The sequence below is a fragment of the Anas acuta genome, chromosome Z (genome assembly GCF_963932015.1).
Source record: "Anas acuta chromosome Z, bAnaAcu1.1, whole genome shotgun sequence".
Taxonomy (NCBI): Eukaryota; Metazoa; Chordata; class Aves; order Anseriformes; family Anatidae; genus Anas; species Anas acuta.
Genome location: NC_089017.1, coordinates 16,712,225 through 16,856,403, shown reverse-complemented (window position 1 = coordinate 16,856,403; position 144,179 = coordinate 16,712,225). Strand labels below are relative to the sequence as shown.

The following is a 144,179-nucleotide window of genomic DNA, read 5'->3' as shown; positions in this document are numbered from 1 at the left end:
TCTGATTCCAGTGTCGGATTTAGTGTTGTGAAATTTAAAATTCTAACTGTCAAAAAAGTTTTTCCTCATTACTAATGCCGTATTTCCCCTTGACAGTGGAGTTATGAGACCCCTAACGCACCCATCAAAAGCTGAGAGTAAAACTGCAGTGAAATCACATATCAACGTTTGTCTGTTTTTCTAAAATGTTAATTAAATTTTCATAGTTGATAGATGTGTGCACAATTCATATTAAGATGCAGAATTTTTTAATGCATTACTTCATATAAATAATTGTTCATATAACATACAAGGAAACTGGCATATCATTTTTCTTTAGTTTTCTGGAATGCTTGCATTTTCTGAGGGGATCCTAAAAAAAACTCATGCAACCAGTAACTTGACTGGCATGCAGCTGTAATCCCCTGTCTGGATTTCAGCTAATATGACCAAGGGCCCAGATCACATTATCATAGCTGAGGATCCCTGGTTTAGCATTATTGAAAGAACAATTGTTGAGCTGTGACAGACTATAATAAAGCTAAATCTAGGCAAGACAAGAAATGTAAAACAAAGACAGAAGTTAAGTTAGTACTAAGTAATTCAAGGACCGAATAGAAAAATACCAACATGAAAAGTATGAAGAGTAAAGGAGGAAAGATAAATAACAACAAAGATAAACAAATAACCAACACCACCACCAACAAAACAAAAAACAAAACAAAACAAAACAAAACAAAAAACAAGCAAACAAACAAAAACAATATGGCATTTAGGCAGGGCAGAGGATCAGTCTACTTTAGTTTTTTTTAGGTTTAATAAAGACTGTGCAGAGAGCAAAAATCCACTGGGATCTTTGATTTGATGTCTATTTAAAAGACATTTGATTTCTTACATCTCAGCTGGACCTAGTACTATCCATAGATATAAAACATAGATGTATATATGTATATACAATTATTTATCTATTTATTTTTATTTTTTCTGGATACTTAAACAAGGTCTCTAATAGAGATTACAACTGTGTTTTCTTTCCCCCTATTGGCTGACTATTCTCAGCTACATACCCTGTTTTTATTGGTCATCTATTATGAAATGCCCTGGGAACAGTCATCATTTTGCATGACGAGCTTCTGGCTGAAGCTGACAGTTTTAGAAGACTTGATCAATATATTGTCTCCACATTCAGTGATAGCAGGAACCCAACACATCAGCAACACTCAAAACCCTGAAAGACTTGCTAGAGTCTTCCCTATACTAGGAGCAGTGGTATCAGTTTCCAAATACATTTTTTTTCCTTTGGATCCGTGGTTTTGGAGGTCCAAGTGTTTTGTTCAAGTGTTCCCTCCACTCGGGTGGGAACTGGGCCTTTCCATCCCCACCATGGGATGTTGTGACACCATCCCTGAAGACACAAAGATGACATCTGGAATTGGATACGGCTGATTGATTTCTCCATGATTCACCCTACTGTGAACACTGCACAGTTAATCTCTTGAACCTCCTGAGGGCAACTCTGATGCCATCAAAATGTTTTAAATGTCATTTTCACTGCTATTGGTGAAATCCAATGAACATCAGGCCCCATTTTTGCTCAGTGAAACATTGCAACAGCTGCACTCTGCTGACACAACAAAGACAACAAAGCCCAGGGTAAATCACACTATATTCACAACAAACAAAATCAGCTTGCTTCATTTCAGCTGGTGGTGATTACAGAAACCTACCAAAGGTTGCAGTGGAATCAGTTAATGATCCTTCATTCATAAAATCATAAAATTCATAAAATCCTTCATTCATTTTTGTTACACGGAAATTACTCCAGCTTCAGTAGGCAAGGCCCAGATCCTGTATCCAAGATCAAACCATGTGAACACAAGCTTTTCTACCTTTATAATCTATGAGAATGGAGGGGCGGGGGGGGGGGGGGGGGGGGGGGGGGGGGGGGTAATGTCAGTTAAGAGATTAGACTTTTTATTGCAACAGAAAGTAACAAAAATCCAAGCATCTTCAGCTAATATTGCTGGAAATGTTCTTCATCAGGAATAACACTCAAGCTCCAGTTCTCACTCCCTTGTTGAGATTGCATGCTAAAGTCTCTGCTGCAAGGTAAACAGAGAATATAATCTAAATGTATCTGATGTTTCATCGCCATTGTTAATTTTACGTAGAGGACAAGGATCAATTTGGTTCTTCATATGCCTATTCCTACTGCTGCTGGGCTTGCAACAACAATCCTTTCCTGAAATCCTCCTATATGACATTAATAATCAGGAGGAGGAGATCACAGAATCACAGAATTGAAGGGGTTAGAAGGGACCTCAAGAGATCATCGGGTCCAACCCCCCTGCCAAAGCAGGTTCCTCAGAGCAGGCTGCCCAGGTAGGCATCCAGATGGGCCTTGAATATCTCCAGAGAAGGAGACTCCATAACCTCCCTGGGCAGCCTGTCCCAGTGCTCCATCACCCTCACGGTGAAGTTCTTTCGCATGTTGGTGTGGAACTTCCTGGGCTCAATTTTGTGGCCATTACCCCTTGTCCTGTCCCCACAAACCACTGAAAAGAGGTTGGCCAAATCCCTCTGTCCAAACTTAAAGTATTTATACACATTGGTGAGATCCCCTCTGTTTTCTTTTCTGCAGGCTGAACAGACCCAGGTCTCTCAGCCTTCCTTCACAGGGAGAATGCTCCAGGCCCCGTATCATCTTTGTGGCCCTCTGCTGGACTCTTTCCAGGAGATCCCTGTCCTTTTTGTACCGGGGAGCCCAGAACTGGACACAGTACTCCAGGTGAGGCCTGACCAGGGCAGAGTAGAGGGGGAGGATCACCTCCCTTGACCTGCTGGCCACGCTCCTTTTAATGCATGCCAGGATCCCATTAGCCCTCTTGGCCACCAGGTCACACTGCCGGCTCATGGTCAACCTGTCGTCCACCAGGACCCCCAGGTCCTTCTCCTCAGAGCTCCTCTCCAGCAGGTCACCCCCCAGCCTGGACTGATACTTTGGGTTGTTCCTTCCCAGGTGCAGGACTCTACGCTTGCTCCTATTAAACCTCATTTGGTTTCTTCCTGCCCATCTCTCCAGCCAGTCCAGGTCTCACTGAATGGCAGCACAGCCTTCTGGCATGAGATGACCAAGAGGGTTTCAACTTTATAAACTTCCAATTGAAAAAAAAAAAAAAAAAAAAAAAAGATAACAAAAAAAAAAAAAAAAAAAAAAAACAGTAAAGAAATAACCAGAAGGTATCAGACACTGTGTATAATTCCACATTCTACTGTGCAGAATTTCCATAAATTAATTACATTCTAAAAGAGTGTTGGAGCCTTTCACATCATTTGTAAGCAAACTAAGTGATTTCTACAGCATTCTGTAACTTCGTGGATCAACAGAGAATCATAATAAATGTTCTGCATTAATTAGTTTTGAAATACAGGTCAGTATGTTTCATAGAAACTTGTATCACATATTATTTGAATAACATCTGTTTTGGGAAGCCTAGTAATGTGTATATGTATCACTAATTTGTTCTTTTGCCATTTTTGTAAAAGAAGGGAAGGGAAGGGAAGGGAAGGGAAGGGAAGGGAAGGGAAGGGAAGGGAAGGGAAGGGAAGGGAAGGGAAGGGAAGGGAAGGGAAGGGAAGGGAAGGGAAGGGAAGGGAAGGGAAGGGAAGGGAAGGGAAGGGAAGGGAAGGGAAGGGAAGGGAAGGGAAGGGAAGGGAAGGGAAGGGAAGGGAAGGGAAGGGAAGGGAAGGGAAGGGAAGGGAAGGGAAGGGAAGGGAAGGGAAGGGAAGGGAAGGGAAGGGAAGGGAAGGGAAGGGTATAATAGCTTTTTGTTTTGGTAAATCAGAACAGGGATTGTTTATGAATTATTTTGGTGCTTAGATACTCAAGGGCTTTCTTTCAAAATTCACCATGAATTTGTTGTCAAAAAGAGAGACCAGGCAATCCATTTTTACCATCACTGAGGTTGTCATAATGGTTTGGTTCTGGTTTTACTGGCAAAAGGAGACACTGGTGCTCTGATTTCACTGATCAGCCATGACAAGTGCATCTGCCCTATTTCCAAGAGAGTATTTTTATTTGAAAATGTTTGACCATTTAATTATCTGATTTTCATCAGGGTTTATAAACTAAATACAGATATACACTTAAAATAATGTCAGTTGCCCTCCTCAGGACTGCCACTAGAACACTTTTCCTGATCACCAACACATAGCAAATAGTGACAATTATTTGAGACTGAACAAAATTAATGAGACAACATTAGCATCTGTTAGAAAATTCCCATATCCATTTCCTCCTTAATGAGGAAATCCATGCATGTAAAATGCTTTCCATTAATGTTACAACATTCACCTGTGCTCCAGGACTTCAGGTGTCAGCCAGTGAGGGCAAAGTTTCACAGGGCACCCTTTGGTGACTTAGGGAACAGGCTGAGCATTGGGAGCTTATCTCTATACATGCTACTGTAGCAAGAGCAGAAGTAGCCCAAGACTGTTTACAACAGCCTCTAAGGATCTCTCCTTCATGATTTTCTCTCACGTTAGCACCCCTACTAAGAATTAAAGGCATAGCTCCATAAGCAATGAGACCCACTGACAAGTGTGCCCAGTCTTTCTCCCAGCCATCCCATTTCAAGTGTGCAGTCCCAGAGGAATACAAAGCAGAAATAAGAAGAAACAGAAGCAAAACTTCCTTCCTAGCATGATACATTTACTCCAACATTTGAGAAATAAATCAATAAGAAAAAAGAAAAAAAAAAAAAAAGAAAAAAAAATAGAGAATAATTCTCATATACTATATAGGACAAGGTTTTGTAAACAAAACAGTATATACAGAGAAGTGATGCTCTAAGAAGACATTTCACTCATCTATCACCCATTCACTTATTTCATTAAATAGATTTTTACTTTTTATTAATTAATGATTATAATTTCTGCATTAAAATGTAGAACACAAGTCAAATACTAGACTTAATTTCCAGAGGCTCTCAAAAGCCTGTTCTCAAAACTTCATTCTAATCTTTTAATCCTTGATCACATTTATGCTGAACACAGAAATGAGTTAGTTGTTTTCTCTGATGTACATTAGCTGAGACCTGGCTGGATCAAATCACAGGGTCTCAGTTCAGTGGAAATTGCTGCATGAGAGAAACCCAAGGCAGATACTGCTGTTGAGATAAAGGATCTGGAAAATTCGCTGATATGAAATGATTCCTTCTCATTCTTCTCAACATTTCAGAGTAACAGCAAGAAACTCGTAAAAGATTAATCGTAGAAAAAAGCACAAAATTTCCGGACTTGGCCTGAATTACTTCAAGGCATCCCTTCAAAATGGTGAATTAGAAAATGCAGAAGTTAAGAGTCCTGTCGTATTCCACTGCTAGATAATATTTCAATGTAAATTGTCACCCAGATATAGGGTGTGCTTTTAGCATGAGTAGCTTTTCCCAGTCATCTGCATTACTAGAATAAGAATATGATAAATATTATAATATATGATAATGGTAAAATATAATGTGAAATATTCAACTTTAAAACAAAACTTAAACTGAAAGCAGTCATGATGGGTTACAGGATTGTTTTGTTTTAGGGTAGGCTTAAGAACCATTAGCATCCATTGGCTTTTTAGGAGAATAAGGAGGCCAGCATAGTCATAACCCACAATTTACTAATAGGTCTTACACTTTGAATCCCTTTAAAAACTAATAAATCTAGAACAGACATTATAAGATAGGCTGACTCATCAAAAAGAAATTTGAAAACTACAGTTTCCCAAACTCAGCAGATTCAGCTGTCCTCTGTCTACAACTTTCTCTGTGCAAAAACAGGCTTTGCAATGTGCCCTTGAAAGTTATTCTTTTAATACCCTGAAAATAAATGAGCCATACTGACATGACAGCGAAGCAGAAACTGTGCAGCCTTCTCCTGTGCTGTATTGTATTTATAAATAAAGTTTCATCATGAGCACTGCATACTTATTCATTTTTATCTGGTATGAAATGAGCAGTAAGTTATCATGTTCCACAAAGACAGTTTAGAGGACAGCAGAACCTCCCATCTTACTTGCTGCAAGACTGTCTGTGCTTTGTAACGCAGGCTCCTTACTGTTCACCCTGTGTGCTCTTTGAAGGCATTAGCCATTATCCAAAGATTTCTTTTCATAAATCAGGACTGGTGCTGACAGCTGAGGGATTTAACATGACTATTTCAGGATTATAATAGCTTATACAGGAAAATAACAATCTTACCATCTAGGTAAGTATAGCAACACCCACAGTGTTTTACTGGTAACATTCCGTGAGCACTTCTAGAAATTTAAAACTCAGTTGTGAGAATCTAGGCTGAAATTCAACATGAAGTCCAGAGGCAATACTGTGTACAATGTATAATTTACCTGGCTTTGTCTTATAAAATTAAACAGCTTATATTATACAGGTGCATTTACAGTTAGTAGGTATAGAGGAATCCCTGCCCTACAGAACTGTTTATAATAAACCAGTAGAATATACCCAAACTTGGTGAAGAGTAAAGTATGTCAGGTATGCATGAATCATTTGTTTATATTTGGGCATTTTTGAAAAATTTTTAAAACAAAGCCATGCTTGCTGAACCTTCATCTTTTTTGCCTCAGTCTTCACTAGAAAAAGTTCTAGTAACATAGCCCGGTCTCCAGAAGGCACAGGCAGGGACTGGAAGAATGATGAACCACCTACTGTAGGAGAAGATCAGGTTCAAAACCAGCTAAGGAACATAAACCTTCAGAAGTTCATGGGACATAATAATATGCATCCACGGGTCCTGAGAGAACTGGCAGATGAAGTTGTTAAGCCACTGTCCGTCATATTTGAGAATCTGTGTCGGTCTGGTGCAGTTCCCACTGATGGGAAGAGAGGAAACATAAACCACATTTTCAAAAAGGGGGGGATAAAAAGAAAAACATGGGGAACTACAGGCCAGTCAGTCTCACCCTGGTGCCTGACAAGATCATGGAGCATATCCTCTTTGAAACATTGCTAAGGCAAATAAGGTGGTGAATAAGAAAAACAAGGAGGTGATAGGTGACAGCCAACATGACTTCACTAAAGGCACATCATGCCTTAGAAATCTGGTGACCTTTTACAATGAAGTTACAGCATTGGTGGGTAGGGGAAGAGCAACTGACACCATCTATCTGGACTTGTGCAGATTTGACACTGTCCCCCATTTTATCCTTGTAAATTGGAGATACATAGATTTGACAGATGGACCACTTTGTGGGTAAGGAATTGGTTGGATGGTTGCACTCAAAGAGTTGCGGACAACAGCTCAATGTCCAGGTGGAGACCAGTGGTGTTCCTCAGGGGTCAGTATAGTGACTAGCACTATTTAACATCTTTGTCAGCAACATGGGCAGTGGGATCAAGTGCACCCTCAGCAAGTTTGTCAATGACACCAAGCTGTGTGGTGTGGTCAACACACTGGAGGGCAGGGATGCCATCCAGAGGGACCTGGGCATGCCTGAGAGGTGGGCCTGTGTGAACCTTATTAGGTTCAACAAGACCAAGTGCAAGGTCCTGCAGCTGGGCCAGGGCAATCCTAAACACAAACACAGGCTGGGCAGAGAATGGATAGAGAGCAGTCTTGAGGAGAAGGACCTGGGAGTCTTGGCTGATGAGAAGCTCAACATGAGCCAGCAATGTGTGCTTGTAAAAAGCCAACCATATGCTGGGTTGCCTCAAAAGAAACGTGGCCAGCATGTCAAGGAAGGTGATTCTACCCCTCTGCTCTGCTCTCATGAGACCCCATACAGCATTCAAATCTAGGGTCCCAGCATAAGAAGACACGGATATATTACAGTGAGTCCAGAGGAGGGACATGAAGATGATCAGAAAGCTGAAGTACCTATGCTATGAAGATAGGCTGAGACAGTTGGGGTTGTTCAGCATGGAGTAGAGAAGGCTCTGGGGAGACCTTATTGAGGCCTTCCAGTACCTAAAGGGGGCCTACAGAAAAACTGGGGAGGGACTCTTTGTCAGGGGGTGGAGTGAAAGGACAAGGGGGGAATGGCTTTAAACTAAAAAAGGGTAGATTTAAACTAGATACTTGGAATAAATTCCTTACTGTGAGGGCAGTTAGGCACTGAAACAGTTTACCTAAAGAAACTGTGGATGCCCCGTCCTTGGAAGTGTTCAAGGCTGGGCTGGATGGGGCTTTGGGCAACCTGGTCTAATGGGAGGTGTCCCTGCCCATTGTGAGGGGGTGGAATTAGATGATATTTAGGGTCCCTTCCAACCCAAACCATTGTGATTCTATGATACAGTGATCTGGCAAAGACGCACACAAAATTCAATCTTGTCACTAATTAAATGCTTTTGAGAGTGCAAACCATCCCCTTTGCTGACCACGTCAGCTGCGTGCTGTTCTCAGAAGCTCTTTGGCTAACAGTATCTGCTCTGTATCTCTGAGACAGCCTGCTTGGCTGCCTCAACAGACAGCTTGCACCCTCATTGTATCCAAACATTTTTTCAGGCACCCAAATGCAAAATGGAGTTAAAGAAATTTCATCCCTCACATCAGTGAAAATGGACTAATTGGGAAAATATTTTTTTTTTAAGTGCCTTTTTCTTTTTATTTTTTCCCCCAAGAATCAATACCTGAATTGAGGCAGTACCCCACAGCAATTGTTAGCTCTACACAGTTTCCATCAGGCCTGTAGGCAAGCTACAGTTAGCAGAACCCCATCCCGCCACACCAATTCATGTCTCAGATATAACAATACATGTTACTTACGCAGTTATTGCATAAAATGACACGCATGTTTTCAGAATGTGTTTCACAAAGGCCAAGAACACATCAACCTTATGAAAGAGCAGTACTTCCATGGGTTGTTATCTCATTATGCTCTGCAGAGAGTGTGTCTGGTTTACCATTCAATTTCCAATTAAAAAAATTAGATTAAATCAAATATAAATAAAATTGGAAAGCTGGAAGATGAACTACAAGGCAGATTTCTTAAAGTCCCCTCACTTATCTTGGCTTGTACCTGTTCCCTCACAGCAGTCAAATAAGATTAAATCTCCTTTTCAATTGAATCTTATAGGGATATAATTATGCATAATTTGCAACACATTACAGGAAACTGAGTAATAATTTAATGCTATCATGAATTTTTATTCTTCAACTACTTTCAAGAGGAATGGTTTTACAGATCTTGGAAGTCAAAGTTGCTGGCTCAGCTAGCACAACTGGATGTTATTTTTTTTTTCATGGGGCGACAATGGCAGCCCAATCTACCTCAGCTCAATACAAATGAGTAGCAGCTATGTTGTCTTGCAGGCTGGCTGCCTTGGCCAAGAACAATCTGCAAGATCACAGAGGAGCCAAGTTTTGTTGATCGAGCAGTGTCAGAGGGCAGAGAGCTCAAAAAACCTCATACACCTCAGGACATAACTCTCATCAGACCCTCAGCAAGTCATCAGCTGCATGACACTGCTGGACTACAAGGGCCTGAAAGCCAGAAAACAAGAAAAACATTAAGTAACTTCTTTGCATGCAAATGAGGACACACTTAGCATGATGAACATGGTATTCATAAGAGTGGATTGCTAAACGTTGAGTTAACAGTAGTTGCAGATATTCAGCACAATTGAAAAATTTCTTTAAAAATGTTGGACAAAGATGGTTACGGTATCAAGTCCGTGTTTTTCATTACTGTAAGTACTTATTTCTGTTGGTTTTTTTTATGGAATTTACTTGATTGGTTCCATAGTTCTCCATTATAAAAATAAATAAATAAATAAATAAATAAGTGAAAAGCTAACATCTGTGCTCCTGGGCCTCCATGCCTTTATCAAGACAAAATAAGGCTTAGTGATACAAATTTAACCATCATTGGGCTATACAGCCTTGACATTAAAAGGTGAACAGGAACTCTCAAGGGAGGAAAAATCACACTACTACTTTGCACAAAAAACGGATGAATTTGAGGAGGTTCAGGTCTTTGAGGATTCAAAGATTTCCAGGATGAAGAAATACTGAAGTGTTGTGTGGTTTTCTTATTTTTTTATTTTATTTTAAGTTGTTGGGTGGGTTTTTTTTAGGTTTTATTTTTGATACTTTCCTGTAGTGTACTTCAGTGTTGGCAAATTACTTACCTAAAATACATCCTGGTAGGAAAAGCACATGTACAAATTCCAACTTTAAAGAATTTCTGTTCTTTTTATGCCCCTTTATTAAGATAATCCTATTTAATCCAGTCAACTACCATATATGTATGACCTTCATTAAGTGTACTAGCCCATGAAGAGACTTCAAGAGATTTGTATTCAGTGCATAGATCATAAGACAATGAAATGTCAACGATCATTTTTCAAGATAGATAAAGTGTTTTATAATACAGCCAAACAATGCTCCATATAGATAATCTTCTCATTATCTTTGTATGAAGGACATTGACATTCTCATTTTTCTCAGTGAGATGTATCCTCACATCAAATAATTCTAAAAATTCTCCTATGTATAGTCACCTTTTGATAAAGAACTTGCCTGGAGGCTTCTTTCCATGTGTGCTTTTGGCTTGTGTTTATTTTGGCATAATCATTTCTATGTATTGTTATGGTGGTTTTGTTCAGGTGGGCAGCTGAGATCCAACACAACTGCCCTCTGCCCTCTCACTCCCCCTCTTCAAAGGGAAAGGGGAGAAAAAAAGGAAATAAGGACGGGGAGATTGCTCAACAGTAATCACGATGGGTGAAACAGAGTCATAGAATATCCCAACTTGGAAGGGCCCCACAAGGATCATCGACTCCAACTCCTGGCACCACACAGGTCTACGCAAAATTCACACCATGTGACTAAGTGCACAGTCCAAATGTTTCTTAAACTCTGACAGGCTTGGTGCCATGACTGGGGACTATTGTTCCAGTGCACAACAACCCACTCTCTTGGTGAAGAACCTCCTTTTCCTAATATCCAGCCTGAACCTCTTGTCACAGCTTTTTTGTTTTGTTTATTTTATTTTGTTTTTATTTGTTTGTTTTTAAACAAAATCTGCATTTTATTTCCAATAAAATTTAGATCCTAGATGGATACAGCATCACTTGGATACTGTGTCTGGTGGCCTTGGCAGGAAGATTGGAATGGAACTTGGCATTAACCATAAGGCTATTCCCATGGGCACGGGTTAGCTTCCCCCAGATCACTGGTGTCCTGTTGGGCTTGTCACCAGGGGTTACAGTGTTGTTTTTCACTTTGTATACATAGGCACACCTCTTACCTAAGTGGAACTCTATCACTTGGCAAGCATAGACACCTTCAAATTTCAGAAGGTCATTGTGCTTCCACTGGTTTCAGAGGCCATGTTTGTAGCCAGAAAAAAATGGCCGTGGACCACAACCTCCCGCTTCTGGTGTCCTCCCACAGCCCTGATACCGGCAGGCCCTTATGGCAGTGCACCAAGATGAAAAGGGTGTGAGGATATTAGTAAAATGTATTGCCTATTACTAGCAAGTTAGAGAAGTGAGAAACAAAAGAAAGAAACCAAAAACACTTTCTCCCCATCCATCCTCTTCCATCTCCTATCCCCGAGCACCACAGGAGAATGGAGGCTGCGGTCAGTCTGTAGCACTTCTCCACTGCCACTCCTTCGTGGTCACTCTGTTCCTGCTTCACGTGGGGTCCCTCCCATGGATGCCATCCTTCCCCAAATGAGCCTGCGGGGGCTGCCCACAGGCAGCAGCTCTTCAAGCACTGCTCCCACACGGCTCCGTCCCACGGGGTCCATCCCCCAGGAGCAAACTGCTCCAGCACGGGTCCCCCACGGGTGGGCGGCAGCTCCCCCCAGACCCCCTGCTCCTGCGTGGGCTCCTCTCCACGGGCTGCAGCTCCGGCCCGGGGCCTGCTCCTGCGGGGGCTCTCCATGGGCCGCAGCCTCCTCCAGGCCACATCCACCTGCTCCACCGGGGGCTCCTCCACCCATGGGGGGCTGCAGCGTGGAGATCTGCTCCATGTGGGACCCATGGGCTGCAGGGGGACAGCCTGCTCCACCAGGGGCCTCTCCAGAAGCCCACTCCACAAGAGAATTTTGGCACTTACAGCACCTCCCGCCCTCCTCCTTCACTGACCTTGGTGTCTGCAAAGCTGTTTCTCACTCCTTTCTCTCCCAGCTGCTGTTGCCGAGCAGGTTTTTGTTGTTGTACTTGTTTTCCCTTTCTTAAATCCGTTCTCACAGCATAGCTTTCTGGCTCAAGCTCTAGCCAGCAGCAGGACCCTTATCTAACTTGGGTCAGCTTCTGGATTCTTCTCACAGAAGCCACCCCTACGGCCTCCTGCTACCAAAACCTTGCCACATAAACACATTACAATTATATTTAAACACATTAATATATTTGAAGTCAATGAGTCATCTCAAACATCATCGGCACTTGAGATCAAGCCCTCAGTTTGGAATAAGGATAAATCTGCCCTCACTTAAAAGCTTTGTTCATGAAACTGGAACCAGAATCAACTCTGAAAATGCTCAGAATAATTACACACCATGACTGCATAACAGCAATATGTTTTAGCGACATGTTTTCTGAAGAGCATGTACTGCAAATAAAAGGTATATACCAATAAACTAGTTTTATTATTCTTTCTTTCCTTCTGAACTGGAAGTTGGTTGTCATGGAGCCCTTCTCTCTGTAAGAAAACATTTAGCTGTTAAAATGATCTCGGCAAGGAATTTTTTGGTTATACCTATCTTATGTATCTTTGGTTATACATATCTTATTGTACTGACTTGCACCTGGGTCCACTGACTGCAATAAGGCACTCAATCTGAGAAGCTTCCCCAGAATGATTCCTGCTCCTGTTAATAGGTTTGGGGGGAACTTTTACACAATAATGGAATCCCCCAGGTGGTGCTCCTTTGTGTGTGTGTGTGTGCACTTGAATCTTTCTTTCTTCACGGTATTTGTTAGATATGAGTATTAAATAGTTTCATCTGTGAAAGAACTGCTAGATCCTTTACCCTAGCCTATAAAAAATTCAAGTTTTGTTTTATTGTTGTAATAACTTCAAGCATTCTTCAAGTATCTGTACCTTCTAGCCAGGCAGAATCTGAATTTTAGAGCAAGCAGATGATAACCTAAAACTTTTATTATCAAGAACATTTATTTTTCCTCTGCAAATCAAAAAGGATCAGAATGCGATGTCACCTCAATTTCTAGTTTATTTGCAGATTATCCTTAGTATGGACGAGGACAGAACATGAAGCAAAGAAGAGTAAGTAAATAAATAAAAGTCCAGAATAATTGCATCTTATTCTATCAGTTTTATGTATTATCTTGAAAAACAAAGAGAGTTCAACACAGAGTTGGTACCTTTCCATAGACTTATCTGTTTCCTGCTCACAGCTTTTATAGTGTAGCAGTAAAAAGGTAAATGTATTGATGTTTATTGATTAACTGGATATGGAGGACCCTTTCTAAACAAAAATGATTATGCAATAATGAAGAAACATATTCGTTTAAAAAGAGCTTTGATTTTAGCTGGAAATATTATTCTCATTAACAGTAGCCACTATAATTTCCAGACGTAGAGTTACTGTCATACTCCAGAATTATCTTTAATATTTTATACAGTATCATATAGTGTGTACTGACATTTAGCAGCCATCCTCATTACAAACAATGTTCTTGATCATTTTAATCACCTAAAATCAACTGGGCAATAACAGAACTATTCAATAAATTACTGGAGGTACGAAGTGGTATCTCAGTACCTTTAGACCCAAAATTGCTCTACAACTTAGAGATGCCTAGTTTATAAATAAGATACAAAAAATAAGTATTCACTCACTAAGGCAAATTACTTGAGGTTTTCTTAATCTCTGAAATATTATTACACTGCCAACTTTGCACTAACTAATCATGAAAGCTGAAATTTGGGCCTTAATAAAAATGTATTTTAAAATATTTTCCAGTATTGTAACACAAGGGCATAAAGCTCACGTCAAAGGGTTGTACAGAAAATAGTATAAAAAATTTCCAGGATAATCAAAAACAAGCATTATTTTATTGTTAATATTATTTTATTATTATATTTATATAAAAATATATAAATATAATATATATTATATATATTATATATAATATAATATTTATATTATTTTATATTATATGTTATATTATTTTTCATATCACTACTATGAAAAAGGTCCATTACTTTAGTATGTGAATGGAGGTGGGACATCAGTGAGACCAATATGGAATCTTGTATCCCATCATGGAAAATGAAGTAATTACTCCCCAATAATGCCATTTGGAAAGAAAAATATCGCTGGCCTCAGTTTAAGTGGGTAACTATTTGGAAGCAAGCTGCATCCCTTTTGAGGGATGCTTCTGAACATCCCCAGAGGGGGAATTTGCCATCCTCAGTCACACCATATTTGTCAGATGTTTCCCTTAGCTGAATTATTTTCACTATGGGCCAACAATGTCAAAAGACAATGTCCTACAACTCACTGTCACTGTCAGATTTAAGTATTAGTGCCTACATGCCTCATCCAAGGTAGTTCACATACTTAGCCTGTACTTCTACATAACCAGGAAACATATATTGCCAAAAATTACTCACAGAAATTTTGGCTCCTTTTTAGAGATTTGAAGAATTGATGATTCCTAGGATGTCCACCCCATTTTCTTAAAAACTTAAAAAAAAAAAAAAAAAAAGTAGTCTTATTTGGATATAATTTCGAAGAGCAAAATTTAAATGTGATAGCCTTTTAAATTATTTGTTTGTTTCCCATATTATTACTGGCCATGTCTACACAGAGCGGATTCAATCAGGTTTCTTTATCTGTCCATCAAAAAAAAAAATCAAATATTATATATTTAAAAAATCATCTCTGTTCTACACGAAAGAAAAGTTTTCAGTTTGTTGTTGTTGTTGTTGTTGTTTTTTCTTTTGTGATGTATCTGTATTGCACATAGCATGATGGAGCCCAGAACTGCAGTTGTGATGTGTTTAATGCAAAGAATCATAAATACTGATGGAGTACTGACTTGCCCTCACCATAATTCATATTTAGCATTCTAAACCATCTCTGCATGACATGTTGATTTGTTTCACTTGCACAGGAGTAAAGATTTCTTCATACCAGCATGGGGGGATATGAACAAGAAAAAAGTCTTACTGAATTTATCTTGCCTATATCTGTATCTAACTTAAACCATGAACATGCTCTGAGCAGTGGTATGCACATTAGAAATGTATGCCAATACATTTTATTCAAGAAGTTTGAAGAACATGCAGCTGAAAAAAAAAAAATAATAGATAAGCTATAGGAAACAAACATGATTCCAAAGCAGTGAAAGCTGCCAGAAAGGGCAGCTATCTAACTGCATATTTTTATTCATTATCCATTTTTCATATGTAAAAGGATGATCAGAAAGACTCAGACACATTGGAAATGCTGAGCAGCACAGTGCACACCAGTGTGGCAGTACTACTCACTGTATGTTGTCCCAAAGGTTGCTGTGGACCTTTAGTGGGCTACACTTCACACAGAAAATAGTAACACCTATACTGCAGGCGACGTGCTCAAACTACATTTTTAAATTTTATTTGGTACACTTTGGAATGAACAATGTTCATCTCTCAACAACACCTATTTGAGTTAAATAAATGGGAGAAGAGCAGTTTGGGTTATACGCTCTGCAGTATTTGAGTGAGTTAGTGAAAGAACTGAAACCTTGCATACTTGTAATATTATATCATGGTATCCGTAAAGTCTATGAATTGATTCTTGTGCAAAGACTTGATATCAAGGAAAAGAATGAAATGCTCTTTTACTATCAATCTGCTCTGAAGCAATCATTAAAACATTCACCATGCTGACACAGCTTATACAAAGAAACCAGCAATTCTATTTTTAAAAAATACATGAGTATCTAATCCTTAAGATCCCTGTGAAAATGAAAATGAATAACATTTATCTGGTTTATCTAACAATTTCTTCTTAAAGGAATATATCTTCTGCTCCATAAAAAAAAAAAAAAAAAAAAAAAAAAAAAAAAAGTATTCTAATCTGAAGGATTAAAATAACCCTGACTCTATCCAATTATTTCTGGTTTTACGGTTTTACATAGTTCATTGCCTCTGGATGGAATGGCATTCCACTGATATCTGGTTATCTTAGATAAAGACAAATGTTTCACTGATTTTAAGGCACATAAATATTAGAGCCTTCAAGAACACTCTTATGCTTGTATCTAAGAAATTAGATTAATATCCAGAGCATATCTTTTCTGCCTGTTGTGTTAAAGGTTAAAGTAGTAAATGTGTGTGATGCCCAATTAGTTGTTATAAGTCTGGTCACATTCAGGGTACTGAACTATTATGATTACGGATTCACAAATAACATGATACACTCTCAGTCTAGTTCCATGAACTACCATGGCCACACTTAAAGAGTCTGGTTGCGTTCAGTGAGAACTATCACACCTAGATTAATGAGTAGGGCAACTTTTTAAAGCAACAGGTGCACAGGTTATTTGGATTGCTGGTGATAAATTCACTGTCTGCAAGTCATATACTAATACCAAAAGTATGAGTAACTCAGCCTGGCTATAAAAGCATTGGAAGATATAAAACAACTCTGTAGAGATTTCTAAGATTCCCAGGGAGGCACTTGGTATAACCAAGTGTTTTAATCTTACCCAAAGGTGTCCCAATGGGGGGGGAAGAGAGGTTCAGCCCATTGACCAATCCCAGAAGTCAGAAGGTATCCTTTGTGATGCTATCTTCCCTAATAACCCCTCTCTCTTAAGCCAGTTTATATTATTTTCTATCCTTCAGTTGGAGCTTGAGTAACCCTAGTCATGCATATCTTGATTATAAATGGTGCAGTTATAGTGAGCAAAGTTCACCAAAAAGTCAGCATTTTATCAAAAACATGGCAGGCTGTTGGCTCAGGGTAGCAAATGTGCAGCTTATCAGTCTCAGTGTGCACAATAACAATCGAGTTTCCATCTTATTACAGAGCCTAGCTGTCTCCACTCTGCTCCACACTCTGTTCCTCTTAGAGTCAGCACACCAAGTTCTCCCAGTGTGATTAGCGTCTAAGGTTGGAGGCCTAGGGAACTTCTGTGTAGTGCAGCTACACTCCACCCTGGAACCTTGTTCAATGTTGCACCTTTTCTTTAAAATGTGAATATCAGTTTAATTTCCAAGTCACCTTAAGCAATTATTCCACACTGCTAATATCAATACATCACATTATCTTCCATGAAGCCATCCAGCTAGTTTTCAGGCAGGTTTAGATATTACAATTTGGTTTGGCTTTCCACTGACACCTACAGGCAAACTAAGCTAAATTTACTCAGCCCAAGATAGAAGATACTGTGAAGTCCACCAGCAAGAAAGTTTAGAGCATCATTGTTACAGTGTTACTGATATATCCATTCTGCAAGACTGAAATATGATGTGAATACTATACAGACACTGTATAATGTTCTTCTGGACATGGGCAAATATCTTTATCAATACATCAGAAGGAAAACTCCCCCTTACTACAAAAAGATTCGGTGACACTACTAGAGGCCAAGAGTCAGATATTGTGATGTAAATTGCTGTGTTGTGTGTCCACGCTTGCAGACCACAAGCAGTAGCACAAACCATAGATTTCTATGAGCATCTTTAGAAAAGAACTACTAAGCTACATAGATACTTCATAATATTGCATTAACTTATGCTTACACTGAGAGACTTACTTCCTCTAGTCATCTTATAATGTTCCTCTGAAAGTAGATGCAAGCAATAAAGTTGATATTTGACAAATGTTGTGGTCACAGGACATCAGACTAAGCTATACTACTTATTAGCAGATAGATTCCCCTTTAAAACGTGTTATTTAGGAATTTAAATAAGGCACACTTATTGTCAGTTTTAAGTACTCACTGGCTTAATATTGATTAAGCTTCTGGAGAGCTTAACATCTTTAAAACATTTACTACTTCTTTATCAATGATGATCCATTCTTTGAGGCATCTAGCTGAAAACTGTCAGCTTATTTCTGCAAATAAGGTTTCATAAACGAAGAGGAATTGTTTCTGAACAGAGACAGTATTCCGAAGGAAGGAAGGATGGGAGGGATGGAGGGAAGAAAAAATAATGTCCTCCTTTTTTTTCCTAGGTAACAAAGTATTCATTTGGTTCTACTAATTGTTTGTTATTATAAAAAAATATATAAAAAAAACAAAAAAGTAGAGTAAGACAGAAAATGTTACTGCTAAAAATCATGAAAAAAGATCCCAAACTCTGAAAAGTAAATGGCATCATGGTGAAGTATTGTGTGTATCACAGTCTGATAGTCTGATGACAAAGAGCACAACAGCTCAGAAAATTTTATTTCCTTCTGATAGAAATGACCAGAGCGCGAATGAAAGTAATATCATGAGTGACTGGAAAGAACTGGAAAAATGGGAACTCAGATGGGACATATTTATGTGTGAACAACTATTCTCTGATTTAGAGGATTTATAATCTGGAGATTAAACCATGATGAAAGCATTTCAGCTTTAACTGAATGTCATAACATTGACATAATTCATTAATCTTGAATGCTTAAGTTACTTAGTGTGCCATTCTGCAGGAAACTTTTTTTTTTTTTTTTTAATAAATTGAATTGTATAGCTCAGTTCTGTAGGAAAGTTTTCCCACTTTTTCAATTCTTTCTTTAAATTCAGAGAGGTCAGATATATAGAGATATATCTCTGTGGAAAAGGCATTTACATTTCTGGCAAAACACAAAACCAGAAGCAATAAATCTTTCTCTTTGTGCACAATCTCAACTGCCATCAGACTCTGATTACTATGTGAAAGATCTGTGTAGATCTGTATTCTTTCTGAAGAGCATCTACTGAGACCAGACTTTCAGAGGTGTGTATAACTTGTACAGCTGGGTAATTTTTATTTCATTTTGAGTATAAATTCAACCAACTTCATCTTTCTTCCTGGACATACAGTATAGCCATATAGTAAAACCAATTTGCCCCATTGCTATGATGGGAATGAAGAGCTTGATACTGGCAATGAGTGGGCAAGTGGAAATAAATCATTTAGTGACCAGTATATGAATGCAAATTTCTATGATGCATTCCTCCCATGAGAACGTGAAAAACATTTTTGAACAAGAGGTCTATGAGGCAACAGTAAATGGAAATCAGGTGTCAAATCTGCATTCCTCTCTGTGATGGTAACCTTTGAGTCCACAAGATTTAGCACTAAAGAAAAAAGGATAACATGGTACTTCAAGCACTCTATCTTTAATCTTAGGAATAAGCAACCGGAATCCTCCCAAGGTTCTCAGCCCCCACACTGGAGGCTAGAAGCCGTACATCAAAGACCCAGTAGCTATTAATCCCCCTTTAACCTTACCATTTCAACAAACTTATAAATTCTTTATAATTCTTTGTAAGTTTTATGTGATTCTTACATAAGGAACATATAATTCTTTATAAATTTTATACAAGTTTTCGTAACTGAGAAAGTTGGGAGTAGGAAAGTAAGTTTTATGGTGCAGAAAAGGAGGGAGCAGCAGGTGAGAACACCCAGGGCTAGTGGTGCCAGTAATGCAAAGTCAGAAAAAGTGCTTTTGAGAAAATGCCACTTCTTGTCTCATACATAAAATGACACATCTGGATTTTTCCAATGATACAGCAACTTTCCAGCTGAAAACCTGCCTGCTTTTTGCTGTTCTGGTTTTAAAAGTTGCATATTTAAAATCTTACAAAGTCTTAAATATCTCTGCTAAAATTTAGAAAACAAACCTTTGGCGTCATGGTGTCAGAAGACTTATTCCTGTTCACAGCTCAGATCTCATTTTTCTTTTCTTTTCTTTTCTTTTCTTTTCTTTTCTTTTCTTTTCTTTTCTTTTCTTTTCTTTTCTTTTCTTTTCTTTTCTTTTCTTTAAAAATAAAATTGATTTTATGAAATCTGCAGTAAGAATTTTAATAAGAACTCTGTTACTTAATTTTCTTTTCCATCTTCTTTCCCTTTGTTAAATGTCTCATCTTTTTTTTTTTTTTTTTTTTTTTTTCAGTGAGAGAGTTCAGATTCAAGGTTTCTCATGCTAAAGGCTGCCTTGGTTCTTCCTTGACCAGCTACACCTGTGTAACCATTCTTCTTTCTGCCTGCCACTCACCCTTCTGTTGCTGAAAAAGCAAGGTGCAAAGTGTGCACAGAACTTTTATATCTACTATCGTCATTTCAATAAAATCCAGACAGTAATATAAAGTTATGAAGTAGGCAAAAAGAAAAGTTGAAAGCATTTCTTAAAAGTAAATAGAGGATTTTCATAAAAACACCAGCAACTTCTGACATCTTATGTTTTCTGCTCATCTTAAACTCAAATGAACCTTTATTACATATTTTGAAAATACAAGCCTGTAGGAATATGTCTGTTTATTGTGCTGTTCTGCAGCAATAAGAGTCTTAAGGTTAAAAATATTACTAGATGAAAGAACACAATAAGGATAACTATTTGGTGTAAAATTACTGACATAACACACTTCTGGTTAGAAAGAATGTTTTAAGGAAGTGATCTCAGAAATACATTCAGCTTTTCATACAAAAATATATTTTTTTCAGAACTAAAAAAAAACATGTCTCCTGAACATTACAAAAGCAGGTCCAGCATTTAAAATGACAGCAGTGGAACAAAGACAAATGCCAAAATGTAGTAGTTTATATGTAAAGAACAAATACGCACAACAAATTTGTAAGCAGCCAAGCTAAAAAGCTGTAGAGCATTTTAAAGTGTAAAGCTTTGCTGCTCCTCAGCAAAGGTTCAGAAATATATGAAATATATGCAGGAATATATACCTGTGCTATGAGCTAAGGTCTTAGTTTAAAAATTAATCCTGATGTGCTAATGCCTTAAAACACCTGGCTTAAAAACTGCACAAATGTATTTTTTTCAGATAAGTTAATATTCCTTAAGCTCCCTTCCTCCTCTCCACGTTCATCTAGTTATGAAAAGTCAGGAAATTTCAGCTTTTAAGAATTTTATATCATCAGTTGTTTGGAATTCTGAAAGGTTAATTGCAAACTACTTATCCTTTATATTATTTTCCATTCAGATTCTTAACTTTCTACTAGTGTGTACACAGGGGCAGAAGAATAGTTTTCTCCTTTGACTCACATTGAAGAAGTGGCCAATCCCCTCAAAATTGCTGTTTTCTGAATGATTTACATAGTTAATTCTCCTTCAACGTAGGTACCTTAATTGCAGCTCCCACTTTGAATTTTTGGTTAGTCATTCTACAGATTTTTAATGATAGGTTCAGTCAACATATGTCTGAAAGTTAGGATTTTTAATGGGTTTCATAATGTCTTACATCTAACGTGCCAGTATGCACTCTTTAAAGACTATTAAAAAAATAATACTAGAAATATACATCTATAACAAAAAAAAATTGTTTAGGAATAAATATTTCCTTTCTAACTCTTTGGAGTGTCAGTCAGCTCTTCAATGACTGCCTGATAGGGACAGACCTCTACACTTGGCATTTTAATCTGATTGAAGGATACACATGAAACTATAAGGAAGATTTACTACTTTTTTATTATCAAATTAATTTTCTCTGTAACTAGTATAATGGCTTTATTGCATCCAAGAAGCATACTGAAAAGAAACAAACAAACAAAAAAAAAAAAAACAAACAGCACTGCTAGAGTTAAGACACCTGTTTTCACAACTTTCGAGAAGTTAGAAAACTGTCTAGGAAAAATACTATTTTCCAGGTGCCAGGGTGCCAGAGAGACTGACAGACTGACGTGCTTAACCTGAGAACCTGACAAAACAAAACAAAAACAAACAAAACTCTTCAACAGTTAAAGATATGGGTTTGATTTCAACCTCAGTGATTCTATGATTCTATGATTATATGACATTAATGTTTTGGAATAAGCTGTGTTCAGGTTGTGCAAACTGGCTTTATTTTAATACAAGACTATGAAATCCACCAGTTTCCACATAGGCAAAGTGACTGACACCCCTGTGATTTAATTTTTATTTCAAGGTCTCAATGACATTTATTTTTAGAAGCTGCTTTCATTTCAAGTACCTCTGCTGCCATATAAAACTGAAGCACAGAACACACCGTTCACAACCACCTCACACAGAGTTTTACATGCATACATAAATTTATCTAATTTCTCTTTCATTTTGCTCAGGGCTCTGGAGGTGGAGATACAAAATATGGATCATTTACTTACCTTGTTTTGCCAGCTTATCTGCCTCCTTGCTTATTATCCTGAGCTGTGATGATAACTGGTGGCATGATTACTAGGAGTGCTTAAATTTCTGAGAAAAACAGCTTTTTGCTGAAGGCTTTCAAATGTGTGAAGATGGGGGAAATGTTGCATACATATCATTCAGGTACAATTTATATGCATACATAAAAACAAAAAGAAATTGTAAGTGATCTGTGCTGATTCACTGTTCAGGTTCCTCCAATGCAACCCATTTCTTAGGCCAACAGGACTTATGACATGCTTAATTCTGTGTGTACTAGCTCCTTCCTGGAGATAGAACCAGAAGAAGGCTGTTTTGTCATTAAATTCCAATTTAGGCATTTCTTGCCAGTGTAAGACAGCATTCAGATTCGAAATGCTGTACCTACAGGTTCATAATGATGCTTGTACCTAAGTTGTATGTAGTAATTTGGCCTTGATGTTTTGCTTTTCCACATAGCTTGACATGGCCATTGATTACATTGATAGCCGGTCAACAGACAAATAAGCAAGCACACAAACAGTGAATGTTTGGCAGAGCTGTCTCACTTGACCAAATCTGATTTCTTATAACAGAAAAACATTAGCTGAAGATAAGCACAGAAAGACAGATGGTCTTACGAGCTCTGCCAAAACAATGGGTCTTACTATTAATAAATCAATGGCAGAAGCAATGAAAACTAATTTACCTACCAATAATTTAATTTCTTTGAAAAGTGAAGTCTCAACAACTGATAATAAATCTACCTAAACCAGAGGCTGAGTGCTGGAAGACAAGTGCTGCATTTCAAAAATTTGGTACATAATGAAGGTCCAGTATGATCAGCAAGAACTTCAAATGAAATATGAAGCACTGACATTTCTAACCAGTTTCCACACTGCACAGTTTTAAAGCAGAAAAACTAGGAGTCTGTTCAGTTTGTATTACAGGAACATGCAATGAAGACACCTGTGCAGAATAACTCAAGACAAGTGAATGTGCAAAAGTTTTCCATAATTATTATAAGCACAATCACAACTGCAAGAAACATCTTGATAACCATGGGCAGCTTATCCAATGCCAAGGACTTCAGCTGCCATGCCTCATTAACACTGCTATGCTGGTTGCCAGACATGGCTGTGGCAGCAGCTGTACAAAGCAATTCTCCATCTCATGGAAACAAGCAAAAAAGCTGAGCAGAACCTATGTTTGTTGTATGTAAGGAGATGTCAAGCTCTGGCATCTCCTAGCCCAGGACTTCTTAGCACCGCTTCTATTATCTACAATCAGTAAGTGGTCAATTACAAAGGAAGATAATAAGAGGTAGGTGCCTAGGCATAACAGAGATTTAGAACTTGATGGGGGTGCATATGGGACAAGCTAAGAACGCTTAACCAGTGGATACATGTTCAGTTAAAGAAATCATGGTTAGGCTCACCTGATATACTCCATAGCACACAAATAAATACCCAGAATGGCATATGGCATTATGTAATTCATTATATATGAATTTAATAGGAAAAAAAAAAAAAAAAAGAGGACAAATCACAGAAACAGAATCACAGAACTGTAGGGGTTGGAAGGGACCTCAAAAGATCATCGGGTCCAATCCCTCTGCTGAAGCAGGTTCCTTAGAGCAGGCTGCCCAGGTAGGCGTCCAGATGGGCCTTGAATATCTCCAGAGAAGGAGACTCCATAACCTCCCTGGGCAGCCTGTCCCAGTGCTCTGTCACCCTCACCATGAAGAAGTTCTTTCGTATGTCAGTGTGGAACTTCCTGTGCTCTAACTTGCAGCCATTGCCCCTTGTCGTATCCCCACAAACCACTGAGAAGAAGTTGGCTACATCCTTCTGTCCCCCACCTCTCAGGTATTTATATGCACTGAGGAGATCCCCTCTCAGTCTTCTCTTCTCCAGGCTGAACAGACCCAGGTCTCTCAGCCTTTCTTCATAGGGAAGATGCTCCAGGCCCCGTATCATCTTTGTGGCCCTCTGCCACGCTCCTTTTAATGCATGCCAGGATCCCATATGAGATACATATGTTTTATTTCACAAGGCTTCTTCCATGAAGCATTATGAGTCCTATCTGTTAGGTATCAGCACTCAACAGAAATAAGGGATGGTAATGGTGGGAAACAGGTAGGTTAGAGCATGCATAAAAAAGAAAATGTGAAACAATTATTACCATATTATTAGAAATCTACTATTGAGAGCTGAGCCCTCATGAAGACTTTTATTGAGATCTGAGCCCTCATGAAGACTTTTATTCTACAAATAATTTGTCCAAAACACAGTACAATATAGCACTCAGAATTAAATGCAATAGAATTCCCAAAGAGGTCTGTATAAGCAATCAGGATTATAAGAGAAACAGTAAATCTGCAGTCCTCTTAGTGGCAGTAAAAGAAATTTGGAGGATAAAGCCTGGCACTTGGAAAATGAGAAGACTATCGGGCCAAAAGAAGAGTGGCACAGTTTATGATCTTTACTATTTGGAAGTATTATCTTTTAGATTTTGATCTTCATTGGTGTAAGCTACTTGTGCTATACAAATCCCGACACTGCTTTCTCTAAAACTTATTTCTATATGTAAGTTTGAAAAGGCTATATATAAATAGGAAGAAAGGGAGCTGGTATGTCTGGCATCATCTGAAGAATAGAAAACAGCTGGCTTTCCTTAAGAGGAGTCACAGAAGGTGCAATTTGCAACAGATGATAAAATAAGCAGCTCAAAATCTAAGAAGTTAACAGCATTAAGAATTCTCCAATTCCTGTATCTGCAAAGCTTGTTCTATGTATCTATGTAAAGAATGGTGTTGGAAATGGGTTTAATGCCTTGCAGCTGAATAACTCCTGGCTGTATCATATTAGATATCTATTTTTTTCTCCCTTTCTCAGCTAAGTTTGCTCAATTTACAGTCATCACAGCCTTTAAAAAGAAAATTTCAAAGAAAAACACAGGAGATGCAAATTCATTCATCTTCTGGTAATACTGAGGATTTAAGTGCACAGTGCAGAATATATTGTTCATTTGAGATAGACATGAGGGTAAAGTGTAAAAAGCTTACAGAGTAGCTAATTAAGAACTTGCTTTTGCACACTCCATTAACCCTGGCCTGAATGAAAAGCACTTTAAATTATTACATGTATAGTTTGTAGCCCTAAAGGGCTGACATGGGACTTGGAGAACAGCAGCAGCTAGGGTGGAGGTAGTATCACATTCTCCAGCTACGGACTCTGCCTCCTTCCTTCTCGCACTGCCTTCTCCCTCAAGGCAGCTGGTTGACCCCAGATACACAAGCTCCTGACCAACATTTCCTCCCTTTTTCTATTTCTCTTTCCCAACAGAGCAAAATCTGAACTCGGTCCTGTCTCAGAGCAGGAAAGATGTACTGATATATCAATCCTTGGAGATTCATAGAATCATGGAATCGCTAAGAGTGGAGGAGACCTCCAAGATCATCTGGTCTAACCATCCCCCTACCACCAGTATCACCCACTAAACCATGTCCCTAAGCACCACATCCAACCTTGCCTTAAACACCCCCAGGGACGGTGACTCCACCACCTCCCTGGGCAACCCGTCCCAGTGCCTGACTGCTCTTTCTGAGAAGAAATGTCTCCTCATTTCCAACCTGAGCCTCCCCTGGTGCAACTTGAGGCCATTCCCTCGTGTCCTATCACTAGTTACCTGTGAGAAAAGGCCAACCCCCAGCTCCTCACACCTTCCTTTCAGGTACCTGTACAGAGCAATAAGGTCTCCCCTGAGCCTCATCTCCAGACTAACCAACCCCAGCAACCTCAGCCGCTCTCCATAGGACTTGTGCTCCAGGCCCTTCAGCAGCTTTGTAGCCCTTCTTTGGAGAAGACTCTCTCACTGTAACTGAAAAATAAAGAAGCATTGCTAATAAAATCCTAGAATTATGACAGTAATACTAAGAATCAATAGTTTTGGTAAATGGTAAAGAACATTTAAGTGCCATTTTCTGAAGTAATGCTGAGAATTGTCAGGAACAAATTACCTCCTTTGATATACAGTATAAACTAACTCCCAGGTAAATTACCCATTTTCTTATATTACAAAAGTTTCCCAGAATAGCAACATTGATTGCACAACCAGAAATATATATATAAAACTTCCTAAACTGTTTATCAACCTGTAATAATTCCCTGCAGATGCAAAATTGATGTGAGACCTTTGTATCTGCACGGAGAACACATCTGCCCCTTCTCCATGAGCAGCTCCAGAGCAGCCAACAGGAACACAGAAGCTCTGCAGTGAGCATAGGCAGTCTCTTGGGTAACGTTTACTTGACACACCCTCCCATCATGTTTTTCCTGTTGCAGCAGAACAAGTGCACGGTGCCCAGGACCTGCTCTGCTGTGCTTGGTGAAGATGGCAGCTGCAGCAGTAGTGGTACTACCACTGCTCTAAGGATGCACTTGGAAGGGGGCAAGTGTGCTGGGTCTGGCTGGGATGCAGCTACCTTTCCCTGCAGCAGCCCATGCAGTGCTGTGCTCTGCACTTGCAGCTAGAACAGCAGTGGTATCACACCAACTTTTTGTCTCTTGCTGAGCAATACTGGCACAGCATCAGCATTCCCTCTAACCCCCAAAGCCAGCAGGCTGTGGGTGGGCCACAGGTGAGGAAGGAATATCACCAGGGCAGCTGACCCAAACCAATCAAAGGGATATTCCACACCATATGGTGTCACACTCAGCAATAAAATGTGGAAAAGGGTAAGGAGAGGGGAGGGGAGGGTTCTGATTGTGAAAACATCTTTCCTCCTGAACAATGTCTATGCGCATTTAGGCTTCAGGGGCTTGGCCAAACATCACTTTTTGGTGGGAAGTAGAGAGTAATTTCTTTCCTCTCTCTGTGCTTCTACATGTCTTTTTCTTTTTTTTTTCCTCTCTTTTTTTTTTTTTCTCTTTCTCCCCTCTTCCTTTTCCCTTTAGTTAAATTATTTAATCTTTTCCTTAACAATAAATGTACTTTAATAATTATATTCCCTTTAATTAAACTAGCCTTATCTCAACCCATGAGCTTCCTTCCTTCCTTTCTTCTTTCCTTCCTTTCCTCCTTCCCCTCCTCTCCTGAGAAGGGGGAGTGAGAGAGCAGCTGTGGTGGAGTTCAGCTGCCTAGTGCACTAAAACCACCACAGCAAGCCAGGCTTTTGCTCCCTCATCTGGATGAAGCTGCACTTCTCTGTTGCTGTGCTCTTCAGAGAACGTGCTGCAGATGAGCAATACAACAGCGGTGCTTTCTCAGCGACTTCATACTTGACTAACAGTTACATAAAAGGTACCCCACAGTGAAGGTTGGATCACTGCGTGTCAACATATGAATGGAAAGCAGAATACGCAGCTAAAGTAGGAGTGACCGTTGACTTAAAAAGTAAACAAAACTGAAAACTGATCACACACATTTGATTTATTTATTTATTTTTTTACTTCAGTGTTCTGTTTCTGAAGCTTGCTGTAAATATTTCCCTAGATCTACTGATTAAGGAAAAAAAATCAATTGAATGTCAGGATTCTAAACTGTTCAGCAGAGATATTTTAGGACACTGTGGAACGAAAACAAACCAAAGAATCTAACACCTCTACCTCACTTTGCCAGGAAAAATGTAAAATGTTAGCCACACATTCTGTAAAATGTAATATGCATGATAAAAGCAACATTGGCTAAAAGTACAAAAACAAACAAACAAAAAAAGAACTAAGATCTGTGTGTGCTTGCATGTGACAATGTAAACGTATATATTGTCAGTAAAAGATTATCAATGTATAAATTGATTCCAGTTAGCATTTGCATAAAGTTAGATATTAACATGATCAAATTATGCTCAACAAAATGTAAAATTAACTTAGAATGGTTCCAACAACTGAAAATTGGTAATTACAAAGTAAACAGCAAATTCATCGGTGTTTCTGAAAACTGGGTATGCAAAGTTAAGATTTGATCCTTATAGCTGGATAGCAAGCAATTGTCACTGCTGACACACCTTCCAATTACATTGATTTTCCAAGCACAGTCCAGAACCACCACTAATGTGGACCCTATCTTCAGTGCCTGTAGTGAGCAATTTAAGCTACTGTTATTCATCCTAAACCAGGACAAGGGTAAAGAACATGTTAGTCTGTGAGCAATGAAGGGTCAAGAAATGCTGGACCTCTGAAGCAAACATCTGATCTGGAGGCTGCTAGCAGAACAGCAGCCAGAAACTCAGAATAAGAGAGATTAGAGGTATAACACCCTATTCATTCATCCCCTGAAACCTCAATATCCTTTCCAGCACTTTGCACAAATCTGTTTTTATTGTTGAGACTTCTTCCTTCACCTTTAGGGTCAGAAATGCACTGAAGGGAAACAGCTTGGAATGGTAAAACCTATTCTTATCTTTATCTGAAGAGAACCATCAACTCTTACTGTCATAATCTCAGTTTATCACAAAAAAAAAAAAAAAAGGAAATGACAAATGATCATCCCATAACCTTTTCATCATTTAGAATGATTGCTGCAGTTTACACTTCTGAGCTGAAGTAAAAGAAAAAACAGTGTTCTTCTGAGTGAACTTGAATTTTTCTGTGCTCTTGCCTTCTGTCAGGAGAAAACGGGAACAGAAAAAGGTCACAAATCTCCCTTAATACTCACTAGTCCAATGCTGAAGGGTAAGAGGCCAGATCTAGCTAGATCAAGGCCAGCTAACAAGGCCAAGTGGTGGACCACAACAAAAAAAAATGATCAGCTTACTAGAGCTGAGCAAGTTTGTGTAAAGCTAAGGGCAAAAACTGCCTCCAGATGTAGTTTCAGCATCAGAAGAAATTCCCTTACCTGCATGCTGTTACCCCGGGGCCAAAGTCACGCTCCTCCAAAGCTGTGAGTTGACTGCCACTAGGGTTCTCCTGGGCGTCATATTAGTGAACCTTCACTGCTGGCTTGACTGCGATGCAGCATGTGGATGGAGGGGATGATAGTTATGCCCACCAGCTTCAGGACTGCACCTTAAGCCATGAAGATTCAGGTTAAGAAGGACCATTGAAAGCACGGGGGCAACAAGATGCCAGCTGGGGTCTGTCCCCTCACCTTGCCATCCCTTCCCTTGTACCAGCACCACTGCAGGAGCAAAGCCTTTTGAAGAAAATAAGATCACTGAGTAACAAAAAGAGATTTCAGCTAAACCAGGCTGACAATATGGAGGCACAGTGAATACAACAAGGTCATCCTGGTTCTTTTTGTACAGTCTCTGCCTCCCAGACAACAGCATTTCCACCCTCACACTTCCTACCTCCATCCCCCCATGCACAGCCCCCTCTTCAATGTAAAGAAACCAAAGTATTCACAAGGAGGCACACCATCTGCAGTACTAATTTGTGCAACATCTAGATTTAGTTTGGCAGTCTTGCACATACCAATTCATTGCCAGCTGCAGAGCAGAATAGGTTTTACAGAATGTAACTGAACCAAGCCCAAATAAATACAGTGAAGCATTAGAGGATTCAACTCTGGTCCATATGACTTCTGTTTCTAAAATTCCTTGCATATGTTCTTACATCATGTAAACCCAGACAGTGGAGAACATTTTGAATATTGTAACAACTTTTTTATGCTTTTGAGTTACGCAATATTATTTTTAAAATCAATAAAGTTATATACATATATATGCATCAACGTTTCTTGCCTGTTTGAAAAGGCATCCTTTTTGGCTTTACCTCAAAGTTTTGGTTCAAAATCCTGAGTCCTGCTAACCTAGATAAGTGTCTGTGAAAATAAATCAAATAATAAAATAAAATAAAGAAACAAACCACCCCCATTCTCATCCCCAAACAAAAAACAGATGATCACTCAGTTTTCGTATTGCAAAACAAAGCACAAGGTTTTAGTTAGAGAGATTTATAAGATTTAGGAAATGGAACCAGACAAAAATCCCAAAGTTTGGATGTCTATCTAAAACTCAACAGAACTAGCTAGCTTGCAAAATGGGACCTGAAATCTGACTGGAATTTGCTCTAACAATACTTTTTCTTTCCAGCTTGACTCAGTCACAAAGTGTATTTCTGCCTTTTCCTATCCCACATTAGCTGAACCAAAGAAGCACACTTGTACTTCCCTTCACCTATTTTAACTCACTCTCCAGAAACCATACACTGGCATAAGAACATGTTTGTGCACTAGTGCTTATTTTATCATTGCCTCTTACTGTTTTATCAGGCCATTCCCATTTTTGCTGAGTGTGAACAGTAAGTCCAACAGCAACAGAAAAGCTGATTCTGGTTCCATTAAACCTTATATTGCCTTGTGAAAATTCACAATGCCTGAAGTCCTGTAATTAAAATGAATATATTCTAGACTTTTCAAATAACTTCACTGGCTAACTAAATTAACCTCAAAGCATGATATAACCTATGCCATTCACTAGACACTGCAAATGAAGAAAAGGACTTTCACGAGGATTGATAACTAATTATTTTAAAATTTATTATTTTTAGAGGATTGGCTTTTGACAAAAATTGTCCTTTCAACAGATTTTATAGCAATAGGAGAATAGAACTTCTCAAGCTTAAAAAAACACTTCTGTTTATCCATGTTTAAGAATTATATTAAAATAACTGGCCAAAGAGCTGATGACAACTTCCATCTCTTGATGTTCACACACTCACCCTCAAACCCCAGTCTTTAAAACAAAACACTGTGTGATCTTTATATTTGAATGAGCACTTATTAGGCTTTTTCATCTTTACATAATCTTCTCTAATACTACCATATTCTCACTAAAAGCCTATAAAGAAAACCAGTCACTATGTCTGAAGGTCAACATTTGTTCACTGAAGATGAAAATCCTGCTATGTATGTGATTGCAAGCCATCAGCCCTGCCACCAGTGGTAGACTTAACAGACATTCAGCATTTGTCTAGGCTTTATCAACCAGACTGTACAAAACAGATCTTCCCTGAATATTACAGAGTCACAAAATGCACACCATAACCCATGGGACGCTAGTTTCTATTTTAATGTTATTGTTTTTAAGCACAATTCTCAAAAACACGTGCAGATGGAGAAAACCTTAGTTCACACTGCCTGATGCTTTTTTTTCTTTTCGACAGAAAATATTTCCCCAGAGGAACAACTGTGTTACTCCTACCTGTCATAGCTCATATTTACCGCAAAGACATCTCCAGCATTATCAGAAGCCTTGTTCACATCCTACTTTTTGCCTCATTAATGCTCAGAAGACTGACATTCACCTGACATTTACAAACATGCCAGTAAGTGAATTGCTGACACCCATGACTCTGAATAACCCAGAGACATGTTTTCACTTTAAAATTCAGTGCCTTGCAATTTGTTTGAAATTGAGTGATCATAGTTTGGGTTGTTGTTTTTAGTCCAGAGTTATCAATTCCTGAAGTTATTGCATTGCTTAAAAAAACAAAACAAACAAACAAACAAACAAAAAAAAAAAAACAACAAAAAAAAACTTGCAGAAACTTTTAGAAATGTTTTATACATTCTGTATAGTTATAGCAACTAATTATCATAAAATCATAGAATACCCAAAGTTGGAAGGGACCCACAAGGATCACTGAATCCAACTCCTGGCTCCACACAGCACCACTCCAAAATCAAACCAGATGTCTGAGAGTGTTGTCCAAATGCTTCTGGAACTCTGTCAGGCTCAGTGGTGTGCCCACTGCCCTGGGGAGCCTGTCCCAGTGCCCGACCACCCTCTGGGTGCAGACCCTTTCCCTAACCCCCAGCCTGACCCTCCCCTGTCCCAGCTCCATGCTGTTCCCTCGGGTCCTGTCGCTGTCCCCAGAGAGCAGAGCTCAGCGCCTGCCCCTCCGCTCCCCTCGTGAGGGAGCTGCAGGCCGCCATGAGGCCTCCCCTCAGCCTGCTCTGCTCGGCGCTGAGCAAACCAAGGGGCCTCAGCTGCTCCTCGGACATCTCGACCTCTATGGCCTTCACCATCCCCACAGCTCTCTTTTGGGCACTCTGATAATATGCTTAAACTTCTGGCGTCAAAAAAAATAATAATAATTAAAAAAAGTCAAAAAATCCTTTTTACAGGATTCATCATCCTACTTGTCTGTTTTAAAACAGAAAAGTTAGTTTCAGGAAAAGCTTGTTTTGTTTTGTTGTTTTGTTACTCATAAAAAATAGAACTAGTCCAAACTCCTACCTACGAAATCTTCATGTGACAATTTGTCATGACTTTTCTCACAGATGAAAAAATCACTCTTTTATGAAACAAAGTATTAGAGGAGAATAGGTATGGGTTTCTACACCGCTGTTTCTCAGGTTCTTGTGGTGTTTAAGTAGCAGAACTTCACCCTGCTAGCAGCCTCTGTTACTACAGAAGCACCACATCGGTGCTGCAATGTAATGTGTAATATAATGGATTGGTAACCTGGGGTAAGTGGCATTGCCTATATGCAGCTCTAGAGCTGAAAGAAGAGCTTTGGTAAAGGCTGCTCATGTAAGCCAGTCCAGTTTTGAAGATGGGTTTTCCACTGGTGATGCCTTATGTTCATATTTGAGGCACAAGAAAATGACCCGAATCAATTGTGTTATTGTCACTTAGTGACTTATCGCTGATATGCTGCAGTCAAGCTCTGAAGCCCCATGGTCCTGTGCATCTTTGGTGTGAGTTTCTGGTGGTCTAAGCAAATAAATTTGTACATTCTTCCTACTTAAAACAGGCAGAGATCGTACATAAGCAGCCTAACAAGGGGTAGCTTTACGTGCTATGATTTCTATTGCTACTGTATGAGTGGGGCTTTTTACACACACACACAGTCTACACTGCACAGAACGTTGTAACTCTAATACTGTTGGTTTTCCTGTTTTCCATCCTTTTATATTCATCATTTTTATTCTTCAGCATCATTCATTTCTTACCTCTGTGCTTGTGTCAGCTCTCATCATCTTCCTTTTTCATTGTTATTTCCCACTCTTTTCCCCATAGCTCACTTTTTCTGTCCTCTCCCTCCATAGGCCAGTTCATTTCTCTTAATCTACTCCTAAGGGCATCTCCACTGCACCTGCTCCCTGCAAGCAGGCAGTTGAAACTGTCCCATTCTGAGCTGTGCACTTTCACTACACAAAGAACATGACCTGGTTATGTCCAATATGCTGAGAGTTTCAGGCTGTAAAAGTGCAATTCAGACAAAATTAACCTGCAGGAGTGACACTGTGAGGTCTATGCTGCTCTCCCAATCTCCAGACCAGAAAGAACTAGTTTAAAAGTATAGTAAATGAAAAGTTGCACCTGCAGTCATCCCTAACAGCAAATAGAAGGAAATATGGGACATTTCTGAAAGCCTCCTCTCCACCTCAGTTTCTAAATACTAGCCTACAAAATTCTCTCCAGATCTAGGACCAGGGAGATTCACTAATGCCACTGATCTATATTTAGTTGCAGATTTGACTATATATATATATATATATATATATATATATATATATATATATTCTATATTATATATATATATTTATATTATATATATATATATTTATTTATTCTAGATATCTGTAGAAGTAATGGATAATATTAATAATGGCCTGACAAATAAGCATTGTAGGAAGCTGTTTGAAAAACAAACAAAAAAAAATCACACATTTCTTTCTCTTTTTAAATGTGGTGAATAGGGAAATGACAGTATATTAGTGTTCAATCAGAAGCAACATCCTAGAATCCTTTACAATAAATGATAAAAGAGGCTCAAAATAAAATGTAAAAATATAGCAGCCTCCGATATGGCCTGCTAGGTTTAAGCATTCTGCTAAATTTTAATGTTGTATTGAAGTAATAAGAAATTGACAGAACAGAATAACAACAGTAAACTTCTAAAGCTGTCATATCATTACTTCAGTGTTTACAAACAGATTTCGCACAAAGTGCAAATTAAACCAGACTATGCTGCTCAATTGCCTGCAGGAAATAATACATTAAATATTTCAGATTGTCTTTGGTGCTGGACTCACATTCCTACATATTAAAACAAGGGCCTTGAATTCCAGAGAGTGAGATTCGTGAGGGTGGTCATGCTATCATGAAAAGCAATGTCAGTATCTCCATCTCTAATTATGGCTAATATCTTCTGTACCATCTTTGTGTTGGTTGTGATGCAAGTGTGCATATGGCTGGTTGCATATGAAATGTTCAGTGACTTGAACCCATGAGCTGAGCCTTAATACAAAAGCAGTACATTCTAGGTTTACCTATCTCTCTGGAACCTAACCTACAAAACAGGACAAAATGATCCCATCTTTCACTCTGCAATCTCAACTCAGATTTTGTGAGCAAATTCAACATCAAGTGATCACTCCTTCCAAAATCAATTTGCTGCAGTGATACAATTCACCAGATGTAGACCTCAAGGCAGAAAGCCTTCTCCAAATCCCACTCTTCCTTTCAAAAAAAATCAAAAGTCCTCCCTTTACAATAGAGCATAAATCATCACCGGATCTTTTCTGAAGAGGACCTTTCCTCTTTCCGGTCTTGTTCCTGAAATATCATCTTCAACAAGGCTAAGATATTTTTACTTCCTCATTACAGACTTTTGGTAACATCCCTCCAGTGTGTGGTAATCCCTACGCTCTTTTTACTATGGGTCTGGTCCTGGTACCCTAAACCTCCTAAGTTTTCTGTCCTAATCCAAGTGCATACTTGTTTCTTTTTCATATCAACTACTCTTAAAATCAAGGTCTTAATCCGCTCATTTTGACTTCCTTAGAGGGAAAACATTTGCAGCCTTTCATTGACTCTGTATTTTTCCTTCAAAAACTCTTCACAATAAGATCCCCAAAGATTGGGAGTCTCTTACCAGCATGTATAAGTACCTGCTAGGAGGGAATGAAGAGGTATCCAGACTCTTCTCAGTGGTGCCCACTGACAGGATGAGAGGCAATGGGCACAAACTGAAACCCATGAAGCTCCATCTGAACACAATTTATTTATTTATTTATTACTGTAAGGGTGGTCAAACAGGTTGCCCAGAGAGGTTGTGGAGTCTCCATCAGTGGACACAGTCAAAACACAACTGGACGCAGTCCTGGGCAACCTGCTGTAGCTGACAATGCTTGAGAAGGAAAAGTGTACTAGGTGGTCACAAGAGGTCCCTTCAAGCAAAACAATTGTGACATCTCATTTTCTGCATAACTGTGTGACTTTGTTTAAATTCTCTCTCTCCCTCCTTGGTAATTTGACCATCTAGGTTTCCAGTTCACACATGAAAGCTGACTCAGGATATCTCTTGCAAGGCTGATTAGCCTTTCCCAGCCCTGAAGCTTCATCTACCTTTGCATTGCTAGACCACCCTGCTCAGTTACCTTCCTGGCAGTTCCCAATTCACTGCCAATTTTTGCCAATTCACTATTCATTAACACTTCCTAACCATCAAAAGTTTGATAAGAATCTAATCTAATCCAGAACATGTCATCTTTCTGAAAACCTTTTACCAGATTGAAAATTGCTTATTCACCTTCTGCTTTTTACCTCTAATTATTGAGATGTTAGAATTTCACCTGTGACCATGCAGCCACCCACTCTCCTTACCAGTCTTTGTGACATGGCTTTGTGAAAGTTCAGCTCATGCTATGTTCAAGAAAGAGGCTCAAAGGAACTTGTTAATTTAGGCACAGCAGAACAATTCTGTTTGCAGGGTTTCAGGCTGATTTCAGAAGTGAGACAATACATCAAAATGCTTCAATAAGTGCATGGCTAGCAGAAGAAAGCCAGAAGAGGGCTCCTGGGATCTAGGGAGTATTGATATATTCCGCTTTACAATATTGCTGAATAAAATATATAAGAAGCCTTGACAATAGCTAAGAGGACACAGGACTCTTACTGCTTCCTAAACCTATAGCTATTGGATTAATAAATCTCCTTAGCCTTGACCTGAGCATTTAGTGCTATATATTCAAGGAGTTCATCTATATATTTAAAATAAAATAAAATAATGAAAAACACAAGTGCTAGTTAGCCACCAGGCATTTGCTACAGATATAATAAAAGATAGAGCAAGTTCTGTTAGTACAGAAAAGGGGAAAATACACAGCAGAGCATTTCACCAGCTGTATGAAACTAAAATATACTAATAACAACTAAAAATTTTAATAACAAACTGTAGTGGATGAACAGCTTATTCCTGTATGCATTCCTGCCTGAACCGTCATAGTGAAAGTGGTATTTTGGATTCCCTAATGTTTCCCTTGAAAACTCAAATTCTGTATGTATGTACAAAATCCCACATTCCTGTTGCATAAGAGTTTCTAGTTTTCCTCAGCATCCTGGAAAAACTGCGGAAAATATCTGGAAGATACATTTGTCAATTTTGTTTAAACAAAAAGAAAGAAATCAAAACCAACAAAAATAAATAAATAAATTAGAATAAACCTCCAACTGAAAGGAGGACTGTTTGGTTTAAAATACTTCCAGAACAACTTCAGAAATTACTCATGTTGTACTTCTGAAACACTGCCTTGCAGCAAAATAACTGCTGTGATTGCTGTACAGATTTAGACTTTGTGCATTTACCTATCAGCAGTTCCAGTTTTCTCAAGTTGGTAAGTTATTAGATAATAGTTGTCTATGTTGTATGGTTGATTTAGTTGGTTTTCCTGAAACCAACATATTCGTAGCTTAAAACACAAACACTGAACAATGCACAGGCATTCTGTTATTCTCCCTGAGTAACACCAAAGATGTTGCTGATGGAAATACTGGGAATAAATAGCTTTCAATTCGGTCATGTCATAGACTGTGTTCTGTGTATTTTAAAATGCTGTTTCAATGATTGCTCTTGTAGGATACAGTTAAAAAACACTGTAGGAAGTGATAACAACCCACAATCACAAATATAACTGATTTTTTATTTTGCTGTTGTTTAAAACAGTGTGCCCCTACCTCCAATGATTTATAGTAGTACTAAATCCCATAACAGAATTGAATAAGCTTTCTGGAGCTTAATAAAATGCAGAAAGTGAAAACTAGTTTCAGATAGTAAGAAACTGTATGCAATTTCAGGAAATTATTTCACCTAAGAATATTTATTTTAAATGTTCTAGGTTTTTGACATGGTTAGAAGTGACAGAGCTATTTCAAAAGCTGTTGTATTTTATTAAAAGCTGGCTACGAAACCTGAAAATGTAGTACTGTATTAAACCTTGGGTCACATAGAATATTTTTTTCTCCAAGACACCATTTTACCCTTCTTTAGAAAGTAAATGAAAAAGCCAATTACTTCTACAGCTCCAGCCCAGGGGACACATTTGCCACCTGCCAACAGCCACTGTTGACTTCAAGCATGAAACATACTTTGATGTAGAGTGTGATTTTATTTTCTGTAATCCCTTTTAAGAGCCATACTTTAGTTACATTTGCACATTGGTGGCAGAACTGTCTTGTTTGCAGCAATTTTAGTTTTACTCCTTTATACTTCTCTTTAGAACCCTCTTTGGAAACTGATGTAACCAACCACCCATTTTGTGTAAACCCGAGAAGAAATTCTTTCACAATCAGTATTTTTCTAAGTAGTATGTAACAGTATAAGCAACAATCAGTGCAGTAATATGCATTTATCCTAAAAAATTGTGCCTAACCAGTGTGGACTATGGAGTATATATCAATTTTAAACACTTCTGTTCACTGCACAATCAAATTTTACAGGGGATTAACTCAATTCCATTTTCACCCCAGAATCAACAAAATCCAGTATGAACCAGCTATCATACCTTTTGAAAAGTTTCTACAAAATCAGTCAAATTTAACTATCTGATGATTAGTCATCATGGTTAATCACAGCTAGCTGCAAGATGGCAATTGTTAACATCTAAAAATTAGTAATTAATCTTTTATTTTTTGAAACAGCAGCACTTGAGCAAGACAAGTAAATGAGTTTGGAAAGCCTTCAAAATGTGCACCTCAATTACAAAGATGCTGCATTTTCTAAGGGAAGATGTGGCATGTTCAGCAGTTCAAAAAACACCATGAACTCTTAATTTATGGGCATCACAAGAGTTTCGAACTATATAAAAATGAAATAAAATGTAAAAATTACTGGATGTTATTAACTATAAATCTAATAGCATGTCTGTGATAATACAGTTTACAAAAGTGGTTTTATCATTGTTGAACCATTAAAGAAATGAACCCATCTGTTATGATTTTCAGTTAGGAGCTGTGCCTCCACTTAAAGACTTCAGTCAGCATTCTTGGTGTGCTTAGAGGAGATGCCTTCGGGGAACAACAAGAAAACAAAGATTATCATGAGTAGCTTTGCAAAGGAGACCACACTATGAGGTGGTCCATTTTAAAATAAAAATTGTGGTCCAAACCTTGGGAGAAAAAAAAAAAACAACAAACAACTTCACAACAGGAAGAACAAAAATCTCTGCACTGTAACATTCTTTCCTTTGTAGCATGAATAATACCGCCTGAAGAGTAATTGCAACAAAACAGTACTTCCACTGGCCTTCTTCCCCCCTGCATTGTCTCTAAACAACAACGCAGTAGCCAAGTTTCCTTATGCAAATTCTTCCAGATGACTTCCTAGATCACCACCCAGCCCTTCCTCAAATGATGCGTCCTGCCAGTCAGAATGGCTCGGATTGGAAGGGACCTTAAAGATCACCCAGTTCCAACCTCCTGCCATGGGCAGGGACACCTCTCACCAGACCAGGTTGCCCAAAGCCCCATCCAGCCTGGCCTTGAACACCTCTGGCGCATCCACAGCTTCTCTGGGCAGCCTGTGCCAGGGCCTCACCACCTTCTGCGTGAAGCTTTTCTTCCTAACACTAAATCTAAATAACCTCTCTTTTAGTTTAAAACCATCCCCCCTTGTTCATAGAATCACAGAATATCCCAAGTTGGAAGGGACCCACAAGGATCATTGAGTCCAACTCCTGGCTACATGCAGAACCACCCAAATATCAGACCAGATATCTGACAGCATTGTCCAAAAGCTTTTTCAACTCCAGCACCTCGGATCCGTGACCTGGGCAGCCTGTGCCAGTGCTCTTCCAGACGCACAAACAGCATGACTTATGGGCTCAGCTCTGCCAGCAGCAGGTCCCTTTTGGAGCTGGCTCTGATCTGTCACAGAGCAGCTGCTGGACTCTTCTCACAGAAGCTGCCTCTGCAGCCCGCCACTACCAAAACCTTGACATGTAAAGCCATTACATTGCCTCTTCTGAAAGGTAAAGTGACAAACTGTGTAAGCCTCAGAAGTTTAATTATACTGTATTCCATCCCCCCTTCCCCCCTCCCCATTTCAAAAACATTTCAAAAATAAAGCTAAAATGGCATCCGGATCAAAGATCCTTCCTCATTCAGGACAGTTCCAGAAATTACTTCAATGCTTCTGTTTCAGGTGGTTTTATTGTATTCAGCATCCTTTCTTATCCAAGTAGCCGCTGTCAGAAATTTCAACATAAAGGGTCTAAAGCTTGCAGCAGTCCCGAATTCACAACCTTTTAGTGGAAATTTAATCCTATTTTGGGAGGGAGAGTGGAAATAGTTTGTTAGCATCTTGAAGATCTTTTTCCCTGCTATACCACATATAATATTGCCTGATTTGAACCTGGCATTGCCTTAACAGGCAATACAGGTTCTCCCATTGTCTCAGAACATGTTTTTCTTCTATTTTTAAGCTGAAATTTCTCCACTTTTTCAGTATTGGAATGGAACTGAGTGCTGGCAGACACTTGTTTTGTATTGTGCTGATAGTAGTTGTCAGATAAGCAGTTACAGTGATGACAATTACTTTAATTTGTAGTCCAAGTCTTGCAGTAAAATAGTTCAAGATGAAAAGCTAAACATTTAGTGAAAAATTCAACTTGTTCCCTAACGCATATGAAAATGAATTAATATGCTAATTCAGAGGTATTACTCAAAGTTAATCACAATGTTATGATGCCATTATCAGCCAAAAGTATGTCCATCACTCCTTACAGCCTGTGCCAATATTAGTTACTGTGCACTAAAATAAACTTCTGCTAATGCTTCACCACATGGAGCAGCGCGAGGCTTGAACATCTGAGAACAAAGCAGGTCTGGCTCATCTGCACACAGCTGTGCTGACAATCCCCAACTGCATGCAGATGCTGTGTAGGGTCCTAATGCAGAGACCATCTTTCTTCTATCCATGTCTGGAGAAGAGGTGGCAGGACCTCCCTCCACCTGAGATCAGAGCCCCATGTGGAGTTGCACATGGGATTTTACCAAAAAGTGCTTTAAGATACAGAAGTACTGTTTCCTGACCTGAGGTTGCTCTGCAGGCCTTGCAGTGATGCTATGCAGTGAAAAAAAAACTAGCAGGCCTGATCAGACCCACACAACAAATGCAATTTTAATGAAATAACAGCACGTCTGTAGGGTAAAAAAGGAGGAAGGTGAGAACATTTGGAGTGATGGTGTTCTTCCCAAGAAACCATTATGCATGACAAGCCCCGCTTTCCTGGATGTGGCTGAATACCTGCCTGCTGATGGGAAGTAGTGAATGGATTCCATTTTGCTTTACTTGTGTGTGTAGCTTTTGCTTTACCTAATAAAATGTCTCAATTCAAGAATTCTTGTGTTTTCACCTTTAGGATTCTCTCCCCCATCTCATCTAGTGACAGTGATGAACAGCTGTGTGGTAATAGATGCCTGCCAAGTTTAAACTACAACAGTATGGTTATCTGGTAGGATTATCAAAAGTATAAGTATCTCTATCTTTAAATAGTTAATCAACTCTGAGGAGAAAAAGAAGTCCATCCTACTAGCTTAATTATCCTTTAGTCAAGCAAACAAACTTCAGCCTTGAAGATGGAAGACTAGAACTTAAAAGGAAAAGCTAAAAATGCAAGAGTCTTCTCCTCACCCCAAAACCAGATGTGAAAGACAAAGGTACATAGAAAGGAGATGCTTTGCCCTGTCATTCCTGCAGCTGCCAGGTAACTAATAAAGATAGCTTTGAGTTTCATTCGAGTCTCAAGTTTGTAGATAATTGTTTAAATTGTGACACTGGGCTCAAACTTTTCAGTAACAATTAAAAAGCATCTCAGTGATATGACTGGTGAAAAAGAAGAGAACTGAGACAGTGGATAACAGCAACTTTAAGTCCAAGTACAGTCCAGAGTTGATTGAAATTAATTATTCACTAAACTCTGGATAGCTTCACTGTGTTACAACAGCTAAAAGGGAGACGGAAGGAACTCAAGAGAAAGTAAGAAAAATTTTGTAACAGAAATAACGAAAAATTAAAACCTCCATTTTTTGACAGATATACATTGGCATTCTCTAACCCCTTGACAAATACAGTTTAAGTGTTACAATCTAAGTTTCTTTTTCCTTAAGACAATTCAAACTAAAGTTATGTTTCACTCCTGAAGGAGTGAACTACTCACAGTTTTACAGGTCTACTTGTATGGCTAAATGTGGAGTCAAGAAATGGTAACAGGACAAAGAGAAAATTATAGGTATACAGTAAAAAAAACAAGCAACTACTGATACTGAACCACACTGCTGGATTAGTAGGTATGCCTCATGATATATATTATCAAGTTCCTTCATACCTCTCTCTCAGTTTATGACAGCTTTGTGAAACAGTCAGTAATGGTAAAGAAAACAGTATGACCTGTAATAGCACATAACATGTTTTGAGGCATCATCCTGAAATTTAATTGACACTTTTCTGTTTTCCTCTCTGGAAGCACCATAAATTGCAGCACTCTTTTACAACTCACAGGGAACAAAAGACTCCCCAGTTACATGCTGTGTACAGCCACATACAGAGAATTTATACTGTCCATTTTGACATTACACCTAAGAAGTCTGTCCTGTCACCATAGGCCAACTATACAAAAATAGGTTTCTCCTCGTCCCTCCTCCCTTCAGCACTTTATTCTGCTGAGGAATAAATAAGCAGTAATGACAAAGGGGAAAAACGCTGCCTTTTAATCACCAACTCCCTTCAAGATTTCTCTACAATTTTTCTAAGTTTAATATCCTCGCTACGTCCTAAGGGATCTTCTCTAAAAATCAAATGTCCTCGATAAATTTTGAATGTCCTTAATCTTACAAAGAGGACACTACTCAATCCTGAATATATCATAGGACCCACTTCTACTAAGACTGGTAACTTAAATAGCAACAGTACACGTGAACCCTATCAGCTTGTGAGAGAACTCACATATGGCAGGATTTATTTTTTTTTTTTTTGTAAGGAAAAGAAGTATTCAACTTCTTCAGCCTGGAATCTTAGGCATATATAGGTTTATGTGCGCATACAATGTTTAACAAACTTCATTCAAAAACTGTTTCCTGTTGAAACAGTTCCCTACGGCTGCAGAAAAACGCTGTCACAGGCAATTAAGAAGTATAAGGCTGAAAAATCAAGGTATTACCACTGCATAAAAGCAGCTCCAAAATCAGATTCTGCTCCTCAGAATGGAATCAAAAACACTTCCTGTTACTATTAACAGCAGAGGAAAAAGAAAAAATTAAACATACTTCCTTACACAATCCATCATTCGTCATGCATAGAAAAATCACTCACAGTCATGAAACACTTTTAAACTCTAGCCAGGACCCAATTTACATTTATTCTTTCAGCCATACTGTGAGAAAAAAAAAATCTGCTTTTTCTTTGTGAACACATTATTTTCAGTTTTCAGGAGGCTCTTCCATACAAGAGGAGGTTAGAGTTTTTTTTCTTTATCTTTTGAAAGGAAAATTGGACATACAAAATCTTGTTTTCGCTTATTTAGAAGCCTTGTAAAAATTCTTGCAGCTGTGCAACTACTTCTGTATCCACGGTTTCCATAAGTGCATGGAAACCTTGTTCTCCCAGCAATTCCTGCTGTGCCTTTAGCTTCTCATAGACGAATTGCTGCAATGACACAGTGTGTACAGGGTCCTTCAGTGCAAGCTGTGGAAAACAAGAGGAAAAATATAAGAACGCACTTAAAATACTGCAAGTACTCATCTCTATAATAATCTGAGCCCAGGAAAGAAATCTAGAATTCTTTGTAATTAATTGAGAAACAAAAGGAAAAACCATAAAACACAGATCAAGTTAATTACTATCAAAAGCAAACGTTAGCCTAACACCATTTGAAACAATAGTCTCAAACCATGAACACAGCCTGTTGTAAAGTTTCACCCTTCTATAAGATACAACAATTTCAAAGCTGCTTTGTTGAAATGAATTCTGCTGAATAAATTCTGCTGAAATTCATTCTGCTGAATGAATTCTCCATAACTTCTAAGAAACACATCAGATGTGTTATTATGATAAGCACTTTAGATAGCGTATCAACTATGATCAGTTATATTTTATTAGTAAGGAAACAAACTAGTTCAACTAGTGCAGCACTAGATTTATATGACAAGATCTGGCAATAAAAATCATAATTACAATTAGGTCAATAGCTAAAATAAATTGTTCATATGCATAAAGAGTAGACACTTCTTCAGTAGCAGTACTTATGTAACGATCTGTCCATCTGAATTATGCAAATTTCTTTTAGGCAGGGAGCAACAGAATATTTGTCTATTTTAAACAATAACTGCAGAAGAAGTAAATATAAGGGCTACATTGATAGAAGACCGATTTTGAAATCAGAAGAGAGGGGTTGGCTGACTAGGGATACAGATAGGGTGGTTGATGGGGAGGTGAGGACACCTAGAGCTTGCAGCATCAAAAAGTATTAGGATATTGATATAATAACAAAACCACTGCAGATTCTTCTGCTATCTTAGAATCAAAACCAAACAGCACTACTATTTATGCTGGAAGGTCAGGAAACAACATATAATGCTAGGTTTCAAAGTCCACTGAAAAAGAACCTTCTAAGTCTGTATACCCTGTTATGCTATTTCCAAAGAAACAGGGCATACTAAATGCACATAACTGTACTTTTTTTTATTCCTTTTTATTCTTATTTCACAGTTTATTGCCCTAGTCTGTTGCATTATTAACGCATTATCTTAGCAGCCACTATGTAAAAATCTAAAGTGAAAATTACACAGGATTTTTGCTACAGGCAAAAGGGTATTTCCAGTAATGTACATTTATTGATCAAATTCCTTGGTTGGGTTAAATCAGAACAAGGAATTATGGCATTTAATTCTTCACTGACTACAAGCTATGGGATACAATTAGCATCACATGGGGATTTGTATCAATGGGAATGCAGTATCAAAAATATGCCTTATTAAATATGCTACCTGGACTAACAAATGAGGTTGAACACAGATGCATCATTTCACCAGTAAGAGTACAGGTATCTACTGCCTAATACAGAGTTTTTCTTTTTCCAGAGCAGTAGCAATCATAGGTCACTCTCAACCTGTGAGCTGTGTCTTTTTTGTAACATTAATGGATGCATCTAAAAAACCTTATTTAAAGAGAAAATCTTATCGCAAATTCAGAAATAATTCTTGCATACCATAATGTATGCTTTGAGATAAATAGAATAAAATAAGAATCTTTTCTGTTTTGGTATGATAGAAAGAAAGGAATATTTGAATTTTAAAAGGGGGTGGAATACATTAGGGTTTACTTATCTATTAAACAATACTACAGACAAAACATAGGGACATACTGAGAGAAACAGCCATATAAACATGGGATTTATCACAATGTAAATACTTATGTTTGCCTATTAGTGGTTTGTTTAAAAAAATAAAAGCAAAGAAAGAGTAGAACACCCCAAAACATTGTAATTATCATGATAAAGTGCTAGCCCTTCTTTTTAATTATGGTCACATCAACTTCCAAGTTATAAATCTTATCATTCCCTATATATTCCTACCTCTGTCTTCATAGCCTTCGATCCTCCACCATTTTATACCATTCATCTATTTTATATTTCAAAGGTGAAATACAATCTTTTTACTACTTATTCCTAGCATTTTATAACAATAGCACTTAATAACATTATTATAATCCTAACATTGTATAACAATTTTGTTTTAACATATTCTTTCCCCTTTTGAAAAGGGCTAATTGCAGTAAGATTTTAATCTTTTTTGTATAGTACTAATTCTCACTAAATGTAGTCTGGTTGCTAGAATATACACAAGCTTCTCAAATTGAAATACTGTAACATAAATTCTAAACTACAGCTACTATAGTCCAGTTTTACCATGGTGTATTGAGTTCACATCACAAGGATTTGGTAGCATGGTGGCTGTAGACGTGGCCTCTGAGCAGAGCCCAGCAGCTACCCCATGTTAGATAAGGGCCAGTTTCAGCTGGATCCAGAAGGGACCTGCTGCTGGCCAGAGCGAGCCACCAAGTGATGTTGTTTGTGCCTCTGGAGAGCAGATTTAAGAAAGGGAAAAAAAATGCTGCATAACAGCAGCTGGGAGAGCAATGAGTGAAAGCCAGCCTGCTGCAGGTGAGTGCAGCAGGAGGGCAGGAGGTGCTGCAGGCAGGCAGCAGCAGTTCCCCTGCGGGCTGTGCAGGGAGAGGCCCCTGGTGGAGCAGGCTGTCCCCCTGCAGCCCATGGGTCCCCCATGGAGCAGATCTCCACGCTGCAGCCCCCCCATGGGTGGAGGAGCCCCCGGTGGAGCAGGTGGATGTGGCCTGGAGGAGGCTGCGGCCCATGGAGAGCCCCCGCAGGAGCAGGCCCCGGGCCGGAGCTGCAGCCCGTGGAGAGGAGCCCACGCAGGAGCAGGAGATCTGGGGGGAGCTGCCGCCCACCCGTGGGGGACCCGTGCTGGAACAGTTTGCTCCTGGGGGATGGATGGATGGACCCCATGGGATGGAGCCGTGTGGGAGCAGTGCTTGAAGAGCTGCTGCCTGTGGGCAGCCCCCGCAGGCTCATTTGGGGAAGGACGGCATCCATGGGAGGGACCCCACATGGAGCAGGGGCAGAGAGGGACCATGAAGGAGCAGTAGAGATGAAGCATCAGGGACTGACCACAGCCCCCATTCCCTGTTCCCCTGTACTGCTTGGAGATAGGATTTAGGAGAGGGTAGTTGGGGTAAGTTGTCTTAGATTTGCTTTTAGTTCTTGCTGCTCTAATCTCTTAGTAACAGGCAATACATTCACATTTATCTTCCCTAAACTGAGTCTGTTTTGTCTGTGATGCTCAGCATTGGTGAGTGATGGGTCGTCCTTATCTCAACATGTGACCTTTGTTTCATATTTTCTTCCCTTGCTCTTTTGAGAAGGGAGAATGAGAGAGCAGCATGGTGGAGCTCATTGGTGTTGAACTGCCACAAGAGGTTATATTCTTCAGTAGCAGTATTAGCAAAATCTAGAGTTGTTTTTGTTTTTTTTTTAAAAAAAATGACCATCTTGCCAAGCAAAGAAAGCAGTTTCCTAACTATTTGCTTTTGTTAATGAATGATTGTAATTTGGAGCACATAACACATTTCTAGTTAGTTTCATAGCTCAAAACAGTCAAGCATAAAATTGCTGTAGGAAATATTACACAGAAAAAAACAGGCATTGAAACTGCAATAGACAAGTCTTCTCATAGTTGTGACCCTCAGAGCAGCAACTACATTAATGGCATGTACTACACAGTTGCCTTGGGAAACAACTCTAAAAAGTTGTTTGTTAACGACCATTTTACTCACAAACCAATTAATAATCCACAGATGTAGTTAACTAAGTAACTTACGTGACCCTACCAAAAATCTCTGCTGAAGTACTCATTATTATGTGTGAAGACAGAACAATTTCCTGAAAATATCAGCTTTAATTGTTCTATTCTTCTAAAAAAAAATTCTTCCACATAACAATTTCATATTTACAGAGTATATTTCCTGATGTCTAAAGAAAGAAGGTGAAAACAAAGAAGAAACAGACTTCAAGTCAATTTGAAAAAAAAAAAGCTTCTAATATTTATAACCAATGTTCACTAATAAGCCCCAGTTTAAGACCATTTTTTTTCTAATTCTCACAAGCTTTGGAATACAATTATGCATATAATGCTATTCTAGAACACAAATGGTGATTTTCAATTTCCAGACAGAAGTGCTGTTTCTTTTGAAATACAAGGTTTGAATCCTTGCATAATTTTGGAAAGCTCATTGGAACTTCAAATCTGAACTCTTGCTATCATCTCTTAATTATACTGGTCCTCTCTAGTATCTCTTTGAGGTGCTAACACACTAGCACTTGTCAGGTGGCAGACAGCAATTCCAAAAATCTTTTGAATAATCTCTGCAATATTACTGAGAAGTAATTGTATCAAAATTTGTTTAGGTTATTGCAACAGGCATAAATATCTCCCACCACCTGTTCAATGCAGCAACACTGTAAACCAGTAGGGACTTTTGTAGTATGATTAATGCTTGCTGTCATAACTACCAGCTAATGTTTCTAAGCCATATGGGACTTAGTCTTTTGACTTAAATTCAAGGAGTTAAATACACTAATTTGATTTCATTCAGATCATCACATCAAAAAATATTTTGAGTAAATTAAATTTGCTTTCCTACTACTTTACACTTTTGGAACTTGTACTCAGAACTAACAAAAGTGAAACCCCTTAGTATAACTAGTTTATAGATAATATTAAACAATCGGCTGCAATCTCAGCTGAATAATAAAGCAAAATAATCAGTTTGGCAGAACACTAAACACTCAAGCTCTGATATTTCGTTTTGTGACACCACAGAAAATGCTGCCTCAGGTAGAAGTCTCCCCTGAGCATAACAGAATTTCACCAAGGTATTCGGGTACACCCCTATGCATATGTATTTTAAAACAAAGGTCCTTCAACATTCACAGTGGAAGTCAATAATCAAGTCTATAAATTACTTTTGTTATAACAAAATTATAATAGTACCTGGTTTAAAAGATAACCTTTCAGATGTTTTCAGCCAATTCTACCTGATTTTTTTAAGGAACAATTGTCCTCTTGAAAACTAAGTCTCTGGCTTGATAAGCACTGAACATCTAACATGAGTCCGGCTCAAACAGCTGTATTAATATTAACACTGGCTATTTTCTCTAAACACGAGGTCAATCTTTGAATTCATATATGTATGTTGTGCTCCTAGCTGTGTGGCTAGACTTTTTTTTGATTGAAACACTTGTGACGCAGAGAAGACCAAGGAGTACCTGCTTGCAAATAATAATAATAAAAAAATCTAGAAAATTCCAATGGTTTCTTCACCTGAACAGTAAGCTAAACACAAGCAGCAGAATTCTGGCAAGGAAACATATGTTACTGAAATCTGCTTTAAGATGCTGAGTGAAAACCCAGTTTGACTAGCTTTTTAATATAGCTACTTTACAAATTGATCTTGAATCTGGACACAGGTGCCTACTTTAAGGCTGGACTCAAAAAGTAAGTTTTCCACTTCACTGATTGAAAAAAGCAGTTTGAGTGGGAAAAGCAGTACACAGGTCTGGGGAAAAAACATACCCCATACCTCCAAAATCCACTTGCCACGATCAGACTTTCTGCAGAATTATCAGTTTTTTTGAAACCAGTATTTTGTCAGGTGGATCTCTCTCCTCAACAACTTTAGACAACACCATCAAAAAATCATACAATTTCTAATACATTATTATACATCATCCAGTATTCAATCAGTGATCTAATCACTACAAGCAAGTCAATGGAATGGTATTTAGAATGCAAGAATGGGTGATAAAAATCTAATAAAACTCTAAAAGTTTTTTGGTCCTGAGTTAAATTTTTCTTGACAAGGTTTCCAGAGTTTGAAAGGATCTCTTCAGTTTAAAGATAAACGCTAATACTGAAACAAGCAAGAGTGGTGGACATGAAATATTTACCAAGATGATTAGTATCTTCAGACTGTGAAAGACTGGAAAAATTTGTTTTGTATTTGACATAACAAAGTTGTGTTATGTCCTTTACATTTAACAAGGATCTCAGATTATAAAATGGAGATGGACAATATGAAAGGTTTTCACAGACTTCTACTAATGTTTGTTCACATCTTTGTTTCACCAGAGATATTTGTTACCGCATCACAACAAATGTGTGTGCTGATGCTATTACATAAAGGAAAAAGCTTCCAGTGCAGGTGGATTGGTATGGTCCCTGGTGATATTTTGTTTTTAATCCAGTTTTGCAAATCAAATGCTAGTTGCACTTTAAAAGCTCAGTATCACATAATAACTAGGATCGGCACACTCCTACTACTAGTAAACCAACCAAATCATCTGCATTATTTGTGCTATTGAAAGCAGGACAATTTGAAATAAACATTTGTGAGAAGTCTCAACTTGTGCACCATCCAGAAAAATTTACAGAGAGTAATTTCAGCTGCAATTCAGAATGAATTTCTAGCAGACAATCCTAACAGCTAGAGTTTGCTTGCTTTAACAGCTGTGAGAAATTGCAGAGAACAGAGTAAGAATATAGTAAACACATTAGCTGAAAAAAATGACAGTAGAGAAGGCTCAAGTCTGAAGCGTATCAGGAATAATCATTTAAGTACAAGAATGAAGAGTGAAACAAAGATATTCTTACAACAGAGGCTTGAAATGAGAAAAACAAAGGATTTTCATAATACTTAGGAACCTACAAAACATGGTAACAGTAGAAATAGATATATCTAGATTATGAAATAAACAGAGGAAGCTGCAATGTCTGTGTATAATGTCTTCAACGTAAAACTTCCAAAGACACAAAGGCTGACTGTGTTCAGGTTGAACGTTAAAGAACAGTAGAGGAAAGATCACAAGCACTTCCTTTAAAAAAATATTTCTCATGTAAATTAACACCTGACTTGTCATGTCCTTACAAGTTCTGGCTCTTCACTACTCAAGCACAAACACTTCTCTTTAAACACAAACAAAAACTATTATCCAAATGTCCAATGAACTTTGTATGATTATAGTATAGTTTTGACTACGTTCATCAACACTGTACTGCTGCACTGAATCATTTAGGAGGTTAGAATGATACTGGTCATAAAATAATGAGCCCTTTGCCCTTTTTACTTCTCTTGTACATCCCCAACAATGGTAATCCATATTAAATCTACAAAGTTAAAATTTCTAAATGCATACAATACTATTAATGTCAATCTGTAACTAGAAACTTAGGAGAATTTTGACTAGAAATTTATTAAAACTTTAGCTAGAGAGAAATAAAATGTGGGTATGTTTGAAGAATGCTAATAAAATGGAATGACTGTATTTAAAAATTCACTTGATGTTTTTAAAATCTGATTACTAAATCCAGCGTATATGTATTTGTATAAGTCTATACATACAGATATGAATATATGGAGCCTTGTATCTTGAGCTATTTCAATAGAAATACCTATGTATATATCTCAAGATATCTGTATATATTTTATTTCAACGTATGAAATCCTTATCAGATTTATCTATATAGATACCTGCGTATATATACATATTATCTATCTAGATTAGATATGTACCTAAAGAAACATCACAATTCCTAAGAGTGAATACTATAATTCTGCAATGAACTTGGCCTGCTATGACATATCAGTAAGGTTCATCTTCTTGCATTTTTCAATAAACCATTTTTAAAGCATCTCAATTTTATGATGTCCAGATTTTGTGAGCAGATGATGTTTACTTTGGCAACATTTTCTAATTCTCAAAAGGAATGTAGAAGCATAAATGTTGTGCCTGCAAAGCTCATCATCAGAGCTTTTTCTTTTTTTTGATTCAAGAAATGAATTCTCTAAGAAAAACAGCTGAACCAAATCCAAGTAATTTAGTCTAATACAAGTGAATTACATAATCAGTTCTATAATTGATTAACAGATCTAAAACTTACCATTTTTTTCCTTTTGTCTTGTTCTGTTGGAGGTTCTTCATCTTCTGTAACTTTGGGCTCCTCAAAATGAGACATCAACATGCAGCTAAGAATGGGAATAAAAATAGTTTGAGTACACATTGCAACTAAAATTTATTTTAAAGCAGTTTTAAAAACACAGGACAGGTAGGAGGAAGTTTGAAAGTCAATACCTATTAACAGGGCAATACATGCTTGTGGAGATAACAAGTATTAATGCTTAGTCAGATGGCTGCTGCCAAATTTCACTTGACTTTCCTTCAGTGGAAACACGCTTCTCTCCTCTGCCAAGATGGTAACTTCTGAAAAATTTGTCTCAAGTTGTAACTGATGTTTGTTGAAACAGCTGGAAAGTTAGCCACCAATTTAAAACCTATTCAAGTTTGGGAGAGACAACCAAACTTGGCCACTTTCTAGTGCATAGATGGCACCATGTATGTACTTATTTTTATATCAGTACTGCATCTAACAGTAGGTTATTATTATGACTATTTCTCTTAAAAAAAAAAAAAAGCTTGCATTTAGAAGTTTCCATTTAGAAGTTTCCATGGCATCAAATTTACTGCTGATGGACATCTCTTCTGTTAGACTTTTTTTTATTTTTTATTTTTTTTTATAATTTCCAGTAGTGTTAGGCAACTAGTCTTCTGTGTCTTCTATGCTAACATTTAATACATATGCTTCAAAATTGATTTATAGATAGTAAACTTGGTCTTAATCTAAGTGAACACGTACTTTCATTTTGCAGTGAATTTCATCAAGACTAGCCATTTTTGTCTTGGCAGATCAATTCAGAAATTATATTCAAAAAGAACAAGCCTCAGAAAAAGAAAGTCTATTTTGCCTCGAGTTCTTGCTTAAAAATGTGTTTCTGCATACAGAAAACAGATCAAGTGGGTTTAAAACATGTAACATATCAAATCTACTGTCCCTATCTAGAATTTCCCAATCTTTCCAGGTAAGTGCTATACAAACACTCTGCGTTCTGCCAGTATGAAAATAAAAGTGGCACATACACAAAACTGTAGCATTAACAAAATCAGCAGACATTTCTCATTACATTCATGCTTTTCTGTGAAAAAACACAACACAAAAATTAGATTTTCCACTTACTCTTTGTATGTTCCTGTTTCAGGATCTTCAGTCATAACGTCATACAGCCCTTCCAATGTAACGTGGATGATACCACAAAATTTATCTTGGATAACACTGGAAAAGAACAAAATTTATCTTTCAAAACACTGAAAAAGAACAAAATTTATCTTGGATAACACTGGAAAAGAACAGGAAAGTGACTTAGCTAAAGGAATTAAACAGGAAATTTGCTCAATAACTGTAAAGCACAGTTAGTGAGCAGTGATTTCATTACTTACTGCTTAGCTGAGCATGCTATTAAGCAGCTAATTCGATTTTTATTTTGATTACATAAATGACCTAAAGTCACCAAAAGATGCAAGTAACATTGACTTTAAAAAAAATAGAATTAAGTGTTGCATGCTGTTGTTGAAAACTAAAATTAAAAGTAATTGCAAATAATTGCATAGAACTCCAGAAATGAGCAGGGAGTCATATTAGTAGTTTATCTTCCTAACACATTTGCACATTTTCTCCCATCATGAGTTGCATGAAAAACATACACTGCAAACTCTTGAGCAAAGAGCAGCGTGTAAAGCCAGTACGCTCCCCTGTTGTCTTCTCTCTTCAGCTTTATGAATATTTCTTTCAACTTCCACTGTTTCCACCCACAGCAGCCAATTTTCTTAACTAGAAAGGTGGGGACAGGATTCATCTCTGCTTAAACACAGGCATCTCTTGTCACTCGAAATACCACGTTATTTAAGACAACTGAAAAGGGCTGTCAGATACTGTCAGGGACTTAAAAAAAAAAAAAAAAGAGGACCTTCCTTTCTGCAGCTAAAGGCCAAGCTGGATACCCCATATACCCAAAAAGACACTACTTTTAGACACTTATTTCTGTCTTGAGAAAGAGTGCCTGTAGCATAAGAAAAGCACAGAACCACAATCTCCCAGACTCACTGGGAAAGTAGTTGCCACCAACTTCCAGTTAAACAGAAAGCAGCTGTGATTGCTGAAGTTTCTGCTGATTTCCCTGATATTCTGGGCTTGACTATTAGTGCCTGAACTCCTTCTCTGTGAATTACAAAAGGGTTAAGGCACATTGCAAGTGAAGAAATGTTCTTCTCTGAAAGACTGCAAAGTTTCCATCTATAAGCAGCAAAGAAGCAGTCTAACTGGTGATGGTAAACATCAGCTTTCCTGGTTCACTGCTCTTGGCTGAAGCATTATATTAGCCCCATTTTGGAATTTCAGACTTAGTTTTCCCCAAAAGATGCAGCTGGTGCCTATTATACAGAAGCAAACAGGTTTCATATATGTTTAATGATACTGAACACTAAGTGTGTTCATGGTAGTTTCATCCTTTATATTCTGTTACTTAAAACTGTTTAGTCAACTCTTTTAATATTCTTTCATTCCATTTTCATATTTACAATATGATCAAAACTGAAAGACTGGATAAAAATACAGCTACTTTTACATTAGTTCTATTTGATAAATTCATTTTCAGACATACAAAGTTATAAATATAAAACAGACTACAGAGCAATAGATTGGAAAAAAACAGGTACAAAGTTAGAATATTAAGCATACAAAACCTGTCTTTTCTATTTGCTTTGATAAGATTATGATTCAGCTCAGGACCATTTTGATTTCACAGGATTATTTCTTTTTGCCTGGCTACAGTCAAATACTAGGAATTGAACCGAATTTTGCATGAAGAAACCTAGAACTCCAGCATTCTCAGGGATGAAAACTGACTCAATTTTGCTTCAGACTGGTTTCTTATAACTCGTTTAGATTTTGAAAGATACTTTCTCCCTTACAAACAGATTCACTACCTCATTCAAAGAAGAAAGCAAACAGCCTGCAGACCTCTGAGAAAACAAGCATGGGCTATTTAGCAGCCTGCAGAATAAGGGCCTCAGAGATAAGGGATTTCTTCATTTGAGTTAAAGATTCCAACAAAGTACACCTCCCATTAAAGCTCTTTTGCCTCATACTTTGTAGAAAACACTTATCTAGGAAAATCCCCATTAGCTTGGTATTTTCCACTGTGAGAAAGGAAACAGCTGTCCTCACATTTATTTCAACAGGAACCTGGGGAATTCAACCAAGAACACTTTGCACTGTGGAGGAGCAAGCTATGCTCTGTAAGCATACACTATTTTAATTAACAGTACAGGTTGCTATCAGTTACACAGTAGCTGTATTTGCTTCTTTCAAGCTTCATGAAGAATCCCTAATTGCCAGAGAAATTTTATAATTTTGTAATTTTAACTGGGGATGAGGGAAGGGAGAAAGGTGTTTGACCCTACAAAGGCACAGCCTCTTCATCTGCTGCAAGGGCTAATTATGGTCAATCTACTTGGGTGGTGGGGGTTTACATTAACCAAGACGTAGAACTTACTGCAAACATAGTATTCATTAACTGTTCACTAGTTACAAGCCCCCAGGCTTGCAGATTGATGTGAGAAGCACACAGAATAGCCACTTCGAGTTACTTCTATTTCCAACAATCTGTGACATTTCTGGAAGAAACTTGAGGACAGTGGTTGAAGACCCAAAATATGGTTCTTGATAGCTAGCTACAAAACACAGAGGTATCAATGTTCCTTTTACTTGGAAAAGGTATATTTAATTTATGGAATAAATTAGGAATGTTATTTTACTTCTTTCTGCAGTGAATACAAGAAATTTAACTATAAGTTTTCTTTTTCTGAGGACAGCAATACTACAGAATACAGAAGATCTTTCAAAATAGCATGACTGGTACCTGCAGCTTTCAGTGAAACTAGTACCTTCTCTTTCCCCCCTTCTCCTTTTTCCCTTGAAATGAGACAAAGTTTCTTCCTACCAGAGACTCACTGCAATGTTTATCAAGTATATAATCATTAAATAATACTGTTTTTATAATGTAAAACACATATGAGGGAAAAATAAAGGGCCTATGTTTATTGTGATTTGAAAAAAAAAAATCAAACCTGGATTAAAGTTCAATGACAATACAAATGAGATATTAGGCCTCGTTTTCATAGACGAGGAGGAAATAGCCTTGTAAACCAATGAAGTATCTTTTTAAACGTCTACAGGTTGTGTCAAGAAACACATTGGGAAGTTGTATGAGTGGATTCAGAAAAGAAAAGGACACTGTGTTTTAGATTAAAACTGAACTGTTGATACTGCTCATAATAAAGTCTCAGCTCAGGAGGAAGGCAGTAATTAAGCAGTCCCCCCCTTCAACTGCATCCAATCCAGGTCAGCAGCAGAACAAAGAACAGCATAATGGTACGGTTTATACCTACCCTAAGGTTTTCTAAATTATGGGGACAACAGCTAGCTTGGTAAGCAGCGTGAGTTACCAAGAGACAGGCCCAGAAGCAGTTTTATAAGATTCTAACTGACAACCACGTAGAAGCTAATCAGTCTAGTATCCAGTTCCAAAGATGCAATTGACACATTCATTATTATTATTATAAAAAGGATCTCTTACACCATCTAAAAAAATCACTGTCTAGTGAAAAAATATCACAAACATTTAGGGTAGCTTAAATGAAAGATTTGAGATCGTTCACATTCAAGTTTGCATATTCTGTCAGATAAAAATATTGAACTTTTTGCAAAGGAAAAAAACAGACCACATATGTTGTGATAAAGTAGTAATATACCTTTCTCATTCTGTTTGACATTTCCAGCTCATTCAGCTGCCTTTTTTTTTTTTAGTATTTTTAGTATCTCATTATCTGAATGTTTTATACAAACATTCAGAATATTGAATTTCATTTACATAGCTACTGTAAAAAAGTTTTACAATCAGCTTAACAAAACACAGATCATAATAAATTGTTAGTGGTGCAATTGCTATATAAGTATATAAAATGGTCCTTGTGTCTGCTATACATCTTCCTCAGTCTACCAGGGAGGAAAAATTCTCATCGGAAAACACACCCTTCTCCTCTAGACATTTTTTCTGCTTTTTTGTTTGCCAGGATGAAGCAGCAAACATCTAAAAAGAAACGGAGAAGCTTCATTTCATACCTTTAGTGGTGTGCACTTGAGAAAGACTAATTCTTTATTCTTATTTCATTAGCCAGGGGAAGAGGTAGAAAGGGTAGAAAGGGACAAATGGAGATTAGACACATGCTATGAGCAATGTAAATGAATCCTTTTTTCTCCCCTAGAATTTGCACTGTGCTTTGAAGCTCCTAAAATGGTAATGACACATCTAAAATGATATTTCCAGGGTAATCCTATGGCTGACTGTAAATTTGACAATGAACTTTACAAATTGGAACCTAGTAAGGGACTGTGACTAAGTGGAAACTTATGGACCATTTTGCTTCATGAGGGAAAGCACTAAAGAGAATTCTAAATGTGTTCCCTAATGATTTAAATAATTAGGCCATACAAATCACACATGTACATGAACGCATCTTTTTCTTTTTAGGAACACCTAACTTTAAAGGCTGCTAACTGCCAAGGGTACTTCCCGGCAGATGCACAATGTATCTCTCAATTCTTTGCTACAGTGAAACACAAAATTGTTAGGAAGACAGATACTAGAGGATGACTCTTCTCCAGAAGATGGTTTCAACTGCCCCAACACTCCTTCCAGACAACTCTTAAAAGATCCTTTTACACTCTACCACTGTAAATTGTGAGACTCATGCCTGAAAAATAATTCCTACAGGAGCTTTCCACCTACAGGTGGAAAGGAGGAGCATTCAGAGGGAACCAGTCTTCTGCAGAGAACAGCCAGGGAATAGAGCCTAAAAACTGAAGACCCACCCTCACAGATTTGAGGATTGGGCTCGTTTTGCTCAACTTTCATCCATTCTCTCAAAAAAGTCCTCTTATATGGACACATTAACTAGCTTTGACTGTAATTATCACCTGGGTGCTAATAAAGTCCATTATTACTGAAGACATCCATATAAAATTGAAAATTTTAAAATACAGCACTTAAAACTACAAAACCTAGCACTGTGGAATCACACACAGTCACCAAAAAAAAAAAAAAGCAACAAAATTAACATTTATCACAAGGAATTACATAGGGAAGGCAGAAAGTAACAAAGAGGGACTAAAGAGGAAAATGACTTAGCCATAAAAATAATTTAGCATGAATTTAAGAGTTGTCAGTAGTTTTCCCTTCTTAAAAGATATTTGCATGTTACATTTAATTAATATCTGACTAGAAGAGTCTAAATAAAGCAGTTTCTACTGATGCAACCAAAAATAGTTTAAGCTTTTGCTCAAGTAGCTGAATTAAGTGCTCCATAAACTGAAAGTATATACGCAGTAGATTAGAATAAAATATGTGATACAACAGAAATTAATCTCAATGAAACTGAGATTGTATTACATTGAACAAAAACATGTAGCAAACAACAATAGAAGCACACAGTGAAGACTTCCGCTGTCACACCCATACAAGTACAGTCAAGGTCTATATTTGTACTGGCAGCAGAAAGTATCTGTCATTCCTGGAAATGCACTGGAGATGTACAAACAGGATGACAGGGAGTGGAACAACGTGACCATGCATATCAGCTACACTGGCAGAAGGAAGGCTGTCTGGATCAAGAAACCCTGCAGCAGCCCTATGCATCTGGAGAAGTCCTGGTCTCCAGGCTGGACCTTGGAACAGCAAGATACTTCTATGCAAGTATGAAGTTGAATCAGCATCTTGACTATTAAAATATTGCTCCCCATTTTTCACTGTGCAAAACGATCTCCCTTTAAATTGTGCTGTTGATAAATCGAGTGACTTAAGTCTCTAAGGTGCATACCTGAAGACAAACAGTATTTACAAAAACAGGTACACAGCTGAAAATTTTACTGGATTGGATCATTTTGAGACTATTTTTTAGACTCCTCCCTGTATAAAACTTGAATTACTGGAGAAACAAGAAAAAAAATCACAAATTCAGGTTGAAAACACAACCACAACACACTGGATGCAACCTAACAGTAATGTAAATAGAACATTAATATCCTAAATAAGTGTTAAAATAAATGCAAAACAAACATAATATCCATCATTTAAAGCGTATTCATAAAATAGGGTCACTAAGAAAACATACTTTGAAGAACTTACATTTCTAAATATACATCACGAAAATAACTACCTTCAGCAATCCAGCTATAATCATACACATGAAGTATAGTAGATTTATTCTGTTTATACCCCTTGTTGAGCCAGACACTCTGAAATTTTACTATATAGATGAGAATCATTTATAGACAAAAATTAACCAACTCCATTATCCTAGACATTATAAACTTGTTCAAGTTTTCAATCCACTAGAAATTTAGCTTCCCTATTAGCTAAGTTATAACCATGAAATGATACAGATGCACACAAAAAAATCACTTTTTAATATATTCATTATACAGATTGAATATACATTTGTACGTTAGAATGTCAGATATGAACAAATTTTGTATCATTTAATTTTTTTCATTAAGAGTTTCAACACGTTCGCTGTAAATACGCTCACATTTTTCTCTGTGATGATTAATGGAGGCAGAACAGAAACTATACTTTAGAATAAATACAGTAAGCATTGTTCTCTTCCCACTCCCCCGCATTTCTTGCCTCCATGATCCTGCTAAAAACTTACGCTTAACTTCAAATTATCTATGCAATTTCTACAGAAACTTAATACCAGTAAATACTGCAAAATAAATCAATATACTTTTTACTGCATACATATTTGAATCATAGAAATAATCTTACAACAAGGAAAGATGACAATACACCTATCCATGTCAGAACTAAATGACATCTAACAAAAAAAAAAAACACAAAAACACAACATTCAACAAGCAAATGATGATGCAGAACTGAAATTACACCATTTGCTACAATTCCATCAACTAGATGATTTTCATTAGTGAAAGATTATTATTTTATTTTTTTTTTTAGAAAATTGAGTTATTGACTTTTGAGTTATTGACTTATTGGAATTTCAGATCACACAAAAGAAATCAAATGAGGTTAATTACAATGATGAATGTTCAAACAATATGACCTGTGCCTGACTTTCTGATGCTGTTCTCTTGAGCAACCTAATTTGGTCCAGTTCTGTATGTCCCACTGAATTCTCAGTTAGAGACTGCACTGGGTTGGTTATATTGTATCTGCCAGGCTGATAAAAACCATAATATTCTATTCTCTTTTCCCCTGAGTTTTCCAGCACCTTTAGTTTCTGTCTAAACCAAATAATTTTATAGGTTAGAAACAGGATAACAGCACAAGCCAGAATGAAGAAGGCTAGCAAAATGTCAAAAGCCTGATTCAGCTTTTCAACCTGTTGTGTACAAAGTACAGATGTTTCTAATGATACAGGAGCAGCATCTGTTGGAAATAAACCTCTTCCTTCTACAGTTCTGTTAACAGGTATAATCCGTGCTGGTATTTTTACTGGTAATATTGATAATGTAGTTGCCTGTGATGGAATTTCAGCAGCATTTTCTTCATGAGGCAAAGGGTTAGCAGATGTAGCTGTAGTTCCTTCCCAGAAAGTAACATGTTTTGTATCCACGTTAACTAACTGTTCCAATGTGTTCTGTCTGTGTACCTTATGCCATGCCATCAGCAAAGTGGTAGGGCTGTGATGGATTTCTGTAGATCCTAGATTCCAGGCTGCTTCTGGGCTGGCAGTGGGGCTACTGCAGTTTGCAAACTGAGTCCACCTAATGTAACGTAAAGGTCTGCCACGCATACTGAGGGGATTTTGACAGTGAATTTTAACAGAAATAGGAGATGAAGCTAGCCAGTTCAGCAACCCAAGCATTTTGCAGCTACAGTTCCAAGGGTTGTAGTTCACCTGTAGGTGAGTTAAAGACACTAGGGGCTTGAGCACTTCAGGTTGCAACTCTGTAATATTATTAAATGCTAAACTGAGTATTTTAAGTGACTGTCCCATTTTTTCGAAGGTACCATCACCAATACTGGTTATTTTATTTCTGTCTAACTGCAGATATATTAAATTGTTCAATAAAGTAAAAGTGCTGGAATTTATATTTTCTAAATCATTATAACTTAAGATTAACTGACTAAGATTATTTAATCCAAAAAATCCGTTTACAGAAATCTCTTTTAGCTTTACACTTTTTAAAGACAAATACCTAAGCTTGTTAAGTCCTTTAAATGCAAAATGATGTATTGACCGAATAGGATTGTGAGACAAAGAAAGTCTTTCAAGGTTTTTGAGCCTTCCAATGGCATTTGATGGCACAAGTGTTAAATTGTTACCTTCAAGGAACAAATATACAAGGTTTTCAAGATTATAAAATGCTGAATCTGATATCCGTGAAATCTTATTATTGGCTAGATTAAGTGTTTGAAGACTTATCATTCCCATGAAAGTTCCACTTCCAAGGACACTGAGGCGGTTTCTTTGAAGAGTTAAATATCTAACAGAAAGGAGATCACTAAATAATCCTCTGGAAATAAAAGCTATTTGATTATTCTGAAGGTATAAATAACGAAGATTGGAAAGACCTTCAAAGATTCCTGGATCCAGGCGTTTAATACTATTGTTATCTAGATGCAGGTAGCACAGATTAGGGAGTTCCACAAAAGCTTTTGGGTGTACATATGAAATACTGGAATTATCCATGTAAAGTGCAGAAAGCTTCTGAAGACCTGTTAATTCATGTGGAATGACATGCGATATATTATTCCCACTGAGGTATACAAGAATTGCAGTTTTGGGGAAGTTCCGGGGGATGCTTGAAAGACCCAAGTTACGACAGGTAACTTGTCTCCCTGTGCAGAGCTGGCAAACAGCTGGACAGCCAAGTACCTCCTTCTGGAGGAGCAGCAAAAGAAAACCATTAAGGAGATACGGTAATGCTCCTGTGCAGGGTGGAAAACTTTGTAGTCCACACATATCCCTGTCTTTGTCCTTCTCACTCATCTCTGACTTCGCTAGTAGAGATAAAAAAAATATAAGTATTATTCATTTGAAATTATGGTTTCTACTTGTACATTCTTTAAAAAAAATACAGGCATTACTTTCAAGATGGTTATTTCATATATTCTCCTCGTGATGCCAAATAATCATTTTCAAAATAAATCTTTTAAGTATCATGATTTTGAATTACATAGAAACAAATTTCAAAGTAAATGAACAGTGAAACAAATATGCTGTCAAAATAGCTGGAAAATATGTAACCGGTTGCAGCATAAAAACTGCCAAAATGATGGATTCCAGTAGATTCAAGATACAGCTTATTATTTATTTTTAACGGTTAAAAATGACCAGGAACTTTTTCAATAGCAATCAAGTAAAAGTGCCAACTAAAACACTGTTCCTTTCATTTGCAGATCATTTTTAACTTGAATTTTGCTTTTATAAAGTTGTGTTACATTCAAAATAAGCAAAAACAATTCCTTACCCCAAATCTGAAGTTCATTATTTCCGTTATTTACTTGTTTTGCAGTTTGTTAGGCTGTTACCAGTTGACTGACTATACTCATCTGCGAAACGTTAGTAAAAGCACTATTGTCGTGTGCTACAACTCTCACGTTTTTCCCCTGGATTTGTAACTGCTCACTCAGGAAACTAAGAAAGAAGTGGTTAAATTGAGGTTGCCATGGATACAGGAAACTGTCAGACAGGAAGTCATTTTATCTGTGCTTCAGAAGCATTGTTGGAAAGGAAATCTCAACTGTTTGTTTCTAGAAAACCAAGAACTATCCTAGTTTGTAACTGTTGCCTGATTTGTTGTTTGTTTTTTTTTTTTTTTTTTTTTATAAAACTAACGATTTTAAGCAGCCAAGCTCTAATAAGTTTTGTCGAAGATAGTTATAGCTATAAAGCATACCTATTTAAAACTGTACTAATGCCTTATCTGTAAATCCCAGCCAGAAAACAAAACATTCTATTAAACAAACAAACAACATTTATATTGTTCTATCTCTGCCTACAGAGCAAAATTGCTCCTCATGTAAGCAAAGTCCTGTGAAATGTAGAACAGTGAGGTCTGGAAGGCAAGGCCTGAACCCCTGGCATGGTACCTGGGGCATACCAGCCAGACAAGCCCCTCCAGAAAGCTCAGGGAAGCCTAGGAAATCTTGGAGATGAGAACTTCACAACACAGTACTAAACAGCTGTGAATTACATTTACATTACATATATAATTTACATATTACTGTATTTTGCAATAATAATATTATTACACTGTATTTCAGTCTTGATCCAGGCACTTAGTTAAGTTTCATGTTAGGACGCTTTTTTTTTTTAAGCAGACTTATCTGCACAGTTCTATGTATGTTCTAAAAGCCACATCCTACGTACATGACTTTAGTTTCCTTCAGTGTCCCTTGTGCAAATAAAGACTTTGCAAATATGAACTATAAATAGTCCCCTCACTTAAGTACCGGACATGACATCCCCAGTTTATCTGTCACAGGGACTAAACACTTGTAAAATCCAGTGACTTATTCAAAGGGGAAGAGGATGAAATAATAAGAGATGTAAATTTAGAGATTAAATGTAGAAATAGGTTAACTATAAAATCAGTTTACACTAACATGAGACACCTTGCTTAGCAAAATGAAGAGGAGAAAGCCCGTCAATGGCCAAACACAAGTAAACACAAGAGACAAACACAAAGACATTACAGGAGAATCAAGTAGCTTCAGCCACAAATATCTCACATCAGAAGCATGAGTTCACTTAAGAGGCAAAATGTCATCCAAAATATCTTTGTCTATAAAAATCTAAACTGAAACGCAGGAAGCACGCGAGCCAAAGAAGCAGAATAAAGACACACACATCTCAGGGGCAGATCAAGAGTGCAGCCTCCTGCAGACCCTGGAGAGCTCAAGGGGCCCTTTACTCAGGACTACTATTTAAAGGACTGTGAGACTAACAGTACTATCATCCTGGCTATGTTATAGATAAGGCAGTTTTAGTATTTTCCACCAACCCTGCCACTCTGGTACCTTGCAGAATGTATGGCTCTGGTACTGACCAGAGCCTGCGCATCAGGGTTGGAGACACAATCAGGGAGTGCCTGTTCGTACTCACCCGTTACGCCTGCTGCCCACTGGCAATGGAGGAGTGACATAACATCAGTCCTGAACCACAGCTGAACCTCACCACATAGATTAAGCCAGCCACAATCCCTAGAGAGCTCAAATTAGCTTTTCTCTAGTTGCTATGTATTTATAAGAAAAAGTGACTGACTCATAGTCAAGCTCAGATTCCTTACCATGTTCTGAAACTCCAAATTGCAAGGAAAGATCCCATTGAGGCCTACCATGGCTCAGAAGCCTGAACAAGACTTGTGTCAAGTGCAGGAACAGAGTGCACCTGCCACAAACCATTAACAACTTTTGCTGTCTTCTATATAATTAAAAGGTTTTATTTTAAGGTTGAAATAGATTTAGAAGAGTTTTAGGAAAGATTCCTGAAATCCTGTATTTACATAGGTCAAACACAAAAACAAGATACTAGCTGCAGTCAATTCCTTATGACTACAGTTTATTATTATTAGTATTAGTATTAGTATTATTTTATATTATTATTATTATTATTTTTCAGTAGCTCAGTTGCATTTAGTGACATAATCCCTTGTCATTACTCGGTGCTCTTTGCAACAACCCTTATAGGCCTAATGGGAAATGTTCCTGACCAGCCCATAATAAAAACTCAGATGTGGTGAAAAATTAATGGAGTTTTTGAACAAGAGAAGTTTAAACAGTAAGTCCAATCTGCATCCTCTAGTCAATGCTTTGATGTCAAATACTAATTATGTAGGTGAACACACCTTTCATTAAAATAAAAAAGGAACTGGGGAAGGAAGGGCAATGGCTTTGGTGTATCCTTCTTCTTTCTTTATTGAGATGATAAAATTAGTTATGTAACAAATTCTGATTTTATGAAGGAATATATAACTACCCTGAAGCAGAATATGACATTATTAGGCTCTTTCTTGTTATTTCCTAATATTACATATAGACATCTTCTTAAGAGGAAAATTAAATTTCTAACGAAGTAACTTTAAAAAATGACAAAGAAAAACTTCTGTAATAATCTAATGAAGATTCATAATTGCACAGTATAAGTGCTTGAACTCACTGAATGCCAATTATAATTGGCAGAAATCACACTGGCTGACATACCAGATTTGATACACAATGAAAAAATGCAGACATTCATTTACACAAAGATTAAATACAAGTAGAGCAACCTGAAGAACCTTTTCAGCTCTTAGTCTCTTCTTTGCAATAGTTTTTCCAGACAAATACATTTGAATCAAAGGGAAAGAGTGAACACTGGAAACTGGAAATACTACTCAAGTGCCATAAGCTAAAAAGAAAAGAGACTGGAGAGATTCAAATGCTTTATATTTCATACTTAGCAAAGTCTCTGCTGTTTTAGAGCTGTACCACTCTACACTGTTATGTCTAGCAAAAATGAGCATATTTCACAAGCACCACAATTAGTTGACCATTTTTGGAAGGCCCTGACTTTAAGAATTTACAGCAGAAAGAAATTAAAAACAGACAAAATACACTTTACAGGTGAGCTTTTAAAAAACCCTCACAAACAGTAAGAAGTAGAACAAAGAAGCTCATTAGGAAATTACTACCCACTTATTCTAACTTTTAATTAATTGCCTTAGTATTATTTAAGTCTTTAATATTTGGACTTAACTTCTTACCATTGGTTCTGTTGCCATTTTTTTTCTAGTAACCTTCCCAAACTGATATGAATATGAACATCAGTTACATGAAATCAACACATCTTTCCCTACACAGCATCATGAGAATTTTGAAAAAGAAATTCAACTGTAGTACCAGACTACTGTTTAAATTGACAGAGTAATCACAACAATTGCTCTCCACTTGAAAACGCTCATCAGGAATCAATATTAGTAAGAGGTTACAGATGTCACTATTCAGATTTGGATAATTTATGTACAGCACGTTTCTATTTTATATAGATAGCTCTTCATGGATATCACATTGCAAATTCTATGTTGAAGTTTGCATTGACTTTTATTTAAGATCTAAAAAAACTACAACCACTTTCACAGAAAACAGTGAAAGGACAAGTATCAGAGGTGAGCAAAAACCTGCATGGCCTTAGAAGCTTCATGAAACAAGAACAAATCCAAGAGCTATTTTACTCTGAGCTATAGAGAGTATAAGAGCTATATACTCTTAAGACTTTTTTTTTTTTTTCTCCAGTGAAAGCAGAGACTGGGACCTCTTAAAAATCCAACCTGGACTATGAATCCCAGATGTTCACAAGCCTCCTGCTCAGTATCAGCAAACCGTAGAGTCTAAGCTGGCAGCATTACATAGGACAGCACAACCTGCAACAACCTCTGTTCAACAGACACCTGTGTAAAACGAAGTGTGCTCCCAGACAAAATGATGTGATAAAAAACCAGCAATACTCAGTTCAGGCCAAAGAAATCTCGCAAATTCCATACACTAGTACATCAGAATCTGAGCACAGAAACATACCATTGCTGGACAAGTAACAAACACCAAAGCAGCATTATCTAACAGATATCAAGGAGTCTTGAAAGAAACTTTCCAAGACTGTGTGACTACCAAAACTAGATTACATACCAGATGTAGAATTTACTGACTTTCAGTAAAAACAATGTTCGTAACCCCACTTTAAAGAATGAAAGGCACAGCAATAATCACACTTCCCAGCAAAAGAGGAATGCTTAGCTTTCAACATGGTGTCAAATGTTAACCATGCTTACAGTTAGGCAGTACATAAAGCTAAATCGATCACTGGCACTGTATTTTGCCAAATTGATGCTTTTATTTCCTATTAGAGAGTAAAATACTCCTTTCATTTTTTTTAGCATTTTTCAGTAATGGTTGTGTTCTATCAAGATAGACAGATAGTAACCAGAAGAATTTAAAAAACAACACTACTCTGCTAAGTATAAATTCCCAAAAAAAGGACATTTCAAAACATTCTGATACTGATCCTATAAAAAAAGTACAAAAGCACAGTTAGCAAACTGATTATTTCCAGAGCTATATAGGTATGAGAAGGGAAAGATGTACAATTTTAGCCACTTCGGTCTTGGGAAATGCAAAGACTGCTGATGTAGCACCTGTGACAGTGGTGGGGGCCCACCTCATTTCCACAATGGCCTGAAGAAAACTTACACTGCTGCTCCTGACCATTATCACTAGGCACTGTTGTAGGGACCAAGGGGACATTTAATAAAACTGAATTATATCTGCTCTACAAGAAACTAAACCTGACCAAGAATTTGACTAAACCTGACCAAGAACTTATGACATCTGTGAATGTACTCATCCTCAGGACTCCAGGCTGCTGTCGTCTTTCATGTCTCATACCCTGCTCATGATTCTCCTCCTCCAAACTTTTGATTCTTTTTGTGTTAAAACAAAATAAACAAAAAGCACACCTCAATTTTCTAGCTGTTGTGTGTCTATGTGCATTTCCCCCCCAGGTGTTGTACACGGAAACAAGACTATTCTGCAAATGTATCCCTATCGCCTAAATCTTGTTGCTAGGCCCTACTGTTATTCACATCAGCTTAAAGACAAAAATCCTTTAAAAAACAGCTTGTATTTAGTGAAAAAAAGGTTCAATTTTTATGAAGTACCAAGAGCTTTTAATAAAGGCAAAAAGTGAATGTGGAGATATGAGTGACAAGACAGTACAAGTATAAAATGTGGAAAACAATATGGATACATGTATCACTCACTCAATGCACACTAACAATTTGAGTGCCCAGATTCAAGACAGCAAATGCAGATAATTAAGTAACATTCAGTTTACACAAAAAAAAACAAACGAGTAAAACCAGGAAATTACTGCAAAGTGAAAAGGTGCTGCAACACTACTCAGGAAAGAAACAGTTATTGTTCTTTTTAGTATATATATATTTTTAATATGAACTTCTAAAGACTAACACAATGTGCAGCTGTGAGTAGAAGATAAACAGGATGCTGGATTGAAGGCCCATATGCATACATGATAAAATGCAGTGGTACTGTCGCTACTAAAGATCTGTCATTCCATATAATGATATTACTTACAAGACAGCTATAGTTGGAGTTATAAAGTGACAGTTCATAACTTGCTTAGGCCAACAAATTGGCCTGAGAACCACTGAGACCTACAACTGCACTGTAACAATTTCCATCATATCCACTCTAAAATCCTTTATTAATGCTAGATGCAGTACAGATACCTATTTTCTCTATAGCGGAATCCTGAAACCTACTAGCAGTACCCATTATGGAAGTGAGCTGAGGGTAGAAACCTGCTCGGCAACAAGCAGAAACGTATACATGGCTTTCCTGAGCAAGTCTGCCTCACTGCCATCCTCAGGAGACAAAAATCCTGTTCAGCCTTAGCAGCTGAGAAATCTTGAACTGGCTTAGGAAATCCAAAGAAATGTCTAATCAGTAATCTGTTTGGAGAGGTAATTCAAAAGGCAAAATTACATAGCTTTTCTTGAGAAGGCTGTTTGTAAGAATTAAAGTACCCTGTTTAAATACAGTAGTTTAATATATTTTTGCTGAACTCTGCAAATTGACTTGCAAAGGAACATTTCTTAAACAGGAGTTTCAGATGTGAGATGCAGCAAGTATATGTAATAAAATGTCTATGAAATGCCAAAAACAGTGACTCACACTGTTAGGCAGAAGGAACAAGTGCTTGACAGAATCGATTTCACATATTCAGTCTGAAGGTATGTTTGGCTTTGGCAGTCTAATAGTTGTACAGTAAAATTTTTGTAGCCTTTATAAATATATGCCCACTGAAGATAAGCTTTTTTTTGGGGGGTGGGGGGGTGGGGGAGGGGCGTTCTTAAGTAATTTGAATATCTGAAAACTAAAGCTGTCATTAGCAGAAGTTTTTTTGCATTGAGGACTGCCAAAAATAATTTGCTCTTGCAGCAGGAAATTTGGAACAGCCGAAGGTAGTTCAAAATAACAAGGTTATCTAAAGCAAGTTTTTTCCTTCCTCTCTTTACAAGAAACTTCACAGGAAGACAGGCATGTTCTTCAGCAACTTAAGTTTTAGCTAACACATCTAAGAATGTTTCAAATACACTCGTAAGTTTCAACACTTATGTTTGCTGAAAAGAACAAAAGCTTTCTCAAAGCAGCTGCTTGGTTCACCTTTGACTAAGTATCTGTCCTGACGATCTGGGGAAAAAAAATGAAAGCTTCTGTGCACACTAAAAGAAATGAAACCTTTAAGTTACAGGTATAAGAGTTCCTTGATTTTTAGGTACTAGTTACATACTCTACAGATTTACAAACATTAACATAGCTTTAGGATTTGTAAGCAACATCTAAATTATCGTTGGAAAATACTTCAGACTTTTCAAGGAATCTACCAGACCAAACGTTAACTCATGTAATACTGCATTCCCGACTTTCAAAGCAACAAGAATACTCTGAGGGTACATATGACCTGAGCTCTCATCTAAACATGTATTACAAATCAATCCCTGTAGTGACAATTTAAAAGAGTAACTCTATTCAGACTTTTCATTAAGAACTCTTTTTTGTGCTTTTATCCACCAATTGCCATGGTCAGAGAAAGGGCAAAACTACAAGCTGATAGCCATACAGGGAAAAATCTGTTCCACAGTTTTTCCACAGTTACTCTTCCACTGAATGTCATTAAGTAGAAAAACAGGATGAATATTAAGAACTAGCCTCAACCTGAAACAAGACTGAACAAACATTATTCCCTAGAACGGACATAAAAAGACTAATGAGCCAACTCAAAGAACCACATATGAGAGCAGCAGCTAACCCGATACTAATATGAAAATGTACACTATAAATTATGGTAAAAAAATACCGTAGTTTCCTCACTTTTGGTGAATGACATTTTCAAAGAAGCTAAAAAAACCTTATTGCTTTATCACTACAAATCCAATGAAAAGATTAATATAACGTATCATCAAAATTTTATCTTTTCAAGCTTCTTTAGACCTAAATAAAGATACAATAAAACTACTCATATTTGAATATTAATTTGCAATATTGTGAAAGGTCTTACAAACTATCTTAAGGGGCTCTGAAGAGCTATTTTAATGCATCTTGAATTCTCTCACCCGTTCAACGATGGTAGAAGTGAAAGCAATGCCAGAGCAGACAGCTTTCTTCTCTCTGGCTGAGTGATGTTATCCATGCGATCAACCCACATTTCAATCATGTTACCAAGAATTTGGTCCAACTGCAATGGGAAACAGTTACATAAATGTGACAGAAGTTGAAGCAAGTGGTGTATTTTTATTTTTCCGTGTCTCTCCACATCCCCCCCCCTTTAAAATCATTAATTGATCGTGCTTCCAGGCCTTGAACCACGGTTACCATTGTATCCTTGAAATTACAAATGTATTTAGTTCACAGACAGAGAGCACAGATTCCGAACACTGAATTACTCAGTTTTCATACGAGAATCTTAGCACATGTAAGCCATGTGAATTTACTCTTAAAAAAAAAAACTTTCACTGGTGGCAGAGACTTGTCTTTTTCTGTTTACACCTGAAGAAAATTATTAAATTCCTCTTCAAGACATAGCAAAACACTTGTAGCAAAGGAGCCTCAATAACCTCATAATTGAAAACTGAGCACATTGAACCAGCTCAATGTGCTGGTGAATCAATGGTGAACAATTAAAACCATTGTCCCTGGTACAAAACCATCAAGGTGCAACAAGGAAAGCAACTCTCACCCTGAAGCATCATGCAAACTAAGAGGGCTTATAAAGATCATAGCGGCATACAGCAAGAAGAAAATCTAGAGATTGTATAAAATTTCTTGAGATGTTTTAAGAAAATTGAGGGAACACACAAAACTTGGTGAAGGAGCTCAGGAGAAGGAACAAAGCAGGAGAAAGGGAACATGCTTGTACTGGGGAGGAAGAAGCACTGAAAACACAGGGAAATTTATTTTTCACGTCAGATGAATGCGAGATTTCGACATGAAATCCTGTTGAAATACCAAGACAAACATCCTTACCTCCTGACCCAATTCACATGCCATCTGGTTCAAAAGTAATGAAAAAAAACTTGTATTTTGTAGTAGAACTCTACCCATGACACCCAGATAAGTAGACATCAACATTGGATATCTCTGAAACAAAAGTAAACCAGAACAAAGCATATTTGGGTCAATCAAGTGTTAAAAATACTTAACATACAGCACAGAAATGCACGGAAAACATTTACATGCATCCTTTATAATTTAATAAAATACATAATTTTAAATGTCCCTAGAACACAATATTGAGCAATTGTTACCAAAGAGTATACTGACAATTACAAAGTGAGAAACATGGCAATCCGTGGTCTGTTACTCTCAAACAGCCATGACAACAAGCAAAACAATTTCACCATATATATTTAAATATCAGCAGCTTGAAAATAAGCAATATACTTCATTGTTAAAAAAAGTTACTCTTAATATTGATTATGGTTACAAAATAGCATTTCAAGTTTTAGTAACAATAAACACAGCTAGTATTTCTGAAGTTGTTACTTACTGCTCTGAGATAACCTATATGCATTTGCCAAAATCTAGTCTGCAAGTGTCTCAAAATTAACTGGATACAGTAAACACCTTAGTTTATTATCTTATATTTTCATTTTAAATGAAGCTACAGATAAATCCAACATCTAATAATGTATCTTGCAGAACTACCTACTTGAAAAACAGAACTCCAACATTTACCTGAAAATGTTAACACATTAATACCTGTTCAAAGTCTTTTTTTTTTGTACTGCAAAAATAAAACTATTAAGCGATATTACTTAGTCTAATCTTGGACATGTGTTATTTAACTTAATCACAGTACAAGTCAAATATTGATAAAAAAGGAGATGTTTTGATCAAAGAGGTCACAAGCAGAGAGAACTTCACCCACCAGTTCTGCCAGTAAAAGTACCTTTTCCTCCTACTATCAGTACTTGGTTAAAGCATATTTGATTTTACTCTTTTCTGTCCAACATAGAAATTTGTTGAAGGCACAGAGAAAACAAAGACATTTAAGTAAACAAAATGAAACTTGCTTCCACCTTACATAAATCATTCTCACATTCTTCAGCTCTTCATATTAGTTATGTCAATTAGAAAAAAAAAAAAGAGGTCAAGTCACTCTTCTCCCTACATTCCAGCTTGCTTTTCTCTGATGCATGTACACTGAAAAAAGAGTAGTATATCACAAAAAAGGCACACCAAAAAGCCCTAATACCTACAAAGCATTTAAGTGCTACCAGTGCAGTCATAGCAAATTTTCAGTGTTAAAGGTGAAGGAACAGAATAATAAAACTTGTGGTATTTTATTATAATGAACATTAGATGACAAAATAAGTGATGAATAGATTTAACTCTTGTGCTACCATTTTTACTACATACTTTGAAAATAGCTGTCGAAGAGCTATCAGATGGACTTAAAACTAGAGAAAAAGAGAGAAATACCAACACGAGAGAACTGGGCCAGACAACCGAAGGTACTTTCCTGTTCAAAAGGAAAAGTAGAGAGGACAAAAAGAAAAACTCTTACCTCCCCATCTATAATCCCTTTGAATACTGATGGCAGAAGGGGCTGAAACATTTGAGGACCCAAAACAGGATTTACTTTCAGGACATTTTCCACAACCTTAAGAACAAAATAAAATTAGACAATAAATACATTTAAAAACCATAATTGAAACTTTAAAACTACATATACCTATCTATAAATAAAACTCTGGTACGATATTTACCATTAACAAAACCCAGGACTGTTGAAAGTATGTTCTAGTTAAGTGCTCTGCAAACCTGACCTGCTTTCATTCTCACACGGCAAACTGACATGAGAAGTCAAGCCACTTTAAAGGAATTTGTCTTTAATAAATAAAACCATTAAATACTTGCACTCAAGAGTTATGGCTTTTTATTTCATGAGGTATGTAACAGTGAATTTAATGATTTGAGAAATTAAGCAAGAACTGTGTTTCAGCTCCTCCCTTTTAGTGGATGGCCAACAGCTTCGTTTAAATAGATGCTTGCTCTTGGAGATTAAGCTCAAGAGTCAAAACTTGCTATAATGCATGCAGGATTACTTCATAAAGTTTGCAACTGGATATGATAAAGTATTTAAATTAAGGCTTTTAAAGAAAAAAGCACAAAAGAGAAAAATGGTTTGAGAAATTATAATCTTGCATTTCCTATACAATACATCCTCCCCCAAAAGAGATTATGTTAATATTGCTTATTTATAGTGAATTCTGATGTCGGCAAGTTTGATTGAAGCCACAAAGTGGCAAGTTTGATAAATGAGGTCGCCAGCTTTCCCATAAAATCTTGTCATGGTTATTTAGTAGATATAGTTGGTCAATTTTGGATTATGGAGTAGAAAATGAGAAAGAGATGGATGCTAAATAAGATTGGAAAGATTCCTGCGAAAAAGATACATAAATGTACGCTACATGTCTAAAAGTATATTGTAACAGCTTGGTTACATACAAGACTTGGCCAGACTTCAGTTTTCAAATTTAAGAGACGAAATTGTTACAGGCAGCAATAAACTGTATGTAATCTTTCCTTGCTTCCACTAGAGTTGAAAAGCAGTTGTAACACTAACCCTGCAGGTCCTTAAAAAACACTGGTGTTGAGTTATGCATAGAAATAATGGTAGGACAAAACAGCAAGAGTAGCACATAATTGAAAAGACTCAGACATTACTTGCTAAGAAGGAAAATCTTTTTCCTGCAAAGAAAACAAGTACTATGTACCGCTAAGGTAAAACGTATTATGGGGCTCTAATTTGCATACCAAATGATATTGGGGACGATTCAGATTGCTAATTCTGTTGTAAGTATTGGGAATTTGCTATGTGTAGTGCATACAACCTGTTTTTCAGTTGCATGTGGACCCAAGTAAAAGATCCAGCACAGAAGAATTGTTAATAAATGCATTTTACTAGATAAAGACTTTACCATTAATTAACAGCACTGAGACTGATTTCAACAAGCTGGTTATGAAACTCTGTGGATACTTTGAGGCTAGCAGCCAAAAAAGTGTGCTGCTGACATCTCAACAAAGAGGCTCCTTCCTGAGAATGGAAGTCTGTTGCACTCCTCTGAAATAATACAGTTGTTTAGTTCTTGTGTAAAATCTGGAACCAATTTGTTAACCTGACAACAAGGAGAACAAAGTCCACCTGAGGGAAAGAGTCATAAATGCCTTTCCTTTCTCATCTATACATGTAAGTGACTTAAGCCACTTTGCTCATGAGAGTGAGGTACACATTTACCAGCCTAGAGAAGCAGAAGTCCATCCAAGACTCAAACTGGTAATCTTATGAAAGGACCGAGGAGATGTATAGAGATTGTCATCATTAAAATACAGTGTAGTATGTTGATGTACATCAATGATATTGATGTGCAGACCACCAAGAGCAACAAAAGTATCTTCTAATTATTTGTAAACCTATTTTTGAGCTAACAGAACAGAAGTTTTAAACTGATAGAATGTTACCAAGAAGTCTCTCTTGGCAACATTCAAACTCCAAAGAAGAACTCATTATTTGCCAACACTACCAGACAAGTTTGTTTTTCTTAATAAAGTGATGTTCAAAAACTTGTTGAATAGGACTTATCACAAACAAAGGGGAAGAGTTTTCTTTATTGCAGGCTTACTTTATAGACTAAAACTATATGAAGTAAATTTTTGTAAGCAATAACTTTATTGCTCCTGAATCTAAATGCAGCAGTAGTTAAAATACTAAGAATCTGAGTTTTTGAAGTCCCGTATCTCAGAAGAATTTTCAAAGTGACCACAAAAGTCAGAACTTCTTTGACAAGAGGATTAACATTTGTTTGATACAACCTCCTCCAGAAGAGAAAAAGGTATTCATTTACCTAACACATTTGACAGTTATGAGTTATTGTAAGACAGATGATCTAAGTTCTCATGCTCTGTAATCCTCTCATTCTCCTTAGACACTAACCACTGCTACTGACAGGATAATTTAGCAATCATTTCAACTGTCTTAAGACATGCGTTAATACAGTCATCATACACACACACAGAAAACCCATTTAAGCCAGTTTTGATTGCTTTAGATCTCCTCTCCTTTTTCTTTTATATGCTACTCTTAGTATTGGAGTAATAACAGAATTACTCTTTTTATTCACTAGGTCTCACCCCTTTATTTCCTTTTTCGTGTGTTTGTGTGTGTGCCTTATTTCTACGGATTTGTTAATAGCATCACTTATCTTTGGATAAAAACAGCAGAAAAACGCATTGTTTAATCTCAGATAATTCAAAAATCAAGTCGAATCAAGCCTCAGCAATCTTGTAATAAATTGTCTTATTATTACTTGTCTTAAGCCTTAACCAAATTAAGGTTCTTCAACCTTATGCTTTTATTTACTGCTCTAAGGCCTATTTTCAAACAAGCCAAACTTGTATGTAACACAGTATTTCAGAACACTCCCACATTTGTTGCCAGTATTTATCTTTTTTTTGTTGTTCAACACATCAGTATGGTGATGTCTTATAAAACTTTCTTTTTTAAAATACAAATATTTACACTGATATTTCAGTTATTCCTTTGTGATCAGATAGGCATACTAGGAAGGTATTCAAATTACAGTGGACAAACCGTGGCTACTGCAAGGTCACACTGGAGCCAAGTGGATAAATATGCCATATTACTAGTGTTATTTCATTTTAAGCTTCAGATTAAAAGCTGCTATATCATGCATTTGCCCAATAACAGACTCTAAATAATACCATCAATGGATAGGTATTAACATTTTAAACTACAGAGCTAGAGTCCTTATGCTCCCTGCAGCAGGAATTATAAATAGAGGAGGGCTATTAACTCCTCCTGTTGTTTCCCTGTCCACAGATTCTTTCTGCAAGTAGTTGTGCAACCCAAAGAGGTAGGTGAGATTTTAATTTTTGCCTCTGTTGTGTTTATAATGAACTGGACTTCATAAGCAATACAAAGTTCCTAGTGAGTACTGCCACTGAAAATGTAAGTAGTAAAACTTCAGTTACTATTCTGTATAGTATATGATCCTGTATTACTGCTAAAGTTCTTATTGTCACTTTATTTCCTCCTGAAACTCCTCAAAAGGAATATTTGAAAGGTCAGATACAATATTTCAAATGCTTACAAATTTTGCAAGGTCTCTTGCATAATACCATTTGAAGTTTGTGTGGAAATACTTTGTTTTTTTTTTTTTAAATAATTTAAAAAACATCCAGTAATTCCATCTAAGCAGCTGTTGCTACTACTAAGCAACTTACGACAAATGCAAAGATGGGCTGAACATGATGTCACAGTACAAAAAAGTGTGCTATACAAAGCAATGTGATATAGAATATGTACATGATAAAGAGTATATACATTCAGTATTTAGTAAATACAGGTCCAAGAGCTATTAAATTCTACTATTTGTGCAGAAATGCAGGAAAAAGTAAATTTTGATGCTTTATGCTTATTTAATAATAAAATCACAAAGACTTTTTATAATGAATGTATATATGTAGTCTCATCACTTCAGCCTTATCTTGCCAGTTACAAAACTTGAACTCTTGATTATTATTCTTACTGGTATTGAATACTGAGAAGTAAAATTACTGTATGACCAAAGGAATCAATTCCGATTTACAGGGTACAGATGAATCTCAGATTTGGATTGTTAGATATGGCAATTAGGTAGTTATCTCTTTTCATATAATGATTAGAAACACTCAAAATGAATCTACATTATTGATGTGCGCTGAATGATTTTGAAAATTTTTACAGTTGAATCATTTCTTTACGTTGCATTTTGAACCAAATAATGGAAAATATATTTTTTTTGAATTCTGAATCAAGCTGAAAACACAAATAGGACAAGTTTTAAAACTTATTAACCATCTTAATTTTGCCTTCTTATTTGTAATTACAAGTGTGGGTATCTTTTATGTTGTCTTCTCCATTTTATAATTCAGCTAGAATTGAATAGCTTTGATAAATTCTCTTCAACTTCCCTGGGTGACCAATATTCACGGTTTACATCAAGTTACCTTGACTCAAAACAATCTTTGTTTTGCAACTCAGTGTCCTCATAGTTTTCTAAGAATAGCATCATCTTTGCCATACAGTGATTGGTCATCTGGCATTTTAAATATGCTGCTACCTTGCTGCAAAATGAACTGCTTTCATGAGGGTGCAAGCCCACACTAACCTTCTTTCTATAATAATCTAAGTGGAGAAGATCTCAGACTCTTAATCTAAATCAATCTGTAAGAAGAGGACTCAAACTTTACTTAAATTTACTTAAAAACATATTGAAATCACATGACTTAAAGCATTGCAGAGATGGTACAGGAACAGCAAGCGCATCAGCTAATTATTATAGAATCATCTTTTACAGTGCTCTATATGGGACAATACTAGCCATCTCTTGGTAAAATACATATATAAATATACTTTTTTGAAAATACATGTGTGCATGTATACATGCTCCCAATACATACACTTCAAATATGTAGTTTAAAACATCTCTGACTCCTGTAATAAGATGTGTGAAATCAGCTGTTTTTTTTTCCTACAAGTTCTATATTCACACTTGAAAATGTTATTTAAACTTGACAGAACTAGAAAGTAAGAATACTGATGTCTGGAGCTGAACATTAACATCATTTTCACTGTACTCTACCTTTAAAGCTTGAACTTGACCTTCAGTAGTGATGTCCTTTAAGAGTTCACAAAATGATCGACACAAGTCAACAGCATACATCTGAAATTAAGTAACAGAAGCACAGAATGTCAGCAACTGGAAGGGACCTCTGAAGATAACCAGTCCAATTTCCCTGCCAGAGCAGGAACACCTAGATTGCATCACACAGGAAGGTTTTGAATATCCCTGGAGGAGGAGACTCCACAGCCCCCCTGGGCAGCCTGTTCCAGTGCTCTGTCACCCTCACCATGAGAAAGTTTCGTCTCATATTTAAGTGGAACCTCCTATATTCCAGCTTGCACTGAGCTTTATATGTTTACATATATATTTCAAAACAATTAGTGATATTTTTAACAGAGAAGATTTTAAATCGTGGCATAATATCACTAGTTCATTTCTTGATAGAACTTATCCTAATTTTAATCTGGCAGGAGAATCAATAGAGTAATGATTACTGCCCTGCACAGGACCTTTTCAGGTAGGAAACTACTAAACTGATCAACATTAATTCTCAATCTTTCAGAAATCTGATTTTATTGAGTGTTCACCACGTGCCATAAACAACATAATTCTAGGATTTTAACATTCCTATATACACACAAATGAGCAAAAGTATAAACGTTAATGTGCCCAATGTTTCCCAGCATTTGTTAAAAAAAGAACAATAACTTGCCAGTAGGGAATTAAGGTGCTTAATAAGGAATATGAGGTATTATATCATGGTAATGTACCTGCAAAAATTCAGTCGATGATAAGAAAATATAAGCATTGATGATCTTAAAGCAATTTTTGAGGTTTTCTGAACTCAGCTCTGGAAAAAAAAATAAACATGCAATTCAGAAACTCATAAGCAAATTGAAATACAACCAAAACAATCCACTTTTAAAACTGTTTTTCATCATACAGCAATAAAGTGCCAAAGGCCTACAAATAGGAAAAAAAAAAAAGTAGTTAGAATTTGAATGGTACTGAATCTATTTCCCTGCTAGGTTACTGGGTTCAGCTAACGTGTTCTCATATGGAAGCACAAGAAATCCTATAAACCCAAAAGCTAATTCTAATCAAGAAAAAAAAAAGTAGTTTTGGATGTAATAATACACTAAGAAGCTACTGAAGACAGAACAAACAAAACTTATGAGGGTCCTGCACTTTCTGATACATCATCTCTTTCCTATTTGATTCAGTAACTGTTGCATCAAAGGAGCGAAATAAAGATTTCAAGTCTGCTTGTCTGACCCATGAGCCATATCAAATTGCATTGAGCTTCTAGACTGAAACAAGCTGAGCTATAGGCCATACCATGACTACTTCAGTTAAGTAAAGCACACAGATCTAATAGACGGCATACAGATAAAATCTGAAGAAAGAGGTAAAAAGGCACATTCTCAGGGAGCGTCTGATACACAGACTAAAAATAATCCTTATCAGATTAAAGAAACTCCAGGAGTTGGCTAAAATCTGGTATGTGTATTTTTTTTTGGCTTAAATGCATGCAGTCTCTATGAAAGTGGGGCTTACACCTAGTGATGCTTATAAAGAAAAAACTACAGATAATTTTCCAAGACAGAAACTATGGCCGGTTTTCTATTGCAATATCTGGAAACTTCGAGAGAGTTTGAACAGTTCCTTCTTTCCCTTCTCATTATAAAGATCATTAAAGTTTCTGTTATATGACATAGCCCTTGAAGAGCTTTGAATGCATGATTACTTAAATATCTCAGTGATTGTACAGGTCATGCCTTATTATCACTCATTTTAGATATTTAAATATCATTACTTGAAAAGAGATGGACTTTCAAGTCATCCATCCAATAACCTCATCAAAAGATTCTGATATATTAACTTTATTACCATATTTTGTAGTCCCCCTCTATTCCACTCATGAAACCCTACTTGGAGTACTGTGTTAAGCTGTGGGGACCCCAACATACAAAAAACATGGACCTGTTGGAGTGAGTCCAGAGAAGGGCCATAAAGATGATCAGATGGCTAGAGCACCTCTCCTACAAAAAAAAGGCTAAGAAATTTATGGCTGTTCAGCCTAGAGAACAGAAATATCTGGGGAGACCTTCCAGTACTCAAAGAATGTTGGGGATGTACTTCCAGTACTCAAAGAGGGCCTGCAAGAATGTTGTAGATGGACTCTGTCAGGGAGTGTAGCAACAGGACAAGGAGTAATGGTTTTAAACTAAAGGACGGAAAATTTAGATTAGACATTCAGAAGAAAGTCTTTATTATGAGGATGGTGAGGCACTGGAAGAGGTTGCCCAGAGAAGCTGTGGATGCCACATCTCTCGAAGTGTTCAAGACCAGGTTGGCTGGGGCTTTGAGCAATCCCTTCTGGGGGGGGGAAGGGAGTAGGCAGTCCCCCACCAATGGCAGGGGAGCTGGAACCAAGTCATTATCAACCTTCCTTTCAACTGAAAACTATTCTATGATACTACTAGTACTGCACTTGTTTTTTTTCCCTGAAGTTCTTGCATTCTTCTTAGAAGCCTGCAGGTTATTTTTTTTTATTGAATATAACCATACATTAAGTTTCAGATACTGATGCAGTAGACAAATAAATAAATGGTCACCTAAACATGAAATACTACTGAGCTTTTGATAGCTGATAGAAAGATAATAAAAATCAACAAGCAAAATTACAAGCAAAATTATTTCTTGCCAGAAATAAAAAACAGTTAAGACAAACTACAAAATTTAATTGGTCATCTGTGCATAAAGATCAGTGTTTTCTAAAAGCATTTTTCATGTTAAACCTGATGCTTCTTAAAGCAGGTATGTTTTGACTCTGACATACCCCAACCTGAAATTGTATCAGATTGAGCTGTAATTTTAAGCAGTCTTGCTGCAGAATTACATTCATCTACAGAGAATATATTCCTCCATTCCACATTATTCAATCTGCTGCACTAAGAGAATCTGCTGCAACCCCTCTGTAGGGCAATTATATTTCTTCAGAATTTAAATATTAACAGTGCAGAAATGAAAATTAAATATTACAATTATGCTGTGAATTATTATTATACATCAGTGATAGTACTATGCTGTTTGAAGGAAGGTCAGCTATACAAGTAAAATTACTCTTATCAAATATAACATTCTATTCTATCTTTAAGATTTAACGACAGCACTGATTACTTTAAGAAGCAAATCTAATTGATTTGTACCACTCACATCCAGTTCCAACATAAGAAAAGCTCTTTCAGATTTATCTGAAAATGAAAAGCTATATATTACATTGGAACTAGTTAAAAATCAGAAACTTTTTTTTTTAATTTTTTCCCCTTGAAGTTGACTGTAAAAGAGATGTTTGACATATACTTACGTTGATATATGCTACAAGCCTGTGACATGGCCATGAAAAAGAGATGCTCAAACGATGAAAAAAGCAGTAGGAATGTATAAAACACTCAAACAAAAATCTAAATCCCAAACTAATTTTTATGTATCCAGCACTGGAACAGCTTGCCAACAGGCACATGAATATATGTGTCATAAAAATTCTCCCAAAAGATCTAGGAGAAGCAAAGGTGAACAATTGCTTCTTTATGCTGTAAATTTAAGTTCGGAATTGAAGTCAAAGGACCCTGAAGGTACTGTTATCAGTAAAGATTATCTCCAGCAGAGAAAGCATAAGAGGAAGTAGTAGGGGTATCTTCAAAGTTCAGGTTTGCCAGGTGCTACCGATGGGCCAGGAAGTAATCATAGACAAATCTTGGTAAGCATCATAAGAGCACTTCATAAGAATTGTGCAACAAGTGACATTCTTTTGCAATCATCTAGATACGAATTCATCAACAGAAAACAAAGCACGGCAACATGTTCCAGTTAAGTGATATTCAGAGCGCACTTCAAAAACTACCTGACAATTTGTTCAAAATGTATTTCATTCAATTTTATACCACTTCGCTAAAGAATATGGTATACAGTCACAACCACGTAAGCACAGGACCTCATCCACGAAAGCAGTTAGTTCAAAGCAAAAGCTACAACACTGTGAAAAGCCAACGAACTCAACAATATACAATCTACGATTGTCAGCCTGTTTTCTATGCCTCCTTAATCGTATGCTTACATACAAATGGTCATCAACACTATTTTCCACGGTGCCTTTGGGTGAGAGTCAAAGCTGCACTATTACATATACAGTTTGATTCCCATAGTAGTTTGTCACCTATGCATACATGAATATAGTACCTCTATGAGAGTTAACATTAATAACAAGTCTTAAAAATCATTATCTGAAAGTGAAGAAGATGAAATAAGAAAACAAAATGCCTGCGGAACTTCTCTTCTCTAGCATAAAGGCTTATCCCATAACCACTTTCTCATTCTCAGCAGGACAGAGTATGCTGCCTCTCTCTGATGTCCAAAAAATCTTATTTAAGAACTTTCCTCCTTTCTTTTCCTTCCAGCTCTTCTAGTTCAACCATCTTGACCTCTAATAGCACACTTTTTCAGAAGAACACAGTCACTGACAGAGTAGTTAGTTAATCACAGCAGAAACACAATTATATTACTTGTGTATTAGAGTAATTCCATTCAGTAAGAATAAATTCAGAAACTGAAGGTCAGAAGGTTCATATTCCTTATACTGTATTTCCAACAAAATAATTTTGTGGAGTGCCTTGAAGACAGGTCCCTGCCAGCTCTGAAAGACATGCAAACCAATCATCTACTTATGACCCCCCCCTTTCACCAGATTTTCTTTACAGCTTCCACTTTGGAAACTTAAGACTGAATGAGAACCAGACTCAAGTGCACTTTTTTCATGTATTTTACCTCAGAAAGTTAGGGCACATAAGACATCAGGATCTTGAGATTAAGAATTTGAGGATCTCAAAAGTCAAATGGGTTTCTGCATCTGTCCAAGTGAAAATAAAACTTGCCAGTTACATCACCATGGTGGGAAGGATGGGTAAAGGAGTGTTTTTCTTAAATGTTGGACGTTTCATATCATTACTGCCACTATCTACTGGAGAAACTACAATAGAATTAAGACTGAGCAGTAATTTAACTAACTTGGACAGTCATTTCTGATTAACATATTTTCTTCTTCAGGTGGCTGAAGGTTAAACGGTGTTGTTGCATTGGATTTAAGTGGAGGATCCCTTTTACAAGTACAATGTATTGAAAAAGCAGGTGCCTAAGGCATACTAGAAATATTGCAGTTTTTATAACAACATAACTTGAAAATAAATTTAGCACTAACTTTAAATTTAAGCACTATTTCAGTATCGCATTGCCATGTTTATATGTGGAAGCAGTCCAGCCAGATATAACAAAAAACTGAATTGCACGCAAAATATGCATCAGAATGGTTTCTGCTTTCTGGAAAACATATACTATTTTGGATTATAGAAATCATAGTTTTTTTGACTGAAAAGGCACTCAGAAAACAAAAGTTTGTCAGAAAAATGATCAAGAAGTAAACTAGTTCCACAAGGCTATACAAGGAAATCAGTTTATGATTACATATTGCAAGTGCAATTGTATTTTCACCACTCAACTCCATCTCTGATGTAGGAAAAATTGACAGAAGCATGTCTGAAGCCTCACCTTAAGTAAAACTTGCCTAGCTTATATTTAGTATTTATGCTGTCAGTATCATTCACTAACTTTCTTTAATAAAAATAAGAAATGTTCCTTTGAGGAATGTATATTTTTTCCAAAGGAGTGTCTTGCTCTTCTCCAGGATTCATTAAAAAAATAAAACAAGTTGTTACAAGCTTAGAAGATAGACCTCATTCTCCAGGGCCTCATGAACAAGGAGGGGGTTGTGGGGAATGTGAAGCTCAAAGGCAGCCTTGTCTGCAGCAATCACCTCCAAGCTCAAGAACGATGCATCCCAACACAGGGGATGTGAGGCAAAATCACCAGGAGGCCTGCATGGATGAAGGAGCTCCTGGTCAAACTCAAACACAAGAAGAAAACCTATGGATGGTAGAAGCAAGGATGGGTAACCTGGGACAGAGACACTGTCTGAGCAGCCAGGGGTCAAGTTAGGATAGCTAAAGCCCAGGTAGAATTGAATATGGCCAGGGATGTCAAGGGCAACAACAAGAACTTCTACAAGTACATCCCTCATAAAAGGAAGATTAGGGAAAACACAGGTGCTCTTAAGAAGAAAATGGGAGTCCTGGTTACACATGAAATTGAGAAGGCTGAGGTACTCAATGACTTTTTTGCCTCAGTCTTCACCAGGAAGTGCTCTAGGCACACCACCCAAGTCACAGAAGGTAAAGGCGGGGACTGGGGGAATAAAGGACTGACTGCTGTAGGAAAGGATCAGGTCTAAGACCGTGTAAGGAACCTGAAAGTACACAATTGCACAGGACCTAATGAGATACACCCAAGAAGCCTAAAGAAATTGGTGAATGAAGTTTCTAAGCCACTCTCAATCATGTTTGAGAAGTCACAGCAGCCTGGTGAAGTTTCCACTGGTTGGAAGAGGGGAAACATAACATCTATTTTTTTTTAATGGGAAAAAAAGACAACTGGGGAACTAGAGGCCAGTCAGTCTCACCTCTGTGCCAGGCAACATCATGGAGCACATCCTCCTGCAAACTGCGCTAAGGCACATGGAAAATACAGTGGTGACTGGTGACAGCCACCATGGCTTCACTAAGGGCACATATGCCTGACAAATTTGCTGGCCTTCTACAATGGGGTTATAGCTTTGGTAGATAGGGAAGAGCAACTGACATCCTCTGCCTGGACTTGTGCAAAGCACTTGAGACTGTCCCACACAACAACCTTCTCTCTAAATTGGAGACACATGGATTTGGCAGGTGGACCACTCCAATAAGGATTTGGCTGAGTGGCTGCATTCAAAGAGTTGCAGTGAATGGCTCAGTGTCCAAATAAAGATGACTGACAAGTGGTGTTCCTCAGGGGTCAGTATTGGGACTGTCTCTGTTTAACATCTTTGTCAGCAACATTGACAGTGGGACTGAGCACACCCTCACCAAGCTTGCCAACAGCACCGAGCTCTGCAGTCAACATGTTGAAGGAAACACATCCCATTCAGAGGGACCTTGACAAACTTGAGAAGTAGGTCAACACCAAAAGTGCAAGGTCCCGCACACTGGTCAGGGAAATTCCAGGTACAAATACACCTGGACAGAGAATGGATTGACAGCAGTCCTGAGGAGAAAGACTTGGGAGTTCTGGTTGATGAGGAACTCAACATGAGCCAGCAATGTCTTCTTGCAGCCCAGAAAGCCAGCCACTATCTGATTCTATGATTTCATAATACATCTACATTTTGTCTGAAGTGTGTGCCATGGTTTCCATTCATCCCTATCACTTCCATGGAACTTATTGCTCGAAAACTAGGCAGGAAACAGAAGCAGAAAATGTAAGAAAAGCATCAACACAGCCCATTTCTGAACTTAACACAAGTAGAGTGGTAGTGTGATACACCCATAAAAATCATGGCCACTTGTATATTGTGAGTTTCCCAGAGCAGACTACCTACTACTAACAAGCAACAAGGAGGAGAAAAGGAATGTTTGTAGATGAGTGAAGAGAAAGTATTGGGCAGCTACAGAAACTAAAAGGTGTATCTGGAGATAAATACTAAAACCAGTACAAAATACAGCTTTCCTGAGCACAGTTGTCATTAGAGACCTAGTGTACTTAAAGCAACACTGTAACAGAAGGAATTATCTTCTGCCTACCCACTGTGTTGCAACCTTCTACTGACCTTCAGTCAGAATAAAATATTAAGAGCCAAAAATCACTCTATAAGAAGAAAGCCAGCTACTGTAATCTTATAAAAACATTCCTTTTAAAAATATATATATTTGCTACATGAGCTCCACAGCCTAAAAAAGCACAACTAAAGATTAATCAAAAATATTTATATAATGAAATTGAAAGGCAAAATTTTTATACCGCATTTATTCGCAAAGAAAAAAAATCTGAACCTTAATTCTCATTATTAAGTTTATATTTGGCAACAACTCAGGCAAAACTACTGCCTTTAATTTCAGTGTTGCTTGTCCAATACACTTTTAAACATTTAGAGAGTTTGAAAACCTCCTATGTAATTATTGACTAAATAATGGAAAAGCTAATAATGGAAAATTCAATTCTTGAAACTGGAAATCATCATGGCTGTAAGCAGAACAGGCAAATATATAACCCACACCAGTAAAACTCAGCAAATTTGGTGTTATATTTTCAGTAACAATACAGGAAGTTAAAAAAAAAAAAGCAAACTGAAGTTTTATTAGTAAAAGGCTCACCAAGAAGGGCAGACATGTTCTGAAATATTCTCAGGAGCTCAGGTGTAAGACAAGGACTATTCTCCAACGTCACTAACCTAAGAATAGATTAGATGAAATAATTCAAATGATTTATGGGTAACATTGACTAATTGTTTTGACAGATATAAAGCATTGCAACCTGAAGTAAATATGTACATGACCCATGAAAACCACATAACAATTGCTTGAAGCATATTTGAAGTCCAGTATCAGTCCTTTACAATATAAAGGATCAAAGAATCATTAGGGTTGGAAAAGACCTCCAAGATCATCCAGTCTAACCATTGCCCTACTACACCATGTCCCTAAGCACCACATCCACCCTTTCCTTAAACACTCCCAGGGGTGTTGACTCCAGCACTTCCCTGGGCAACCCATTCTAATGCCTGACTGCTCCTTCTGAGAAAAGAAAATACACATTAGTGGAGTCATCGGTTTTGCTAAGGTAGTAAAACAAAGATATGCTACTGGTGGTTTTTGTTTTACAGGTGGGAACGTTGTTGGTTTAAAAAAAAAAAACGCAACAACAACAAACTAACAAAACCTCAAAAATGGAGCAGTGAGGAAGTTTAAGCATCCGACTTGGGGATCCTGGGCTGAACTCAGAGAAGTGGGAATATTGATGGTGTAAAGACCAGGTCTGCAGTGCTTCAAGAGCTATGGTAGAAACCAGCTCAAATAGTTTTTATAGTCCCAACATTTCTGCCAGCTACATTCAGGTATCTCTGATGCTCTAGAACAACTTAAAATACCATATACATTCTTCAGCATAGGCATCAGAACAACCACCTTAAGATCAGCATTGATAAATCACAGAATGTTTTTGGTTGGTAAGATAAAATATGAATGTTCTGATCTGAAACCCTGTCTTAGATTTTGTGAAGATCTTGCAATTTAAAGTTGCTCCTCCCTACCAATGGCATTATAAATCTTTGTAACATAAAACAGATCATTTTCAGGTTAGGCATTTGAACTACAGATACTTACCTGCAATTTAGATCTAATTAATCTCTCACTGTTATAAGACAATTTTAATATATTCCTATCCCATAGAAAAAAAATATGTTGAATTTGTTTCAGGTTAAGGTTGTTTTCTCCCTTCATAGAAGGCAGTTAAAAATAGATCAGTGCCACTTCTTATTTTATGTTCACTCACCAGATAGCATGAGATAGCATGACACTTGAAAGATAACTTCTCAATTTTATTCTTTTAAAACACACCATCTCTTCCAGCAACCAGCTCTGAGAATCAGTGGGTTATTGTGCTCAAGTCAAGCATGTCAAATTGTTAGTTCAGCATACACACTGAAGAGATTCTAGACTTTGTCTTGCAGTTTATTATCTAAACAAAACCATATGTTTCTACGAACTGCCTCAAAAAGGAGTTCCTACTCAAGCAGTCACTTTCAACTGTGTTTCTTTTATCAACACTTCAACATTACTTCTTCAAAAACGTCTATTATAGATGATGTCAAGGTAAGATATCTAAGAAGCTTTTGTTATATCCCTTTTTTTTTCCTTCCAAAGATACAAAAAGAAGAATTAAGTATTAGAATTTGATAAAGAATTTTCTTACCACAACTCCAAACCGTCTTCCAGAAGATAGACATGCGGAGGCTGGGAGACATCTGTACTTAGCTGAATAACCGGAAGTAGAAAAGGATAGAGATTTTTACTGTCTGCTCCCAGGCCCTGTAGGAGTAAATAAAAAAAAAAATAAGTAAAATGCTTCAAAAAATTAACTCAAGCATTTCATGGATAGAACTGAAAAAGATCTGTAATGCTATATAAATAGAAATTTATATGCTGTAAACATGCATTTGAGAAATCAAACACTGAACCTGCTTCCATTGCATGCAACATGAAGCTGCTTAGTTTGATACTCAAGCTTTCTCTCAACAAGTATTGAGAAACTTTATATAAACTTTTGGAGAATGAGCAGCTACCAATGGTCTGCAGGAACAATACACATTCCTAAATAACATTTACTAGTCATTCTATTTATTGAAAAAGTCACAGCTTTAACAAATACTAAATGATTACATGCTAAATAAATTATGCTAAAGATCAGAAAGGAATTACTGGTTGGACATTACCACATCCTAAATCTTTTGACACATTCTAAGAACAGGAAAAGGGTTTGATTTTATTCCTAAATAAAGATTCACAGACTAATGATAAAGTTTTGTGTTTTTTTTTTTTTTTTTTTTTTTTAAGTAATCCATGAGTCATATGCAAAGATGTCTTCCTTCCCAAGGATGTAAAATACATCTTTCCTTCATCAGTCAATAAAAAACAAAAACAATTAAAAATATGCTCAAGGTAACCATTGTTGAAGCTACACATAAAACTAATTTTACAAAATTGGAATTCTTAAAATGGAAACTACTGGCCATTTTGCAATATTACTACAAGAGAGAACTAAGGCTAATTGAATGCAGCTTTTATATGATTACTAACATTTGTAAACTTGAGTTTAAAACTGATATTTTTCAATTAAGGCTTTGTTTTGTAGAATAATTTATTATTCCTGTTTTTAAATAAATTTTGATTAAAAGAGAAACAACAACAACAACAAAGAGCCTTCCATAAATGTGTCTGAACTCTTTTGAGTTTATTTTGTTTTGGCTTCTATGGTGGCCTGTAAGAAATTCCACAATTTATGCATTATGGAATTATTATTATTTTTTTTTAATGAACTAACCTGCCTTTTAAAAGAACTATAACTTTTATTTTAGTTGTAACATATAACAGCTCCTTTTACACTTTTATTCCAGTGTTAATGTTTTCATAGACCTTCAATAATATCCCTTTAGTCATGCCTCTCCCCAGGTTCAAGACTGCCTGCATATTTAATCTTTTCCTGTATGGAAGCTGCCCTACATCCCAGAAGCCCTTCACAATCTTTGCTAATTCTACATTTATTTAGTTAGTTAGTTGGAGATACAGTATGGACTAGAGAAGGTTGGTTTGTGGGATACAATGCATATTAGGGAAGTGTTTAATAGCATTAATTCTGCAGGCAGTATATGGTTATAGATCACTTTATTCTTTTTTTAATTAACTTACTGCATTTTTTTTTTCCTGCCAAGACCAGGGATATTTCTTATTTCAGATTTAAGGATTTAGTTATACCTAGATCTTATCATTGTCTTTTAGTTATACCTAGATCTATCTTTGTCAAGGGAACTATACAAAATTAACTAAATGAACTATGTGCAAATGAAACCTAATGTTGATAAACACCACCAATATATTATGGGCCAGGAAAAGTTTCCTACAACATGCAGAACTACAAAAACGTCTACAAAAATCTACAACAAAATGGTCTAAGAATCATTGTATTTACCTTTATTCTCAGTATTACTACACTTACGTTATTGCACTTAGAAGCTGCAGTCATTAATAAAGGTAAGGTGACAGACCATACTTAAAGAAATTTTAATAGCTTTGACAATACCATTTTAAAGCAAACATTGAGAAAGACAAAATGCTCAAATATACTCGAAAAGACTTATAAGCATGGATGAATTCTCAAAAGAAAATCAAAATTTGAAATTCAAAGTATATGTGAAGCAAATTAATTATATAACGAAGCAGGCAACTCAAAGCTGCTATTATCTCTGCTCCATATAACACATGAACAAAGCAGAAGAGAACATCATAAAAGCTGAGAAACAGTATTTTTCTCACGTGCTACATAATGTTGCAGAAATTATTGTAAGAGCACATTACAGGTATCATGGATTATATAGTAAAAGACAACAGTAAAAATGGTAACAGAAGGGTCAGAATGCTATAGATGACCCATAATTAGTTAATGCCAAAAAAAATCCTTGAAAGACATTAAACCAAACAGTTAGGATTTAAACGATAAACATTTGATGATAACCTGAATTAAAAGCCGAATTAAAAAAACAGGCACTGCTCTGAAGCTAGTTATGATGGCCTACTTCTCAGCCTATGATTTAGAAATGGCTCACTTTCCTCACAAAGCCTGCAACCAAAATAGGAATTTTGCATCCTTGAGAGCTGAATGAAACAGTGGGGAAACAGGTGCACGTGCACTGCTGAAGTCTGAAGCGACTGACATTCTGAATATCTTCTGGGATAGAAAGGAAGCCAGAACAAGATGTTTTACAGACACCAAAAGAGGTTCAATTCCAAGATAACGAAACCAAACTAAAATGCTCCAGAACGCAAGTTTATGTGCCTAAAGAACTGCTTTTCCTGAACAACCCTCTGGAAACAAAACAGTTGAATACTTAAATATTATAAATATAAATGAATAGCTGTGGTTATCTCCATTCATAGCACTATGTTTTTATAAGACTGAATAGCGTTTAAAATTAGTCTTTAAAGCCAAAATATGTAAAGTATATCCAAATTTATCTATATAAATATGTAAGAAATTATACCCCCCCCCCAAACACACATACACATTGAGAGCCTGCAGACATGACTGATAAGAGAAAAGTGAAGGAAACACCAGCAACATTTCTGTACTTTTGACACCTTACCTGAACAAGATGGATTAGCGTGGTCAGAATGGCACACCGCAGCATATTGTGCTCCTCGCTCTGTTTCCAAAGGAGTGGTAAATACTGAACCAAACATCCTACATATGGTCGTATCTGAAGTTCAAAACACAAATGTATTTCTTAATATGTGAAAAAATGCCATTAATTTACCCCAAACATGATTTCTGACAGATTTAAGAGGTTTCCCTTAAACAGCATATTCCTTACTCTGTGACTGAAGTGATTTTTGGCCGCACAGGGGTTTGAAAACAACATGCTAACATTTCACATCTAACATGGTAACATTTGTGGTGACAATAAAGCTGAAGTATTAAATAGAACATGAGCGGTAACTTAATAACTGAAGACATTTCAATATCTGCATCATATGCATCTTCACTACAACGCAATTGCTGAATCCTTTAAGAAGGCCAGAAGCAGTGCCAGGAAAAAGGAGCCTTAGAGACAGTGTAGTTCCTGAACGCTATTTTATATGAAGTTTTCAAACATACTAAGCTTCCAGAGCAGGACTCTAATCTGAAGCTGTTACATCTATCATCATCATATTTCTGGGAAACAAAACAAAAAAACCAGGACTTCAGCAAAAAAAACACAAACTCAATTGCAAGCAAAATAACCAAGAAGTTACCTATTGCACATTTTAAGTGTATGCCTGTTCTCTTGACATCTGTAACAGCAGGACTATTAACAAGCTAGAGTTTTGTTTTCTGTGCTTAAGACTTGAGAATTAAGCATTTATAAATCCCTAAAGATTATTTTAAGTTTCAGAAGTTTTCCAAAATGGTGAAAAGTACAAAAAGCAAGAAAAACGAAGTAAACTCAGATATAAATGTTCCAATGTAGATCAAAACTCAGACATTTTTTTGAGAAGGAATAGTATAAAATTTTAAATGGAAACAAGAAAATCGTCACTTCCCACTGAATTATTTTTCAAACTAACAATGTTTTCAGCTCTGGGGAGAAAGACAGAATCACTACAGGGTAATCACTACAGGGTTACATCTACCCTGTGATAATGACAAGAATGAAAGAGCCCATGACAGGACACTAAACATAATTCTAAAACCTATATGAACCCTTCAGATGACACACAGAGTGTCATCTGAAAAGCTTCTCCCCTACTAAAAAGAAAGCACAAATAAAACCACACAGCAACTGCTTTCTCCCAGAAACAAGTCAATAGCCAGATGCTAGTTTTTATCCACAGTTACTACAAAACACCAAGCATTCAGTTCAAAACAAAGACTGCAGAATTGCCATTGTCAGAGATGTTCAAAATTCAGCTGGAGAGGGTCCTGAATAAACTCTGACATGCTGTGAGCTTGCATTGTACCTCCAGATGGTTGTCCTAACCTAATTTTCTCTATGATGCTCTACATGGCTAAAACTTTAGTCTTTTTTCCTACAGCACTTAATAATGAATTAACCTTAACAGACTCAAAGATTCTTACTGAAGTCGCTTTTCCTGCTGCTTCCATGGCTGATATAAATACAAATGCAGATAAATCTGCTATCACATTGACTGTTCCTATGAAGGAAAATTAAGAGAGCTACATTTGGCTCTCACACAGAATTACTTGTAGAAGTTGGAGAAACTACAAAGCATGCCCTGTCTCTGCCCTTAATAGAGTAACACAGCAAACCAGAAGAGACAAAAGCAGTCAACAATTAATTTTTACTTCTGCAAAAAATATCATCTTTTAAGTTTAAACCAAACTATATACTTTAGCAGGAAGTTGGTAACTGCATTTCAAATTCCAAGTTTGTGTTAACTAGTGCTGTACAGGCAATCCTGACCCTTACCCATGCCAATGAGAATTCCTTGGGAGTATAAAGCATTTTGTCCCCAGAAATGTCTAATATATAAGGTTTAATAAAGTTATGGATCAGATGTAAGATGATATAACTAGAATACAAAACGGAAAAAATGAAAATTGCAAGAAATGCATTAAAATAAGCGGAGAAATGCATTCTGTACTCCAAAAAGTGAGTGAATCCCACAAATAAATAGTAATTTAACAAGTTATAGTAATGGAATATCCTGGTTTCAGTTAGAACAGAGTTAATTTTCTTCCTAGTAGCTGGTAGGGTGCTATGTCTTGGCTTAGGATGAGAAGAGTGCTGATAACACTCTGATGTTTTAATTGTTGCAGAGCACTGCTTACACCAAGCCAAGGACATTTCAGCTTCCCACTCTGTCCTGCCAACGGGCAGGATAGGGGTACAGCAAGAGCTGGGAGGGGACAGACCCAGAGCAGCTGAACCAAACTGGCCAAAAGGGTATTCCATACCATATGGGGTCATGCTGAACAATATCTAGGGGTGGCTAGCTGGGGTGGGAGGGCCAGACTGCTTGGGTTAGGCTGGCATCGGTCAGCGGGTGGTGAGCAATTGCATTGTGCATCACTTGCTTTGTACACATTATTGTAATTATGTAATGCTATTATCATCATTATTGTTATTATTATTGTTATTATTATTTTCCTGTCTTAATAAACAGTCTCTATCTCAACTCACAGGCTTCACTTTCCCATTTTTCTTCCCCATCCCAGACAGGGAGGGGGAAGGGTGAGCAAACGGCTGTGTGGTATCTAGCTGCCAGACGTGTTAAACCAGAACATGGAACAAGAACAATATTACACAAAAAGATAAATGAAAACTAAAAAGTAGATGACCAAATAAAGGAAATAATACAGGCACCTACCCTAACAACAACCAGTTGACTAAACAATGCTATTTTTCTACTATTTTTGCAAAAGCACAAAACAGTAAGTCCTGTGGTGTTAATATAAAGCTAACACTGTCTGAATTCTAGAAGGAAAAATACCTGTACATTGACTCTCTCATTCACACATGACAGAACATGAAGAACATGCATTTTTGTGTCACATTCTGTTACTTCCTGAAGTAGCTGAAAGAGCAGTGTAAACATGGATTCCAGATACTAAAAGAAAAAAAAGAACTAGGTATTAGACCACCGAAAAAAATATCCAAGAAACATAGAACACCCTGAGTCGAAAGCAACCCACACCATTCATTGACTCCAACTCCTGGCTCCACACTGTACCACCCAAAAATCAAACCCTAATTTTGAGAGCATTGTCCAAACAGTGCTCAACTACCCTCTTGCTGAAGAACCCTTTCCAATCAGTAATATGAATTGTTAGTTTTTCAGTACACTTACAACACTGAAAGATTAAGTGATTTTCAAATTTCATAGAAGTGTGCAAAACGTTACTCTTTCATTTGGGAAAATGCACATTAGATATCCACAGACTAACCAACATAATTCAGATACGCTCTTACGTAACAGTTCAAGTATGTAATCAATCTGTACACATTATTTTCATGTTTCAGGTAGTATGAATGTGATTTCACAAATAAAATTCTATGAAGCTGAAAACCTTTGCTCCAGACAGAACACTTTGCTAGTGTTAAAGCAAAAGCATGGTCTTCCAGCTCTTGGATCAGAAGGTAAAAATTAGATTTTGAACTTAAAAAAACATCTTAACCAACGTTTAGAGTATAGATACACTCTGCATTTCATTCCCTCCTCCTCCCCCCAAAGTTACAGTTAACACAGAGGTCACAACCTAATGAGGACAAATACCTGCTACGTTTAAGTATCAAAATAATTTTTTGCTGCATTTATAAGTAGCATTTTGTTTATTCAATGCCAGCAATGATGACCACATTAAGAAACACCAAAATAGGAGAACAAATCCATGTTTTTAATGCACTATTTTAACCACATGTCTATGTTTAGTACTGATGTGCAACAGAATGTTGCGAAGTACTGTTTGAAACAGGCAAGAAGGAAACTACTCACTAACAACCGCATACATACTGTCTGAGCATGAAAAATCTTAGCATCTGGTAACACGTGATATATAAAGTACTAAACACCACAAGAAGAAATTGCAATAGCCAGGTTTTGAATTGTCTGTCTGAATACTGCACATCAGCAACCTTAAGGGCAGCAACATGAATCTTCACATTTTGCCCTATGAAAACTCAAAATAAATGCAGACGCAGACACACTGATTACTAAATAACTCGGTTTAAAATGAAATAGGACATGTTTTTTCCTGCTTTTTCTCTATGGATATGCCAGCTCATGAGAATACATCCATATAGATGCTCTTACCGGTAAGAACTGGTCAGTTCTGAATTCAAAGTCATCAACAGGTAAAAAGCCATTAAGGAAAATAATTCACATTGCACAAGACTACAGTAAGCTATTATTTTATGAATACATATCAATTATAATGTGAAAATTTTAGTAGTAAGTTTAAAGCTGCTTATTTTCCAGTAACATCTAATTTAGAATTAATCAAGTTTCTATGTTAGTAAAAGGATATTTAACTTCAGTGTTGTAGCAGTTTCAATACGAACCTGAAAGACAAAATACACATAACACTTATGTCCATTAAACATTATCCTGATTATCAACATAGTATCTAAAAATATCAAACCAGTTATTTTAGTAATTGAATTGTTCTTTGTGTTCTGTCACCCTCTAAGAAATTTGGTTACAGAATCATAGAAACATAGAATCCTTTAGGTTGGAAACGACCTCCAAGATCATCACATCCAACCATTAACCTAGTACTGCCAAGTCTACTGACCATATCTCTAAGCACCACTTTTATCTGTCTTTTGAATACCTCCATGGATTGTGAAGCAACTACTTCCATGGGGCAGCCTTTTCCAATGCCTCACAACCCTTTCTGTGGAGAAATTTTTCCAAATATCCAAGCTAAACTTCTTCTGGAACAACTTGAGGCCATTTCCTCTTGTCCTATCGCTTGCTGCCGGGGAGAAGACACTGACCCCCCACCTTGCTACAACCTCCTTTGAGGTAGTTGAAGAGAGCAATAAGGTCTCCAGATCCTCCTTTTCTCCAGGCTAAATAATCCCATCTCTCTGAGCTGCTCCCCATAAGACTTAATCTCTAGACCCTTCACCAGTTTTGTTGCTTTTCTTTGGGCACACTCCAGCACCTTTATGTCCTTTTTGTAGTCAAGTGCCCAAAACTGAACACAGAATTTATTTGAGGTGCAGCCTCACCAGAGGCCAAGTTCAGGGAAGCTATCACTTCCCTAGTCCTGCTGGCCACACTACTTCTGATACACGTTAGTCAAGCCACGTTGTTTGCTTTTAGTATCGTTTGCGGTTTGTTTGGCATTACCTGGAGATACTACCTGGAAAAACTACTCAAGCAAAACCTTCACTGAAGTCAAAAAAGAATTAAGCAAGATCTTTCCATCACAAGCCTGTGATAGAAAATGTCGCAACGGCAAAGGAGTTTAATTTGATATTATCTCATTTCTTGCTGTCACCCAAAAAGCAAATAAATCAATCTCAAAAGGTAGCATGTTCTTCCCTGGTAGATATCGGGAAAGCACTAACTAAGAAGTCATAGCATTGGCAGGGAAATTCATTCTGCTTTTGCTAATGCTGTCTGGAGAAGCTGTCACAGAAATAACTGTTAGATTGCCAGCTAGTAATATTTAACTAACAAACTATCTAGGTTTTGGAAGTTTTCTTCTTTTTTTTTCTTTTGCTTTGTTTGTTGGGTAGATGCTAGGTCTCTTCAAAACAAAAAAAAACACTAATACAGCTTCTCAACTTAACTTCACCTGCTGGTAAACTGAAATTGTTGCTTGAAACCAGAGCTGTGCTCAAAGAGCAGCTTAGCAACCAATGACATTTATCATAATCTGCCAGCAGACAATAGCTATGTTGATGCTTAAATAATATTGTATACCACATAAAACAAGGATATTCTGTGATATAGTTTATCTACACAAAGTGTTCCTGAGTTAATAAACAATCTATCTCAAGATGCCTCACAACTTTGTTACAAAAACAGACGTTCTTGCCATTCATTTTCCCAGATTTATCACCTAGTGGACATCTTAAATTGGTTTCATGCCTGCAAACTTGTTTTCCAGCATTTCCACAGACTCCCCCCAAACTTCCAAACAGATTATTTTCTGCACGACACAACAGACTTTGAAGTGTGATGTTATGGAGTTTCCAAAGTTTATATAAGGTACAGTATGCATGTTTCACTTATGTTTATAGAGCATGTGTAATCCAAAACATTTCTTATATTTACCACTAGGTCTTGGTCTTGAAGCAAGTTACGAATTGCCTCATACAACATAGGCCTCAAGTCTGATTTGAATTTAACTGAAATCCACTGTCCAATCAGCCAGATTACTCGTCGACGTATTGGTTTATACCTTTAAAAAAAAAAGATGGGAAAAAAATATTATATTCATTCATTATGTTTGCTGTTCTAAAATACTTTGATAAAAATAAATCTAACAATCAATACAAAAACAATATTCTGCAAAACAACTTAAAAAAAATTATTTTGTCAAGACCAACTTTCCGTAACTTTAATGTAGATTTTATCAAATCAAAATTCTTCACCAGAAGGCTTGGGAAACAAATTCATGTCTGAAAACAAACACACAAAAAAACACCACTTTTCCTAAACGAATCTTGAAGTTGTCACAAACACTGTTTATTTTGCGCATAACACAGCAATAACTACTGTAAGCTCCTGCCCCCACAGGAATTTCATCCCAGGATATCACAAATGCCAACCAAATGGTTTTTCCTACTATAAATACAACTGTATCACCTGTGGAAGAGTTTTTGTCAATTTTTGCTTATGATATATGTGTAGATTGCATAAATATACCACCATAAATATGCCAAAACCAGAATATGCTGCCAATATGACATCAGCTTTATTTAGAGACTGGTGCTGGGGCAGCATTACAGCAAAGGAACAATCATATATACAGGATCTCTCATTTATTCCCATTTTTCTGACATTTAGCATAACCATTACAGTACTTGGCCGCTGGCAGATAGCAGGATAAACTTGTGATATTAAAAAAAGACTAATGAGGAAAATAGAAAAAGCATCAGCGGACACAGTTAAAGTAAATAATTAGAAGAGAAGTATACTGTAATGGCAAGTATTTAAGTTTAGCAGGATCTTCCATTGTACATGAAATTTAACTGTATTTGTAGAGAAAATGTTTATAACTGCCATTTACAAATAAAAAAGTCAACTAGCAGCTCTTTATGTAAAGTCATTTACAACTTATAGCAGCTCTTAAGGGCATTAGCATACAAATTAGTTCATATTTCATTTCACCAGACTCAACTGTTATCTGAATTTCAAATACAGAAGAAAAAATAGCTATTTTTTTCAAAGGACATTAGGGTCACTACCAATGACTTTGAAAAGCACAGTAAGACATATTCTGAGTCAAAGAGTGATTTGGAATTCACCTAATGAGGACAGCAGTAGAAAAGCATTTAGCATTCTTCCCCCAAGGGAGGGGTGACATTCTGAGGAAATGGGAGGAAAATTCTCTTCCTAGTTGGAGTCGTCCATCTCTATTCTGAGGTACCAAAAAATATCTTTCAAAATATCTTAAACACTAAAGACTTAAGACAATACCTTAGACACTAAAGACAGGTATTCAGATGAAGGCCATCCAAGCGAAGAGGACTTTGGTGGGATGAAAAACCCTTGGCAGACAAACTATGTAATACTTTTCTCATAGAACCAGAGTGTAATCATTCACACTTTGTAAACGTAATTCAAATTTGCCCCTACTTCCGTATTTTATTGCTGGCCAAATTAACTGAGAAGTGATACAGAGGGCTTGCACTAGTACAGAAGAACAAATCACCACATTGGCTAAACTACAGCTTCACAGAAATCACTTCCACAGGTTTCAGGAGGACTTTGCTGCCTAAGGGGTTCTGGGAAGTCTGGAGGCCTAAGAAATTTTCTTTAAATAAGAAAATATGGCTGTGCTGAGAAAGTTTAGTGAAGTCAAAGAGCTTCAAGAGGACAGAGTGATAATATCTTTACAGAGAGCGGAAAATAGCCACCACACTAACAAACATTAACAAAATATCAGTTTCATGAACATTGTCACATGTGTGAGTGTTTATATATTCATATTTCATGTCTCTGTTCATTTAGTGGATGTGTTTTAAATACCAAGCATTTTGTAGTTTTGCAATCAGATCTTCTATCTTACCAGACTTATAACAATAATTCATGTTTAAATAACAAATACATACCAAACCAAGGTGTTTACCTGTTATGAGAAACCTGTAGTTCTGCTAGTAGTTGGTTTTTAAACCACTGATCAAAATCCACACTATCAAATAGCTCATAAGCAGCCAGTCCAACTGCATTATACACTGGGGGAAAAAAATAAAGTCATGCTTATTGTTTTGTTTAATGTTTTATTTTTAATTCTAAATACTCAGACTAATTTAAGACTAAAAACACTTTTGCTAGTGTAAGTGCAACAAACAAAAGCAATGTATATAACTTAAATAGAACTTAAACACTCCTGAAAATGGTTAAAAGCAGTAAGAACAATGAAGATCTCATTTTAATATCAAGAGTTGTTTCATTAGAGGCCTCAGACAGTTCTTTTGCCAAAAAATATCCCTATTTATAAAATAGATAGAATATAGTCATGACAGCATTGCAGTTCATTTACTTGCAGACAGGAAAAAATAGGAAGGTAAAGGACATTGCCTAATTGCTTGTTAAAAAGCTTAAAAAATATCATATATTTACACGAGTCTCTCTAAAAGAGAAGACTGACATCAAGCTCAAGGAAAAATAGGACTCAGATCCTACTTTAACGTTTTAAAAAATACATCTTGCATATGCTTCATATAACGTTTAAGAAGTCAAGCACATACACAATAGCAGCTCTGTTCCTTCAAAGGTAAAGTAAAATTTAATTTACCAGCATCTTTAATCAGTATAGCACTGGTATCTTCCATGTTGGTAGTTCCTACAAGACAAAGTTAAAGAAAAAAGCATAACTAAAATAAAGACTGCAAGCAAGATGCTTTCTTAAAGAGCTTATGCTTCAACTAACTATACTCTAAATTAGGACTACATTGTTATTTTTACTTACAAGTCAGTGTTTCACATTTTATACCTTTTTCAGTGAATATGCTTTCACAACCTATTATTGACTTGCTTCCTCAGATCAGAATTACCTTTCATGGCAATATGCAAGTCAGAAATTGTATTTTAATGAGCAGATTGAAGACCGTGTCTACCATGTGGTAGACGCTGCAAACAGTTACTACCCAGACGTAGTTCTGATATACTTTATATGTTTATGCATGTGTGCTTAGAATGCCTAAGTAAAAATTTTCCCAAGTCTTGAAAATTAATGAATTCTTTATACCATCTTGTACTTTAACTGTAAGTCTCAAACTGAAAATACCCAGAAATGGGTACTAAAAGTCTTCAGGGAAAAAAAAGTATGAGTATCTGATAACATAAAAATAGTATATTCCATAATTCTCGGAAAACAAAATAACACTTCTATAAGAGATCTGCAATTCCCAGTATCAAACCACAGCAAACCATCCAGAAACTTGTGTATACGAAGAAGTTCTGGATGTGAAGTCAGAAATAAACATTCATTTTCTGAGCCTTGTTTCTGTTTAATAGGATGTACTGAGTCATTCTGGTATGTTCAAATACAAAACATTATAGCAGAATATATCAAATACATATGTCAAATACAAAACATTATATAAGATGCAACCTAGAGAAACAAAACCTAAGCCAAAATACAAGAGAAAAAGGGCCGGTTATTACTTGTTATCTTCTATGGATGCTTAACTTAAGTTTGGGAGCCAAAAAAAAAAAAAAAAAGTAACTTCTCAGCCTGCAAAGGCTTCTGTTTCATACAGAAAAAGATTAAGATTTTAAAAGTAGATTGTACAGAGCTGGAAAGTCCTCTAGACCCTCCAAAACAACAGCATACCTTGAGCTTTCTATTTAAATGCTTTTTCCCCCCCCCGATTCTTGCACAGACATGGCAAAATCAACATAAACTGTCTTGCAACATTTGAACAGAAAGTTCCTGGTAAAAAACAATTCACAGACTTCATTAAACTTCACCATTCTCAAGAAAGCCTGAAACCTCACAGAGGCAGAAATGCTTCAATTTTTGTCAGTCATCTAAAAGTCACATTGAAAAGGAAGGAATCCTTAGGATTTCCTCTTCCTATATACACATTGTATTTTTTTTATAGCAAGTTTAAGAATTTTAATGTATTAACAAATTCTTTCAAATACAGAATACAGAATGAATGTGCTATGTAGCATTAGCTATCACAAGGTTAAATTGTTCAGTATTTGACAAAAGTTGATAAAACAGTTTATAAAAAACAAAGAACACTACATTTTACAGTTTCTGTATGTTTCAAACAGCTTACCTTGCAGGCTGTGAACCATTTCTAAAAGCACAGGGGTCAGAGTCTGATTGTACTCATGGAAAATATCAATAAAAAGAACTTCTGTACATGGCTGAAAAATTAAAAAAAAAAGTTTCAGAGTCAAGAAAATGGCAATTAAAATGTGTTTTATGCTGAATTTTTTAAGTACTGAATACCTTACACTGAAAGCCACAATTTAAAATGTAATCTTCTGTAGATAAATTAGTTTTATATGAAATATCATTTCATTTTATACAGTATATAATATGAAATAATATTAGTGAGCTCTGTGGTACAAGACTGCATCTGTGAAGTAATACAAAAACTGAGAAGCTAACGACCACACTCAGTTTCCCTTTGCATTAGTTCAGTCATTTGGACTGAATGCTATACTTGCACTAGATATGCAATGTTATTTTAATCTGAAAGTAACCCAGCAAATATGCTTTGAGATCTTGCAAAGCATAGCACAGCATGGATAATTGGGAGATTCACTCCAAAAGAACATTTTTGATCTGATCTGAAAGGTACAGATGCATCTGAAACTTCATTCATCATGTATAGTAATAAAGTCATTAGTGATAACATCAGTTATCAGTTTAAAAAAGAGACAATTTCTCTTCAATAACCACCAGATCCTACACAATACAAAATGCTGAAGCAAACTCCTTCTCCTCCCTTCTAGAATATGAAGCGCATAGTTTCCAGTACATTTCAGAAAGTTTAACCATTGATAAACAAATTGAGTTCATTTACATTAATTTGAATGAAATTTCTTTAACTAATGATTTTTTTGAGAAACATGAACTTATCTTTTTATCACCTATCATCTCTCCTGGTTATAAGACTATCAAGAAGCGCACGCGGAAATGTAGAATGTTTTATTTCAAAGTGAAATACTTACTCTGAGACTGTACTTCCAAGAATCTCCTCCTGTCTCTTCTACAGCTATTATTTCACAAAGAAAAGGAGAAAGCATTATTTCAGCTATGGTTCAAACAAAGTTTAGTATTTAAATGTGAGTGTCACGGACAACTGAGAAAGCTCTCACATTACAGAAAACACTCCCTCTGGAGGTAATTTAGCAAAACTGCAAAAAGTAAACAACCAATATTGTAGGAGGTACATATATTACACCCATATCTAAATAAACTGTGGCCAACTATACAAGTTTCTTACTGAAGCCTTCTGGGTCCTCTTCCCACATTGTTAATTCTTCCTCTGTCAGCAGAAAATAGTGAGTGACTAATCTCCTACATATCTCCATTAGTGTTGGATATGTGAAAAATGCCGTCTTTATTTTATGTGCTTCAAGAGTTTCAGGACTGCTATCTGAAATGAAACACATAAAATTCCAGATTACAATTAAATAGTGAGGAAATCCTTCAGTATAAGTGTGGTGAGGCACTGGCACAGGTTGTCCGGAGAAGCTGTGGATGCCCCATCCCTGGAAGTGTTCAAAGCCAGGCTGGATGGGGCTTTGGGCAGCCTGGTCTGGTGGGAGGTGTCCCTGCCCATGGCAGTGGAGTTGGAACTTGGTGATCTTTAAGGTCCTTTCCTACCCAAACCATCCTGTGATTCTGTAATTTAATTTTATGGGAGTTCCCAAACACTACAATTAGACAACCTTTCAGTCAGTACAGCTTCACAAAATATTTATCAAGTTTTACAGCTACTAAAGTGACACTGCTTTACTGCTTTATACACACACACACACACACATCACATTACTGAAGAATGTAATTAAAAACACAGAATTCAAAGAAGGTTTCGTTTATATCTATTCAAAAAGTTTATCCAAATATAATGTTAAAAACAACTAGGATGACATTTTTTGTTTGTTTTTGTTTTAAGGAATTAAGACTGGTTATAGAAAGCAGCAATAAAAACAAATACTTCATGCTATACAGCCAAAACAAACACTGTATATGTTTGGCAAATCTATGTCCATACATATCAACACTTTAACCATCAACACAAGAATTACCTGTATAGAGACAGAAGCATATTACCAAGTATTGATGCATTAAGTGCTTCAAAAGTATGACTCAAAGGAGTTCACTTACAACTCGCAAATTTTTTTTCACAAAATATAAAAATATATTTAGTAAATAGCAGCAGTACCTTCAATATATTTTGATGGCTTATAAGCATAATTTTTTACAATCATCTTGATGAGATTCATACACTGTACAATGAAGCGCTCAAATACAACTCCTTCACCAGCCTCTGTGAAAACATAGCTTACAGCAAATTCCAATGATCTCTGAATTAAAGATGTAAATGAAAAAGGATGTTGATCCAGGAAGTCCAAAAGCTAGAAATTAAGCAAGGAGAAGAGCAAAAGAATCAAATTAATTTTTGTGCAAGTCTTACATTAAATACTTTCATAAAAAAATTACAGAAAAGCTTTATATTTATACAGAACTATAGAAAATTAAATTGAAAGGAGGAAATTAGGAAAAGATCGGTATCAACGCTTAATGAAGCACTAGTTTCTCCACTTAATTCTTGATTCACATTCAAAATTATCCTTTGTTAAAAGTTTAAGGAACCATACCTGTTTTCAACTTGACCAACTTGATAGCAACACAGTATGTAAAACACATCCACTACAATTAAAGCTGTCAACATTTTAGCACATTGATATCCACAGGTACTTCTAGAGCAGCATTTAAGGTTTATGTTGTTTAAAAAAAATTCCAGCCTCCAAATGGGTAACTACTAAGGAGAGGCAACACTGTATTTTCACTGGACCATAAACATACAGGAAATTATTGCCAATTTCCAGACATCCTATACCGAATCACAAAAAACAATTCCAATGTACACAGAACATAAGGAAAAATATTTAAATTGGTCACTACAGATACTTACTACCTGTTTATTAGGCATACCAGATACTACTGACATTCTCATAATTAAACAGATGGGACATAAAGATAAGAGGTGCAAGGGTAAGAAGTTTTAATTCTTTTTTCCCCCCATACACCCAACACTGCAGAACATGCACTTACTTCTTGACCTTAGTTCTTCTAACTCGTGGTCTAGAATGTGCTTACATTTCCTAATCTCTACTACTTGCAAAAATGCCTAAAGCTAAATTCTTACATCTTAATTTCTATAGGTGGTAGATTATCTATGAATAACATGTACTTTCTCTCCAGGTTTCTGAGGAAAAAAAAAAAAGATGAAAAAAGATGTGCCCCCATGCTCTGCTTATTAGTTAAAAGAAGACTTATTAGTTCAAAAGAAGATGTACTATGATAAAGACTAAGAATGTTGAGTCGAGTACCTTCAGTTCAATTTTGCTAACAGCTATGTGTGCCTCCCACCTATTATAATTATGCTGAACATTTAAATTAGAACCATTGTCCCAAAACATAATTTGCAAACAATGGGAAGTCATTAGGTTTTATACCTATTAAAGGCAGAGCAAATGTCAATGTTAAAATCACCTTCTGGTAACACAATTAATGGTTGCACAGAATTAGCTAAAAACTCAAAATGTACTATATTATACAGAAGTCATAGACTGTAAAACTGAGAAAGAGAAGGGTTATTTTTGTTAATTTTCTTTCAGTAAACCAGAAGTAGCCAGAGATTCAATAGAACTAACAGCGCCTTAGAAATAGCAATCTAAGTACTTATAGAAGTACTTAACTGGATGAAAAACCTCGTTATTTCTAATAAAGACAGTTATTTTTTATTTTTATTTTTTAAACAAAATGCTAGTTAATAATTTACTTATAGAATGCCATTCTATTTGCACTAAGGAAATGGATTCTTTGCTCCTGTGATTTATGTCAGCACGAACATACAAATACATTTCTGAAAAATAAAATAAAATAAAATAAAATAAAGGCTATTATATAGCAAAGAAGTTCCAAGCTGCAGTACCTTCTTCTTCTTGAAAAAATCTGAAACCTACTGGTTTTAAGGAACATACATATTGGGGACTGGGGACTGCACTGCTCAAATCTATTCAGTAACTGTATGGAGAATATACTTACCACTTTAGTGAACAGAATTATAGTCTTTTCTAGACGATCTCTGCATACGTTTTCTGCTCTTATACTTCTACCTGGTAAATCAGATATTTAACAACTATCATTTTTTCAGACTCCCCTTTTCTTTCTGGATAGCTACATCTTAAAAAGTTAATACTGGTGAACAACTTGTTTTATCTGCAGTTCAGGGGTTATAGCAGCCAGAAAAAAATGTTCTATGGCAGAATAAATTCAAAGTCATAAATTGAAGGTAATGAATATTGCAAAAAAAAAAAAATCTTTAACCATTTCTCTCAGCTGCAGTGAAAGTCACTATAACTGGTCTGAGTAAAACAGTTGGGACATCATTACACACCACTCAATCATAAAAGACAGTCAAAATAACGCAAGCAAAATGCTAGCATAGATTAGCAAAATGCTAGCAAGGGCAGACTGAAAAGCTTAAAATGTCCTTATAAGAATACTATGGTATATCCTTATTACATATGTACATATGTACCTTACTAGAAAACCCATCATAAAAAAAAAAAGACTATGGACACTGGAAAACAGTCTGGATTTAAAAAAGAACAATCTGAATTTAGAAAACAAAGAAAGCTTTTATAAGAAAATAGAAAAAACAAAAGACAGCCATACTGACAGCATAAAAGCAAAGAAGATGATGTAACAGAAGTAAATTCTAGTTTCATTATAGTTAGTGGTGTGTGCTTTTGAAAAACAGCTTACTGATAAGGACTACAGGCCAGTCAGTCTCACCTCTGTGCCAGGCAACATCAAGAAGCACATCCTCCTGCAAACCGCGCTAAGGCACATGGAAAATAAGGAGGTGACTGGTGACAGCCACCATGACTTCACTAAGGGCATATCATCCCTGAGAAATCTGGTCTTCTATGATGGAGTTATAGCTGTGGTAGATAGGGGAACAGCAACTGACATCATCTACCTGGTCTTGTGCAAAGCATTAGGCGCTGTCCCACACAATATTCTTGTCTCTAAATTGGAGAGACATGGATTTGACAGATGGACCACTCGGTGGATAAGTCGTAGATGGTTGCACTCAAAGAGTTGCGGTCAATGTCTCACTGTCCAGGTAGAGATTAGTAATGAAAGGTGTTGCTCAGGGGTCAGTATTGGGACTGGCACTAACATCTTTGCCAGTGACGTGGACAGTGGGATTGAGTGCACCCTCACCAAGTTTGCAGATGACACCAAGATGAGGGGTGTGGTCCACATGCTGGAGGGAAGGGATACCATTCAGAGGTACCTGGGCAGGCCTGAGAGGTGGGCCTGTACAAACCTCATGGAATTCAACATGGTCAAGTGCAAGGTCCTACATTTGGGCCAGGGCAATCCTAAGTACAAATACAGGCTGGGTGGACAACGGATTGAGAACAGCCCTGAGAAGGACCTGGGGGGGTTTGGTGGACAAGAAGCTTGACATAAGCTGGCAATCTGCACTTGCAGCCCAGAAAGCCAACCATATCCTGGGCTGCGTCAAAAGAAGCAGGGATAGCAGGGTAAGAGAGGTGATTCTGGCCCTCTGCTCTGCTTTCATGAGACCCCCCCCATAAGCACTCTGGAGCCCCTAGCACAAAGACATGGAGCTCTTGAAGCAAGTCTAGAGGAGGACCATGAGGATGAACTGGAGCACCCCTCCTGTGAGGACAGGCTGAGAGAGTTAGGGTTGTTCAGCTTGAAGAGAAGGCTCCAGGGAGACCTTATAGCAGACTTCCAGTAACTGGAGGGGGCCTACGGGAGAGTTGGGGAGGGACTCTCTGTCAGGGAGTGACTGGAGTGATAGGACAACAAGGAATGGCTCTAAGGTGGTAGGTTTAGATTTGATATTAGGAATAAATTCTTTATTCAGAGGGTGGTGAGGCACTGAGAAAGGTTGCCCAGACAAGCTGTGGTTGCCCCATCCTTGGAAGTGCTCAGTGCCAGGCTGGACGGGGCTTTGGGCAACCTGGTCTGGTGAGAGGTGTCCCTGCCCATGATAGGAGGGTGGAATTCGATGATCTTTAAGGTCCCTTCCAACCCTAACCATTCTGTGATTCTATAGAAACCAAAGTGGAAATAGTAAGCCTCAGCTCATTTCTTATCTTAGGACATCTAAATCCTATGACAACCATAAAACATCAAGACGGGATTGCCTTACAAGTCATTCAGTTTATGCCAGGAGATTACATAGCCAAAAATGAAAGAAGGGGCAGAAAGTGTGTGATTACAGCACAGCAGACAGGGCAAACAGTTGCATGCAGAGAAGCTTGTATTATAGAAGATTGTATTTTAGAAGACAAAAAAAAAAATGTTTTGGCATTGCACAGAATGGAAGTTTCTTTAAGTTTTCATATAAACAAAGTTCAGAGTCCAGATCAGCGCTTCTCACCTAAGTACAAGTTCTGGAGCCAACTACTTTCATTTGTATCAAAAAAGTATTTCTATTCAGTTCAGACATCAAACATTGGAAAAAAAATATTGTTGAATCCTGAGAGAGTGGCCTGACAAACTTCAAATTAAAGAATGGTTTGCAATATGGGTGAATTAAATGAATGAATGGCTTTGCAGGCCTACTGCAAGTGAGCAGGAAAGCAGTCAGTTCAGATGCAATACCAGTGAGCTTTTTTTTTTTTTTTACCTGCTTTAGGTAACTTCCCTGCAAAAGCAGTAACACTTGCCAATTATGCTTATACTTCTGTTGACTGTGTTAACCTGTGGTTGTGGTTGTATGCCTAAGAGTACTATTCTCCATAAAGTACATATAGCTGAATGTGGTAATTATTTCCCATTTTGACAGTTACCAAAATATATAGTAGACTCAAGGAAATATGAAAAACAAAAAGAATATTCAAGATGTGTACTTCTGTAATATCTACATATTTGAATATGCATACTTTGTCACTCCATGGGTTAAGATTTTCTTCTCCCCAAAATAGGCATTGTAACACTGGGTATGATTTTGGTGGGGTTTTACTCTTCAATACAAAAGCAAAAAAAAGTTATTTAAGTCTTTCCTGTGCAGTTTCAGCACCATTTAAAATAACTCTGCATTTATAAAAAAAAAATATTTTGATAGAACTGTATTACTTTTTCATCCAATTTCTAATATTTAAACAACACAAGGAAAGATTAAGATACTTACTACACTCCAGAAACTGTTTTAGCCGTTCAAACACTGCATGTAGAAAACCCTGAAAAATGTAATAACAGTATATGTGTCTATAGATTAAGCTCATTTTGCACTGTATTATGAAAAGAGAGTTGAGCCAAACATACATGTTAACAGCTCAGACATCCCAGGATCACTTTCAATTAAGTAATTAATTTTAATGGACAAGCAATTTCATCATGAAACAAGTAATTAGCTAGCTAGCAGATGATCTTTGTTAGCACCACACAAATAGCACAATACCTCTAATAGAAAGAGGAGTCTGTAAATACAGACTCCTGCTTTATAATCTTTCCTCTTGAACTCAGGATGTAATATGGCAGGTGTAACTGTTCTCTACTTCACAGTTCAGGATGTAGCTATTAGGTACCCAACTTTTTCAGCAAATTGAAGTGTTTTGAGGTGAAGGAGAGGTTTGGATTCCATTTTCTTATTTTTTTTTTTGCCCTAGATGGTCTGCATACCGCAGGCTTTCATCTCATAATCAAAGAAAATCTATCATGGATACATACACCATTACATTCATCATTAAATTAAAAACATCCTTTCAAATGATGGGGGGAAAGAATACACATGAAATCTACCGGCAGAGAGAGAGATGCTATTATCACATGACACAAACTGGATGGGACATTTAAGTTTTTTTTGTTTTTTTTTTCTTTCCCCAAAGACATCTTGCCATTGATGTCATAGTATCTAGGATCTATCTAGGGTCTGATGATCCTTAACTTACAGGAGGGCAACTTTGGTAGAGTATTACTTTAATTTCCTTTACAAAAACAAAAATGTGTCTTTCAGCCATCTTTAAACATTGCTGTAACACCTGAAATAATGACAAGAGTTTTTACAATTAGAAACAGATGTATATTACGTACCATCACCTCTGCACTTCGATGAGGTTCTACAAACCCATGGACTGTTAGTTTACGAAGCACTAGGAAAAAAGAAGTTAGTTGTGTAGATATTTCTCATGTTCAGATTTCAGAACGTGATTAGTTGCTGTGCATTTCTTCCAATTTCCAAATTTAAAAAGATACATAAATTTTGGGCCTTTGGATACCTCTATCATACCTAATGTGATTCCTGAAATAATTTAGAGTTCTGTACATTACGTGAAAACCAATGAAAAGAACACCAAGAATTACTGAATTGTAAAGAATTCTGCAAACGTTGCAAATATGCACTCTGTGGGGGTGGAGGTAAGGGGAGAGGGTGGTCTGTGAATGTAAAGGACCAAGCTAGGATGCATATGTCCTCTTTTTAATTTTCTCAGGTTTGTTACTGCCAGTAACCCCAAGAAGCCATATGCCACAACTTCTGAAATAATTCAGGACTGATATCAACCACATTGCAGGCACCACACAGAAATATTTTAATTCCTCAATGCAGCAAAGTACAGTAAGGATATGTGATCATTCCACCATTAAATACCTGAGCATCAACCTAAAATCTAAACTGACTGATAAAGCTACCTCTTAACTGACCATGAGATGAACTTAAAATTAGCAGCTCAGGTTCTTCAGTTAAGCACCTAAAATAAGACATATGCAAGTCTACACTACAACACACACAAAAATGTGTCTTATCATGCCTTCCACTTTCCCACCTCCAAAACTTAAGACTCCTTACCACACATATATCAGAATGGTGCATGCTGAGGAATAAAGGTACCTTCTTCACCTTCCAAGTGCACCATTTTTTTTCTGCTTTGCTAAAGGCACAGGTAAAAAGAAGCCAAGGCTACTGGCTTTCCCCACAGGCACAAATTTATCAAATAATGTTAGGACTCTTTACCTGTTTACTCTAACTGTTAATCATCAGGTTTGAAGAAACTTATTTCATTATTAAATTATTATTATATTATTATTAAATAATTATTCTGTATTATTACCTTTCAATGACAACAAGGTTCTTTCCAAGGAATTTGTAGCAGCAGCTTCATCCCCTCTACAAGCTTGTTGTAGGAACGTATCTGTATGATGATTCCACAAGGAACACGCAAAGCTATAAATACCAGATGCAAGCTGCAAAAGATCAACAGCGTATTTTATTTCCTGAATGTATTACAATATATTCATAAATTTTAAATGGCAGTTGAGACTATTACTTAATCCATCTTCTTGTATAAGAAGTATAATCCATCTTCTTCTAAGCAACAGTGTTTTGCTCATTCCTTTGGTGTACCAAGTTGTACTGACCTAATGCTGTTTTCCAGAAACATTTCGTGTCTTAATTTGAGTATGCTGTGACAGACTCATCTGCATCCCTGACTACTTGTACTACAACTATCGCTTTACAACTATCTATCTAGGCCTCCTTTCTTACCTGATCTTCACTAACTCTAGCCACAGGTCTACAACAGAGTAGGAAGCTTCAAAAAATTCCAGCTGTTCTCATTGCCTTCTTTCTCACAAGATTTAAACTATTTGTCTTACACCATAGGTAACATCTGAATCAAATTACACTGCGAAAACACGTAGTGGTTACATGCATATATGTAAGCAAAATAGTACTGAACAATGCTTACGCTGAAACTTATAACCATGATATCTGCAAACCCTGGATTCACCTCAAATCATTTAAAATATAGAATGCTTGATGGTTTTCAAAATAGCAATTGCTTTATTAACAATAAGGGGAAGAAAGAGAACCACAAATGTATACCATCCAATAGGAAGACCCACCACATACTTTTAACATCTGGAGTCATTCAAATGGCAATTGTAATTTGCATTACTTTACTTTTACTTTAGGTAATTTGCATTACCTAAAGACCTCATCATGGGGCTAGGCTAATTTAAATTCCTTTAGTCCATAAAGCAGACAAAGTGTGATTGTGGTAGTAGTAAGAGATGTAAGCTGAAGAATAAATATGCAAGATCATCGTAAATGCATAAGAAAGCAAGAAGGGACAGCAGGAAACCAGGGTGGCTGAGCAAGGACCTGCTGGTCAGACTGAGGCACAAGAAGGAAATGCACAGGCAGTGGAAACAGGGACACGTAGCCTGGGGAGAGCATAGGGATGCTGTCTGGGTGTGCTGGGATGGGATCAAGAAAGCCAAGGCATGGATGGAACTGAGCTTGGCAAGGGATGCAAAGAATAACAAGAAGGGATTCTATACAGACATTGGCCAGAAATGAAAGGCCAGGGACAGCATGCCCCCTCTGATAAACGAGAGAGGAGGACTGATGACAATACACATGGAGAAGGCTGAGGTACCCAGAAACTTCTTTACCTCAGCCTTCACTGCCAGTCAAGCTTCCCATATCTCTTGAGTCCCTGAAACACTGGGCAGGGGTTGCGGGAGCAATGTGCCTCCCACTGTAAGTGAAAAGCAGATCTGGTGGCCTTCTATAACAATGTGACTGCATTAGTTGACACGGGAAGATCGACCAATATCTACCTGGACTTCTGTAAGGTCTTTGACATGGTCCCACATGAAATCCTGATCTACAACTTGGAGAGAGATGGATTTGAAAGGTGGACCATTCAGTGGATAAGGAATCAGCTTGATGGGCACAGCCAGAGAGTGGCGGTCAATAGCTCTATGTCCAGGTGGAGGCTGGTGATGAGTGGTGACCCTCAAGGGTCTGTTTTGGGACCAGTGCTGTTTACTATCTTTATCAACATCATAATGACAGTGGGATCAAGTGCACTCTCAGCAAGCTGAGTGGTGAAATTGATACAACAGAAGGAAGAGATACCATCCACAGGAACCTGGACAGGCTGGAGAAGTGGGACCATGTGATCCTGATGAGGTTCAACAAGTCCAAGTGCAAGGTGCACTGGTGACAGCAACGTTGTCCCTGGGCTGGGGCAATTCCAGACAGAAGTACAGACACATACTGAGAGCAGCCCTGCAGAGAAGGACCTGGGGGTTCTGGTGGACAAAAGGCTCAACATGAGCTGGCAACGTGCATTTGCAGCACAGACGGCCAACCGCATCCTGGGCTGCATCAACAGAGGAGTTGCCAGCAGGTGCAGGGAGGGGATTGTGCTCCTCTGCTCTGTTTTTGTGAGGCCCCACTTGGAGTCCTACATCTGGGTCTGAGGTCCCCAGCACAAGGATGTGGAGCTGTTAAAGTGAGTCCAGAGGAGGGCCACAACGATGATCAGAGGCCTGGAGCACCTCCTATGAAGACAGGTTGAGAGAGGTAGGGCTGTTCAGCCTGGAGAAGGCTCCAAGGGAGACCTCATTGCAGCTTTTCATTACTTAAAGGGAGCTTATGAAAAGGATGGAGAGTGACTTTTTCCTCAGGCAAATAATGATAGGACAAGAAGGAACGTTTTTAAACTTAAAGAGGAGAGATTTCGACTATAGATGTTAGGAGAAAATTCTTCTCACTCAGGGGGAGGTGAGGCAGTAGCACAGGTTGCCCAGAGAAGCTCTGGATGCCCCATCCCTGGAGGTGTTCAAAGCCAGTTTGGAGAAGGCCCAAAAAACATAAGAAACTGGAAAAAATAATGTAATTGATGTTTTCACTGATTTGCAGCTATTCACGATATCTTTTCCAATATAGCTATATACCTTGTCCAGATGATCAATACACAAAAGTAATACAAAGAATTAGGATAAGAAACCTTGTCCTCTTGTTTCAACAGATACAAAAGTTATGAAGTGCAGACACTCAAAAGCTGTAAAAATATTTAGCATGGCTCTTATTTATTATGAGAAAGAATAACCTGTCCAAGAGAGATCACCTGCCGCTTAATGTGAATTCCCTTTACCAGGAGACAGAAGAAGCAAACTGCAAAGTTGACCAGTTTTGCTGCTGTTAAAATCATAAAATATGAATACCATAGTGCCAGATGCTCAAAAGATCTCCTTTTTCCACATAACATTAAAAAAAACTCTGCACATATAGAGTTCAGAGCTGTTTATTTCTCTCCACAGTGAAACTGAACACACTAGTATTTTTTAATTTCAAATCAGATGATAGAAGAACTCTAGGTATTGAACTTATCCAAAAGCTAAAAAAAAATAACAAATGTTTAAATGTGAAGACTTAAACTGTGCTTAAAGGTTAGGAAATTTCAATTGTATTTTGGATATGAAATGCCCTCCCCATAAATTCAAAAAAAAAAAAGTTATATGCCTTTTCTTCACACCTGAAGTTCTCTTTCTCCAACAACAGAATATATAAAGAAAGTGCTGTGCTGGAAAAATGGTATTCCACAAGAAAGAAGGTCGCACAAACTAAATGAGCTTGTTGGAAACAAGTGAAATATGATTGAAGGTATCCGAGCTCTTTTTGAATCTTGTGAAATAGCTGAAAAAACAGCACAGGTACCTTTGGACAAGACAACTTTAACAATACTACACCTTATGACCTATTAATTCTGTTCTGCCTCTGTACTGAATTTTGACTATTTATGTAGATGGAGCTTTGAAGTTCAGTTGTTTGTTTGTTTTTTTCCTATCTCCATACACATCAGCAACATTCACAGCTGCTTCTTTTAGGAGAGTGCTTGCTCTTTCTTCATTACTTTCACATAAAGAACTGAATCTAACAAAACCTGTAGTGTACAAGTACTCAGGTCATGTATAATGGTCTAACAGATTACAAAAATTAAATATAAGTATTTCCTATATAGGGATTATATTCATCTGTATCTATATACTTGTATGTCTGAGGGAGGAAGACACACAAAACCCTCACAAAAACATATAATCTCAGTTCTGTCCTATTACAGGAATCAGCCTTCAGTCCCTCAAGCTCCTGCTGACTTCATTTCACCTTGATGACCTCACAATGAGGCAAATTATTTCCACACAGATAAATAAACCTTCAGAAGCATTCTTCAATACCTGTGTGATAAGCTTTTTTTTTTTTAAATCAAGAAATGAACTAAAATTTTGAAATGCAACATTCCTGGAAAAGATCAGTTATCTGTACTGCATCATTGTCTAACTCCAAACTGGACTGGAGATTCAGCTGAAGACAAATCTGTGTTCTAATCAGTGGACTGTTACAATGGAGGTTACGAACTGGATGAGACAAGACTTCACATTTTCATTCACGGAATGAAAATGGAAAAAGTTGATCTAATAAAAGCCCTGTCATCATGAACACACTTCCACTAATAATAAAGGAAAAGATACTGAGGTATGGAAATCTAAAATTTGGCACTGTTTAAACTGTTGAGTTTTGAATCCAGAGCAATCTTCCAAAAACACTGCACGTTATACATAACATCTGCTTTACGGCCTGATAACAAAAGGCTGATTTGCACAGATTGTGCTGCAGATCATCCTTTGCTTCTTACCACAAGTTGTTATAAAAAACCATCCAAGTCATAAACATGAGTCACATTATAAAAATATTTGTCACACACAAAGTTAATAAAAATCTCAAAAACATTTCACAGAGGAATTGACTTTAAAATATTTCGTATTGTACATATAACCACCAAAGTAAGAGTTTTTCTGCTTCAAAAGGCAGACATAGAAGTCAACATACCTGCCATTAATTCAGCACCCACTAAACACAGGGAAGCAGCAATCATATAAGACAAGCTGTTTGCCTATATTATACAATACTGCACCACATTACTTACATCATAGAAAAGCTTCCTATCTGCAGCAAGCCGTTTGGATGCCAGGGTCTTTGTAACATGATAAAAGGTAAGTAATGCTCTATGTTGCCGAAGATCATCTTGGACTTTCACAGATTCTAGAAGAGTGGGTATCAGTTCTGGCCATTGCCTCGGGCAGTCCACCCTGGCAACTTTAGCTATTAGCACAGAGATTTGAGTTGCTATCTGCAAAAAAAGAAAAGATAAATAAATACAGGTACCACAATGTCAAAATCATTTAGAAAACAGACACCGCAAAATTTAAGTCAAATAAAACCTGAATTAAAAATAAGGTAGTACAGATTGACAGAGTTTGTGTTTTTTTCCCCCCTTAAGCTATTTTAAAGTTTGCAGAACACAAATAGAGTGGAAAAACACTGTACTTCAATTTTATGATCAGATTAAATATTATATAAAAAGTTGAGCTCACTAAAGCTCACTAAACTGTTTAAATTTTACATAAAGATCACTCAAGTCATTTGTTCTAGAAATCATGTTAATGAAGAATCAGATACTTGGGAAGCACTTTTTAGTTAATCATCTTTTCTAGCACTTCCTACGAAAAAAAATACAGAATTCTGAATACCAATCACCCTTATTTCTGCTATCCCTGTATGTGATTTTTAACTTTTAGACAGAGACTTTCTTTCCCTCCATCTACTGGCACCTAGTCTACAACCAACAGTCCCAACCAAATAGCTCTCTCCTGCTCCAGATCCTCATAGCACAGGCCAGGGACAACTGCACCCTCCAACTTCAGTTGCTGGCACCAAACACAACAGTTTCACTGTTAACTGGTACCTATCCCTTGCAGCGCACACATGCAAGAGAGTAAGATTACACCAAAAGATATCCAAGAAGGGATTTAACCTGAAAACAGGACAGACTGTAGTGATCAAGCACAGCACTTGTGCAGACATGGGTATTGACCAGCTGTGGTTTACAGGGCTGGCCCCTCCTATACACCTTCCTGCCTATTCCCCACTTCTCCCCCTAAACGTTTCTTAATAAGCTTTCATAGTTTCACATACCCTCATCCCAAATAACCCTAAACCTCATGATGTTGTTCTTTCCCAGTTCTAATCCCTTACTAAGTCCAGGTTGACTCTCTTCAGAGCCATGCCTGGAGTTCCTTAATTGTCCACCAGTCAGTGGCTGCAGACTCTTGGTGTGTGGCATTGCCTGTCAGCCCTCATCTATCAGGCTGTCTGTTTTCTCTCTCACACTGAAAAGGCCATTCATCAGATAACCCTAATGAAGCCGTTGTTCCCACCCTTACAACAACCACTGCACTAGAAGTTACCTTCTGATGTTATCAAACATAATTCCAGCAACTTAAGGGCATAAGAGGTAATAACCATGCCCTTTACTGCTTCCTTAGGTGTTAAACATGAAGTCTGAACACCTCCACAAAAATCTCTACAATATTCATTGCTGCCTGCTTGCTAAGAGAGCTTTCTTCAGAAAGCTGATGTCAAAGTTTGCAAAGAAAACGCAGGAGATTTATTTACTCTTAGATCAAGTGATGTTGATTGGCAGGAGGGAACAAATAAACTCTTTTCCAGGTAAGACACAAGGAACCTGATGCTAACACTTAGCATCAGGGATGCTAAGAGTACTTTTGTCTTGAGGTATTGGCTATTTAAGTAGAAAAAAATCTGACATCACACTTCAAGGAGCATTTTATTTCACTGTGCCCTCCATATGTTAATATCATCAGAGGGCATGGAAATTGTGCTCCCAACATACGTTCTATTTTTTTTCTTCCCCTCCCCTGAAGTCAGAGGAAGTCATCACAATTCCATGTCTAATTCCTATATGTTGAGGTACTTTTTTTTTGTTTTCATTTTTATACATAAAACAGTTATATTTTTCCTACCCTTAATGATGCAGAAAGCACAAGGAACTGTTATGAAGTATCTGTGACTAAAAAAATGGCACTCTCGAAGAACACAAGATACCAAATTTCAGGCTTATCAGAGAAGGGACTAAATGAACATTGCCTCTGAAAGGAAACACAAAGATACCTATAGCACAGTTTGGTTGATAGGAAAGTAAGGGAAATGGACTGAAATACCTTTCTGCAACTGCCAACTATGCGTGCCCCAAGAACCTTAACATCAAAGCATATTAGCAAACAATGTGCAGAATACATAACACGAAATTCTGCGTGGCTTATCTGTGGTTCATGAATCACACTGCATGCTTTGAATAAGCATCAATAAAGTCTATAAATACACTTCCAATATCACAACAACTGCCTGGGCAAACACTTAGGAACACAGTGCTGGCATAAAATAAACCCCTCCACATCTTAAAAGACTGAATCCTGACAGTGTCATACAGACACAGATAAATACATAAATTCACATTCTTATAAATAATAATAAATGTCAGTTTAAAAGGTTTAAAATAGTCACTTTAAAATGAAATATATGCTAAACTCTGCACTACCTAGTAATACCATAAGTGATGCACACATTATGGTCCAGCATGGAACACTTCATAGTTTCTTTTGGTTGAAAAAGAAACAAGTAATATTTGGTCATACTTTTACATTAAAATCGTACTTATATGAAAAATTTATCGATTTCTATGCCTACCGGCATTTAAAAAAACTATTTGAAATAAAAACTAAATTCTACTCAAACTTATCACTGCACAAATGAGTTCTACAAAGCACAAATTACTCTGATATATTGCTGTTATCCTATGAATAGCAGTAATCCCATGAAGGAATTCAAGAGTTCAGTTTTCAACTTCTATCTGCAGAATGAAAGCTTGTTTCCTGTTTAAGTTTTACCTTTTGCAAATCACATCTATGTTTTGTCTTCCAAGTTCTTTGAGACCTAACTTAAAATATTAGCTAATAACTTCATTTCAGAATCTCAATCTATGAGCAAGAACACTATAGCAGAAGGAAGACTGATTCATCTATGCATATTTTGAACCCCTAGCATTAGCTCTACACTCAATTTAACAATAAACCCTTATTCTAATCAAAACAGTAGCTTATTAGTCACTTTAAATTATGTAAGGCAAGACAACATCATACTGAATCTTTATCATGCTTATTTAAATTAATTAATGCTGTGATTGGACACATGACAGCAATACTGCTTAGGCACATTTATGCAGCAGCTTTTTCAACAGCTCATTCCTGCTACACCAACGCCACCACACTTCCGTGTATGGCTATAATAGGAGCCAGATCAAACTGAGAGAACAGATACATCTGAAAAAAGTAAGTCACAAAGGAGCAGGAGTAGGGAGAGGATTATTTTTGAGCTACACCCATTCCCTGAATCATTTCACCAAGCAGCTGCATAAACATTAAGGGGCAACATGAGCTGTCACTGCAACAAAAACAAAAAAAACAAAACAAGAAAGAGATCACACTGAATTATGATACATAGAAAAACATTCTGAGAGGCAACACATAAATCGCAACTTGTCAACTTCCTTATTATTCTTGTACACTTTGTAAATAAAGAAACCAAATTATACACCAATACAAGCATTTGCTAGGACAGTAATAATTAGCCATTCATCACTAACCTGGTTCACTGGCTCATTAAAGTTGGCAATAAGTCCAGCACGCAACGTAGTTTTTTCCTCTTCAGAAAGAGCACTGTCAGGATACAATTATTAGAATATCATTTCATTTTCAACAAAATCCAACTACTAATTCATATTCAGAATTATTTTGTCATTATTAATGGACACAGAAACTGATCTTATTTCAGTCAAATTCAGTTGCACAAATGCTAAAAATTAGTTTTACACACCATGTTCTTGAAACTCATGTTATTTCAGCTTGATAGACTATCAAGAGCATATCCACTGTAATTCTGCTATCTCAAGGTATTTGAAAAGAGAGAGAACAGTGAAACAACCACGTCTTTATGAAGCCCTTTGAAATCAGGTTTTATTGTGATCTCTGCAAACCCAAGAGGCAAAAGACAAAGTTCACATATACAGTAGGGTACACAGCTATATCAAGGAAAAGAGCTATATAAACTGGTTGTTATTAAGGAGTTATTATACAGTTATTACTATGACAATTATAACTGAAGCATGACTTGGCCCACATATGCTAGTGGATCACAACAAAAAGGTGCTAAGAATAAGGCAATCAAATACAAAAGCAATAATCCTCTTCAACTTACTGAACTAAGAAACTACTAAAGGAAGAAAATTACATTGCTTACAGAGGGTGGACAAGTAATGAGAGAGGAACGCAGAGACACTGTCTAAGAAGCCAGGGGTCAGGTTAGGACAGCTTAAGCCCAGGTAGAATTGAATATGGCCAGGAATGTCAAGATCAACAAGAACTTCAACAAGTACATCCCTGATAAATGGAAGATTAAGGAAAACTTCCTCAAGAAGGAAATCGAAGACCTGGTTACACATGAAATGCAGAAGGCTGAGGTACTCCATGACTTTTTTTTGCCTCAATCTGCACCAGGAAGTGCTCTAGGCACGCCACCCAAGTTGCAGAAGGCAAAGGAAGGGGCAGGGAGAATGAGGAGCACAAGTCCATGGCACCTGATGAGATGTAACCAACAGACCTAAAGGAACTGTTGGATGAAGTTTCTAAGCCACTCTCAATCATGTTTAACAAGTCATGGCAGTTAAAGCTTTGGTAGATAGGGGAAGAGCAACTGACATGCTCTGCCTGGACTTGTGCAAAGCATTTGACACTGTCCCACACAACATCCTTGTCTCCAAATTGGATTTGGCAAAGGGACCACTCCAATAAGGAATTGGTGTGCTGGATTCGAAAAGTTGTAGTGAATGGTTCACTGTCCAGGTGGAGACAACTGAAGTGATAAGTGGTGTTCCTCAGGGGTCAGTATTGGGAGTGGTTTTATTTAACATCTTTGTCAGGAACATTGACTTGATTGGCATTGAGTGCACCCTCACCAAGTTTGACAACGGCACCAAGCTGTGTGGTGCAGTTGATCTGATGGCGGAAACAGATGCCATACCAAGGAACCTTGACAGGTTTGAGAAGTGGGCCTTGTGCAGTTTAACAACACCGAGTACAAAGTCTTGCACCTGGAGGACTACAGGCTCATTAATCTCACCACCGTGCCACGCAATATTAGGAAGCACATCCTCCTACAAACTATGCCAAGGCACTTCGCAAATAAGGAGCTGATTGCAAAGGAGGTGACCCTCCTCAAAAGCATGCTAAGGCTTGAGAGCTGGGCCCATATGATCTTCATGCAAGTTCAAGGCTTGCCTGCAGCAACATCACGCAACAACAAGGCCAAGTGCAAAATCCTACAATTCTGTCACGGCAATCATAAGCATGGGCTAAACAGAGAATAGATTGAGAGCAGCCCTCAGGGAAACGACCTGGGGGTTTTCATTAAAGAGAAGCTAAACATGAGCTGACAATGTGTGCTTACAGCCCAGGACAAAGTTGGCTTTCTGGGCTGCATAAAAACTGTGGCTAGCAGGATAAGGGAGGTGATTCTCCCCCTCTGCTCTGCTCTTGTGAGACCCCATCTGGAGCGCTGTATTCAACTCAGGGGCCCCAAACATGAGGACTTGGAGCTGTTGGGGCAAGTCCAGAGGAAGGCCACAAAGATGATCAAAGGGCTGGAGTACCAGTCCTGTAAGGACATGCTGAAGGAGTTGGGGCTGTTCAGCCTGGAGAAGAGAAGCCTCCAGGGACACCTTGCAGCAGCCTGCCAGTACCTAAAGGGGGCCTACAGGAAAGTTGAAGATGTACTTTTTACAAGGGCGTGTAGTGATAGAGCAAGCAGGAACAGCTCTAAACTTGAATAGGGTAGATTTATATCATATATTGGGAAGAAATTCTTTGTACTGTGAGCACAGTGAAGTGCTGGCACAAGTTGCCCAGAGAATCTGTGGGTGCCCCATCCCTGAAAGGGCTCAAGGCCAGACTGGATGGGGTCCTGGGCAATCCGATCTGGTGGAAGGTGTCCCTGCCCATGGCAGGGGTGTTGGAACTAGATGGTCTTTAAGGTCCCTTCTAACCCAAACCATTCTGTGATTCTACGATTCTACAAAATGCAAGGAAAAGAAGTAAGGACAAACTGTAAGCCATAAAGGTCAATTTTCACTCAAGTAAAGCTTTAAATTATCTTTATGCTTCTTTATGAGTTCAGGTTACAAAATATTGTATCACTCCCCTACTGCTCCAGACTTCTTATGAGCCACATAACTCCTTTTGATTTCTGGACAGGAAAAAATGCTTTCCAAAATTCCTTGGTGGTATTTGATTATATAACGAGGAAAAAGAAATGCTCTTTTATTTACTGATGATACCCAGAAATCTGTTTCTTGCATACATCAGTCAAAATTATTTAGGAATTTTTTTACTTCATATCGCTATGATTTAGATGCATGCATTCAATTATCACATCTCAAACGAAGTCTAGTAGCTAGAAACAGAGATTAAACACACCGACAATACCACTTCCTGTTGTCTGAAATCAGTTGCCAGTCTGTGATACTAACCCACACTTTCTACATACTAACTGCATAATAAGCCTTATTTTCAGAAATAATTTGAAAGAAAAAAAAAAAGGACTCATAAGGATGAACTCCTCAAATACAAAAGCTTATGACAAGCAAAGTCATCAAATAGTAAGTACAAGAATTTAAGAAACTAATTAGGATTCAAGTAGTATAGTGCATTTTTATGTGATTTATATAAGTCAAGTAGTCTCTAGCCGCTACAGGAGGATAGAAGAATTTACCATATAGCTAATCCAACAGTGACATCTGCTGGACACTGAAGCCCCAGCTACATATTCACCTACTGCAGTGTTAGTTGAGACGTTAACAGTTGAAAACCGTATCTTTATCCTCCTTTATTATATTGCAAGAAAAACCCACAACTCCATAATGAAGTTGTAGGCAAACCAGAAATTAGGAAGAATGCATGTTATTCAAAAAATTGTTTCTCCTCAGCGCTGAATCACAAACAAAAAATTAAGATCTTTGGCAGAACAATTTTAAACTCTATGTTGTACACTTCCACAGTTTGCAGTTTCAAAGTTTTTGATCTTCTTCCAACTAGTTCATAAACCGGAAATATGAATCTGAAGATACTTATTAGTGTTAAAACAAAAATATTACGCAAGTTGCTGCCAAAGTAATCAAATCAAAGAATTAAGTCCACAAAAGACAGAAATAGAAATTCTCTGTGAAATCAGAAGTATTTCCAGGAAAATGAAATCCTAATACCGTTCAGATTAAAGAAGTCTTTTCTAAAGAAGCTAAAAGTGTGCAAAATTGTAAGATAAGGAAGCTGGTAACACTTCCAGAAGACAGACCAAATTGTGCCTGAAAACAGGCCATTACAATACTAGACTCTCTCCTGTAGCAACCTGCAGAGACTGCCTGAGAAGAACAGGAGAAAGAATGCCCATCTCTAATGCCCATCTCTAAATATACTCACCCAAAAATGCTGATTTTCGTCTAAGGCAGGTAAAGAATGAGTAGCATGAGTAGGATAGATAGCAGTGGTGCATGTGTGCAAAAAGCAAAATATTTCAGAAGGTTCAATTTCTTTTAAAAAAATAGTTTGTATTCACCCTTCCGTAACTATGTATTTTATTATAATGAAACACTCAACCACTGTACTCTCCAAAGAATTCATGATCTCAACTTGTTATATATTTTCCTGCCTTGTAGTAGTAGCAGTTGTGAAACCACAAACGCACAGAAGTAGGGTAAAATTAGTCCTGCTAGATTGAGAGAAAACTAACTTCAACACACTTGTACAACAGAGGCATTTAATTCGTTGTGAAAGTTTTTACAGATTCAAGATTTCCCACAAGTATACAAATATTCTAGACTAGCAGTCTTAAAAGAATCCTTCTTTAGCTGTTTTACTAAAGCTACATGAAGAGGTGATTTATCCACAAGAACTCTTTTAGTTCTGACAGTTCTTCAATCTATGCACCATCAAATTTGGCAAACTGCAGCAGTGTCAATAGTACAATGTTTTCAACCAAACAGCCGAGGAAGATCAGAGCAAGCTTGAACATACTACCATGTATGGACAAGTGAGAGCTGCTGCTATGAGAGATGAGCTGAAAGATGAGAATTATGCAAGGACACAAAAAAAAAAAAAGCAACCTGTTGAATGTAACTTCCAAAAATCACAGTATCCAAAACACAACTGCATCAAAGAACAATTGACTGAGAAATTGCCACCAAGAACAGTATTTCTCAAAATGATTTCAACATATTCAACAAAAAGAAAACTGATCTGTGTGAGCACAAAATACTGGCAACATGTCCCATACAAGAAACTGAGAAAGACAATTAGAATAGAGTTAGAAATGGGCAGTGTGAAAATCTAACGTGGATTTACTCCATTCAATCTTTAATAGTAACTAATGATTTTTTTTTAATTAAATTTGCAACAGTAAAAGTATATTGAAAGATTGTTACTCATTTTCTACCTCAAACAAAAAGATTGCAGTCATTACTTCTGCAGGAAATTAATCATTGGCTTCTAGGCCAGTGCTACTAATATCTATCTTAAAAAAGGTAACACATTGGAACAATGTATTTTAACTGTTTTGACTAATACTTGTTAAGTAAGCAGCAGTAACGTAAACAGCATTATCGTGTAACTTTAACCATGCCAAAGACAGTATTTTCCTCTCGAAAAAGAGAATCTGCTTGCATATGTTTTTCAATCATATACTACTTCACCTATACAAAAATTCCAGTGCTTCATGTAATAATAGAATACCACATTATTTGAAGTGTCCCGTAGGTAAAGAATTTCACCACTTTACCCTCATACTGCCACATAAGCTTGGTGGATCTTCAAAAAAGCTTACAGTGCAAAGCAAATTACACTAAACTACCTCACACAACATAATGGAAATCATGCCATACTTTGAGTTTTAGTTTTTCTTCTTACTTTACAGTTATATTCCATAAAAACTAGACCTGAAAGTCCTGTTTACACCCTACACAACCTGACACTGATGTTCCACCTATTGATATCATTAGCACCTAAAAGCCAGACTTAACACTTCCAGGTCTGTCATAGCTCCCGAAAAAATAAAGAAAATTGAAACCCTTTTAAAATTATATCTACCTTTAAAGGAAAAAGAAAATAACCCCACGGAGAGCAGTGACAAGTATATAGCTCTATAGTTACCACAGATTATAATGCCACTCCAAACTTTTAAGTAAATGCTCAAGAATACTGGCTAGATTTTTAGTTTCTTTGGAGAATTTTTTATCATGCATTATCAGAACAAGAAAAAAGAGGACCAGAACTTTCTATCATGACAGCTACTGCCTCTTTCTCACATAAAAGAGAACAAGGGGAAATGGGATCAAACTAAAAAAGGGTAGATTTAGATTAGACATCGGGAAAAAGTTCTTTACTCAGAGCGTGGTGAGGCACTGGAACAGGTTGCCCAGAGGAGCTGGGGATGCCCTATCCCTGAAAGTGTTCAAGGCCAGGCTGGATGGGGCTCTGGGCAACCTGTTCTAGTGGAAAGAGACCCTGCCTATGGCAAGGTAGTTGGAACCTAAACCATTCTATGATTCTGTATCTTCAATAAGAATTCTGAATTAATGTGTCTCAAATAACCTCTCCAAGAAACCTCCTACCTGTCACATGTGATAATCTAGGCCGTAACTTTATAAAACTTATATAACTTCAAAATCTGACATCTATGAAATAAAACTTGTAACTCAGTTTATGAGAGTAAAATAACCAAAATTGTAAGAATATGAAAACGGACTGATACATTAATGATCCCCAATATTGAAATGTTCTATCAATTTCACTATAAATTCCAAAGAAGCTGCTATCAGCCAAGAAATACACTGTTTTCCAGTTGGGTAAGTAACAAAACCTACTGTAGGTTAAGTGCAGGAAAACTAGAACTTACTGTGGTGCAACTCGTCTCCAATAGCGATCAATTCCATTTTTAAAGTATAGCACAGCTAACCATCTGACATTCACATCCAGGGTATGATTTGTGAAGATGTTCTGTTTAAAAAAATAAGTTAAAAGTTATTCAGCATGACACTCGCAGGATAGAAGTTGTATAAACATAAGCACTGGCATATGTATAAATACACATACCTCTGTATATTCGGTTGTATATAAGCAAAATGCATAGTCAGCACTTGACAGGCAAGTGAAATAATGTGTTAAAAACTATTTTCAAAAGATTACAGAAATGCTTAGCACTAGGTCTAATAATTAATAAGAAAATAAGCCCGCTGTATAGTGTAAGGATAATTCTAATCTTGTCTGGCTGAGCAGGGAACATAATAGCAATAACTACTAGCATCAACCAGTTATTACTTTTTTTTTTTTTAAACAAAACAGATGGATTCTGGCTGCAGTAAAAAAGTATTCTGTATCATGCAGATTTCTAAAATCTTTCAAGAAATTTCTTCATTATCTTGACCCATGCCAAGAACCTTCCTAACTACCAATATGGTAGACAGAAAAACAGTGACCTGGTAGGAGAGCAACTCTCAAACTTGCCTACGCTTATTCTTGAAAATAATGATCAATATCTTCTGCTGCTAGATATATAGGTATCTGTGTATATACTTATATATACATATATTCACACACACACAATACATACATATACGCACAAATGCATGCAAACACATTCGGGTATTGTATTTATATGCCATTGTAAAATTAACCAATTGGGAAAAGCTGAAATAAATGATGGTTACTGAAACTTAATACAGGTACTACCCTGGATAGCAGCTCTCCTACTGTTTTACAGCTGTGTCCATCATTCCCTTAAAAAAAAAGGTGACTACACTAGATGGTTTCATTTTGAGGGTGTGAGACATTACTCTCTTCTTTGGGCAATAAACAGGCATGAGCTCAGTGGTCTTATTTTATAGTGCACTTAAATTAGTTAGCTTCAGAACTCTACTAAAACACAAGGTTTCAGGTCAGAAGATCCTGCTACAATTGGGTGCCAGGTTTGATGAAGTTAAAAAATACACTCTTCAAAGAGCTGAGGACTATAGAAACCTAAGATCATCAAGCAACACACCAAAAAAGCCACAAACCCCAATCACTACAAAGCAAACACTTACATGCTAACAAAGGTATCAGTTCAAAACTAGCAACCTTAAGAAAAATAACAAAAAGGTTGTAATTTCTGTTACAGCATTACAGCTACAAGACACCACAAACTCATACAACTGGTAAAGGACAAAGGTTGCTTTTCAAAACAAGTGTTCTAACTCTGACTTTTCATCTTTGTTCTTCAAGAGAGGTACATTAGCACCTTCAAAAAAGCATAGAAATATATATTAACATCTCCACTGTGTATAAAAGGCTATAGATTCACAGATACGTTTCACTGTGAATTATGGTTTTCTGTCTTGATCATCCCATAAGAGATATCTGACGTTAAGAACTTACATTACTCCCCTGTCCCATAAGGATTAGCTGTCTTACCTACTCTCCATTTACAGCCACCTGCTTCACCCCTCAAGACCTCATTTTCAGCTCCACTAAGAAGGTACCAGCTACCTTCTCCTTTTGACAGTTGAATTCACATAATCAAGTTAAACAAAGTAGAGATTCTCCACTTACATTTGGTTTGGAAGATTACTGTTTATTTTTTACACTTGACGAAAGGCTCATGCATCCCCAAACAGGTCTACTTAATCACATTAAAATGATCAAATCCTGTTAATTCTATTAAATGCCTCAGTTTTTGTCCTGGTTTCAGTTAGAACAGAGTTAATTTTCTTCCTAGTAGCTGGTGGAATGCTATGTTTTGGCTTAGGATGAGAAGAGTGCTGATGACACCCCAATGTTTTAATTGTTGCAGAGCAGTGCTTATACCGAGCCAAGGACATCTCAGCTTCTTGCTGTGTCCTGCCAACGGGCAGGCTGGGGGTGCAGTAAGAGCTGGGAGGGGACAGACCCAGGACAGGTGACCCAAACTAGCCAAAGGAGTATTCCATACCATCTGACGTCATGCTAAACAATATTTAGGGCTGGCTAGTCAGGGGGAGGGGGCCGGATTGCTAGGGGTTAGGTTGGGCATTGGTCAGCGGGTGGGGAGCAACTGCATTGTGCATCACTTGTTTGTACACATTATTAGTAGTAGTACTATTATCATCATCATTATTATTTTCCTGTCTTATTAAACCGTCTTTATCTCAACTCAGGGGCTTCTCTTTCTATTTCTCTCCCCCATCCCAGAGAGGGAGGGGGGAGGGTGAGTGAACAGCTGTGTGGTGTTTAGCTGCTGGCCGGGTTAAACCACAACAGTTTTTAGCCATTATATCTAAAACTCCCACCGACTTCAATTACAGCTGTGAGTGCTCATCATGTCCACCACCTGAGCTCTAACGTAGTAATGCTCAGAAAACAATTCCGAGTCAGAGGCTATTTCTGCTGTTTCTTCCAAGAATGTCACTACAGAAACACTAAGCAGCAGGTAAAACTGAATTTGGCAGCTCAATCTCTCTTCCTAAATCCTGACTTGTTTCAACTTTTCAAACAAGGGGGTCTGCGGAAAACAACGTCCCCATACAACTCTGTCATTGGGTCCACTGAAGGCAGATGTTTGTAGAAAAAGCAGTTTTTCTGCATGTTTTTTTTTTAAGACTGTATAGTTAATATAAACACATACACAAAGGAATACAAGAACAACACTTAAATTCTGAGCATCTTCTCTGAAACTGTTTGGTCTCCTTCTTAGAGTATGTTTCCATCACCTTGCAACATGCTAATGCATCTGTTTCATCAACAGCAGTGGAACCTTCACAAGTTTTCATCCTCCTGGGAACCTTACTACCAGCCAGTCGGGTAATCTCCCTGGAAGTCCCTCTCTGCTGATAAGGAAACCAATCTAACATGAGAATTAAACTCAGTACACTGAAAAGCATGGGGATTGTTTCTTCTACAAAAACCATCATAATACACCACCTCTACAATAAAGAAAAAGGTGTATTTCCTCACCATATACAACTGTCACCACCTCCTCGGGTGGTAGAGGCAATTTCTTTGGCAATCGCCTTCTGTTATCTGCAGTTCACAAGCGGACAACAACAGGTTTAGCACTAAAGGCCCAATCATTCATGATGCTAAAAGACAGACTTCCTCCTTTTTGTAAAAAACTGGGAAAAGAATCTGCTTTAAGACAGTGACAGCAATGCTTTGCATGGCATAGTGTACAGATACCAGCACCTGGGCCATGACAGCTAAGAGCCTCCCTCAGCTAGACATCACTGTTCAACAGCATTCTAAAAAAAGTCACATTCAAATTTACTCACAATGTAAGTAATACCACTGTTGCAGTGTAACTTACCAATAAGACTGAATAAAAACCTGGTTGCGTCTCCCACTGCTTCAGTTGTTCCTCAGCGGGTTTCAGTACTGCAGTATCTTGACTAGTAGCTTGCGTCAAGACTTGCAAAACAATAGTGCTTGCACTGTTGAGATCCATGAAAATCTGAGAACATTTAAAAAAGGAAGAAAACCACTTAAAAGAAGACAGCAAATACAGACAAGTAATTGCCACGTGTTTTATCTAAACAACCAGCACTAACTTTTCACTAGACTACACTGTGTATGGTAACATCACACCCACTCACATGCAGTATCAAGGTATAGAAGTGATTAAACTATTCTGCTTTCAGAAAATCCTCCACAAACCTGAAGTCTATCACTACAAGTATATTTACTAGATTTGAGGAATTAGGGAAAATATTTTGATTTTAAACTGGTTACCTCTCCTGTGAAGCACAGCAGACAGAGCAAAATTGCAAGTCACGATAAACTTCAGCTCCAAGCAAGCAACACCATGGGGTTAACTGAAACAGGAAAAGATGCAGAATTAACACTTCATTTCCAAAATAGTTTTTCCTCAAAAGAAAAACAGATCCATTTCTAACAGTTAAATTTCATCATTCAAACACATAGACATTTTATATCTACGTTAAAAAGGATGAATTGTGGAATCCTATTCAATTAGAGTTCTCAAAGAAATTGAATTTTCCTCAACATATTTGTATTTCTTTATTATCTGTTTAGCATCAGATTATAATCAGATGAATTGAGAGTGCCAATTGCCTAACTTACAATACAAATACATTCTTACCATCTATAAAGACAAACCAGAACATTGCCCTCCAAATAGCACAGAGAAGACAATGACTGTAGGAGAAGAATTAGAAAAAATTGAAGAGAAACGTACACAAAAACTACTACAAAATCTGACAATTAACAGAACTGGTTTTCTGTCTACAAAAACCTCCATTTATAATCTATGTAACCTTATTGTAACACAAAAACATGTTAAAGTATTTCTATATTTTTCCAAATAAAGAAGCAAGCACAGTTCATTTCTCTACTACAAACAGGTATGAAAATCTGTTTTTGTTCAAAATTGAAAAAAGTTTCAGTCCAATTTCACCAAAACAAAACAACAAAAAAAAGGCAGAAAATTGTTACAGTGTTAGTAAGAACGCCAGAGAAATCAAACCTTATTTTGATGCAGGTGTAAAATTTTCTGTTGAAAAAACAGAAAGCACCCCAACACCAAAACAAAAAAGATTAAAGATTTGTTATCCCAGAAATATCCCTGCACAATTAAATGGAAAAAAAAATCTAAGAATTCACAATATATGTATATCTCCAATCTTCCTTAATGATAAAAAGACAAATTTAAAGGTTTTAGGGTTGAAGAACATACCTTTGCATACTTTCAAGAATACTAACCACTACATCATCTCTTTACAACAGTAATTGAAAAGAAGCAAGGAATCTTCTGTTTTATACTTGCCATGTGATACATCTTTTTATGTCTCTGCTTTTACTGCCCTACAAAAACAATTTACCTATTTCTTCTTAATTACTCTTACCATTTAAGCCTTTATCAGCTCACAGATTCTCTAAAGGTTTCTTAAGATTACAAGACCTTCACATAACTTTACACATTCAAATTCTAAGCTTGCTTCTTAGAAGGCCATCAATTTCGATGGAACCAAGACCCTGATGCACACTGTAAAATCGAGCTGGGACTGGTTTGCACAGAACCAAGAAACAAAGTCAAGGTAAAACTTGGGCGTTATACTAAAAGTCCTGCTAGGTTCATTTTTCCATCAAAAGTAATCATGAAATGATAAACCTGTAAATGATCTTGTAGACATGACAGTAAGACAACATATTTAGGTGCTGTATCATTTATTTTTCTCCCTTTCAGGGAGTATTTTGGTATCTTGAGTACCCTATGCTGTCTGCCTGCATCACTGCACAGCCAAAATTAACCAGGAAGCAGCAAGACAATGTCAGCACATAAAAACACTGGGTTAACTCACATGGATCACAATAGGAACTTTATATCGCACAGCACAAAGAACTTGAGTAAAACAGACACACAAGCAAAGCTGTAGTAAAAGATAACATTCAGATTTTTCTGGTATAAACACTGCAGTGCTAAAGTATGTCTATTATAGCTAACAGAATTTCAGAGAACCTATAAGAAAGGTAGTGAGGGAAAAGAATGGAGGAAAATAAATGGGGGTAAAACGTCCGAAGAAGTAGATGTAGAATTTGCACAAAAGACAAAAACATATCTCAATTCCTACAAGATCAGAACTATTATTTATATTTTAAGTGATTTCATTTATTTCCATTTAAGTCAAACTATCTGCTTTCCAAAAGAAATACATTCTCATCTTACACCAGCAAACAGAACCTGATAAAGTATAATTTTGGAGCACCTAATCAACTAAAAAAATTGCTAAACATTAGTTTTAATTGTGAGGTGAAAGACAAAATGACAATTTCTGAAAGTTAACAGGCTTGCAGTGTGTACATGCCTAAGCAAAATGTTACATAATTTCTTAAATTCCAAATAACTTTATTTTAAGCCTTTTGCTGAACCATGTTCTTCAAAGAATGATTTGCACAGGAAAACTGCACGTGTCAACAGCAATTCTGTGGCACATATCCAGATACTTGCTGTAAACATCCATTGCAAGTACATGGAAAAAATCATTAATGAACTTTTACGTAACAACTGATTTTTCACTAAAAAACTAACATAATGTTTGATAAACAAATTGTTTCTCAGCTACATGTGAATTGAATGCATAAAAGGAGTGGTTTTTTTTTTTGTCTCTTCCCCCAGGGAACAGTGCTGTTAATAAAGCTTCACATAATTCGTCAAGAACAGCTGTCATTAGGTAACTTGCTTATTGAAGTTATTGTAATACAAACAAAAGCCTACAAGGACGTTTTTCTTTTTCTGATTTCAAAATAATTACCTGACAGATCTAAAGATGTTAAAAAAAATCAAAGAAGTATTTGCAAAGTTTCTTTTTTGATAATGCTTTTCATTATTCAAGAAGTCTGCATTTTCACTTAAAAAAAAAAAAATGGGGCTCAATCCTAGAACAACCTTAGCAGGTCAGAACAAAAAATAATTTAACCCATTATTCTATCTCTGACAAAGACCATACTGGATGCCCAAGTGAGGACACTGGAATATGACAAGCTTTCAGTAATATTTCTGAAAAATACTCTCCCATCCTCCAGAAGATTGTGGTTCAAGGACTTCCTAAAAGCAGGCCATTTGAATTTAACAGCCCTCAGTTCTTCCACAAATTTACACTGTTGTTTTCTGACCCCATGTAGACGATATCCCTCAGACAACACTGAATGAGGCTGTCATAAGTGAAATTGAAGACAAAATTAAACTTTGCAGCTTAAGCTAATCACAAATAAGTTATGCCTATAGAAAAAGTTATGATCACTAAAGCAAAGAGTACCACCCTGTGCTTACCCCTGCACACCTTAAATGCTGGATGCTGGAGGAGGGTGGGGAAAATGCATAAATTTTTATTTGCATCAAGTTCCCCCGTTGTTTCCACACCACACTACCAGGCAACTAAGGGTGCTGGGCATAAAAGAGCAAGCAGAACTGCAAGCTCGTGCTTCTTCAGTAGTACTGGTTTGTGGCAGCTGGAAGTGTTCATCCAACTGCAGTTTTAATAAAGAAACATTGACAGCTATTAGGAGATCCATGATCTATATTACGATGCTTAACAGTACTCTAAGAATGAACGAGTACCCTTGTTTAGGGATGCCCCTTTTTCAATGAAATGGAAAACTTTGATTTTTATGAGAAAAGGACATGTTGCTAATAGCAATCTTAACACTAGAAAAGTACTTTTCATTTAAATTTAAAAAAAGTTAAATCAATTACCAGATTCAGATACAGGAAAAAAAAAAAGCATGCCTTCAAGATGACTTCAGCATTCCTTTAAGCTAGCGAACTTTCAACTACAAGCAATTCCTAAAAGGAAAAAAAATCCTGGGTATATCAATCTTTTTATTATTATTATTATTTCTGCCTCATAAAGAAATACTTCAAACAAACTTATATATTAAAACAGAGCCAATTTAAAAATCAGCCCCAAAAGGGAGACATATACTTCCCTTTCCACCACACCCTCCCAGCTCCCTTTCCTCCTCTTGTTTTTGTCTTTCCACTCCCTTCTTTTCACCATCTCTTACCCTCACTTTTGGTAAGTCAGCTGAACTCTACTCATCCAGAGAACCAAAAGTTGTTTTTCCATTTTTTTTTTGTGTGTTTTGCAAGGTTACTGTGTCAAGTCACCTGAGCACACTGTTCAGCAGACACCCAAAGGGGCTACGGGAGGTTGGAAGAACACAGGACTTCCAGCAATGGCATCAATCCATTACAGGCTCTGGTTTTAACAGGAAATTTCAATTCTGATTCAAAGGTCTCTCCTAACATTCCTTTCCCAAAAACAACTTTATTTTCAAGAGAAATCCTATCTCCTGCATGCACTCTGTAAATCTGATCAACCCAATTAGCACATCAGCTCCTATCTCAGGTGTTAGTGGATCCTCCCAGAACAGAAACTTTTACGGCTGTCAGTGCAGAGATGCTTTTGTGCTATCAGCTCCTGCAGACAGGACCCAGCCAGGTCTGGTGCTTAGCTGACAGTTAAAGCTTTGCATACCATAAAAACACAAGACAGAGAAATTTATACTCCCTCCAACCATGCACGAGCTTAAGTACATAATATAAAGGTACCTATTTTTAAAAAATATATTATTTCAAACATTTTCATTAGATAAATAGAACAAATACATTAAATCAGAGATTGAATTAACAGTGGAACACAGCTGGATTGCATTAGGGCGACGAAAGCCCCAACAAACCACAACTTTAGGAATTACATAAAAGCTGAAGCAGGGCTATTCCAGGTCAGACCACTTTTAAAACAGGAGGTGCAGAAGTCTTTTCTGTTGCACAGCAAAAAACAAGGGACACGGGTTACATCACAGATGAGTTACACCACAGGAACAAGGATTTTCTCCATAGTCTGCTGAGTACTTCCAGTACCCAATTCATTGTTAAACAAGTTCTACAAGACGTGCTAAAGGTGAAACACATGAGGCAAGTATTAAATACCTGTTATCTTTTGGGTACCTTCACAGCCATGCCAGGTGCATAGAAACATTGGTGGAGTCTATCTACATTACAAACACCACTTTCTTAGAAGACAGACGGGGGCTGCACTTTTGAGTAGTAGAAGATAGAATTTCCAAGCTTGATCACTGGGTAAAGCTTAGCATTTCTGACCTCTACACCTGATCTCAGAGCTTGTTTTCAAAATAAGCAGTGAGCAACTACAGCAGCACTTGTTGCTTTCTGCTGCTTTTCTGTGGTTCATACCCATTGCTATCACAACAAAGCAGGAAGCACATGGGGATAAAAAGAAAAGAAATCCCTTCAGCTGAGGGTATTGAACATCTTACAATTGCAAATCAAAGCATGGGTTTATTGCCATATCAGAGTTTCTGCTTGTATGAAGGAAGTGAGCCTAACCACATACAAGAAGGAAACCCATTCTCGACAACCGTACTGCGCATGCACAGACCTGAGAGAGCAGCATATTCCCCAGCTTACATTGAAATAAAAAACTTAACTTACACCTAGAAAATATATAACACATCAAATGCAACCCCTCAGCACAATGAGCCAGCGGTGTCTTGAGACACTGAGAAAACCAATGCTGTCTTCTCATTCTTACCTTCCAGTGCTCAGCACTTCTGTTCCCACTCACCAACTCCTACATCTCCTTTCCCTTGCAAAAATCCAGGATCCACTTTTCCTGTTTTACCCTCCACTCTCTTTGTAAGAAAACACACATACACATAGTTCTCTTCAAACAACAGTCCTAGTATCTTGAATGTTCTGCCATCATGTTTTCCCTTATCAGTCAGTCCTCTTAATAGAGACTAAAAGGTATACAGGTATTTTTCCCATGACACTGACACACATCTGAATTTTAGAATCACTCATCAATTATGAAAACAAAAAAAAGAATAACTACATATCTGCAAGGGAACAAACCAAAGATTTCATTTGTAAATGCCTATAAACTTCACTTTTTTGAACTTCAAAGAATGCAGTATTCATTCATATCCCAATAATTAATTCTGTACACTTGTTATTTTTTGTTAATTCCATAAATTCTTTTCCACCATGATGAGGTGTAAGAACGGATCCAGTTACGATCCTCTGAAATTGGTTAAAATATTGCACAAAATACATAGTGTTATCACTGAAAATAATGCAAACTACATTCTGGGCTACTTTAAGAGGGACACGGTAAGCAGCTCTAAGGGTGTTATCATTCTCTTCTATGCAGCAATATGTGAGACTGCTTCTAGCACACTGTCTTCAGTTTTGCCATCATTGCTCTCCCTTTCCCCAGTTCAAAGAAAAAAGTGCAGAAATTGGAAAGCCTGGAGTTACTAAGATGATTGGGGTCTGACTTATGAAGAGATGTTGAGGACTTGTTCAGTCAGTGAAGCAGAGCTAAGTGATGACTTAAAAGACACCTACAAATAACAAACAACCACCTGAAGAGCACTTTCAAAGAAGACAGAGGCAAACTCTTCCAGTCAATGGCAGGTGATAGATTAAAGCTACAAACTGCAGCTTGGGAAGTTCAGCAAGAAACTTAGGACTGACTGTTTTTCAGCACATTTATTTTGAGGAAAACGGGAAAAAAAAAGTTTCTATTCTGACAAGCCACAAGAACCAGTAACAGGACACCTTCTAAAAAAAGCAAACAAACAAAAAAAACAAGTAACATAAAAGCTAGCATCTGCAGCAATATTCACATGGCATTAGCAATGCTTGTAAGGATACGGTCAATTTCAGGAACAGCTGGTAAACATTCCAATGTCTCTCCATCATTCTAAATTTTCCTATGAGCCTCTTTTCCTAAGATTATAGTACCTGTATCAATCATGCCAGATGTTAGTAATTCTACTGAGCAGTAAAAACAAACAAACAAACCACCACTATTCTGAATATTCTAGGTATTTCTAGAATCATTAACAACTACACTAATGAACACAATCACTACAAAGATTAACGTTAGTCATTATTAAGACTTTCAAAAACAGCTTTTTTATGCAAATAAAAAAGGCAGAAAGACTGCCTATGCTTTGCCAATTGAAAACATAATAAAGAGAAATAAAAACGATTATGTAGGAAGGAGCTACAGTGTTTCGTCTCCTCACTGTTACTGACAGAAACAGAAGACTAGAACTTATTTGTAACAATTTGCATGTGTAAATATTTTTTACAAGAGTACAACACTGAAACTAAAACCCAGGTCTGAGAAAAATCAGCATGCAGAAGAGACCAGGGCATAAGTAGTAAAGAAAAAGGAGGAACACAGGAATAATGGAGAGCTGCGAGCAAGGCTGATAATATTTACAGAGGTATCTCAGATTACATTATAAAATATGCAGATGAAGAAAAATGGCCTCTTATGGTAAGTGGAAACTGGCCAAATGAAACTGACCAAAAATCCCAACAGAAATAACAGGAATAAAAACTAACAGTGGGACTATTCCAAGGAATATGCTTGGATATAGCTCAGAGGAAACCACGTCATAGGGCTTGGTACCAATAACAGAAAAAAAGGAAAAAAAAAAAAAAAGATACATGGAGACAACAGAAGAATATTTTTAACATTTAATAGTCAGTTTATGCAATGACCAAACTCATAAGACTAATCTTATTCCCTATTCTTCCTAGCTCATCTCGTTTTAGTAGATTTTCAAAAAAACGACTCAACACTTCATAGTGAATTAGTATTCAAGAACTGACATAGAAATGCAAGGCTCAGTCTGTCTTCATTCAGAGACTTTAATTATTAAATAGTTAATTGAACTGAATATTGAATTAAAAGCAATTTCAGAAGATGGTTAGAACTAGTGTCTGATGATACAGTTTCAAAATTTTCTATGTTCAGCTTGGGCAACAAAAACCTTTATTAGGCCATGTATATATATATATATAGTACAAAACGCCCTTCTGCAGAACATTAAAACGATGGAATGCAAGAAGAAATGTGGAGAGTGATGAAAAATACTAGAGTTAAAATGAAGTCAAAATAAGTCAAATAAGTCGAATAAGTAAAAATAAGTCAAAACCCATAAGGAATGTGCTATTTGTAAGGACTGAGGTTGTCCCACGTATTACAAGCGTGAATCCGAAAGGCACTGCACGCACGTTACAGACACAGTTGATGGTTGAGGCAAGGTTTATAGCAGCAGCAGAAGCCTGGAGCTGCATCAGCACTGTGTTTAGGGCCTCGTTCCTACGCTTCACACGTGTTGCCAACTTGGACGCAAACACAAACAGGAGGCACAACTCACCACTCCTGCACCCACCCTGCCTTCGATTTTGGGAAGGAGCCGCTCCCACTAAGTTGTCAACTGCCGTCCCTCGAGAACCTGCAGGAGGAAAACAGGCGCATTTACCAACAAAGCACGGCTAACGGGACGGCACTCGCCCCTTCCCCACGGCGCACAAGTTCTGCCGAGAGGCAGCCCGCACGGAGCGCAACGGCGGCAGCAGCCCCCGCCGCTCGCTGCCGGCCCTCCCCTGGCGGGGCCGAGAAGCACGGGGCGCAGCCACCCGCCGCGGCTGAGGCGAGGCGAGGCGAGGCGTGGCGGCGGGCAGCACACGCGGCGCCCAGCAGCGCGGCCAAGGCCGCCTCGCCCCCTCCCCGCCTCCCCGCTGGGCCCCGGCACCCCCCGCCCCGCCCCGCTGCGGTACCCGGGGCGCGGCCGCCCCCTCACAGCAGGCGGCGGTTGGCGGCCGTTGGCGGCCGTTGAGCCCCGTGACGATGGCGGCGGCGCGTGCAGCGCGGGCCCGGCGCGCGGCTCACCCTTGGCGGCGGGCGGCGGCGGCGCCGCACGCGGGGGGGGGCGGGGCGAGGCCGGCGGTGGGCGGGGCCAGGCCGCGGGTGGGCGGGGCCGGGCCTGGCGCGCGACCCCCGCCCGCTCCGAAGCGAGCGCCACGAGCCCGGAGGGGAGGGGGGAGGAGGGGAGAGGGAAGGGGGGGCGGGGGGGGGGGGGGGGGGGGGGGGTGCGCTCCGAGGGTGACGTCATCGCTCAGCGACGCTTGCGGGGGGGGGCGCTCCCTCCCCTCTCGCTCGACGCCGCGCATGCGCTGATGTGGGAGGGGGGGGGGGGGGCGTGGTGTGGGTGAGGGGGTAACGGCCGTTAAACGGCCGCGTAACGGCTGCCTAACGGCCTGGCTCTGTGAGGCAGCGAGCACCCAGGCGCACGGCGCGCAGCGACACGGGGCTGTTGGGTGCAAGGCACGGGTCACGGCCGTGAGCTGATGGCCCGTTTGTGTGAGCTGAGGCATCACGGTGCTCTAGCGCTGCTCTGAGCCTCCTGGTCACGTTTCCGAGAGTGGAAATGGTGAAATAACAGGTCCTGGAGGATGGGAGGCCCCTCAGGGATTCACGAAAGAAGGAGTAGTTCTGGTTGTCTGTATACAGCAGCGTAATGCTGAATGCTCCGACACAGAACATCCTTTATTAGAAACGCTTTTTCTCTCTGCTATTAACAATTTTTCTCTTCCGCCTTGCTATCTATTCTCACTCTGTTTTTTCCTGCCTTCGACTCACGTACAGCTACCTGGGACGGGTATTCTGTTTTGTCTGTGTGTGTGTACGTTTTTTAACTCCCTCACTACAATAAAACCATGTCTAAATAACGAATGCCGTTGCCTTCCCTAGCACTATATATTAAATATTAAATAACTAAGAAATACAAGCATTTAGCTAGGAAAACAGGCTGATGTTCTTTGTGGTACTAGGGGCACGGACATTCCCATATATCAGAGAAAAGAGGAAGGTGTGTTCCCGTGGGGTTTCTATACAAAAGAGGAAATAACCGCGCAGCACAATAGATCCACCCAAACCCGAATATTTATCCCCAACACGTCAGGGCTGTGCGCTTCCCACACCAGCTGTGTGCCTGCCCGGGGCACCGCCCCCTGCCCCGCAGCCGCTCCGTCTTTGTGCCCTCGCGGCCGCCGTCGGGGCCCGCCCCGCTGCGGTGCTCGGCGGGATTCGTAGTCCTGGTTGGGCGCCGCGGCGGCCGCACGTGTGCTCGCAGCCGGGCCGGGGCCGGGCTCGCCGCCGCCATGCCCAAGGCGCGGGCCGGGAAGCGGCCGCGGAGGGAGCGCCCCGAGGGGAAGGCGCCCGGTGAGGCCGGGTCCTGGGGTGGGAGGCCGCGGAGCGGGGGGTCCTGGGTGGGATGGGCAGGGCAGGAGCGGCGTTACGGCTGTGTGTGTGTGTGACTCTGTGCTGCTCCGCAGGGATCCTCTTCAACACCGGCGCCGGGCAGCACATCCTGAAGAACCCGCTCGTCGTCAACAGCATCATCGAGAAGGTGGGCGCTGGGGGTGCCGAGCCGGCAGGGGGCTGATAACTCGCTTACTTGGCTGTGCGCGGTCAAGTGCCTCTCCTACTTAACTTGGACGACATTCCCTTAACAAAAAAATAAAATAAATATATTCATAGTTCTCTGTTAGCTGATTTCAGCTTTATATTGAGCTCCTTACACCTTTTATTTCATAATCGAATTGCTGCTAGAAATCAGTTCCAGAAAAACATATCTTATTTATTTACTTAATACTTTTTTTTTTTTATTTATTATTTTGTCTGTTCTTAGGCTGCCTTACGACGTACAGATGTCATTCTGGAAGTCGGCCCTGGAACTGGCAACCTGACAGTAAAAATGCTAGAGAAAGTAAAAAAAGTAAGTGTGACTCTACCACCGCCTTCCCGTATGTTATGGCTTGGCCTTTGGCATAGAGAAGCATTTTCAGCTACCTGGTTAAAAAAATAGAATAAAGTGTATTTTTCTTAACATTTGCATGTATAGCAATGATTTTTTTAGCTGCGTTTGAAAAATCTGCATGGCTTTGTCAAACTACATTGCTGTTACCAGTTTATGTGATAACTTTTGCATGTTTTATGGGGGCAGAATAGAAGGTGTGTAGCATAATGAGAAGTATTTAAGAGTTATTTAATAACATAGCGATATTTATTTGATCCTTTTTTTACAGTTGTAATTTTAATCCCAGCTAGGAGGAGTTTGTGTTTTAAGTTCTAAGTATCTTCTTTATTTTCAGGTTATTGCCTGTGAAATTGACCCTAGACTTGTGGGTGAACTTCAGAAGAGAGTCCAGGGCACGTAAGTATCAGCCTTTGAAGTAGTGATGATTTAAAGCAGTGGAGCTGCTTTGGCAAAAACATTGGCAATGTGCTTATCTGACGATAACCACAGTATATTTTCACCCAGGTGTCTGGCAAACAAACTCGAAATCAAGGTTGGAGATGTCTTGAAAACAGAGTTACCGTTCTTTGATGCATGTGTAGCTAACTTACCTTACCAGGTATGCACTAAAGTACATGATGAAACTTTTTTGTTAATGATAACTGCCTGGAAATTACACTACTGATGTTATTTTTTTTTCTCAGATCTCCTCACCATTTGTTTTCAAGTTGTTACTTCATAGACCTTTTTTCAGGTATGTACAAGAGCACTGCTCTAGATTACCAGATTGGGGGCGGGGTGGAGGAGGCAAAAAGATAGTTTTACAAATGTTCCCAAATCAGTTTTTTTTTTTAAATACTAATTTGGTGGATCAGAGCCACACCATTTTTTTTCCATAATATGAAAACTGTAAATGATTGATAATTGGTTAGTGTCAAGTATTTAATATATCAACTAATGCGTAAGAATAAACTTGGTTTTGGTGTGAGAGTCAAGCTGGTGAAGGGAAGAATGGCACCTGTTTGCACTCAGATTATTTATAATTGTTATTCCAAGGATAAGCAGGGCATGGTAACATTTCAAATGTCTTCCTATGTTAGGAAGTAAGTGTGCTAAAGGTAGAATTGAAGCCAAGACATTTACTGTTGTCTGGTTTAAAAACGTAACTGCCCAGGTACTTCTGTGTGTTCTTCACCATGACAGTAGTTCTTCGTTTCTCACACTGAAATGTTAACATTAGTGACATTACTGGTCAACTTACGGTGCTAGAGAACTTGTATTTGGAGGGCTTGCTATGAAATTTCTCAAAATTATTTGTCATGCAAACTCTGAGACTGGACTCTCTCTGATCCACTTAGCAGTATAGAGAACAAAACTCTATTGTAGTTTTAATGAAACTTGGATAGTTTTGCCAAGTTGTTTTTTTTATTATTATTATTATTTGTTTGTTTCTCAGTCTGACCTGATCAAGGGAGTGTGTGCATATCACAGAATTTCATTCCTTTAAGTCCTGAGGGGGAAAAAATATTTTCTAACTAGCAGTTAGCTTTTAACTTAAAAGTTGGTTAGACTTAGTATTCATTTTCTCATTTCTGTTACTCTCAGGTGTGCAATACTTATGTTTCAAAGGGAATTTGCACTTCGTTTGGTTGCAAAACCAGGAACTAAGCTATACTGCAGACTTTCTATTAATACCCAGTTATTAGCTCGAGTGGACCATCTGATGAAGGTATGTCATTCTGCTTTACTTAACAAAGCTATCAAAGAGAGAATAATGTTTCTAAGAACGTGAGGATTCGATGCCTAACTTCTAACAGGTTGGAAAGAACAACTTCAGGCCTCCCCCCAAAGTGGAATCCAGCGTTGTCAGAATAGAGCCAAAGAACCCACCACCACCTATCAACTTTCAGGTAAGTGTTGTATAGTGTAATGGCAATGTAATATTCTAGTAATAGTGTTTAATTTTGTTTCACTTCTCTGTACTTGTTACTCAGTAGTGAAAACAACATAAACAACTAAGTATCCATTGGTATTTACAAAACACCGCAACATTTACTCTTGTGTTGATCAGGCTTGTATTACTGCATTATCTGCATGTAATTGGGTGCAGCTTTTCTTGCAATACTTAAAAATACAAGCACCAATACAGGCTGGGTGGAGAATGGATTGAGAGCAGCCCTGAGGAGAAGGACCTGGGGGTGTCGGTTGACAAGAAGCTTGACATGAACTGGCAATGTGAGCTTGCAGCCCAGAAAGCCAACTGTATCCTGGGCTGCATCAAAAACAGCATGGCCAGCAGGGTGAGGGAGGGGATTCTTCCCCTCTGCTCTGCTCTTGTGAGACTGCACTGTGTTCAGCTTTGGAGCCCTCAGCACAAGAAGGACATGGATTTACTGGAACAAGTCCAGAGGGGGGCCATGAAGGTGTTGAGAGTGCTGGAGAACCTCTCCTATGAGGACAGGCTGAGAGAGTTGGGGCTGTTTAACCTGGAGAAGAGAAGGCTCCAGAGATACCTTATTGAGGCCTTCCAGTACCTAAAGGGGGCCTACAGGAAAGTTGGGGAGGGACTCTTTGTCACAGAGTGGAGTGATAGCACAACAGGAAATGGCTTTAAAATAGAAGAGGGAAGATTTAGATCAGGTAGATGGAAACAATTCTTCACTCAGAGGGCGGTGAGGCGCTGGCACAGGCTGCCCAGAGAAGCTGTGGATGTCCCATCCCTGGAGATGTTCAAGGCCACGCTGGATGGGGCTTTGGGCAGCCTGGTCTGGTGGGAGGTGTCCCTGCCCATGGCAGGGCATTGCAACTGTGTGGTCTTTTAAGGTCCCTTCTATCCAATTCTATGATTCTGTTTCTGACAAGACCAAGGTACCAAATCCGTATCTATTGGAGAGTTGCTACTCATAACAAGCTTTTTGTAGTGGTTATTATTGTCGCACAGAGTTTCTTCCAACTGATGAATTAAGTTACTTGTGATCAAAGGAGTGTTTCTGAGAACTCTTACTTTACTCTGCATAGTCTCAGAAGACAGATGCTACAGGATAATATACTCAAAGTTAATTTTTAAAATGCTTTGGTCTTCAAGACCATTTCAGCCTTGCCTAGCATTAGCAGATTTTCTTGAAGTATCTACATTCTCATCACTTAAGATCTGGACAGTGGTACTCAGTGGTATTGTGTGAAGTATTTTTCCTTCCATTTGTGTTCCTTTGTCCAAGAATGTGCTCTTTTTATTGTTAAGAAAGTACTCTACTGAAAAGATGTTTTTGCGTTTGATATTCTTGTGAAATTGCCAATAGTGTTCTTGTTTTTAGCAGCCATATGTTCCTTTCAGTAAGTACTGTGTGCTTTAATTTCAGGAATGGGATGGTCTGGTAAGGATAGCTTTTGTTAGGAAAAACAAGACGCTCTCTGCAGCCTTTAAGTAAGTAACTTCTATTAGAATTTTTTAAAGTTTGAGTGTCCATTTATTTTGTGTAAATATCTAGCAGTGTTATATGCAGGCCAGCAGAATTTGGGATAAACCACGATGGGGAATTTATGCTGAGGTCACAAACTTCTCAAGTTAAACTTTTAGGCAGCTGTTTAAGAAGAAAACTGTGTAGTCATTCGTTTATTTTTATATTAAAGATGAACAACCAGTTAAGTCAAAAAAAAAATAAAATTTAAAGATAGTTTTCATTCTAGATTTGAATTTCTTTCAGGTCAAGTGCTGTAGAGCAGTTGTTGGATCATAACTACCGAATTCATTGTTCCTTACATAATAGAGTAAGTTCCTTTTTAATATATTACGTTTTACTTATATGTACTCTGACCTAAACTTTAACATTTGTAAGAATAAAAAAATGAGAATTAAAAAGCTTGACATGTTAAAGCTTTTCCAAGAGAGTTTTGGGAAGGGAGGAACTTTTTTTCTTAAGAAACAGTTTAAAAGGGTCACTAAGTTACAGTGAAAAAAATGAAATCTGGGGATATTGTTAATATATTGGCTGTACACGTCTCAAGGATGGCCTTTTCCCAAAATCTAGTAAGAAAACTTCAAGTCTGTGCAGCAATACTGACTTTTGTCACTTGAAAGAAGAACTCTTGTAAAAGCAAAGAAAGAGTATTTAAATTAACCTGTTCCTATGCTATGAATAGAAAAATAATTTGTATCCTATTTTCCATTGATAGGAAATACCTGAAAACTTCAAAATTGCAGAGAAAATACAGACGGTTCTAAAAGATACAGGTTTCTCTGAAAAACGAGCTCGTTCAATGGATATAGATGACTTCATTAGGTGAATATTTTCGCTTTACCCTATGAAGCTTCTTCAAATTCTATCTGCTTCTATACCCCTACGTCAAACAGATAAGCATTGGGTTACGTAGGAAGAGGACTAACCATTTTCCTCTGCATAAACCCTATATAAACTGCTGCTTACAGCACTCAGATGGAACTAGCTAAAGATCCCTACTTCTGTAATTTGTGTTCTAGACACTAGACAGTGCCTCTGGTAAAAATGGCTCTAATAACAGGATTGGTTATCGTAATTTCTCTGGAGACTTACTCAGTCCTTCCCTGTCCAGCTGCCTTGAGGATTAGGCCTTAACGTAATTCAGATATTTTAGTAATTAGTACTATTTTTTGCTCTTCTGGTGAGTAATATATGTTGGAACAAGAATCCTGTCCTAATTCAATTTAATTCAAGGTAAGACTAGCTGTTCCTCGTAAGCGTAGCATGACGATTGACATGGTCACTGCTTTTCAAAGAGATGCAGCAAACCTGGTATGACACACCACCAGTAACTGCACTGGAAATGTATCTCTAAATTGGCAAACTTAATAGTAACTTGTAGTATAAGCTTCCTAACAATTTTTATAGTACTTGAACAACAATAGCTGCTTTTGTGCTACTTTCTTATATTCTTCGCCAGCCAGCGTGACTTGTAAATGATTTAATTGGCTGTATAAATGAGTGGAAATTATAACATGAATTATTTCCCTTTTTCAGACTGTTGCATGGCTTCAATTCAGAAGGCATTCATTTCTCATAGATTCTACCAGAAGAGTGAAAGATCTTTATTTTCTTACCTAAGCCTTGCTGAAGCGGCAGTGACTGCAATGAGACAAGCTCTTCTCACAAAAGCAACAGAATACAGAGTGCACACTGGTTCTTATTAAGAACATTACAATTTTATCACAGGTAATGAAGAGGCAAGAAGATGCAGCTCTGTATTTTAAAAGCGTTAAATTCTTTCAGGACTGAAGTGAGATGCTGGACTTCCACGCAACAGAGTATGTTTAGATTTACTGGGTGACATGCAGACTGATGCTGCCGTAACTGAGATCTCTGTTCTCTGCTCATGAACTTGATCTCAGTATATTCTTGTAATACTTACAGTATAACTCGTCTGTTTAGCAACAAAAATGGATTTGTAGTCATTCCACTTGGTTTTTGTTTCCTTTAAAATATATTTAAACAAATCCTTTTGATTTGAGATGTCCATTTCTTCCTTTTGTCTGGTAGCTACTAGCATTCCAAGTCTGTTAGTAACCTACTTCTATTCAAGAAATCCCAGTAAGTGTTTTTCAGAAATGAGCATTTATCTTACGGGCATGGTGTCAGTTGTTGGAAGTATCACTGAGGGACCTAAAATTACCAGTGTCATCTCCTTTACCACCTCCTTACTGCCATCAGACACCGGTTGGAATCAGCAGAAAATTACTAACTGGCCAGTGGTCCTAAACACAGACAGAAGGTGGTTATAGCAGGTGTTCAACTGTGAAGTCAGGCAGCTATTTTTTGTCAGAAAATTTTGTCATTTAAGGCCAAGAGGAGGATTAAGATAGATCAAAGCTTTCAGTGAACCTCAAAGCAATACATTCATGTGTCCTGACTTACTGAAGTGTCTTAACATAGTTTGGATTATGTATTTGTTACTAAGGACAAGGCAGAGTTTTTTCCCAAGGAAGTTCGCGTTAACTCTACATAGCAACCATCAAAAGAAAATTCCACTTTGATCTCTCGTACAATTCAGGAAAACAGTAACCATTAACTCTGTAGCATGAAGCAAGTGATGGCATAGCTATGTATTAACTACCATAAGGCTGGATATCAGGACTGGATATCAGAGGGTGGTCGGACACGGAGACAGGCTTCCCAGGGCAGTGGTCATGACACCAAGCTGTGGAGTTCAAGAAGTGTTTGGACAACGCTCTCAGACACATGGTCTGATTTTTGGGTGGTTTTGTGTGGAGCCAGGAGTTGGAAGGGACCACAAGGATCATTGAGTCCAACTTGGGATATTCTCTGATTCTGTGATAAGTCATTTGTTTTATGTGTGGCATCTTACCAGTAAATGCAG

At 37.6% G+C, this 144,179-nt stretch overlaps 3 protein-coding genes and 1 pseudogene across 7 annotated transcripts; 1 reads left to right on the top strand and 3 right to left on the bottom strand.

Moving 5' to 3' along the window:
* Positions 1 to 10,982: 10,982 nt before the first annotated feature.
* Positions 10,983 to 11,421, bottom strand: LOC137847663 (large ribosomal subunit protein eL33 pseudogene; annotated as a pseudogene).
* A 31,348-nt stretch (positions 11,422 to 42,769) lies between these two features.
* Positions 42,770 to 135,998, bottom strand: IPO11 (importin 11). 5 transcript variants are annotated; one of them, XM_068667684.1, is made up of 32 exons: positions 135,923 to 135,998; positions 135,408 to 135,485; positions 127,416 to 127,498; positions 126,994 to 127,137; positions 123,574 to 123,674; positions 117,221 to 117,293; positions 113,645 to 113,848; positions 108,977 to 109,109; positions 107,961 to 108,019; positions 107,059 to 107,107; positions 103,923 to 103,993; positions 102,034 to 102,226; positions 101,089 to 101,241; positions 100,814 to 100,857; positions 99,910 to 100,000; positions 98,415 to 98,462; positions 97,746 to 97,851; positions 95,726 to 95,852; positions 93,963 to 93,996; positions 93,749 to 93,789; positions 92,429 to 92,545; positions 89,581 to 89,694; positions 86,637 to 86,752; positions 85,040 to 85,116; positions 77,513 to 77,592; positions 76,761 to 76,841; positions 71,621 to 71,716; positions 70,078 to 70,191; positions 69,168 to 69,289; positions 52,092 to 52,187; positions 50,961 to 51,045; positions 42,770 to 43,131 (listed from the first exon to the last, which is right to left on the bottom strand). In XM_068667684.1, exons 4-32 carry the CDS (start codon positions 127,129 to 127,131, stop codon positions 42,967 to 42,969), a joined length of 2,928 nt encoding a protein of 975 aa, XP_068523785.1. In that variant the 5' UTR covers positions 127,132 to 127,137; positions 127,416 to 127,498; positions 135,408 to 135,485; positions 135,923 to 135,998; the 3' UTR covers positions 42,770 to 42,966. The 5 variants fall into 5 exon arrangements, with proteins under 5 accessions (XP_068523785.1, XP_068523788.1, XP_068523784.1 ...); XM_068667687.1 differs by having other exon boundaries at positions 135,423 to 135,485; positions 135,923 to 135,994; XM_068667683.1 differs by having other exon boundaries at positions 135,811 to 135,957.
* On the bottom strand, positions 52,263 to 60,985 carry LRRC70 (leucine rich repeat containing 70). The gene has a single exon (XM_068667693.1). The coding sequence runs from the start codon at positions 60,983 to 60,985 to the stop codon at positions 59,063 to 59,065; it is 1,923 nt and encodes a 640-aa protein (XP_068523794.1). The 3' UTR covers positions 52,263 to 59,062.
* Positions 135,999 to 137,095: 1,097 nt separating the features above from the next.
* Positions 137,096 to 143,307, top strand: DIMT1 (DIM1 rRNA methyltransferase and ribosome maturation factor). Its single transcript, XM_068667694.1, has 12 exons — positions 137,096 to 137,254; positions 137,368 to 137,441; positions 137,724 to 137,810; positions 138,187 to 138,248; positions 138,357 to 138,450; positions 138,536 to 138,585; positions 139,437 to 139,560; positions 139,649 to 139,741; positions 141,191 to 141,255; positions 141,536 to 141,599; positions 142,005 to 142,111; positions 142,826 to 143,307. The coding sequence occupies exons 1-12, from the start codon at positions 137,194 to 137,196 to the stop codon at positions 142,866 to 142,868; spliced, it is 924 nt and encodes a 307-aa protein (XP_068523795.1). The 5' UTR covers positions 137,096 to 137,193; the 3' UTR covers positions 142,869 to 143,307.
* The last annotated feature ends 872 nt before the right edge of the window (positions 143,308 to 144,179 follow it).

Excerpts from the sequence above, each read along its gene's own strand:
- LRRC70 (XM_068667693.1), bottom strand. The coding sequence starts at position 60,985 with ATGAGTGAGAAGGACAAAGACAGGGATATGTGTGGACTACAAAGTTTT.
- IPO11 (XM_068667684.1), bottom strand. The coding sequence starts at position 127,131 with ATGGATCTCAACAGTGCAAGCACTATTGTTTTGCAAGTCTTGACGCAA. Across the intron at positions 107,108-107,960 it reads ATCGAAGTGCAGAGGTGATG|GGTTTTCTACATGCAGTGTT; the intron begins GTACGTAATATA and ends TACATTTTTCAG. Across the intron at positions 71,717-76,760 it reads GTCAAGTTCAAGCTTTAAAG|GTTGTGGAAAATGTCCTGAA; the intron begins GTAGAGTACAGT and ends TTTGTTCTTAAG.
- DIMT1 (XM_068667694.1), top strand. The coding sequence starts at position 137,194 with ATGCCCAAGGCGCGGGCCGGGAAGCGGCCGCGGAGGGAGCGCCCCGAG. Across the intron at positions 138,586-139,436 it reads CTTCATAGACCTTTTTTCAG|GTGTGCAATACTTATGTTTC; the intron begins GTATGTACAAGA and ends TGTTACTCTCAG. Across the intron at positions 141,256-141,535 it reads ACGCTCTCTGCAGCCTTTAA|GTCAAGTGCTGTAGAGCAGT; the intron begins GTAAGTAACTTC and ends AATTTCTTTCAG.